General features: G+C 45.2%; 3 protein-coding genes across 5 annotated transcripts in view; 2 read left to right on the top strand and 1 right to left on the bottom strand.

Moving 5' to 3' along the window:
• BNIP3L (BCL2 interacting protein 3 like) overlaps positions 1-5515 on the top strand; it is a 12191-nt gene extending 6676 nt beyond the window's left edge. The window contains exons 5-6 of the mRNA XM_030964247.1: positions 760-909; positions 2073-5515. Of these exons, the coding sequence (XP_030820107.1) occupies positions 760-909; positions 2073-2121 (199 nt within the window). The 3' untranslated portion in view covers positions 2122-5515. The remainder of the gene's footprint in view (positions 1-759; positions 910-2072) is intronic.
• Positions 5516-32880: 27365 nt separating this feature from the next.
• Positions 32881-83886, top strand: DPYSL2 (dihydropyrimidinase like 2). Of its 3 annotated transcripts, none has more exons than XM_030964357.1 (15): positions 32881-32966; positions 33340-33706; positions 45421-45509; positions 46749-46933; positions 63700-63864; positions 64650-64711; positions 65793-65873; positions 66745-66813; positions 70735-70855; positions 73956-74112; positions 74269-74410; positions 74599-74769; positions 77773-77952; positions 79898-80063; positions 81038-83886. In XM_030964357.1, the coding sequence occupies exons 2-15, from the start codon at positions 33356-33358 to the stop codon at positions 81127-81129; spliced, it is 2031 nt and encodes a 676-aa protein (XP_030820217.1). In that variant the 5' UTR covers positions 32881-32966; positions 33340-33355; the 3' UTR covers positions 81130-83886. The 3 variants fall into 3 exon arrangements, with proteins under 3 accessions (XP_030820217.1, XP_030820216.1, XP_030820218.1); XM_030964356.1 differs by having other exon boundaries at positions 32892-32966; positions 33337-33706; XM_030964358.1 differs by lacking the exons at positions 32881-32966; positions 33340-33706 and adding an exon at positions 41837-42258.
• Positions 83887-114158: 30272 nt separating this feature from the next.
• Positions 114159-127728, bottom strand: ADRA1A (adrenoceptor alpha 1A). Its single transcript, XM_030964259.1, has 2 exons — positions 126846-127728; positions 114159-115327 (listed from the first exon to the last, which is right to left on the bottom strand). The coding sequence occupies exons 1-2, from the start codon at positions 127726-127728 to the stop codon at positions 114816-114818; spliced, it is 1395 nt and encodes a 464-aa protein (XP_030820119.1). The 3' UTR covers positions 114159-114815.
• Between the last annotated feature and the right edge of the window lie 15095 nt (positions 127729-142823).

The following is a 142823-nucleotide window of genomic DNA, read 5'->3' as shown; positions in this document are numbered from 1 at the left end:
GAATATTAATATATTTTAATGAATAGATGAAGGAAAAGATCATCACAGTCTCACAATCAAAATAAGTTCGTCTTAGGAAGAGATTGATTTCTCTGTGGGGAGGCTAAAAAGATCAAAACAATGAAGTATGAAAATCAAAATAGCAACAGAATGACTTGAAGGTAATACAAAGCCACAGCAAGCTGATTGCCAGGCTTCTTGACAAAATTATAATTAGTGGGAGAGCTGGGTACTTGGAGCTGGGATTCATGGGATTTAGTCTTGGCTTATTGAATGGAAGAGTGTTGAGCAAGTCTCCTAAATTCTCTGTCCCTTTTTTTCTTTCTATGTAAAATATGTAATGTTCATCCACGGAAGGGGAAACCTTGAGATCCTTGAATGCAAAGCATTTTTATTAAAATAGAGGATGCTGTCTAAATCTGGCAGACTTCTGTATCTGTGTTTGGAACAAAAAATGAGGCCTCTTGCTAACAAATCACATCCTGAAATTCCCTCTCTCGGACCTACCTCTCTCTGCAGCTCCTGCTCCCTTTGTGTCTATACTGTCTGTGTAAGTGGTCTCTGCACAATCCCTCCTCTTACTATCTTTGATTCCTTACTCTGTGTAAGGGATCTCGGGCTTTGATCTCTAGCTCTTTGTACTTAAAAAAAAAACCATTCCTACAGAGATCTGTGCATTTGTGTGAAAAATAAAAAAAAAAAAGGGAAAGAAACAAAAAAGTCTTGTTGAATTTTTCCCCCCTCCCCCTCTTCTTCCAGGGAATTCCACTTCAGGCATCCTAAACGTTCAGTGTCTCTAAGTATGAGAAAAAGCGGAGCAATGAAAAAAGGTGGCATTTTCTCTGCAGAATTTCTTAAGGTTTTCATTCCATCTCTGTTCATATCTCATGTTTTGGCTCTGGGACTAGGGTAAGTATTGACCTAATTCTCACTTCAGCTTTTGCCTTTCCACTTTGCTTGAATGTCAGGTCCTGCTGAAAAAGACTTTTTCTAGAGTAATGATTTTTGCCCATCACTCAGACTTGGTGTACTTTTACAAAAGCAGGAAAACTTTGCAGCAGTTAGAACTTTGCAGCCTTTAATGTCCTTTATTTCTAGAATAAATCAAGTTATATTGAATATGCATGGATGAGTTTGCAAATAACCTTTGCAATTGTAACATGCGCAATTTGATTATGTGCCTTTTATTTAAATGCTTCAGGTTATAAGGGGGAAAATTAGAATAGATGAAAAATAGCTTCTACTGACCAATATGAAACTACACTGTACAAATAATGATGCTGAGGTGGTGTGTGTGGCACAAACACTGTAATTTCCAGTTTATTGCTGCATTTTGGTGTTTCTGAAAGTCAAAGTCTGAGTACTTAGAGAAAGAGAGATGAGAAATTGGATGTGTCCTGCAAGATCAGCTGTGTCTCTGCTCAGCAGTGTTTTCATTGCCTGTGTAATCCAATATAATCTCTCACTTTGCCTAAATCCCTACGTTCTGTTTATCCACCTTAAATTCTGGGATGAGGCAAAGGCATGGACTCAAAACATGGTTTTATTTAGCTTTGTGTTTGGTTTCGTGGATGTAGTTTGTCTCTTTAAATTCTTCTAAACTTTGAAATAAATTAGGATAGAAATGTGAGGATATACTGTGGAATATTTGTACTACAGCAAAATTGTGCATTTCTGCAATGATTTAAATCTTGCTTGTGGTCAGTGTTTGCATAGGTCCTCAATGCTCAGAGTCTTAAAGCTCACCCCCCTCCCTATAGGCAGCACTTGATACGTTTTACCTCAGTTGTCTGGGAGTGTTGCTGTGTCAGGTACTCAAAACAAAAGCTTTTGGACTGGGGTTTTCAGATGAGCTGGCACTAGAGGAAAACCCACTTTGGGTGAGTACTGAGAGCATTGATCCTTCCAGACTCATGCAAAACCTCACTGTAAGTAGTTTTATAGAAGAGAAGTGAAGTCTGTGGATGGATCTCAGACTTGAGAGAGGGATTAGAGCTGCTGGGTGTGTGGGGACTGTGGGAAAGCAGGGAGTATTCCTGTGCAATACGTTATCCTTATACTTTTTATTTCAGCATCTACATTGGGAAACGCCTGACCACACCTTCAGCCAGCACTTATTGAACCCATGGAGTGCAAACCTGGACCCATGTGACCTGTGAAGGTGTTACTGTCTCATTTAGTACATTTGACTTGAGACCATTTTAAGCATGACCCTGACTTCACCCTTTCCTTCCATATCCAGGTTTTTGCTAACTCTGGAATTCAGTATTGTGTTGGAACTGTTGAGGTGTTTGGCTATCCACATTCTTTCCCTCTCTCCCATTCCCCTGCCTCTTGGCCTGCAAGACACGTCAGAGTTGCTGGATGGAGTTTACAACTGTCTCTGTGTTGCAAGGGCTTCTCTCAATGCAAAATGCCACCAGCAAGTTTAATTTTATCAGTGATGCTGTTGCCTCCTCAGTGCAACCTGACTTCAGTTGCAGTTGTGCATGATCTAAGTGTTGACTGCATGGTGGTGATAAAACAGTCTCTTTGGAAGGAAATTACTGATTGGAGTTTTTCTTTTGTAAAAAAGAAGCTGGTTGTGGAATAAACTAAGAAATCACTGGCAATAAAGATCCAGTTTAAATCAGCTTTCGGGGGGAATTTATTCGGCCCCTTGTATTGGGTAACAAACACCATTTGAATTGCAGGAGGCAAAGACTGCATAAATTTTAAAGTAGGATTACTAAATCTATCAGCATATTTTAATACTAGGTAATTGTTGTAATCTTGTCTTTTCTATGAAGTCAGCTCCTTATTCCTTGTAGGAAAACCTGTCTGATACCTAGGAAATATTAGAAAAACTGCATTGTTTGCATGTGAAGAAGCTTTTTTTTCTTTACCTGTTTTCTTAAGGGAAAATTTTCAATGTGAAATTTTCCTTTTCACAGTAGTTCTAAATTAAGGAAAAACCCAGCAGCTGTAGTGTAGGTAGGTTCTGTGTCAAAGGAAAATATTCTGTTTGTGGTGGACCCATTTACATCTCTGAAGATCCAGCAATTTCAGCAGGAAAAGCATTTGACTCATCCTTAAGGGGGACAATCTTGCAGGTGCATAAAGGTTCAGAAGTTGTAAAAGCTCTGAAATGTCTTCTGCAAATGAATTTTCAATATTCTTCTCTCTCATTGTTTACTGTACAATCTCCTTTTTGGGGATACTTGGAACCTGAAAGTCACTTGTGATGTCTCATGTTAGGGTAGATTTCTCACTGATGTTGTTGAACTTTTATCTTAGGGAACATTAAGCCTTGTCCTCCTTCAGTGACACTTCTTTTCAAAATGTGAAGCTTTAGTACCAAATTGTTACAAAGCATTGGGACAGTCTTGTCCCTAAATATATTTTATTGGATTTCAGAACATGTAGCATGAACTCTGAAGGATAGAATACTCCTTTTATATATATATATATATATATATATATGTGAATATATATATATATATGGTATAGACTTTAATACTAAGTATTTAGGGAACCAATGCTAATTTTTAGACTAGCAAAAATCACATTTAAATAAAAACTTTAGTCGGCTGACTTGTAGAAAATAAGGAAATCTAGTCAGCCATTTGGAGAAAACAGCTACCTATGATTGTTTGCTTGCATCAGACTTTATAAAGTTGATTATTTGATAGAGCAGTGATTGCATGAACCAGTTGATGCATAAAAGCTAAATCCCAGCTGAGATTTGGGTTAAAAAACTTCAGTTAGCTCCCAGGAAGTGAAAAATTAAAGTATGAATCCACTGCTAAACTGTATTTATTTTCATTCTCTACTTCTGAATACTGTCAGAGAATGCTTTCAAAGTGAACAACAAATCCTCTTGAGTAATCTGCTTTTTTTTCCTTTTAGTTGTGAATACTTAGTGGCACTTGAGCTGCCCACAAGTGCAGGTTTGTTTTGGCTGTGGATATTGGGTTTCACCCAAAGGTGGGGGTGGGCAGGGGAACCTGGTGGAGGGTGTTTTAGAGAGCATCAAATACTTCATTTTACAGCCCTAAAATCTGAGGGGACAGGAGAAAGGCTGGACCACTTTCACTTCTAACACAGCACCTTGTTTTGTATAAAATTGGAGTAGTGGAAAAAGAGATTTTTACTAAGTAGGGAATACTTTTTAAAGAGGAAAACCCAGTAAATTACACCTTTCTAAATTAAAAGGTAATTCTTCAGAATATCTGATAAATAACAGTGCTAACTTGTGGCTGGAGTATCAAGACCAGTAATGACACTTGGAGTAAAACCTGTGAAACCCAGAGCTGAGGAATGCCCCGTGGTCACTGTAACACTGGCTGGGATACAATGCAGTATTTATTGAGACCCTATTCTAGGCTTTGGAGAAAAATCTGCAACTTCCACTTTTACAGTGAACAGGAATAGAGTGTTGTATCATTCACAAAGGGGTTTCAATTATTGAGAGTTGAAGTTTTGTTAAGATAAATGTTGTTTAAAAAGCTTTATATCTGTTTACAGTTTTGGAAAAAAAAGTGTAGGCTTCATTTTTCTTACATTCAGTGAAAACTGGCCTAGACTTGTAAATAGGATCAAGAAAAAATGCATAAACTCGCACATTAAAGATGCAGGCTGACCTAACTGCAGCAAATGCATATTTACTTACTGTTTTCAAAAGTGAAAGCTGAAGATTGTTAGAAATTCAAATTTTTAATTGACATTTGTTGAAATATTGGAGTTAACTGAGCCAAAGTGATTATGCATTCTTCATAAATTAGTTAGCACTTTGTAACATTATATACAGTTTACATGTATAAGTTGTAGCTTATATACATTTTGTGCCATTAAAGCTCTCACAAAACTGGTTGTCTGAAATTACTTCATGCTGCGCCTTTCTTTTGTCTTTCTTCTCTTTCCCTTTTTTTACAGGTCTGCTTTTTAAGATGTTTTATGGAACTGTTTTGTTCTGGGTGACACGAACATTGAAGCTGCTGTTTATAGACTAGAATAATTTTTTTGAAAGATTGCTGGGGTTTGTTTTTGTTTTGTTTTTTAGTGACATGGGATCATCCGCTTCATTTCCTGAAGCACTTAATAAAAATACTCCCCCTGGATGGCTTTGTGTACCTTCTCCAAGTCCTCCAGCACCTTGTCCAGGAAAAATTCTGGAAGGAAAATAATGTGGTGGCATATTAAATGTAAAGTAGAATTGCTGAGATTTTGTATGATTGATCAACTCTATTGTGTTCCTTGTATTTCTCTTCTGTTTCCTCATTGGGTTTAATTTGCAGATTAAAGAGTAAGGGACATAAACTCTAATTGTTAATCTGCCTCCATGTTCTTGGTTCAAGAGCACAGGTTATTTCTGTTTATCCAGAGGAGAGTTGTTTATTCTAGGTGGAAATGGCACCATTCTGATTCCTGGTACCACCCATTTTAGTTATTCTTTTCTATATTTTTAATCTGTAAATCCAGAACTTTGTGTAAATGGGATTTTCTTTTTCCAGAGGAATAAGCGAAAGCCATAAACTCTACTTTCAGAAAGTTTCTCTCTCTGGGTCTCACAGTGAAACTTGGGCCTGAACTTTTGAATTGCTTCAAAACCTTTTTAGTTATAATGCAAGAATAAATACAAGATCATGTTGCATAAGGCAGCACTTTCTTTGCTCTGGGATTATTCTGGTGTTAATCACATTTTGATGGAGTTGAGTTTCTTTTCATTCTTGTCGAGGAATTTCAGATTCTGGGAAAGTTCCCTTCTACCATGACCTGAGGGAATCTCCAGGTGCTCTGTGGTTGAGTTCAGTGGTGGGATGTTGACTCTTCCTTACACTGGATTCAGGCTTCACTGTACACATATGAAAAGCTTAGAATTTGAATTGTTTAATGGCAAAGTTCACTATAAAAAAATTATTTACACTTTTGTGTGTATGCATACCTGTAAAGTATGCATTTCACCATCTGAAAGTGAAGCCCTGATGCCCTGAAAGGATCTTTCCCTTGTGTTTGTGATTTATGAAGACTCCTTTGTGTTTTGGGCCTTGAAAACCAAAATAAACCACCAGGATTCCTGAACTATGCCCTGTAGTTCAATCAGTACTTTCAAAACAAAACAAAAACCTGGAGGTACTCCTGAAAAACCTCGTGCTGGATACAGCATCCCCCTGAAAAAGAGAAAGCTCAATTAGTTTCCACTTCATTAGGTGCCTCTTTGTGCCCTGCCCAACGTGAGCTGAGCTGACTCAGCTGGGCTGTGCTCCCAGCACAGGCAGTGCTGACAGTGAGAATGAGGGGTGCTTTTCCAGGAAGGAAAGTAAACATGACAACTTTCTGAGCTGCTGCTAGAGAACTTAAAGTATGGAAACATGCATTTTTTCTATTTTAAACTGTTCCCTAACGCTTTTCTGATAAGACTGGGAAGTTTGTTTTGAGGTTTTTTTTTTTGTGGTGCAGCTTTTTGTGGTCAGATGACAAACAGCATAACTTGCTGTTTGTCATCTGAAGACAGATCAGTGAATTTTAAGGCCAGAAAATGCTTTATTCTGGTGTTTATAAAAAAAAAAAAAAGAGACTAGTCCTACAGCTGTTGAAGTGCTTGCAGTGTATTAAGGTGTATAATTTAGGTTACGAAAGGACACATCGTTGCAAAGCTGTCAGTGTGTGGAGTTGTGCGGAGCCTACACCTTGAGCTGTTCCAGTCTTTAACTTCTACCTTACTTTGAAATTTAAATTTCAGCCCCTGGATCCTGGAGTGCCTTTCTATGGTAGATCAAGGAGCCTCTGACTCTCAAGTGCATTTTCCTGTGTCTTCTAAGTAAGCGTTTTAATTAAAAACTCTCTTTTAAGACCAATCTTCTCACAGCCTTTTACTTCTGGCATGTAACCTTCATCTAAATACAAGCTGGGAGACTGTCAATTATCAACAGAAAAAACTTTATATGCAAAATTTTGAGTTAAACGTGTTCCTTGCCTCTCATTTCCTTATAAAAAATAGTAATTCCTCATTTAATGCAACAGTGCTATGTGAGCTTATGAGCTAACAAGATGTAAACAGTGCATGGTGAAATGTCAGACACAAACTGCACCCCTGGTTCTTCCAGCTCATTCTGTGGGCAGGAGCAGGCAGGGTCCTTGTCTCCAGGTGCTGGGAGGAGCTTTGTGGGACCATTCTCCTTTTGCAGCTGGAACAACAAAAACACCTCCTCTGCACTTTGCTGCTGGTTGAAATCCTCTTCTGCTTTTGCATTATTCCCATTACTCACTGTGAAGGTCATTGATGGGATGTTCTCATCCTGCTTCGCTGCATTCCTGTGCTCTCCCAGGCTCTGGGAAACATCCATTTCCTCGTGTTTTCACACTGCTTCTCCATTCTGCTCAAGCACCTCAAGCCTCTTAGAGTCCGCAGCTGTGTCAGGGGGAGTTTGATGACTGAGACAAAGCATTGCCCTGTTTTGTGTGTATTTCCTGGTTCCATGAGCCCTGCATTTCCATCAGGTAGGAGTGTGGATGCTGGGAGAGCTCCAGGTCTTGCGTGCTGTTACTTCATGGTTGATTTGTGTAACTGGAGCTGGCACAACCTAGGATGGGGGTGTTCAGGGGCCACTGCTTTGTTTTCACCTCCAAGGAAGGAGGATGTAAAGGAAATTTAGTTTCATCAGGACCTGCCGTGCCAGGACAAGGATTAACGGGCCCAGACTGAAAGAGGGGAAACTTAAGTGAGATACACAGAGGAAATTCTTCCTTGTGAGGGTGGGGAAGCCCTGGCACATGTTGCTGAAAGAAGCTGTGGCTGCCCCATCCCTGTGAGTGTCCAGGGTCAGGTTGGATATGCTTGGAGCACCCTGGGATAATGGAAGATGTCCCTGCCCATGGCTGGGGGTGGAATGGGATGGTCTTTAACATCCCTTCCAACCCAAACCATTCCAGGATTCTATGAAGTGGTCTGTCATGTTTATAGGTAAGAGTTGGATGCACACTAAATCAGTATTCAGCTCCAAATTTGGAACTATTCTGGATTTTTCTGTCTGAGAATTCCTCCTGAAGGCCTGGAGAATGCTTTGTGACCAGTGTTTACTCCCAGTCGTGCTGGATAAGATAGAATTCTTCTCAGTGCAATTTCCTACAGATGGGAGGTCAGAAGGAGCTGCAGACTCTGCCCTGCTGGGCTGGACAGGGTCTGTCTGTGCTGCCCAGGCCTGGCAAGGTCAGAGCATTTCTGCTCCTGGGCTCATTGAGACAGCTCCAATTACAGGATTCTTTGTAAAAATACAGCTACTTTTATAAGTACTGGTAAGATGGGAACAAAGTTCCTGTCAGAGTCAGAAATGGATACACAGAGCTGGATTTTTCAGCTCCGTCTTTGCAAAGTCAGAATTAAAGCCTTGTAGTGTGTGAGGGCTGGCCAGAGCTGAAGCAGTGCTCAGATATTTTTTGCAAAGAATGGGACATAAAAATCTCTTTGTACTTGCAAGACTTTTAGGTGCTGCAAGTTGAGTTTGAAGTTGTGTGCCTGGAGTACAACAGTCTCCTTTAGGATTCTCCCAGGGAGCCTGGCTGCTCACCTCTCACGTGAGAAGGCTGCAGCGCTACCAGGAGACACTCCAGACTTGCTCCCACAATGTGCCAATTGTCATTTCATTTCAGAGTGAGAAGCAGCAGACAATGACAGCTACTGCTTTAAGAACACTGTCTGACAGGTAGAAGAGATCTCTGGGGTTTCAACAAATTGCTTTAATAGCTTCAGCTCATAAACAGCTTTATGTGCCCATTTCCTGGTAGACAGCAGCTGCAGTGAGGATCTCTGGTGTAAACAGGGCGTACTTGCAAGCACCGCAGTGTTGTATCGCATATAGCTGTCCCCTCCCATACCTGGTTCGGTGGGCGGTCCCACGGGTGGTCCCTCCCCACTGGCATCCCATTGGCCACGGTCCTCTTTCCCCGCCCCCTCTCCCCTGGACAAAACCCCATAGCAGGCTGTCTGGGGTCTCTTTCTTTACCTGGGTGGCTGTACCACCTGACGTCCTGTCTCAAGCTAATAAACGGATACCTACACCCACGTGGAGGAAGAGCGCTCCTTGTCTTTTGTCCTTCGTCTATGCTGGTTCCGTGCTGGGCTTGGATTCGTGCTGGCCGGATTGGATTCATATAAGCCCAGAAACCCACGGAACGCGGCACTGCAGTTTGTCCCAGTCTGATGCTGGGCTTTGTGTGTTAAAAATTAGGTCTCGTATAGTTAAGTTCACAGGTATCCAGGGAAAGGCAGAGCACAGAATCACTGAGGCTGGAAAGGCTCTCCAAGAGTATCAAGTCCAAGCTGTGCCTGATCCACACCCTGTCCCCAGCCCAGAGCACTGAGTGCCACATCCAGGCCTTCCTGGGACACCTCCAGGGCTGGGGGCTCCAAACCTCCATGGGCAGCCCCTGCCAAGGCCTGACCATCCTTTCCAGGAGGAAATTCCTGCTGCTGTCCAACCTGACCCTCCCCTGGCGCAGCTCAAGGCTATTTAGCCCCACCTTTAAATTCTCTGCTGTCTTTTCACAGCGTTGCAGGCCTGGTTGTGCTCTCTGGCTGGAGCTGAATTGCTTTTACCACATTTGGGATAGAAACCCAAAGTCTGTTGGCTGCCTTGTTATAACAACGAGTTAAAAGCACCAGTGACTAGGAGGAGGAAGGTTCTTCCTCCCACTGAAATCCCTGAACAGAAGTAGGACTCCCCAGAAGCAGCAGGAAGCTGTGATGTGAATCACTTCCTGCAGTCCGATGCTCAGACCCCGGGTGTTTGCTGTGCAGGGCTCTTCTGCCTCGGCTGCGCTCGGTGTGCGGATGTACGAGCACTCACTCACGCTGGAGTGGCGAGGGGAGAGAGGGGAGGAGTGGCAAGATAAGCATCGACAAAACAGGATTGAATCTTTCCCGTGTGGAACATTCTCCTATAGGCTCCTGTAGTAGGTGAGAGGGACGGCAGCGAGAGAGCCCTCCCCAATTGGCTGCTCCTGCGGTGGCACCATCGGTGATGTCACCCTGGCAGCCTCCACACCAGACTCTCTTTGGAGGCTTTTCTTTCCCGGCAGAACTGTCTGAGAGAGAGAAAGAGAAAAGGGTGATGCTGAAAGTGCTGCCTTCCGTCCCTTTCTGTGAGAGCCGCTGATAAATCCCCAGCGCTCCTCCCAGCAGCGCAGTCGGACCGAAGTTAATGTGAAATTAGCGGGGGGGTTAATTAGATTTCAGCGCTTGTGCACGAGAGTTTCGGGTTTGTGAGGAGCAGGCGGAGAGCTGCCGGAAATCCTTGCGCTGCTGAGCGCAGGAAGAAGGGAGATGCAGTGGCACAGGGGGGATTGGGTCAGTCGGGAGCATTTGGGAATCGATAATAGGATAAATGTAAGAAAATAAGGAGAAAAGGCAGAAAAGAAAGGATTGCCTCCCAGACCGTGTCTGCCAGAACTCTCTGACTGGGATTTGTGATACTGAATTCTTGAAACATGGGAACATGTGTTTTTTGTCCCAAAGCACTTGTATGTTGTTGCTGCTGAACACACCTAGCTGAGCATCACATTTGCATGATTTGTATAATTAGCACAGCCACTGCCAGCCAAAACCACACAGGCTGCACGACTTCCCCTTTCTCTTACCAGTTTATTTTGCTCTCCACCCCTTTCTGCTGAATTTGATCTTCTCCAAGTGTTCAGGATTTTATTTTTTAATTGGGCTAGAAATAGGAATTGTGTGTTTGTTTTCCAGGATGAGTGCTTGAAGCAGCAGGTGCCTTTATGCCACTGATTTGATACCGGCTGTAGGAAAGTCTTTGTGACTCAGTCCTCTGTAAAATGGAAATATTAACGTGCTGTGGAAAGATGTTAATGACCTTAGTTAAAAGCAAAGGATTTCTATAATCCTTTCATGTAATGATCCCAAATACCAAGGATATTTTTTCCAAATTCTCAGCCAGTGTAGATAATTTTAGTGTCAGCCAATTGCATGCTAATGTATGCTCTCTGACCTGTTCTGGTGTGATTTATTTTGGATTATATTCTATGTCTGTCTTAGTTTATAAAACCAGATTTAATGACCCATGAAGCAATTACTGAATTTATATTCCTATAGAAGAATATTCCTATGAGACTCAAATTTGTGTGGAGTTCCATGATTTCTGATGGGCTGGTTTTCTGCGCCATATCTTACAGCGATAATGAGGTGATGGTCTTTAGTCTTAAATTACTGAACTGGATGTGTCAGCATGCTGAGTCAGTGAGCATATTTTTAATCTCTGTTTTTGATAAAATTAGTATTTCACATTTATCTCTAGTACAACGCTATGTTTATTCAGGGGGATCAGCCAACGGGAATGCTGCATGAGCTGTGCCATGAGGATCAGGATTTGAAAATCCATTGTGTCATTTCTGCAGTGAGTTGATATTGTGGAGTCTCACTGGAGAGCAGTGGGTCTGTGATATCAACTTGTTGGTGTGAACCAAACTGGGATTGTGCCAAATTCTGCTGCGCAGGGGAGGTGGAGCCTTGGATGTCTCTGTGCACTGGGTGTGAGTGATTCCAAGTGGGATGAGTGATGCTGCCATGTTCTGATGCTTTCTCAGTGCACACACAGAGCCTGGTATAAAATCTGTCCCTCAACATTCTTATCCATAAGGAAATGTGCATTGTTTTCCAGGCAAAATCCCTTGGTCTTCCCACGTCTCCCATGGAGAGCAATGAAAACCTTGCTGGTAAGCCCCACATGCTTTTATCACATGCAGCAGGGCAGTGAGCCAGAAACTCAGTGATGATCTCTGGAGGTCAGGCAGAGCTATTAGAATATGGGTTGGATAGGATAATTTAAACCTCCTGAAGTCTTTTCTCCAACACACCAGTAAATACCTTCATGTTTTGGCTTGAAGAGAAATGGGGCTTGATTGACATTCACATGCACTGGGCTGCTTTCTTCCTTAGAGCTTCCATTATATTCAACCAGCAGCTGCTTTTCCTTTTTCCCGAAGAGAGTTTCTATGGGTTCTCGGTCAACCTGGTAAAATCTGCCTAAATATTTGCTTTTGCCATCTCTGCCTGGATTTGCTGACAGCCTGGCACACCAGCTTTTGGATGGATGAGTTGCCTCATGCAGGAGAGCTGAACTTTCACATGTGTTGGCTGTGACATCACTGTGCTGTCAGAGGGCTCCCTGTGACAATGTCCTCAAGCTGGTTCACATACCAGGCTCCTCTAAGGTCCTGAAGATGCAGTGGATGCTTTCCAGCATCAGCATCTGTAAGAAGACAACTGGTTTAAAGCATGAGGAAGGGAAGCTGAGGTTTCTGGACAGGCTGGGTTAAGAGTCCCAGTAAGCTCAGTTTGTGCTACCCTTCACTGGGAGTTGCAAATTCAGCAGCACCAAGCAAAGGCTTCTTTCTGCAGGAGGTGTGTGTGAAATATCAGCATCTGGACTGATGAGGGACATGGCTCAGGTTCCCTGTGCACAGTCTGTCCTTTGTGGAACCTGAGGCTGCCCAGGCCACCTCTCTGGACCTCAGTCAGAGCCTGCTGAAGCACACAGTGAGCTCTCCTCCATCCCCCATGATCTCTGGGGCTGCCATGGCCGTGCAGAGCCTGGAGCAGGGCCAGGGGAAGCTCCCACTGTGCCGGTGCAGGCGTTGCGGTGAGGCACAGAGCATTCACAGGGAGGGACAGAGCCGTGGAGGCTGAACTGGCAGCTATTGTTCCTCCTGTGTCTTGTTTGTGCTCCGCAGTTCCAGCCTGGAGTGGGATTTGCTGGGTCTGGCACAGGGAGCTCTCAGGCCAGCTCTGCCTGCAGGTAGTCTCAAAATCATGGAATATCCTCAGCTGGAAGGACCCACAGGGAGCATCGAGTCCAGTCCTGGCCCAACACATGCTCAGGGTCATGGCCCTGCTGGTTCCCAACCCTGCTAGTGCATCCCTAGCCAGCCCTAATCCAGGGATGGAGATTTCCTGCCCCAAGCACACATTTGCCTTTTGTTCCTGGAACCTCTACTCCCTAGCAACTGCTCACAGGGATTTTCCCCCACCCCATGTGTGTTCTGACAGATAATTAACCTTTCAGCAGCTCGATTAACTGCTGCAGCCCTTCCCGATAATGCAGCAACTTCCCTGGAAAACCACACTTTCTCTCATCCCAGCTTGATTTTTAAAAGAAAACATCAATCAATCAACACTGATTCTTCATCATATGACTTTTGTGTGTGTTGATTCTGGGTAACATGAAGAAAAGACAACATTTGGCTTGTGACTAGTGGCAATTTATTGTTTTTAAAAGCTTTTTTTTTTTAAATCACCTATAACTTGGGTAAAACTGACACTGTATTTTTTCAGAGCTGTGGAGATATTATTTTAGTGTTCCTATTTGGAATGTTTCAAGGGAAGTCTGCAATTCTAGTGGTGATTTTTTCCTTTTCCTGAGATGTGGGATACTTTGAGATAAAAGAAAATTTCCCTCAATGCATAGACTACATTGTGTTTCACTTTGAGGGTAAGAACAAGGAGATTTGGCTCAAGATGAAGGGGCATAAAATGAGTAAAATCTATATCTCTTTGCATGGTTGTAGGAGGAAAGAAGAAGGTGTGATACACATTTGTAGCATTAGGCTCAGACAGGGAAATAAGAAATAGGATTTGGCCTAAGGATGCTTCTGTAAAGCATTTAATCACAGCAGCCTAGACAGCCTTGTGTGTTACTCATTAGGTCCTGGTTTTTATAGCTGTATTTTTCCTCTATAAACTCTGTAGGGTGGGATAACACAGACTGTTAATAAGGCCATTTATACATAAATTGAATATAAAGTTTGTCACAGCTGTCTGTGCTGAGCTTTCATCTCTTGCAGGGTGCTGGTAGATGCTTAAATATTCTGACCTATGTTGCTTCTGCCTCCCTTTGACTTTCCCTGGCCCGGGAGCAATCACCCAAAGTGTTTGCATTGCCAAAGGTATCGCTGTTGCTTCCCCTGGGTTGCAGCTGTATTTATCCTCCCACTTCTGCCATTCCAAGCTTTGTTCCAAGAGGGATGTGGAGTCCCCCGGCTTTAACCAATGAGCAGCTTCTTGTGTTTGTGCTTTCCCAGGTGCTTTCCCAGCCTCAGCAGCATCTCCTAGCTCCTCAGAGTGCATTACTGCCCTGAGCTTGCCATGGGCTGTTCTTTCACTGGCTGACTGCTAAAATAGCTCTGCTTCAGAAAGGTCATTTTCCAAGAATTTAAAGGGAAAATTGCAGATATATTCTGACAGGTTAGAATCTGTTATGCCGTGGGTTTGCTGAGGAAGGTGAACTGCTTGAGGTGGCTGTAGCAGACCTTTGCCAGCCCTTGAACTTCTCTGCTCTCAGTTTCAGCAGCGCAATCCAGGCTCTACCCTCCCCCCACCCCGCCTGAGGGTCTCTCAGGGCTTTAAGTTCCTGCAGCTGAGCCCCCTCTTTAGTGGCTTATTCTTCCCTCTATCAGGGTCTCTGTCTGACAAATCATAGAATGTTTTAGGTTGGAAGAGACCTTAAAGATCATCCCGTGCCACTCCCTGCCATGGGCAAGGACACCTTCCACTATCCCAGGCTGCTCCAAGCCCCATCCAGTCTGGCCTTGGACACTTCCAGGGATCCAGAGACAGCCACAGCTGCTCTGGGCAACTTGTGCCAGAGCCTCATCACCCTCACAGGGAAAAATTCCTTCCCAATATCCCATCGAACCCTTCCCTCTGGCAGTTTGAAGCCATTCTTCCTTGTCCTGGCACTCCATCCCTTGTAAATTGTTTCTCTCCATTTTCTTGTCAGCCCCTTTAGGTACTGGAATGCCTCGATTAGGTCACCCTGAAGCTTCTCTTCTCCAGGCTGGACAATCCCAATTCTCTCAACCTTTTCTCACAGCAAAGCTGCTCCATCCCTCCAACAGGAGGATGAGGAAACAAAGAAAAATTTAAAAGCAAAACCTTCTTCCTTCCCTGGATCACACCTCTGTTTCCTTGCCATGGAACATGTCTCTGTTCCCATGTGCCAGGAAATTGGATGCACAACCTGCTGGAGGCAGGCATACCAAGAATTTGGGCCTCTGTAAGACGTCTCAAGTTGGGAATCTTAATTGCTAAGCCCTTTTGAAGCCCTTGCTGTAAACACTTCAGGGTCTTTCCTGTCAGGATGGGCTTCTGGCCAGTGGATTTCTATTGTGCCCCCTCCCTTTAACATCAGGATCTTCAGAAGAGCCCTTCCTGACAGTGGTGGTGAGTGCTGGGCTGCTCTCAGCTGTTATTTCTAGGATCAGCTGCCTGATTTGCTGATCCAGAAATCCCAAGATAAACAAGCAGGCTGGCAGGAAGGTGCTGCCCTCCAGCACTGCAGCTGGACTATCAGAGCCAGTATTTCCAAATGTCAGGGGGATCCACCCAGTCTGGAATGTGAGGCTGTTTGCTCTGGCTTGCTGCTCCCTGACCAGACTTGTGTCTGGGGCTGGGCTCCTCTTGAGTTTATCTGTGCTTAGGTGTTAATTCAGGGGTGAAGGATTATTTTGTTCAGAATCCAATGGAATTATCAAGACCTGAAGGTTTCAGAGCTTCCCAATCTCCTGATGGGGCTGAGCTGACAGGACTGGTCCAGCTCAGAGCCTCTGCTCTGTGTTTGTGAGCAAGTGGAAGGAGGGCACTGCAGAATGACTCAGTCTGGATGAATTGTTCTGGCAGGGCCTGACCCTGATATATTCAGGTTTATCCAGGCATAGCTGAATGAAATGGAATGGTCTGGAGTCCTATGATGATCTTTGCCCAAATTACAGCGAGGTTTCTTTTAGTGGAAGTCTGATATTTAAGTCCCCTCTATTCCTTTACTTTTTTCAAGGCTTATTCCCTTCCTTCCTCCCAAGTTTTAAGGTTGGAGGGCCATACAAGTGCTGTTTTATCTTTCCACAAAAAACAAAGAAAAAAAAAAAAACAAACCCCAAAACAAAACCATAGAAGAAACCTGCTTGTTTTCAGTATCCACAAAATTCCAGGCAAAACACGTGTACCTTCAGCTGTTCAATGTGGAGTTCAGTAGAGAGCATAAACCCCCAAAGTGTTTTGGAAATAAATATGTTGTGAGGTGTATAGAAGCCTTGGGAAGATGATTTCAGAGGTTGCTTAGGATTTCTCCTTTTCTTTTTCCACTAGAAATGGAATAACATTTGTCACTAAGGTGGAAGAAATCCTTCTTTCCTCACAGACAGGCTCCTGCAGGAGCATTAGTTCTTTTGTTTTAGTTCTGCAGTAAAGGAAGATGCATTTATCCTCAGCTGTGAGGAGTGAATAGTGAAGTATGGCTGTTTGCAGTAGTTCCTCTTTTGGGATGACTTCCAAGGGTTTTACTGCTGTGCTGCCACGATAGAGGGGCAGCCTAAGTTAAAGAGGGAACATAAAAGGTCAGAAGCTTCAGTGGATTAAAATAGGAGGAGAGACTTTGCATCTGTCAAGTCAGCACAGCAGCAGGAGACAGTCTGAGAAAAGCACCATGTGGGAACAGCAGACACTCCTAGAGCTCTGTCAGCAGTGGCTGTTCCATGAATTTGGGCTAATGATGTTTTAAGGGGTGCGTTGGGGGCAGGCTCAGCCTGACTGTGGGGACTGTCACCCCCCATGCCATGGGTTTGCACTTCCCATGGAGAGTACAAACAGCTGCAATGAAAGTGTGAATATCAAACTGGTGGTAGCACAGAGAGCTCAGCAGGGCCTAGTTTTGGTGGAGAAGATATGTCCTCAGTCAGTGTAGATGAATAATTGTGGGGAGGCCCTGGCACAGGGTGCCCAGAGCAGCTGTGGCTGTCCCTGGATCCCTGGAAGTGTCCAAGGCCAGGTTGGATGGGGCTTGGAGCAGCCTGGGATAGTGGAAGGTGTCCCTGCCCATGGCAGGGAGTGGCACTGGATGATCTTTAAGGTCTCTCCCCACCCAAACAAGGCTGTGATTCCAGGATAACTGCATTCTCCAGCGTGGTCCTGTCTGGAGACTTGAGAGCAGCTGAGCAAGGCACAAGTGGCAACAAGGCCAAGTGTTTGTCCACACAGCAGGGACAAAGTGTGGCCAGCAGCCACGTCACCCCCCGAGAGGGGCCCCTCATTGTGTCCAGGACATCATCACAAAGGGGAGGTTTGTGATGCTGAGGAGGGTGGGGAAAGGACCCTGCTGCTGTGATAAGTGCGTAAGAGCAATCAAAAGCTGGCCCTTCTGGATAATTGATTAATTACTCTCATTTTATTAGGCAATGTATTAAGTAGGGTTCAGTGCACTAAAAACTCATTAACTGGGGCAATCAGGGACAAGCACAAGGAACACATGCAATTTGGTTTTCCCAAGGGTTGCAAAATACCCTCACATACACACAAAACCCCTTTGAAGTCCCAAGGCATCCTATCCTGCAACCTGGAGGAGCAGCACAGCTAAACTGCTCCACCTAGGCCTGGCTGCCCTGCATAAGGGCTGTCAGGACCCTGCCTTGGGAATTATTGGGACTTTTACTCTGACACTGTGATGATCACAAATAAAAGATGCTTGTAAAGTTTGCTTTAAAGCGGTGGGAAGAGTTGGGAGTCCTCCCCACAGCCCCATGAAGGAGCAGGTGTTGTAGACAGTCCAGAGGAGGCACCAGGATGATCAGAAGGATGGAGCAGCTCTGCTGGAAGGAAAGGCTGGATTGTTCAGCCTGGAGAAAAGAAGGTTTGGGTTGACCTCATTGTGGCCTTCCAGTGACTGAAGGAAGCTAAAAGAAAGATGGAGAGAGACTTTCCAAGGGCCTGGAGTGCCAGGACAGGAGGGAATGGCTTCCCACTGCCAGAGAGAAAGGTTAGATGGGATCTTGGGAAGGAATTCCTCCCTGTGAGGGTAGGGAGCGGCAGGGATGGAATTCCCAGAGAAGCTGTGGCTGCCCCTGGATCCTTGGAAGTGTCCAAGGCCAGGGACTGGAAGCATCCTGGGATAGTGGAAGGTGTCCTTGCCCATGGCAGGGGGTGGAACGGGTTGATCTGTAATGTCCTTTCCAATCCAAACCATTCTGTAACTCCATGGTGTGAATGGACACAAGTCCATAGCCCAGGCTTGGAATATAGTTCTGCCAAACTTAATCTGGGTAGGAGATTCTGACAGGGTCCGGGTAATACCAGAGTCCAGTAACTCCCTAAGAAAGCCACCCTAATCCCCATCCTCCCAACTCATTTTCATGCCCAGCGGAGCACTGCCTGGTGCAGCACAGACCAAATGGGAGCTGGATCTCAAATCCTCTTGGCAAATCTTTGTCTGGCTTGTCAGGAATTGGGGTTGGCAGCCTGCTGTCAACCTTGAATATTCTGTAGAGATTGGGACCATTCCAGATGGAACTGATGAGCTGCAGGTTGTTTGAGTGTGCAGGGTGGCTCAGTGGGCTCTTCCCCCATCGACATCCGTCCTCTGCAGTGAAGAACCATTGACTTAATGCAGTGCTGAAAGGTAATTTTGCTGTTCAGGGTGCTGGATACAGCTCAGGAACATGGGTAGAAAATGGTGTATATTTATAGGCCTCTCATCAATATATATGAACTATAGAATGAAATGTTTTCCCAGAAAAAAAGCTGAGTGTGAGAACTGCTGACAGATTGGAGCAGGGCCTGTGGTGGGGCATGGAGAGGCAGCAAAGATGGATGCAGCAATTATGATGAAGGCAAACTCTGCTGACAAATTGGCTGGTTCCCCTTTTTCCTTTCAGTTAGGAGTGACAAATGGTTTAATTTATATTACTTCCTACATTAAACAACAGCATGGCTGAATGCCTGAAGATCCATCTATGAATGGATTTTAATGTGTTTTCTTTTGAGAGGTTCCCAGTGAATTTTGCCTTTGGTTCTAGTCTGTTAGGTCCCTGCAAAGTGGCGTTTGCAAGAAGGAAGGATTGCAGTGCAATTAAAATTCCTTGTTCTTTTTCTTTCTCCTTACTGGAACTCCTGTGTGAGGAGTGGATTGTTTCTGTTTGGAAGATCCAATTAAGATTCAACACTGAAGGCCTTAGAGGTGGCCTTTAAAACTCAATATAGGTGGAGCAGGAGTGCTGCAGGATATCTTATTTATTTCACATTCTTAAAGAATTTTCACTTGATATGACAATTAGAAATATAATAAACATAGATAGGAATAACCCTTTGATTTACAGTGCTGAAAATGTTGCCTGTACTTTCAAAAAATGGGATTAACCAAATATAACTTGCTGTCTACACATAAGAATGCAGAGATTTTTCTCAGTAAATATTAACATTTTAGTGAGCTCTGCTTCAATTTTCCCAGACTGTGTTGAAAATTTTAATCAGGTGTTATTTTTAACTGTGGCTAGAAAATAGCTAATTTCTAGGAACAAGAGGATAGTGAACAGAAAGTGTGAGCACTGCTTTTGTTGCATTTGGCTGTGTCTTCTTTTTTGGATTTACCCACCGACACATCCAAGTTTTTCTCAATGTGTCTGTTTATCAAAAGCAGCCTGTGATGGATCTCTGTGAGTAATTTTGGTCTGTGCTGCGTTGATAAGTGTTCAGCACCCTGAACCCACCCTGGTGTGAGTCCCTGTGCCAAACATCCCCCACCCCTTTCCAGAGACCTGCTTCTAACCCTAAAATCTGACAATCCTGAAAATCCTGCTGTTCTCCCTCTGTAAAATTGTCACAAAGGGATTTCTTTCCTCCCTTGCCTTCTTTGGACTGTGGAGATTTGGGCTTTGGGGCAGGGGCAGCCAAGGGCTTTGGGCACAGGCAGCGCCAGTGATGCCCTAGTTTCAGTTCTGTCTCACCACTAATGGACAGCAGAGTTGTGTCAGCTCCAGCTCCTCGGGAGGGGGACATAGGCTGAGCCTAGAGTGCTCTGAAACCTCCTTTGTGCCAAACTGATACGGCAGTGCATCCTCTGATGCTGGTTTTGTTGTTTCCGATGGGGATTTGTACAAGACTTCACAAATGGTACACATCCAAGGACATTTCCCTCAGGTTTTTATTTATTTAATTGATTAATGTAAGTCCAGCTGTCTGAGAGCAGAAATTCCTCAGTAACACAGAAAACAGAACCAATCCAAGGTGAAGGCCGATTTCGGGAGAGGCTTGGCAATGGGTAACCAAGGCAACGTGGCCTGTTTGGAAATCAGTGCTTGCAGCAGCCCCCCATTTTATGTGCAGAATGGTCAGCATTAAAAATTAGGGAAAACAAGGTGAGACATCTGAGGCAGACAAAATCATCAGGCAGGGTGTCAGTGGTGCTGTGTGGGAGCTGGACAAACTGGGGATGGATGGTCATTGCTGGTGGAGTCATTGTTTCACAAGGGGTGAAAGAGTCTGGTACTGCTAATCCAGAAATGAAAATAGAGCTTGCAAGATTTTTGGCTAAAGTGGTCTCAGTCTGCTCTGTTTTTACACTGTGAATCTTTGGCAGAACTCAGACAGCAACTGTTTATTAATAGAGGGGAGAAATGTAGCCCAAAGCCTTCCCTGAATGGGAAAATTCCTCTGGGTCTGATTTGAATCGCTCAATTGGACATGGGGATAAACAGGAGGGAGACACAAGGAGTGTTTTAAGCCATTTTTGTATTCCCATCATCTGTTAAAAGCCCCGGGGTAAACAGGTATGTGGCTGCTTTAATTTACATTCGCACTGTGATATTCTTTGGCTGATCATGTCTTTCTTTTCACTGAATATCCCTTCAGCACCTCTCCTGGTCAATACAGAAATTGTGACTTTAGGCTTTTAGGGAATGATCTGTGGAGCAGGGAGATGATCTTGTATGGATGTATCTGAACCAGACCTTAGCTTTCGGGTTTCTTACAATTGTAGGGGGTTGCTCTCTGTCCCAGCCAGTCCTTCTGGATCAGCATTCCCCAGGGCTTTCCTGTGTTTATGTGGGGACAATCAGATCTCCTGGGACATGGGCTCAGTTTTGCACCAGCACATATGGAAACTGTGACCCCTGGAGCTGACCCAACAATGCTGAATTCATTTCACACAAGCCCCATCCAGGTGCTGCTAAAGTTGTGTCAAACCCAGGCCCAGGGGCTGAGTCAGGGACCAAGTACAGCTCTGCAGGAACCTCATGGCCAGGTTTGAAGGTGGTCCTGGACACCTGAGAATCCCTTGTCACACCTTTATCATGCTGCTGGCCAGTGGGATAACATGCCAACACCAGCACAGCTTTACCCTGCTGGAAGTGGATGAATCCACAACTGATAAACTGCCTGGAAAAAGGCATTGGAGGAGGGGTTTGTACCCATGGATGGTTTTATTGCCCAGTGCTTTTTGTCATATAAAGTGAGCCCAATCTTTCATTGTGCAGGAATGGGTGACTTTTTGGCTTCTTCAGCACCTGGAGAGTGAGGGGTTGGATGGTTGTGCTTTGTCTTTAGCTGGGCCTCGTTTCAGTGAGGTTTAAGCTAAAATCCAGTGATCTACAGTGAGAATTGCATGGAGAGGAGGGTATGTTGGTGCAGTGGAGCTGATGGCAGTTCACACCCTGCAGGATGGGGACACAGAGCCCCATGTCTGCAGGAGCTCTCTAACCTCTGAAGAACTGCATTCTGCTGCCATTGCTATAGTAACTTTCTGCCTCCTGATTTTGTTATGAATGGCAGTGGGAAAGCCTCCGTGCAGGCTCCAGCTGATGCCCTGCTGTTCTAAACATCCTCACAGCTCGCTTTCCTTTTTAACCCCTGAGTGCACAGCGCTTTTTAGCCAGGGGTTCCTTTGTGAGCTTGTGCTTTCTTCCTTTGTCTCTGCACACTCCACAACGAACCGTATGTCCACAGCACACAAAGAGGGGAAATTTGGGAGCTTTGTACAGTTGGATCTTTGCAACACAGCACAGGAGGGAATGCTGGTGGGCATTCTGGGGAGACAGCAGCTTACCGTGGTGTTTTTGCAGGATGAACTAGAGCCGGTAGGTTCAGCAGCTGCCAGGGCTCTGAAGACTGACTTAGCGCTCCTTTATCACTGTGCAGACACCCCCTCTCCAGACACAATGCAGCTCTTTTCCTTCTGCCAGCACTGCTCTCCCTCTGGGAGCTGCTTCTGCCATGGAAAACATCAGAGATCAGGGATGGTCTGTCCTGTAACCAGTGGGAGCAGAGGTCGATGTTGTCTGTGCCATTTAACAGACGTGTCCCACTGGCCGAAGGGACAGGGCTTGTTCAAGTTAAAGGAGGAGAGACTCCTCCAGAACTGGGGAAGGAGCTCAGAAATTGGCCCTTGCTGTCACATTAATGGTCTTTGTTCAGGCCAGAACTCAAATAACCTTGAAAATGACCCAGTGCTAAAGGCTGCACACACACAGGGACTCCCAAAGAACTGTGATGGGAGAGAAAGTCACAGGTGAGGGAGACTGAATCATCTCCAAGGAGGGGACAGGCTTCCAGTGACCACGTTCCTTGTGTTTTCATAAAGAATCAAACCCAGCCTCCCAACTTAATTATTCCTAGAGATAGTGGTGACTGTTTCCTCCCAGCACTCTGCAATTTATCCTCAATCAGAGCATCTTTTCTATCAGACCTGATCATTTATTCTTCCACCAGGTACTAGTGAAACATTCTTCAATATTTGCCTTCACTTAGTTTCTACTGCTGTTTGTTAAAGTTAGAGAGAGGGAATATATTTTGGGATCAGGGAATGTGTCCTGCCTTGAGTTGAACGAGAGAGATACACCAAAAAATTATGTGCTTTAAAATCCTGCTCCACCAAATTGACTGGACTTTCCTGCATTTTCTGATGTTGATGATATTTCAGGTGATTCTGTTGGTGCTGAGTTGTGTACATGTTCTTATTAGTAAATAACTGCTTGCCTTAACACGAATATTTCTTAAATCTGATTTTTGAGATGCTGATTAATTAGTGTCTAATGCAATAGATATCTTAAGTAATTAATTTTGTTATTATGTCTTTTTGTCTTTATTCCCCACATCTAATTTTCTAATCACTAAAGAATTAATGAATTAAAAGATTGATGTATCAATTTACTCAAGTTATCCAAATATTTATAAAATATTTATTCAAATTATCTTTGCAGGTAGGTAAGTGATTCTTAAAGTGCAGCTCTTAATTTTGAAGAACTTTCTCTGCAAACATTTCCTTTGATCCTACAAAAGTACAGTTCAACCTGCTTGGCCTCCAGAGGAGATGATCCCTATCAGATGGAAACCTGAAACTTTACGTTTTGATTCACTCAATTTTATTTAACAAATTGTTTAGAGTTGACCTCAGATCTTTAAAACAAAATCCCAGCACACCAGGTCAGGAAAGGCTGTTTTGCCCAAAATGCAACAGAAATTCTGCATCTCCTGGTACTGCTCCCCTCCAAGAGTTAGTGATACCCCATGTTTTCATTTCAACAGGGGTTTTGGGTGATTTTAAACAAATATTTCCATGTATAAAGCATATTTTGAAGGGAATATACAAGCAACTTGTACTCTTTTTGAAACACTGGTACCAAGTTTATGGGATGCTAAGGCAGCATCCTGGATACTCCCATCCTCTCTGTGGCCCATTCCAAGTGCTCCAAGTTGGCAGCGATGGAATCACAGGGATGTCTGGTTTGTCAGGAGTGCCATCTGCAAGGTTATGGAGAGGAAAAGCAGAGGCCAGGCAGGAGTTCACTCTCTGGGTGATCTGGGAGGCAAACAGATTTATGAAATAAAAGCTTGTAATGCAGTTTAATAAGATTAAATTTATTTAATAAGTGCAAAATAAGGACGTTGGTTCATTGCAGCAGCAACAGCAATGCCCCAGACTTTGTGCAGAGCAGCACAAAGAGATCTGAGGCTTCAGGGCTGTTAGTCTGTTTAGTCTCTTTTCTTACCACTGATGCTGTTCCTGCCTGGAAATAGGGGCAGGAAACTGTGAGGGCAGAGCAGTGGTGAAGGAGGATCCCCAAACAGGACTGGCTGCACACGACAGGAGCCTGGCCCAGTGTCTTGGTCTGTCCCAGGCTGTTGCTGTGGTTGGAGGTGAATTTGAATTTCTATGCCTCATTTCCCATGTGTACAGTGAGGCCAATAATGCTGCCTTTGTCTGTGGGACTATTTAAAATGCAATGAGATGAGATTTTCAGAAATGACAAATGGTTTTTGGGGCTGTGTGTGAGTGCTGGGATGAAGGCTTTGTAGAGGGGCCTGGGCTCTCCTGCTGGGCAGCGTGGTCTGATTGGGTTTTCAAGCTGTGTCAGCAAAATGAAGAACCTGAGCAGTGCACAGACAGCCCAGGGCACATCACTGCTTGAAACTGAAGCTTGAAGCTTCTTCTTAGCTTTAAATCAAAATTCAGCAACACTAAGGTATCTTTCAGTTAGCACTGGCTCTCCAGACACCACATGTGGAGAGGAGAGAAATCTTTGTGAAAACAAAAGAGAAAGTGGGTGTTTTCCTGTAATGGGATTTGATGACTTGATTTGATTTTTGCTTTGATATTTACAGCACGAAATTTTCAGCATGAAATTTTCAGCATGAAGTTTTTGTTTAACTGTTTGTCATCCCTGTTCTTCTTTCTGACATTGAACCAAATCCCAGTTCCCTGGGAACACTGATAGTCAAGAAAATCTTTGATTGAGACCTTTGGAAAAGGCTGCTTCTTCTGTGTATGTTTATAATATTATACAGCTCATAACCTGCTGCAATAATAATCTGAAGCATATAGGAAGCTTCAGTTCTTTCTGTTTCACTTAAAAATGTTGCACTGCTTGAAAATCTGTTTTGTGTAGTTATTTCTCATTTTTTCCAGTTGGAAAAAAAGTGTACCTATCTGGCACTATGGCCCAGTTTAGCCATAGCCATTGGATTTCCAGTGTAGCAGTTCTTTCTTCTCTATTACTGCCTCTGGTTGGCATTTTTATTGCAGAATAAAGCAGGACAGTCTGTTTACTTCTATTGATGGACTCAAGACATTTTTCCTCTCCTTCACCTGGGTTCACCAGGTCAGTGATGTGTGCATGTAAGCCAGCAGGGCATTCAGAGCTGTTTTTCAGAACCTACGTGTGCAGACAGGTGCCCTGTGTTTAAAATAGGCTCTAAAGCCATCCCCAAACATGAGGTGAAGCTGCTTAATGCAGCTTAATGGTAAGATGCTTTTGCACTATGAACTGGTGGAGATTCCAGCCAGTGCAGCTGATAAACAGAACCATCAGCACAAGCAACACCTTCTGAACTCACCTGGGCATTTTCATCCAGCATCCCTTCCTCCCCTGGAGCCTGATAGACCCTCCCCCTCCTTTCTTTCAACTTGTGGAGTTCAGATATGCACAGTGAATTCCTTACAAGGGAGAGGGGAAGGATTTCTGTGCTGGTGGGATGTGCCTGTGTGAATGTGTGATGAATATTCTCAGCTCTGAAAGAAGCATGGATTCTGTTGCTGCCTCTGGGTGCTCAAAACTGGCTCCAGTGCCCAAGGAAGCCTTCCCTGAGCCCAGCATCCTGTAATGTAAGTATCACATGGCAGGTGATGTCCCAGGATATCATTATGTTATATTTAAGTATTTTTATTCCAGTAAAAGGCAAGGTGCTTTCACTGAATGGGAAGTGCTCCTCTAGAATTGTTAGGGAAGAGCAGGGACAGGAGAGAGCAATTCTAGAGCAGCTGAAAGGAAAGGTGAAGCTGAGCTTCACCCCTGATGCAGTTGCAGCATGTTAATCCGAGAAGAAATTGTTTTTCATGAGCCTGGGCTCCTTCTCCTGTTGAATTTACATCTGATTCATTTTTTTAGTGCTGTTGTGCCCTGTCTCTGAGGAACCCAGGGAGCTGCCAGCACTCAAAGTCAAGCAGGGGAATCAGAGGCCAAGCTGTGCTTTATGACCTTTGTTATTATTTTTGACATTATTATTTATTAACATAGCACTTGGAAGGTGTGTGAAGTTCACGTGGATCACAGCTCTGGCATGTCTGCAATGGGAAGATCTTATCTGGGGAGATGGGGAGCAGTCAGGAGATCCCAGTTACAGGACATAAACTGATATTCGCTCACTCCTCTTTGCTTTTTGGCCAGAGCTCCCTGCCTTGGAAGGTCAGATTTTAAGCCATGTTCCAATAGTAAAGGTTGCCATTATCAATTCTGGGTTCTTTTGAGACAATGCTGGAAAAACTTCAGATAATTTCCAGTCCCCAAATCAATGGCTATTTCCTGCCCAGTACCAGCTCCACACAAATGTCAGTGATGGTGAGCCAGAAGCTGTCATATTCTGAGAGAGGAGTTCAGAGGAAATGTTAATATTTAATGTTGCCTTTTTGTGGTTAGATGGGTGAGTTCTCTTAATGACACTTTCAGAAAGAAGCGTATCTCAGTCATCAGCTGTAATTCAGCTGTGGTGGTGCTTCCAAATGTCACAGGACATTTATGGATCTCAAGGAAATCAAAAATTTTGGAAATTCTGTCTTAAATATTGAACACTTCTGAGAGATTCCTGTTGCTTCTGTCCATGATCATCCTGGAAATAGTTGAGAAAAATCTGATTTTAGGGCAGGCTGGTGCCTTTCACATACTGGATTAGTGAGGAGAGATTTTGATAGCAATGAGGCTCTCCACTCCCTCTGAAAGTCATTGAGAATTGTGGGCCTAATTTCCATTTGGACCTTTGGAAAATCCTCTGGTAATTGACTCAATATTTGTACTATTGCATGGACCAAAACTGTTTGCATGGACTAAAACCCACTGGCAATAAAATCTGAGTGGCAGAAATTTTCTAGGGCTACTTTATGTTAGCTGAGGTCGCTGAGGAAAAAAACGTAAAGGAAAAGTGAGGCATAGGATAAACAGAAATAAAAAGGACCGTGGAAAAAAAAAAAAGATTTTTGTCTCAGCATTTGAATGGACTGTATTCATTTATCAAAAGACTTTCTGCTGGTCTTTAATGTTCCTGAAATAATGTGTCTCGTCTTTGAGTGCTCACTGCCAAGAAAAGCTGTCAGCCACTCCAGCAGTTATCATATCCCAAAGGGAAGTTGGTTAATGATTTCCCTGTGGACAACTTGGTCTTTCAGATTTTGTGCTCTGCCACAACAATTTCCAATCCAATGAAGCATTTTAGGATTTGGTTGGATTTTTAATACTCAAGGAATATTCTGGAAATGGCAGTTATTCAGTGCCACCTCCTGATCATGAACTTGTGCCTTAGAAAATTCAAATCCAGGGTGGGATGTGGGGAGCAACAATGGGTGAGGCAACACTCAGAAAGAGGGAAGGTGGCTTTCCCAGCTTCTGGCCAGGCAGGGGAATTATTATTGCAATGGCACATGCAACAGGTTGATGCTTTTAAAGGCTGCATAATTTTGTAAGTAGTGCTCGTGTTAGAGTTCAGCACAGCCTAAAACAGATCCTTGCTCTGAGCATCCCTAAAATGTTGTTGATTTACATTCAAGCTTTGTTGAGCTTCTCTTTGAGAATCAGAGTGGTTTGGGTTGGAAGAGACCTGACATATCATCCCCTACAGAGATCCAGGCTGGAGCTTTCTAAGCCATCCCTTAAATTGCCACAGTGGCTTGTGCCAGGCTTTCTTTGCACATTTTCACTGTAGAATTGACTCAGTGGAGTTCTGTTACAGAGTTCTGCTTCTGCAAATACCCAAATTTCACTGGGATCCTGCTTTGCGTGATAAATCTTGCACCCACTGGAAGTATTAATAATTAATTATTTGCAATAGGAAGACCCCCAGATTTGGAAGTAGTTGCTGTCATTTAGTTTAATAATGGCAATTTAATGGTGGAATATACTGCTGTAATTTCTGTCTGGGTTCTTAATTGTTAAATAATGAAGAAAATTCTGGATTTGCAGCAATTATCTCACATAAGGATGGAAGACAAATAAAACAACATAGAGCTTATATTGCCTTGTTTCTAATTGAAAACAAGATTGATTGTTCACCCTTGGAAGTAACTGTGAGCATGAAATGGAATAAAGCACCATTAGACATTTCATTCATGAGAAGTGGAATCAGAGAATCCCATAACAATTTGCGGTGGGAAGGGACCTTAAACCCCACCCAATCCCCACCTCCTGCCATGGGCAGAGACACCTTCCACTATCCCAGGGTGCTCCAGGCCCTGTCCAGCCTGGCCTTGAACACTTCCAGGGATCCAGGGGCAGCCACAGCTGCTCTGGAATTCTGTCCACTCCCTCACCACCCTCACAGAAAAGAATTTTTTCCTAATATCCAATCTAAAACTGCGCTCTGTCAGTTTAAAGCCATTCCCCCGTGTCCAGTCACTCCAGGCTCTTGTAAAAGCTGGGATTTGTTGGCCAGATGGAACAGGAGATGAGAAATTGCTGGTCACCATTGGTGTGACACAGGGATCAGTCCTGTGCTCCTGAGTTTTTCCAGTCAGATTCCAGGGCTCTGTGCATGAAGGAAGTCTCAGTATGAGAGCAAAGAGACAGTTTTCCCCTTGTTTGACAAGAAGCCAGCCCAGTGCCTATCTTTGTGCTCACATTTCCTTTCTCTCAGTGTAAAGTTATTTTTGCAAAAGAAAATTGTGCAATCCAGGGTCTTCATGCCATCCTTCTCCTTGTCTCTGCCAAGGCAAATCCCCAAATGGGGTTTGTCTCCTCTCATGGGGTGCTCAGTGCTGAAGGCAGGGAGTACTTATGGCACTCAGGACTTTTGTGCAGGAGCATAAAAGGATCTTAAATTAGGCCAATTCTGCCACTCTCCTGTGCAGTTTCAGGTAAGCGCTCTATTCATCACTTTTCTGGGGTGTTGTTCCTGATGGAAGTCACTTGCTCCAAGGTGTCTGGAGTTTTAGGATATTAAGAAAATCTGAAGATGTCTTTCTACTTAGTTTCCCTCTTTTGTTCCTTTTTTCAATTAATATATCCACATACCATGTTATAAATTTAACCCATTTTCATGTGTTGCTAAATGGTTTATCTGCAAATAAGCATTCAGCTTATTCTGCTCTGCACATCCCTATAACTGACAGAGCAAGAACTAATTAATGCTCATTACAGGAGCAGAATAAAAAGCTGCTGCATGGAGACTGAAACTACCAGTGTGATTCCAACTGCCCTGATCAATTTCTAAAGTTGTGTTTAGGTTTCTCCAGTGTTTCCTCACCTTTGTAGGGCCAAGTATGAGCAGTTTTCTGAGGAATTTTCATATTGACACCAGGTTTATGACATTCAAATCAGAGTCAGTGTCATTCTCAAATTAATTTATGTGGTTCTCAGTGAAAATAGAAACCCTGTGGGATTATTAAACACATGGATTATCAGCTGCCAGTGATTTTTCAGTAAAATGTTGTTATTTCCATGCTTAGAGCATGGGCATATCCAGTTGCTGGCTTAATATGTTACTACTCAGGAATTGTTCTGTGTTATGTAGCTGTGAACTCAAATTGAAATATAAATTCCATCATCCCATATTCTCGTTATGATAACAAAATTCATGGGAATCTGATAGTACCTGACTGGGAATTGTGGAATCTTAAACAAGGCTTGTGTGTCAGGCACTATAGAGGTTTAGTGGGACTCATGTAGGCAATAATTGCTTTGTCTGGTCCCAAACCCAGAGTGATTTTGAGGGTCTGAGTTCTCAGCGCACTGGCTGGTGCATCTTTACTCACGCTAAGACTTTTCCTGGAGGAAGAAATATTTGAGGAATAAAGCTGTGGAATCATGTAGACACATTTAAGTGTTTCAGTTCAAGTGTAACAGAATAAATAGAATTTGTTACAGTTGGAAGTTTTGCAAGATCTGATACGTGGGTTTCAAGTATCGGATCTTGCAAAATAAATAACTTTTTTATGGAATTGCATCCAGCTGGGATTTTTGCCTCAGCAGCATTTACAGAAGGCATCGGTCTGAGGCCATGGGAAACAGGATACTGAGGGCAGACACCTAGCCAGGTCACGGTGAGAAGAGTGGGGTCATGGGAGCCAGGATGCTAATAGAACTATCCTGTATCTGGTCAGGCTTCTGCTTCTTGTTCACAGCTGGTTCTGGTATATAAGGTAGAGTTCTGAGTTGATGATTGGGCCCTGCCCTAAAAGATCCCTACACCTGGTTGTGTTTGCCACACCCCCAGCTCCTTGGATCTTGCCCCTCAGATGGTGCAGTTTATGCATTTGTTATTTTGCCATTAAAGATCTTTAATTTTGGGCAAGTTCACTGTACCCATTCCTCTATTTTATGCCACGCTTCCCCCGGCCGAGCCAGATTAGGGATCACAGCAAGCCGGACTGTGATACTTTTTTTAATTGCCTCCTTTGTTTTTTCAGTGTCCATGAAAGGACCATAAAAACAGAATTAGTAGACAGACACTGTGAAATACCCAAAAAGGAGAATAAAGCCAAAGGAGGATGTCTTTTAGCAGTTCAGTAATTTTTTGGAATGCCTGAATTTCCTCTGGGTGATTGAAATCATCTTTGGTTTGATACAAGAGACCAGCCAGAGTGTCAGCAGATCAGCAGACACGGGTGAGGTCTTCAACAGAGTTGCCATAAGTTCAGCTGGAAATACAAATCCTGAAACTGAAATTCTGCTCAGTGTGTCCTCAAGTGCCTGTGGAAAGGGGAAGCACTTGGAGGTTGATATTCAGCATGAGGTTATCTGTATGTGGTAGGGTTATTGTAAAAGAGTCAGATCTGAACAGCAGGAAAACTCAGCCTTTGGAAGTGACTTTTACCAGCTCTGAGACATTTGGAGGTTTAGTCCTGTTTGCAGGATTTCATTCCTGTCTGGATCCCTGCGCAGCCTCTGGCTTTCCTGACAGATCCTTCCCACCCTTCCACAGAGCCTGTGCCTGTGGCTATCTGAGCATCTTCCAGGTCTGTGCCAAGGGATGAATGAGCTGGATTCCAGGCTGTCCTGAAAGCCACTGCCTTCATCTCAGCAAATTGCAGAACATGTCAACACAATCACTCCAAGGCTTTCCTCTTGCTGGAGCCTCCACCAACACTCGCCGCAGCTCCGGTGCTGCCTGATCAGCAGTGCTGTGGCAATTAATATTTATAAACCTTAAATAAAACAGCACTTGTGTGTACCTCAGAGACCATCTGTTGGGCTCCAGTCCCCAACCAAGCACCTGAGATCAGCATGGCTGTAACCCTGCTGGGTCCTTGGGGATGATCCCAGGAGGGGAAGGACATGGGCCTGTTTCCCTGGAGAGCCCCTGTCTTTGGATTCCCCCCTCCTTCATTAGTTACCAGAGCACATCATCCTCATCCTCCAGGGCCAAACTGCAGGCTTTTTTTTTTTCCTTTTAGTCTGGAGTCTTTTATCACTGCACTGTGCATTTATTACTGGGCCTTGCTCAGCTGTGACCTTGGCTTTGGTGGTTTTCCACCTTTTGGATACAAATGCCTTGATTTGTGTGTGGTTTGCAGGGATAGATGGCTCTGGGATTATTATTTTTTAAATACACCTTGATTTATTCTTTTAGTGTTTTTTGGGGGTTGTTTTTTTTTTTAATCTTGCAAAGGTGCTTGGTAGCCATTTGGACACAGATGCCTCTCAATTAACAGTTAATGCATGCATGTGCAAAGATGCCTATCAATGAATAATGCATGGGAATAAGTAGCCTGGCCATTGGGTTTGGCCTGCATAAATATCACATATGGATTATCCTGAGGGCCCCAAATCACACATGAAAAACGTATTAACATGTGGAGACGGCCACATTCGACCTATTGTGCGCTGCACTTCTTACCTTTGTGACCAGACTGGCTCTGCTCCCACGTCCCCAGGGTCTCCCAGGCTCACAGGTCTGGTGGACTCTGCTCGAACCAGCCCTTTGGGAATGACCCCAGACCTCCCTCCACCTTGCCGGCCCTGGAGCGGCTCGTTTAGGTACAAACCCTGGGGAATAAGTCCCAGATGATGCCAGAGAGTCCGGCTCTGACCCGCACGGCGCCGGGTGCGGGTGGTGCTGAAGGGACAGCGCCGGGGGCCGAGACGAGACCTGCCACGGCCCCCGTCTCTCCCTTGACCTCATCCCCTCTCCTTTGCCCCCCTCTTCCCTCTTCCCCATCTCCTCTGCGCTACATCTCTCCTCGCCTTCTATCTCCGCTCTGCTCCCCACCCTCGCTCTGCCCCATCTGCTCTCCATGCCCCATTTCCCCTTTGTCCCCCATCTCCTCTCTGCCCCCACCTCTCCTCACCCCCATCTCCCCTTTGCCCATCGTCCCCCTGCCCCCATCTTCTCTCTACCCTATCTCTCCTTTCTTCCCCATCGTTCCTCTGCTCCCATCTCCCTTCTGTCCTCATCTCCCCTTCGCCTCCCTGCCCTCTGCCCCCATGTCCCCTTTGTCCCCATCTCCCCCATCTCCCCTCGAAGGGTCACTGTCACCACGGGCAGGAGTGCGCGGGGCTGCTCTTTCTCCTCCTTTAGAAACCTGCCCCCAGTCCTAGCCGCCTTTGGCTGCCTCCCCCGATCTCCGGCAGGGAGGAACCGGGGTCTCCTGGCACTGCAGAGGCTTAACTGACTCGCAAGGTCAATAATTTTGGCTCCTGGAGGTAAGTCCCGGTTGCCAGCTCGTTTTCCTCTCTCCCCCGGTTCCCATATCCCTCTCCCATCTGCGTCTCTGTTTCATCTTCTCTTCAGAGCCATCCATCAGCCCTTTTCCCCCTGAAGAGCGACGCCCGAAACCCCAAGAAGCTGAGTCAGCGTTCTGCTCCCGAGCCCCACTGACCCAGCTGCGATCCCAGCTGCTCCCGCCCTCCGGCTCCGCGGCGCTGGGAAAAGTGAGGAACAATGGGATTCCCGGAGCACTCCACCATTGCTGGGCTGGGGGAGGCAGGGAACAGGCTGGTGGGAGGAAGGGAGGGAGGGAGGCAGAACCCCTTTCTGCCCTGCCCGGGCAAGGGGAGCAGCCGGAGGGGAGGAGGTGCCCGGTCCCCATCAGCCTCCTGGAACAGCGAGATCTGCACGCCGGGGAAGGGGAGGGGGAGAGGGTGGGTGTGAAGGGGGTTGTTGCTCCAACCTGATCGAGTCCATTTGCCAGTTCACCATTCGCATCACTTCCGGAGCAGTCCTCAGTTTCTGCTGCAGAGTGAGTTTTTTTTTTTCTTCTCTCTCTCTCTCTCTCTCTCTCCTTTTCCCTCCCTCCTCATCTGGATGCTGGGAACTTGAAGCCTCCTCCCTTTATTGCAGCAGGATCTGCCCCATCCTTGCTTCAACTTTGCGCTGCATCAAAGAGAGAGAGCGAGCCACAGGCTGGCTGGTGCCGATGGGGGCAGGGGACCTGCCGGGCACAGCCCTTTGCAGTTGATGTTGCCGTATCTCTAGGACCCAGATCTGTCTCTTTCCTATCGCTTTCCTCCTTTTTCCCCCTCCCCATCTCTTCTCTCCGCGTGTGTGTGTGTGTGTGTGTGTGTGTGTGCAGGATCCTCCTGGTTACCGCTGTTGTTATTCCCCCTTAGCAGGGAGACCACCCCAGCCATGGCTGAGAGGAAGCAGAACGGGCGGCAGGGCGAGGAAGAAGAAGTGCCAGCCTTCTTCAAAAACCTGGGCTCGGGCAGTCCCAAGCCCCGGCAGAAATTCTGTGGCATGTTCTGCCCGGTGGAAGGCTCCCTGGAGAACAAGACCATCGACTTTGACTCGCTCTCAGTGGGCCGCGGATGTAACAAAGTCGTGGCAAAGCAGAAGGATGTTGCCCACCTGGGTCCAGATGCTCAGTCCGTCTATTCCAAGCAGAGCGGGAAGGGAGGGGAACCATCTGTTGAATTCGGGAGAAAGGTGGAGATCAGGAGTGCCACGGGGAAGGAGGCGCTGCAGAACCTGAATGACAAGGTGGGTGCATATATATATAGAGATATATTTATATATATATATATATATATATACTGTGTGGGGTGAACTCGGGCACGCGATAGGCTGCAGAGAGGACGGATCCTCTCCACCTGCAGCCGCTGGCTTTTATGTCCCCTGCATCCGTGTGGCAGCCCCTGCCTTCCCCTCGGCAGCAGCATCTCTCGCAGAGCCTTCACTCCAGAGCTCGAACGCTGTCCGTGTGCTCTCTGCAGGTGTACGAGAGGGGGGCACAAGAAGAAAGAAGACCCCCCTCCCCCGCACTCACAAACACCCCGCCCTGCCCTCCCGTCTGGGGAGAAACAGCGACTTTTTTCTTTCTTAGGCGATTCCCCCAGCACGAAGGTAGGGAAATGCCCCACCCAGGCAGGGAATGCAGCTCACGGAACAGAAACGCGATTGTGAGCAAAAGAACATCAGTGAGCCTCCACCTACCGGGATCAAATCCCTGCAGGCTTCCTCTAGGGTGGACTCCTACCCCTGCTCCCAGGGGAGGACAGGCACCGGAGCGACCCCTGGGAGCTGCATTTCAATGCCAATTTTCATCAGGGCTGCTGGCTACAGGGGGAATTTTTGACTCGGGAAGATCTGGGACTTTCACAGGAATGTGGCATCCTTGTAGCAACCCAGAACTCCTCCCAGGATTTTAAGACTGCTGCAGATACTTCTCATTCTCTGGATTTGTCATGGCTTAATAAAGCCCATCTTCTTCCAGAGGCAAACCCACTGAACCTATAGATCTGGCTGACCATGCCCATCTTCTTTCCTCAATAGATCAATTTAAACCAGCTTTACCCAGCTGTGAGCCACAAAATACTCAGTGCACACCTCTGACAGTGCTGGCAGAGGTTGGAAGAGCAGAAATGAATGAATGAAGTACCCACCAGCAGCCTGCTAAACTCCTGGCATAGGGCAGGAGTTTCTCTGAGTAGTCTCCCAGTGGGCATAGAGCAGCCCTTTCTTCTGGAAGCTGCTCCTAGGATGTGCCTTCTGGATTTTAAATCTGATATGGATTGAGTATGATGGGCAGAAGTCTGCCCAGAATTCAGAATATGGGCTAGTTCACCACTTTCTCCTGCTTTCAGAAACGTGAAGTATTACTGGAGGTAATATAAAAATAGAAATTAATCAAATGTATTAGTTATAAAATATGAACTAGAGGCTCATTCTCCCCAAATCAGCCCCTGCTGCAGTGACCTAAGGGCTCCACCCAGCCATATTTCCACATGTGAACCACTGCTGTCACAAAGAGCTTACAAAGGCAGGCACAGATTTTCAGAATTCCCACACACTAGCCCCAGTGAGGAGGAGGAGGAGGATGTGCTCCACACTGCTCCAAACCTGCTTTCCCAAACCCAAACAAAAATTTGCCACTACAGATGCCTGAAGTTTACTCTGATCACGCTGAAGTGTCTACTAATGGAGTAACTTTCCATGATTAATTAGTCTTGTCGGACCAATCAAGGTGCATTTCAAGAATAAAGGGCTTTTTCATCTTGGGGAGTCAAAGGTTCTGCAATTCATGACATTTCCAGCCCCCTTTCCATGAGGAAATTCCTGCTGTGCCCACCCTGAGCCTGCCCTGGCCCAGCCTGAGGCCGTTCCCTCTGCTCCTGTCCCTGTTCCTGGAGCACAGCCCGACCCCCCCGGCTGTGCCCTCCTGGCAGGAGCTGTGCAGAGCCACAAGGGCCCCCTGAGCCTCCTTTGCTCCAGGCTGAGCCCCTTCCCAGCTCCCTCAGCCTCTCCCCAGTTCTGTGGCCATCAGCTCTGCTTTGTAGTCAGTGCAGAAGATGGAAGGTTCCTGGTCCTAGAGCAGGGACTGCTGGAATGGCATACCAGGGCAATATTCCCCTTTTCCTTACATGACAAGTCTTGAGAGAAGGGCATTCATCTGGGGTTTAAAAAACTTCGGCCATTGATTGCTTGAGCTAGGTCATTTCTCCTAGTGTATTTCTCAGATTTCCCATATCTGTAATTGCTATTCCTTCTGTCTTTCTGACCTATTGACATTTTTGGGAGAGAGACAGTATTTTAGGGAACATCTATAGAGAAAAGCAAGGCTTAATTGCAAGAGAGATCACAAGGCTTTAATCTGGTTTGCAGAGAGAGCCTGAGTAGCTGCTCACACCCTACAACACCAGTACAAGACCTGGGATTCCAGATCTCTCCTTCATTTGCCATCTCATCGTTACTCCAGTGGTTCAGGTGTTCCCCTGTGCACTTTTACATTCCTTTTTTGCCTCCCTTAAAACAGTTCCTGGTCCTTTGGGAAGCACAGAGCACTGTGTATAAACTGCTGGTCTAAACCAACAAAGCCTATTGTAACAAACAACAATGAATAAACAGACAGTAGGAAAATGTTTTTAGTTTGGAATTTATAGGAGAGGACTCACTTGCAAAACACTGTCATGAAGCTTGCAACATGACTGGACTTTTTCCTAAAACCTCAAAGCTCTCAGGATCATGGTTGTTCATTCCTGGAGAGAAAAAAATGAATAACAGGATGTTGTTGAGAGCTCAAATAATCACGGACTCTGAAACATTAATGGAACTGTTGTCTAGAACAAAGGAGCTGTTCCAGACAGCTGGAAATGCAGTCCTGAGTTTAATTTGTTACAATGCCTGCAATTTTTCTAGCCTTGTTTCGACAATCATTGTTTGCAAAATAATCATAAGGAAGGATGACTTGCATGTTCTTCCAATGGGTCAGGATGGTTTGTGGAAACAGTGAGGAGCAAAAATGCCAAAATCCTCTTAACTTTTTCTCAAAGCCATCATTCTGCACAGCTGCTGTTCTATACATCCAATGGGTGTCTAGTGCAGTGGTTTTATATGCAGAATTTACTAATACCACACTTCCATGCAGGAATGAAGAAGGGGTTTTTATACAGGGCAAATGGATTATTTGGGTTAAAGATTTGATGAGAAAATTTAAACACCTGGAGCCAGATCTCCCTGCTCAGCTTGAAGCTGATACAGGCTGCATCCCAAGGGATAAATTCAATTACTGGCACATGGGAGTGGCAGTTTGGTGTGCCACCCTTATGCCACCTCCCTGGACACAATTTAACAGGCCCCATCTGGTGTTAGTAGGTGCTAAGCAGTCATTTAGGGTCTGCCTGAGATTTTCTACCTGCAGGGCCGTGTCTGACTCCCTGTATCATACATCTGTCTTGTGGCACATCACATCTGGGTGTTGTCTCCTGGGATGTTGCTGCAAAGTTGGAAAATGACGTTGTCAACAAAGTTCAGGTGGGGTGGCGGCATGTATCCTCATGAACTCTCTTAGCTTATAAAACAACAGCATTTGGGAGCAAAAAACCACCAAAACCCAAACCTCTCTGCACTTCTGTGTGATTATCAATGTCCTGTCCTGTGATCCCCTCCCAAAGCGCAGGAATGACTCTCAGGGTGGGAGAATACAGGTCAAAATTCCATTTTTTCTCTGAGTCATGATCATCCTGCACCACAGAGGAAGGCAAAGCTGGCTGGCACAAGCAGGGACAGCAGTGGTTGAGAGCCTGATGCTTCGCCCTGTAGGTTTTTGGGGAAGGAGAAGAGATTATAATGTTAAAAGACTGTACAATCACTGAAAACAGACATTTCTTAGTACCTACCCATGCTTCCCATGGGCCTGGGGGTGTGAGAGGATGAAAGGGAGAGGCAGTGACAGTGAGGCCTGAATGTCCCATGCCTTTGTTCCAGAAATTCTGCATTTAGCTGTGGTGCAGGTCAGGGCAGGATGTGGCTGTGAGCGGTTTGGAGAGAATAGCACATTTTTTCTGTGAATTGTATAACCCCTGACAGAGCAATCCCTGTCTAGAACCCTGAAGAGAGCCTGGCTCATTCCCGGGTACATGATGGGGAATTGTTTAATTGCTGGGATTGTTTAAGGATAATTCATATCATGGTACTCAGGACATTTCCTCTAAGAAACACACTCCAACACTAACAGCCTTCTTAAAATGCTGTTTTTGAGCCTCCTGAAGGGTTCTCTGGATTTTAAAAGAAAGAAAATCAATTGGAAGGTTAATTTGAATTTGCAGATTGAATGTACATTTTGATTGACCTGTTTGTGTGGCTAGAAAGTGAATCTTACCCTCAAAAAAAGTGATAGTCTGTGAAAAAAAAAATTAGGCTGTTTCTTTGGGAAGCTGTATGATTTTTACCTCCTCATAGTAGCGTTTGACCCCCCCATGGTCATTTCTGTGCTATGACTCTTAATTTTAATTTTCCCCTCTAAGATAATAAAGCAAGAGATGCTCATTGTCAAGTTTAACTCCTCTCAGTAATTTAATTTCCAGTGATTAATAAAGGACAGTTCTTTCATAATCTTTTGGGAAGGACAGATGTAACTCCTCCTACCATGTATCAGCCTGGATTTAATTCTCCCTACACTTCCTAGGATACAGGACATTCCTGGATCCATGGAAAACTCCTTTAAAACCGCTGAGAGTTGGAGCTGATGCAACAATTGGCATTGGCAGGATCATGACAGAAAATTAGGGCCTGATGAGTGAACTCTTGAAAGCTCTTTTGGCCCAGTTTATTTAAATCCACCTCTGATTCCTCTTTTCATTAAGTTTTAAAATGGATATTTCCATTTGCAGGTTTTTTAATTTCATGGCAAAATGCCATTGTGGACACACCTTTAAGTATTCAGTAGGAGTAGAAGCAATTTGGGTGTTGCAGAAATTCTGTGGGCTTTGTTGCCATTACACTAAAATTCCACAGAGGAGGAAACTCTTTTTAATACTTCTTTTCCCAACCATCCAGTAACTTCACAGTGGGAATAAAATTCTTTTCCAAGTGCTTTATGGTAGTTCACAGAATCTCTGAATTAAGATTCAGAGCTGATGTAAATTGATTTCTTCTGATGCCTGTGCTGATTTATATCAGCATAGATTTATTTTGATGATTTTAGCATAGATTATCACTGCACAAAGACTCCTATATTCCTGTGCCATTTTCCCTCTAGACCTTTGCAGGATACAAATTGAGACATCTATATGTTCCTTTAACATGAAATAAGTTTTTGCTGCCAAGAGCCTTACAAGTGCTGCAGCAGCTGGGCAGGAAGGGCTGCTGATGGTCCTGGCCAATATTCCCCCAAATACCTGAAGCCTGAGGATGGGTCAGGGACACTCTTGTCCTTCCCTTTATTAGCATTGATTAGACAGTGCTCATTAATGTGACACCTATAATTTTATCCTGTTCAGCCCCCTGTGTGCAGAAGACACCTGTGGAAGACAAAGTGCATCAGCATTATCCAGATATTCCATCACTTCTCAAAATATCCTAGCACTGCTATAGGGCAGCAGGGCTGGATCCAGCCCTGCCAGGATTTAACGAGGAAGTTCAATTCTCTTCTTTTAACAAAGGACCCAACTCCTGCCTCTGATGTTTCATAAATAGTTACTTTTCTTCATTTAACTTGTGCGGGAATTTATGCAGGAACTAGAGATTTACCAGAAGAATTACTCAGAGAACCATGGAATGGTTTGGATTGGAAAGAACCTTAAAGCTCACCCATTTCCAACCCCTTGCCATGGGCAGGGACATCTTCCACTGGACCAGATTGCTCCAAGCTCTATCAGAACCAACCAAAAAGATGCACTTAGGTAATTCCAGGCTGTTCCCCACTTGTTCTCATCCTGACATTGTCAATTAGCTCTATTCCTCCCCTCTCCTTATGTGAGATTATACAATAGGCAACTTCCACTCCTTACCTTTTTTAAGCAAGGCTAAATAAGCCAGTTTGCAACTACAGTAATTTGAAAATTACCTATTTTGCTCATTGTTAAAAGCAAAGAAAATTGGGGCATATTGGTGTGCTGTGATGGAGCTAGGAGACATGCTTGAGAGCTCATTTCTAGTCCTAAATCATGGAAGTTTTAAAAATTTGGTGCTGTGTAGATGTTGCATCTTCAACAAGTGTGGTTTTCCAGCCCTTTAATCTCTGAATTTATTTCATTCTGAATTACTTAGGTTCTTGCAACAAGGTGATGAGACAGACAAGCTAAGTGTCACCTTAAGATTGGTTATTGCTTTCTGACCCTAGTCACTGCTGGATCCAAGTTATGGAATATATGATTATGGAATACTCAAAGTTCAAGAACTGCTGCTCTGAATTAAGCCCATGTGCAGTAGGAAGTCTTTTTAAAATAAAAAAAAGAAAAATTGCAATAGGTATATTTGGGCAGCTGAGATGGGCTCTAGGTGTGTTGGTGATCCACTGCCCAAGGCCTGGGTGCCAGCTCCCAGCCTTGGGCAGTGTGTGATTCCTCTCTGGTACTCTCCTACCTGCAAATAAAAGGCATGGAACCATTCAGATATTAAACTGAAGAGGAAAACAAGCGTCAAAGAGAAAAAAAGAGGAACAGTTGCACTGTCTAAATTTAGAGACGTGATGTAGATTCCTGGTGCCATGTTCTGAGCAAAAATATGCTAAGGTTTCAAAACTTCTTCAAGCACACATCAGAGGCTCAGGATAATTCATTCAGGGTTGTCTATTCTAATCATTAAATCAAAATAAACCCTACAGGCTGACAAATTAATCATTTTGTCACTGTCATAATGAGCCACATTTTCATTTGTTGCTAATTGGATATTAACTGATTGACATATCATCTCCTTAAGTATTGCGGGATATCCTACCTATACCCAGAAAAAACTACTTCCCTATACTCCTTAGAGCTTCCTGTGAAGAAACGAACATAAAAGGTCCTGATAGGAGTCGGTTTGAACAGATGATGTTTTTATAATGATTTATTGCTCTCCTAGACCAAAGGTTTCATTTCCTACTGGCTGTGCATGGTGTGTTTGGGTACGTAGACATCACAATTTTGTGGCAGGCAAAGATGCAGTTTGTGTGATGTGAAATTCATTGTGAGTGACAGAAGAAGGTAAGTCTTTGATCGTTAGTTATTAGTTATAATCTTCAAGCAGAAGTGAATTTGTGGTATTGAGTTCTCCAAAAATTGTGTTGTACCTTACCCCAGCACAGCTGATGTCAGAGGAACCTACTTGGCCACGGATCCCACCTCCTTTTCCTGCACTGGGACAAGTGCATTGTAAACGATGAGGAGATATTTATGCCATTTAATGCATTTCTTTCCTTGAAGTACCAGCTTATGGAGTTCAGGGACTGAGAAATTTGACTCCAAGTGTGACTGAAACATGGAGCACGGAGTTGGCAGCACTGGAGTAGTAGAGAATGGCCCGAGGCACCATGGAGAGGACCCCCACGCCCGGGTGCGTAGCTCTGAGCCCACATTTCCCTGGCACTAAGGTTTCAGGTTAGTGACCACAGGTGTCTGTGGGGGGTTGGATCCGGGCTGCATTTTCTGGACGAGGTGTGGGAGAAGGCAGACTGGGAAAACAAAGCGTCGGGAGCGGCTTCAGATCTTCATTCCCCCCCCCCCCCCAGTTTGCTAACTGGGAGCGCCAGGAAGGGTGGGGTAGGACAAAGAAGATCGAAAGCAGCGAGGTCCCCACCAGGCATCCTCTGCTCTCTTCGTGCGGGGGCTGTCCGCAGCGCCGGGAATGGGGGATGGCTCCCGCTCCTCCCGAGATGGGGCACAGCCTCAGCGGGGGATGCATGGCGGTCCGCACACCCGGGAATAGTGGGGTCGTTCCTGCTCCTCCCGGGGGATCTCGCAGCCCCTGCGGGGAATAAAACGCGGTGTTCGCATCCCCCGAAGGGTTCATTTCGCAGAGCCCCGCAGCTGCCCCGCCCAGCGCTGCAGCTTCGCTAACCCGGGGCCCGCGGGAAGCGTTTCGGTGGGAGCGGGGGGCCGGGCGGGCGGTGCCTGGCGTGTCCCGATGTATTCCGGTCCGTATAGCCCGAGATATCCCGATATAGCCCGAGATATCCCGACGCCTTCCCGGTCCCCGTCCCTGCTCCCGCGCCCAGTCGCCCAGACCACGCAGCCCCTCCTACCGCTCATTTGCATTCCGGCGCGTCCCTCGCTCTCCCATTGGGCGGAGGCCGCCGTTGATTTGCATCCCCGCGGGCACTCAGCCAATGGCGCAGCGCGCCGGGCGGACGGGGCCTGGGAGCGGCGGGGGCCGCATGCGCGGCTGCCGCCCCGCCGCTGCTCGGGGCTGGGCCGGGCTTGGCTGGGCTGGGCTGGGCCGGGCTCCGGGCGCAGGGAAGAAAGGGAGGCGCGCAGGGCTGGCTGCCTCTGCTGTTCCTGCCGTTGCGGAGAGCGCCGATCACCTCTCGCACTGCGCCCCCCACCCCCGCTCCACTTCCCCGGGATCGCAGTGATTTGGCCTCGGGGGATTTATTTTTGTTCTGGTTTTTTTTTTTTTTTTTTGTTTTGTTTGTGTGGGGGGTTTTTTGGGTTTTTTTTTTTCCTTGATCTACACACTGGTGAAGGGGAGGTTGCGGAGCAGTTGCTACGTGGGAGACAATAGCGGTGTAGCAGCTGCCGCGCTTCTCTTTAAAAAACATATTACTGAATAAATACATCGGGGGTTGATTTCCCAAGATGTCTTATCAGGGGAAGAAAAATATTCCGCGGATCACGGTGAGTGGAGCGCAGGGGAATAGCGGCGGGGAAGGGGGAGGGGTGCGCGGGGATGGAGCCCTTTGTGTGCCGGAGCGATGCGGGGCTGGGGCAGGATAATGGGATCAGGGATAATGCGGCGCTTCCTGTGCTGCAGCGCCGGGGGGGCCTGGGTCGACGGAGCTGAGCCCGGCCGGGGGCGGATTCAGCGGCATCGCCCCGAAGCAGTGCAGCGCCGGCCCCAGGACAACGCCGGGGAGCCCCGCTCGGGCGCTTGGCGCCCTGGGGCTGTGACCGGGGAGGGGTCCCTGCCCTGGGGCTGTGCCCGGAGGGGCTCTCCCAGCCCTGAGCTGTGCCTAGGAGGGGCTCGGTGCCTTCCCGGGCGTTCCATCCCCGCCCGCCCCAGCCCGGCGAAGGGAGGCCCCGGCCAGGGCATCAGCTTGAGACCCCAATCCCCGCCGGGCTGGCGCTGGAGACTTTCCAGGATACTCTTTTCTTCTCCAGGAAGCTTCTGGCAAGGCGCAGGTTTCGGTGCGGTCCTGGGGGAGCAGGGAAGGAGCCGTTATATAAACCCCTCCCTCGGTCTCCTTGTGAAAGGAGCCGATTTAGGGCAGGTATTGCAGATCCAAGGGTACCAACTTTTGGTTACGTAAGATATCCTCGACTAACGGGCTGCTGGAGCTGCTTATTTTTTTGGACACAGGAGTTTTTCATCCTTGGCAGCGGTTCCTCACCTTCCCCACGGACACACCCTTCCCCATCCTCCTTCCTCATCCTCGGGGTCAGGAAAAGGAGCTCTGAAACGGGGCTTTGACGTGTCGGGTTTGGGCAGGAATCGCTGGATTGTACAATTGCAGTGCTTAAGGAAGGCAGGGGATGTGCAAAATGGTTATTGCTAAATGGTGCATTCTTCTTTTTTAAAATTATTTTTTCTCTGGAAAGGGAAGTCAGTTTCCCTCCAAGAATCCAATGGTAAAGAGTTTAAAAAGCTGCCTCTGTTTAAAGGGCAATAGAGGTTCCTGCTGAATCCCTGTCACGGGCCAGGAGTAGCATGACGCATTTTTCTTCTGGCTGAACCCTCTGATTTATGTTCTGTGCACCCAATCCTTCTGCAAAGGAGTAGGAAAAATCAGATTCTGCTTTTGTTTACTGTTGTGCAAACCTGGGATTATCAGCCGAGGCTAACACTGGAAAAAGGAGGATAATGGATGTGTGGCTGCCCTGATTTTGCTGCTGAATAGACACAGATTTGGTGGCAGGCTCTTGCAGGGATGTGAGCTGCATGTGCTTTTGTCTCCAAGGTGGTTGAGATGAGCAAGAGGATTTGTCCTGATCTCGGAGCCCTCTCAAGAGCCCAGCAGCAGCCCTGGTTACTGCCAGAAGCATCATTAAAATGTTTTAGGCTGCGTTTTGTGGCCACTTTACATATATATTTTTTCCCTTCTTCTTCCCTAATTGATGCCTAGTGTATGAAGACTTGAGCTGTTGGTGGTATCCATGGCCAGGCTTTCCCATTTTAAAGGCATGAGGAGCCTGCAGTGGAGGTGGGCATCAACACTGCAGTATTTCTGGAAATGGTAAACATGTAGGACAGTTTGCTGGAGAGGCTGGTATTGAAAGACGAGTGGGTTTTTCACACCCCACATTAATTCACTCAGGCTTATTGGCATTTGCAGCAGCTCCTAAATTTAAATTTTGGGGGTTTCTTTGTATTTGAAATCAGGGCCATTATCCAGGGGGACTATCCATTGCAGCAGGAGGAGGGAGGAGAAGCAGAGAAGGAGGGAGATGGGCTTAACATCTCCTAGATGTTAAGCAGTGTTACAAAAGATGGATCTAATGGTATAAATCAGTATCTGATGCAATTCTTGGAGCCCTTTTGGTGTTAAAAGAGCTGTGTCAGTTGAGAATTGGGTGCTTCAACTCTTCAGTTTTATTATGAGGAATCTGGGAAAATGCCTGATTGTTCCTTCTTTCAACGAATGGAGTTGGCACTTCAAAATCAAGGCCCTGAGCATCCCCGTCACTGTTTTATATGTATTTTTCTGTAAATTCTTACAGATAGTTTCTCTAAGTCCATGGCACCTCTGAGTTAAAAGTCCAGCTTTTGGTTTCCCCAGCCTTTGGCTGTGCTGGTATTGCTTTGTTCTCTTCCAAAGGTGTCTCTGTGAGAAGGAAAAAAAGAATCAGAGTAAGTACAAGCGTAGCTCTGAGGGCCAAAGTTGTGGTTTAAACGAAAGATTCACAGCATGTATGTGCTTTGCTTTAAATATTCATCTGCTGTAAAAATGCATCTGTGATGTGGGGAATGAAGGAACCAGGGGGATGTAGTAGCCACTTTTAACTCTCCTCCCCATCAGGAGCTCTGCAGTGGGTCTCACTCTTGTTTAGGACTACTGCAAAAAGCCCCACAAAAACGGCAAACAAACAACAACTTTTTTTTTTACCTAAAATCTTGCAGAAGCAAGCTGTAACCTGGGCTGGGATAGTTGTGCTGCCTGATAGCTGCCTTTTTATAATTACCTTCCTGTTCCTGCCAAACTGTCTTCTAATTTGAGGAAATTTATACTGTTTTGTATATCCTTCCCTTAACCCTAATTTGCTAAATATGTGCATATTTCTGTGTGGTTCTGCAGTGGTGCTCTGGATCCACTGCATCGAAACATCACTGGACTAAAGGAGTTTGTTTGTGTTGTGTAACCCCTGGCAACAGACTTTTGGGCCATTTCCCTGACAGCAATTGACTCACATTGAGCCAAGCAGTGACTCCACTGTGTGGATGCGTATAGGAAATTTTGCACACGACCAAGGCAGAAAGAAACAAGAGATGTGGTTCTAACATATCCCTCCAAGTGCTATTTAGTGCTGCTGCTGCAGGTGATGGTGGCAGGCTTCAGGTGGGCGTGAAGCTGCCAGAGTAGATAAGATCACTGGAATCCACCTCTTTCCTCATTCTGATTTTTGGGGTTTTTTGGATCATCAGTGATGAAAGGCCTTGCAGATGAAATAAAGCATTTTATCTTTCCAGTTGAAAGTGCAGCAGTTGACTCGTGTTTTGATGTGTGCTGGTGAATAATGCAGAGGTTGTTGCCTTCCCTCCTCTTTCATCTCTGGAGTGACACTGCAGACTGTCAGCTCTCCCATTGAATAATTGTGTCTTGTGTTGTGCTTCTTTTGTTGTAGAGCGATCGTCTTTTGATCAAAGGTGGTAAAATAGTTAATGACGACCAGTCCTTCTATGCAGACATTTACATGGAGGATGGGTTGATAAAGTAAGTGAAGCCTCATGGTGGGATTGGGTATGTACAGAAATGCACTGCAGATTGGCTGGAATAGCTTAATCTCAGAGAGATCTATTAAATTACAGTGAAAAATGAATATTTCCACGTCTATCCTGGTGTTTAATGAAGGGGCTTTAAAAGCAGGGTATTGAATAAATAAACAACTGGGCCCAAACCCTGCTGGCTCCAAGGAGGTACTTACATGTGCTTAATCTTAGTCATGAGAGCAGCCCCATGCTGAGATGACACATGTGTTAGAAGTTATCTGTGCTGTAAAGTTTCACTGAGTTATGACTTCAGATATTTTGAATTCAGAGTTCAGCATCCTAACACAATTCTCTTTTAGACTTGGAGGCTGGACTTGGGTGACCTCTGGAAGTCTCTTGCAGTGCTGACTTCTCTGGGTCTGTGATGCAGAGATCACTCCAACCCCCCTTCAAGTAAAAAAGGACCCTGTAGTGGAAGAGGTTCAGACCTCTTTCTGTGTTTTCAGGCCTGGAACATATGTTCCTGGCACGTTAAATGTGTTACAGATTTCTTTGGAAAATTATTCTAGGGAAAAACAGACAAGCTAGAGGTTACAAACAAGGAATTTTCCTGTTCTGGCTAAACAGCCAGCACATGTGCTTTTTCAATCAAGGTTAAAAGTTAAAGGAGCTAGCCAGAGACAGCTAATTAATTGCATCCACTACTGCACTGCTAAAAATAGGTCTGTGAAGAGCTGGACTGGAGAGACCTCTGAGGGTCTCACCAGGAATTTGGTAACCAATATCTGCTTGAATTTATGTTTGTGTAGGGACTCTGTAATATTTACATATGAGAGGAAGGTAGAAAATAAGGAAGCAAAAATTCTTTCAGTGTTCCCAAACCAATAGCTGTTAGAGAGCTGGAATCAAGTGTTGAGCTGCTGCTTTAAAAAGTCTAGCCCCTGGAAAGCTGTGTTGGGTGCAGTGATCATCCATGACCTGCACGGCCCCTTCCAGAGGGGCTCCGTCTTTTCCTTCCTTTTAATGTTATCCTTAAGTCCTGAAGGAATTGCACACTTAACTCACCGTTAGTCAACTGCTTCCACGGGAAGAATAAAGCACCCTCAGCCCTGTGTGTGCTGATCCTGTGCCCTGCTTTATATGGAAAAAGACAATGCAGCTGTGCTAAGTAGCACAGGGGTATTTGTTTACAGGCTGCTTACCTGGGTGTGCCTGACCTGCTCCTCAAAACCTCTTTCCCCAGGCAAATAGGGGAGAACCTGATCGTTCCAGGGGGAGTGAAAACTATCGAGGCCCATGGCAGGATGGTGATTCCTGGAGGGATCGATGTCCATACCCGGTTCCAGATGCCAGAGCAGGGGATGACATCTGCTGATGATTTCTTCCAAGGGACGAAGGCTGCATTGGCTGGGGGCACCACCATGATCAGTAAGTGCCTGCTTTCCTCTTCCAGCAAAGCTGGGCTTTTCTCTTTCCCAGATAAGAACAGGAGCTTTGGGAGTCACCTTGTTCTGAACCAGTGGGTGATGTCTGGCCAAGTTGCTGGGCAAAGCTTGTGGGAATAGGGATGGAAAAGCAGGACCCCAGGATTTCCCCATCTTGCAGTTGTCATTCATTTCATTTGTCTTCCCTTGCTGGTGGTGTGACTTCAGCAGGTTTTTGGGTCTGCTGCTGCTGGAACCTGTTGTCTCTGTGACGTCTGGCTTCAGAGTGAGGAGCAGATCCCCCACGTTTCTGTACCTTGGTCCCTTGTCTGTGGAAAGATATCTATTGTGTTTCTCACACCCAGAATCCTGATGCCAGTGTTCAGTGTGTCTTTGAAAACTGGACCACTTATTTCAGGATCTGCTTTAGCCACCAGGAATTTTTTTAGTGTAGCTCCACTTGGGCTCATCTCCTCCTTTGGAGAAAGAGAGGAATTGTGAAGTACAAATACCTCAAAATAAAAAAGGCAGACTGACTGTTGTGCTGACAGCAGGATTAGATACTTTTGGTATCTAATCTAATTCCTTCTGCCTCTAAAATGCCTCAGGAATGACTTCCAGGCTATCTGTCCCTGCTTATGTTTGCCACAGGATCTTAAAACTCCACAAGCAAGTCACAGTCTTAACCTTGTAACTTTGTTTGAGCCAGAGGGAAAAAACAAACCCCTCTGTTGCAGGGCAGCTGATCAGGTGTAAAAATCTGCCATTGTGTCCCAGGCTCGGTTGCTGCATGTGGGAATGAGGGATAAAGATGTGAAGTGATCCAAAATCTGAGCATCTCAGTCTTTCATGTACTCTCAGGTGCTGCCACTCCACAGGAGGAGAGTTCAGGTACAGAGGAATAAAAGAAGCTGTTTCAGAACATGTATTAGTGTCTATTGTCCAGTCTGTGGATATAAGGAGATCTTAGGCACAGCCAGAAACCAGCTTAACTCTACTCAGTTCCAGCCAAGCCCTGCGTGGACTGGAACATCCTCATCCCCCAGAGTGTGATAGTGAGCAGTCCTTGATCCCTGGCCTGGTGGGTGGACTTGAATGGATTGACAGGAGGCTGGAAGTAGGGCTTATTTAATGCTTCAAAGAAATAATCTTAAAATATTTCAGGAAATTATTTTTCATAACATTTTCACTTCAGAATGTGAGGTTTGTGTCTGAAGATAGCCTTACCCACACAGGGGATGTGGCTGTGGATGATCCCTTTGTGCACACTAATACCCAGTTCTCCTTCAAATCTTTGCTGTCAATTTAAATCAATAGCACTGAAATGGTTTTTTATTTTCAGCCTTAGTTCATTGACTTTGTTTCACTGGTTGTTCCTTTGTTAGAGTACCTGGTTCACACTTGAATTATCATTTTGTTCTTCCTTGTTAAGTTGAATTAGATCAAAATAACATTCTCTGTCATCTGCATGTGACCTTTCAGCAGCACTGTTCCCCTCAGTGGCACTTTTTGAAAGTAGAAATTGGTTTGGCAAATTTTTTATGGAGTAGCCCTTTACTTTGGATGCCTAATTTTACCTCTGCAGAGCCTCCTGTTTCAGAAATCCTTTATGTGTGTAAATATTTATTGCCTTTACGGCTGTAATATCTGAATACTTCAGTAATGATAATGTAATGCTTTTCTGAGTTAGGGAGGTGGGAGAAGAATACCCCATTTTACAATTTCTCCTTTTACAGCTATGAAAATGAGCATAATTTGGATTATGACCATGAGCAAACCATTTAGAGGAGACTAGGGATAAAACTTTACCATCCTGAGTATATCAGATAAAGACACCAAAATACAAAACCATCTCTAAACAAAAAAATCCTCCTGAGACTGCAGCAAGGACTAACTGTACTAAATAGGATGATGGAGAGACATTTCTGGTAGGTGAGAATCAGCAACTGGAGCAGCAGAAAGCAGGATGAATGATCCAGAGTAGACTTCAAAGCTTTGGAGCCCTCTGCCCTGTGTCAGCTCAGCTGTTTCTCTGAGCAAAATTACAGCATTTGGAAAAGTTCTTCCACAGTAAAGCTCTGGTCAACACTCTCTTGCTGGGTGGCCCTTGGGCTTCCCCAGAGCAGGTGGGAGCTGTGGTGGATGGCAACATTTTTCCTCTTATGATTAAGAGGACAATATTTAGTGAACTGGATTCACAATATCACAAATTACAGCCTGAAAATGGCACTCTTATCTCATTGTGTGTTTTAAATGCTGGGATTTTGCAAAGGGAATCTGCTTCTCCTGTGGACTTGTATCCAGCTGTGTCTCTGTTCTTCAGTCTTTTTTAGGAAAAAACACCTCTTTTTGGATGTGAGATCTGTGGAAAAAAGCACCCAATTTCCTCATTAGTGCTTTTAGCAAACTTTGTATGATTTATTTACGAATACCTTTACTCCATCTGTTTCTCTGCTCTATGCATAACCCTCACTTTGGGCACACAAACAGCTTCCTTGGCTTCATGCTTCAATTTATTTCACATTTTTGTGCTGGAGGGTACTTTAAGACTGTTTACTTTACAATCATTTTAGGGAAATATTTATTTTGCATGCAGTTTTCAGTGAAATTGAACCAAGAACCTTGGATAGGTTTCCACTGATGGTTGGTTTATAAAAATTGTGGGTGAAATTCTGACTTTGGTGAGTTTTGGCATTGATCTGCAGTGCCAGGAATCATCTGGAGAATCTGCTTTGGTGAACCTAATCTTCAGCTCAGATCAAATTCAATGTTGCCCCTTTAATTCTTATGGCAGACACATCCAGGGAATGCACAAGAATGTAACCTGTTTTTTCCAAGCCCTGTCCTCATTTGCTTGTTCCCCTCTAAATTCATTCCTGCAGCATTAGGGAGGGGGAATCAGATGGGTCCTGGTGTCAAGTGGAACAATTGTATGTTTTTTGTGGCACCAGGGGAGCTTTTTCCTGATGGGAAGCAGATCTAGCTCCAATCCAGGTCTTCCCAGGTGATCAGGGAAAAGGGGCTGGGGGTGAGGATCCAAATCTGCCCTTTTGCCTCTCAGTCCCTTGCTTTCCTGAGCCGTTCCTAGGTTGCTCCACTCAGGAGTTAGGGCTGATTGCTTTTTCTGCTGGCTCCCCTGAGGCCATGTGAGCAGGAATTCCAGCTATGATCCTTCTGTCTCTCCCCTCTGCAGTGCCAAAGGCAAGGCTCCAGCTGACTTTGCTAGCAGAGGAACAAACAGAGTTGGTTTTGCCTGAAATGACGTATTGTGATATATTTGTTTTTCTGCAGTGACAATTTGTACAGTCCTTTTCTTGGTCCGCACCTTAGAAGAATACTGGTGTGGGTATGTTAGCTGAAAAGCCCTCCCTCTGGGTTTTAGGATAACATTACTCTGGGAAAGAAACTTGGATTCTCGCCCTTTTGAAATGTCAGAATGCAGTGTTTGGGCATTAAGTTGAAAGGAGAATTCCAGAATGCTCCGCAGAGAATTTTGATGGAGAGAAGAGTATTAGATATGCTCCAACCTGTTCTGGTTGCTTCCTTAAACTTTCCTGTATTCCATGGAAAGAGAACAGTCCTTCCGGAGTTTTGGAAAAGGATTCTGTCTGAAGTTGCCCTTACAAGAGGCTAAAGTTTTGGTGAGCTAAAAATGACATTTTGCATAGACTCACAAACCATCCTGAGTTGCAAGGGATGTTCCCCAAGGATCACCAAAGCTCAATGCCTGGCTCTGCACAAGACACCTATTTTTGAGTCCCTGTTTTCCCAACCTGAGCTAGGTTAATACCCCAGGATATAACCCAGTCCCTGGAGCTGTTAGAGGAGGAAGAATCCCTGCTAGGAACAGGGTGGCCTCTTGGAGCCTGGTGATGGTTTGGTTGCTGATTAACTGTGATGGGTGAAATCCCCATCAAAATCAGTGGAAAAACTCCCCCTGATTTGAGCAGGGGCAGGATTGCCTCTGTCTGCTCCCAGCCCTGCAGAAGGGATGAAAAAGTTAAGCTCTGTATATTTACTGGCTTTCTGATCCCTGAGCCTGTTTAATGTCCCAGTGAGAACTCCATCCATCCAGGCCAGCTCCCACACACATTTGAGCCCCTCCTCCCACACTCTGCTTTTTCTCTGGTATCTGCTGTCCTTGGGTGAAATCTCTTGCTGACATTGCCTCTCTTGACTCAGTCAACCACTGCTATAATCATAGAGAGAAATTACAGTGAGAGAAATGATAGCTTTTTCTGGCCTGGTGGTTTGGAAGCCAACAGCCTTTTGAACTTGAGCAGCAGTTATCCTAATGACATGGGGAGGGAAGGCTGGGGAGGGGAGCCTGTGTATCTTAGGAAGCTCAGGAAATGAAGGGGAGCCTCACATGGGCTGCTGTTGGCTCCCTAATTCCTGACCCTGCTATTAAAGAGCTCCTGTGGGCCGCATGGCAGGGGTTTGAGCAGGGTTTGAGCTGCCCAGCCACAATCCAACTCAAAGTGAGGTGACACCAGGTCTCCCAAGTCATTCTGAAGATCACCACCTTGCTGGAAGGAGATGTTTCTAGTCAGGAATGATTCCTCACCTGTTGGGTTTTGATCTAAGTGTGACAGAGAATGCCCCAAAGGAGATCAGACTCTGTGACAGTCTCAGCTTAAAGTGGGGTTTAGACAGGATGAGGGTGTGGGGTGGTATTTAAACCCACCAGTGGAGATTAAATTCTATTCTACCTGACTGGGTGCATTTATTTTGCATTATTAGGGTTAGTCCTGTGCTGGTCTAGAGTCTAAATGGTGAGAGGAGGAGGAGGGAAGCAGAGACAGAAGGGGGTGACAGCAGTGGTCAGGCAGGGACTTGTGGCTGAGCTGGAATTGTAAAACCAAGTGTTTTGCATCCAAGAGCAGCGACCACAGAGCTGCAGTGTCTCCCCAGGTCCCTGGCTGTGTGTACACAGCACTGCATTGTTCCGCAGGCACCAGCCCCGGTTTTGTTTCTCTTTGCACCTAGAGATGGAAGAGGAACTGTGTGCTGGGACCGGCCCTGCAGACAGGCTGCCCTGGCTTTGGAACTCGTTTCTCTTTCTGGCAGCGCTTCTTCTGCCCCAAAGAAATGTTTAATTCTCTGGAAACATAGTGAAAATATCTACACATTACTGGGGATTTCTATGAGTAGGAATCCTTGCTCTATGTGACTGGAATAATGAAATCACCACACAGAGGTGCAGAGTCCCTCCTGCCCTGTCCCTCCTCTCTCCGACTCCCCTTGGTCCTTTTCACACCCCAAAACCAGCCTTGGCCCTGATTCACCCTAAATCTCTTGGCTTCACCAGCTCCCAGCTTCCTGCTGCTGTGTTTGTACCTTTCATTCAGGGCAGGCTTAAAATCCTTAATGAGAAAGTGGGGTGTAAGCAGAGCTGGGCAGTTCCCTGGTGTGAGCTTCTCTTCCCGAGCTTTTAAACCCTCTAAGTCCATTAGGCTCTGCCTGCAGTGGATTGTGCAGACTCTATCCAGGGCTTGCTCTGCTCCCAGCATCCCAGCAGTGCTGGATGGGATCCCCCATTGTTCTGGGAGGGATTCCAGTGGGGGCTCATGGAGATCTGCCAAGTCCTTGATGTCCCTTGCCAGAGAGCACAGGAGGAAACAGCTGTGCAGACCTCAGATGTGTTATGTGTTTCTGTGTGTGCTGAGGGGCATTTTTTGACCCTTTGGGCCGTAGCTATTGTTTGCCGCCTCTCTGTGCTGTGAGGAACAGGCTGCTGTGAGGAGCACACAGGGACTCGGGAGCTGTATGGCTGTGTCTGGGATGATGTAGAAAACCTGTGGTGTGGTGAGATGTTTAACACTGGTGTCACACACTCAGCTGGGCCGTCATTCCCCCTCAGTGCTGAAAGGTGAAATCATTCACCCTGATGTTGGGCTGGAGTCCTGTGAAACCTCTGCAGTCTAGCCTGGCTTGTTTTTGAGTCAATCAGGAGATTTTTCCCTGTTTTCCCATCTTTTCCTTCCCCAGAGCTGCTGGGGATCCTGCCCCTTTCTCCTCTCCATCCTTCTGCCTCTTGGTAGCACTGATTTTTTTAAAGAGCAGGTGAGGGGTCCCTTTCTCTGTTTGTTTTGACCCACTCTGCTCCAACCTCTCCCTGTGCAGGAAGGAGGGGATGGAATCAATTCCACGCGTGCTTAGTTTAGTTTGGAACACACAAGGGCTGGAGTGGCAGCAGTTCTGACAGTGCAGATGTGACTGACCTAGATTTTTTCATGCATCCAAAAAGAGGGATTTATTTCAGGAGAAATTAACCTGTGCTGTCTGTTGATGCAATAGCACTTCATGCCTCTAATTCCATTTAATGCTGGGGATCAGTGATGCTGCTTTCCCACTGCATGGAGAAGAGTTCTTTTGCTTGAAGAGCTGCTTTGAAGTGCTTTTCTTTAAGAATCACTGAATGGTTGGGGTTGGAAGGGACCTTAAAGATCATCTTGTTCCGTCCCTTGCCATGGGCAGGGTATCTTCCACTACCCAGATGGTTCCAAGCCCTGTCCAGCCTGTCCTTGAACACTTCCAGGGATGGGGAACCTGAGCCAGGGCCTCACCACCCTTATAATAAAGAATTTCTTCCTAATACGTCATTTAAACCTGCCCCTCTTCTGCTTAAGGCCACCTCCTTTGTCCTATGACTCCATGCCCTTGTGAAAAGTCCCAAAAATCCCCAAATTCTTGCTTTCTTTGTCCAGTGCTCTCATCTCCAAGATGCAGGCCTTAGAGATGACACAGGAGTAAAGAGCCGGTGAGTCTCTCTGATGGGCTGTGTCTCCCCCAGCCTCTTACATCCATGGGAAATGTACATGATGTTTTCATGGGGGCTGGTGTAAAAGTTGGCTCCTCCAGGTCTGCTGTGGATGGAAAAAAAAAATCTTAAAAAATAAAATGTAATTATCCACCTTGCTTCTTATAACATCATTAGCTGCTTGTGATAGGTTTTCAGAGCATGTGAGTTAAACCTTGCTAGCTAAAGTGTCCTAATCACCTTCAAGTCTTGACAAGGTCTTCAAAGAAGCAGCAGGAAGTGGTGCCACCAGCTCTTTTCTTGGCCTGTTTTTCTGGGCAGGGAATTTTTGGCTCCCCACCAGTGTTCAACACCTTGGCTGCTTTTGCCTTCCTGTGAGCTTGACTAAGCAGAAAATGCCCTGGTCAGGCAGGACCTTTCAGCTCTCCACATTGGAAAATAGCTCTGTGTGCCGCAGGAGAGAAGCAAGTGGAGCCTGAAAGAAGCAAGGGCTGTAACCAACTGCAGGATTCCCCACTTGGGATGGATTTGGAGTGCTGCCTGTGGAGTAGGATTTGATGTCTTTGATCAGCAGAGCCTTTTTTCCCCTCTTTCCTTCAGCCCCAGTGCCTTTAGAGTTCGTAGATCCCATCTGTTTCTTAGAAACTGGATTTTTTTTTTAAATCTTTCTGGTGAGAGGGAGAATTGTTTGAGGAATACAAATGAGCTCCTCCTGTCTGGCACACTTTAATCACACTCAGGAACTGCCAGTTGTTAGCAGCTTGGGGCTGTGCCTGCATCTTTTCACAGCCCTCAGTCCCATGGAAGCCCTGTGCATTTGCAAGGAATGCAGGGATAGACATTTACAAGTTATGGCTTCTGGGAGAACTCTTTCCTTCCCTTGATACCCTGCAGTTGGTGTTGGGACCTCCTCTGTGACAATGGGAATGTCATTCCATTTCTTCATGCTGGTTGCTGGCTGTCTATAGTGGGAGGTGGCTTTGTTGCTGAGGGGTTGTGGTTTTAATTCAAATTAATTAAGCTCACCTAGAGTCTCATATCATAAGTAAAAAGTGATTATTTTTGTGACAAGCTACCTGAGAAGCTGGTGTGGGCAACACTGGAAGTAAGGAGATAATCCCTGTCCCTCCCACTTGACATCTGCAGATCCAGAGGAGAGTGCTTTTGGCTTCCTATGAGGTAAAAGAAGGAACTTGTAGTTTCACATGCAAATGTGAACTGGGAGATGCTTTGGTTGGTTTTCAGAGCCCACCAAAAAGGGCTCAGCTTTTGGAAGCTTCCCTTCCCACTTGTCCAAGTGTGTTTCCACCACATTGCTTTTGTCCCTAGTAGCAGCTACATATGTACAGTGTGGATATTTTTGGATCTGGGGGATTCGATGGTGGTGTTTTACATATGAATGAAATTCCCTTGCACAGCCTCCAAGCAGCAGGAACTGGGGAAGGAGTTCCTGGAGAGCCCTCCCAAATTATTGCACAGCACTGAGTTGGTGCAGGGAAGGGGGGAAGCTCCTAAACTTCAACACCCTGAGTGGTTTGTGCCTCCAAACTTGGGCTCTTCATGGGCCTGGCAAGATTCCAGACTCCTTGAAAAGCCAGGCAAGGCTGGTTCAGCAGCCAGGGACTGCGTCACAGGATTCTCTGTTCAAATATTCCAATATTGCTTCAAAAAAATATCATTCCAGAGTGGCTGTCAGTTAATGATGCTTTCCAGCAGGCTTTTCTTTACTTCAGGTAAGATTTCTGAGGATTAGTATCAGTGTCCCAAGAGAAGAGTTCGGCTGCTGATGGGCTACAAAGGACTTTTCAGCCTGATGGGCAGAGACTCTTTCCACTGTGAATGGAAAAAGTTTTGGAAAGCTTTTGTAGTGCAGCTGAGTAAAATGTAGGTGTGCAACGTGTTCTTAGAAGCAGAAATGGGCCATGGAACCAGGACCACAGCTGACGACTCTGAACCAGTCAGTCCTACTGCAATGCAAACACTGTCATAAAGGGGAAGGTGGCAGCTGTATGGAGCACCTCCCACTGAGCCATCCTGCCCAGATCCAGGGGCAATTCCAGCTGTTCATGGAATCCCAGAATGTTTTGGGTTGGAAGGGACTTTAAAGTCCATCCAGTCCCACCCCCTGCCATGGGCAGAGACACCTCCCACTATCCCAGGTTGCTCCAACCCCTGTCCAGCCTGGCCTTGGACAGGAATGGGGCAGCCACAGCTTTTTTGGACAACCTGTGCCAAGACCTCGCCACCCTTACAGTAAATAATTTCCTTCTAATACCACATTTGAGACAGGAAATTAAGCTGAGGTGTAGAAAGCAATAGTTGCCCCTAAAGACTTGGTGCATGGATAAGACAAAAGTTAGATCTTGTGTGTAGGAGTTTCCCAAACCAGTTTGCCACAGGATGGGTGTCTCTCTTTGGGTGGGCAGCTCAGGTGCTGCCCAGGACTGATGCTTTGTGCCCCAAACCTTGGACTCTTCACAAGTCTAGGAAGACACCAGACAGCTTGTGAGGCCAGGCTGGGCTGGCTCAGAGCTGGAGGAGGAAGCTCAGTGGCTTGGGGAACATGCCACAGGAGTCTCTGTTTAAACTGGGGATAATCTAGTTAGGACCTCACACAGGTTAATGATTTCAGCAAGCACAAGAGCTAATTAGCAGGCAATATCAGTGCCACAGAGTGGAAAGAACACCTACAGATGGGCAGGTGTGGTCAGGAAATGGCTGTGTGAGGGACGGATATGCTGCTTGATCCTTGTCCATTGGTGGAAACCAGGTTCTGCTGCACCTCCCACCAGGTTTTCTCCATAAACATTTAGGTCTGATTCAGCCCTTGCTTCCCTGCCTGCAGTTGTGTGTGAGAGTGGTTTGAGTGGGAACAGGATGGGGACTGCTGGTGTTGTAGCAGAAGTGGCTGTGGTTTGGTAGTGATGGGTGACAACTTCCTCCTTGGAACCATGATGTCACCTTGTTACAGTCATGAGGAGAGGAAGTGTCTGGTTCTCATCCAGGCAGGGGAGATGTTTATTTGATGAATACAGGGTTTTTCTTTTCCCCTGTATTAATACAAGCTGTATTCATAAAAAGTGCTTGTATAGAATCAGAGCTCTTCACATTTAGTTTATTTCTGGGGGGGGAAGAAAACCAACTTTTCCAATGCCAAACACACAAAGCCCTCTCAGAACCACTACAAATTTCCATTGTAAAAACTGGCATCCTGCAGTCACGTTCGTCTTCATCTCCAACACCCCTGAAACAGCCCTGGGCCATGAAATCAAGGTGAGAATCCAAAACTTGGTGAGAATAATGCCAGTCCAGAACTGTTCCAGCTTCCCAGCTAGTGGAAAAAGCCTAAGGGGCAGGACACATCTCCAGTGACCTGAGAGGGAGAGAGCTGGCTCATGGCACGTGATCTTTTGTCCTCCTGTGTCTGATCAGCTCTTGCCCCTTGGATGTGTTATTAATTCTTGTGTTTTGTCTTGACTTGAAAGTCATGGCTACAAACCGAGGTTTTTTCCATCTCAGTCCTTCAAGGTTTACAGACCAATTCATATGGAAGCCTTTGAAGTCCTGTGTGCTCTTTTCACGGCCTTCAAGTGTGGAGTAATGCCTGAAAGAAAGGATAAATCTTGGAACCACTTACATGTCTCTTTTGAACTTGGTTCCCCTCCTTTTCTGCCATGGTGACCTCCTGACATACAATAAATGCACAATAAACCTGTACTGGGAAGAGATGGAGCCTTTTTTTTGATCTGACCTTAATATGCTGCCGTGCCAGCAGCTGGGGGGGGGTTAATAATAATTGTGTGAATTCTTTATGTTTGTGTCCAGCTGGCCTCAAATTGTCAATTGTATTTTGGATGTAATCAGCCAAAAGGGCAAGTGAAATATCTATATGACATCAGTGAGGGAATAAGGGAATGTTGCAGTCTGAAAATGTGATCAGTGGAGCACAGATGTGTCTGGTTCTTCTGAGCCTGGTCCAGCTTCTGATTTCTCCGCATCAGGTCTTATAAACTGGATCTGAACTGACAGAAACCAACATGTGATGTCATTTAGGCTGCCTTTACTATGAATTTGGCAGGCATGTACAGGAGACCAGTCCTTGGGTAGTGGCATTAGTACCATAAATGCTGTTCTGTGCAGGGCTGTAACTCTTCAGAATAATCTCTTTATTCCAGTATCTTTTCTTGGGCAGGGGGGAGGGAACAAGAATAAAATATTGTGGGAATAAATCCCAACAAATACACAGCTGAAAATCTGATTGCTGGAACCAGGATGTGAAGAAAATCCTTTATAAAAGGGTAATGATGCATAAAGGTAGAAGGAATTGTAGTATTTTACCAGCTGAGAATTTGAAGCCTCTGGATGAAATAAGGTCTGTGATGATGATATAATCTATGGGTCAGTCAAGGGCCTGACTTTCAGTTCACAGAGATTGATTTTATTCCTCTTGCTTTCACAGAATTACTCGCACTTCACATCAGTGCCAGGAGAATATTCCTGCAGCCACAGCCTGACAACTCCAGACTGCTAAGTAGGGACCTGTGCAATTACCAGGGCTGAATTTAATTACAGCCTCTCAATAAAATGGCTTGTGACAGAATGTACAACTCAATAAATTCGCCAGATTTCACCACATGCAGTTGCTGTGGGGATTAAGTAGTATTAAAAAGGCAGATGTGTTTATAGTGATCAAGTTGCTATTTAAAGTTTTGGGTAGGGGAGATCTGCCTGCTAACAGTTAAGCTTAAATGTTAAGGATTTTCACCTTATAAACTCCTCTTAAACAATAGACACATTTAATGCTGGTAGGAGGAAGAAATAATGTGCGAAACTGCAGTCTGTAATAGCAACTGGAACCCTGAATACATGGTTTTTATTACATACACAATTTTGGTAACATCTGACCCTAATTCATGTTTATATTGTCCATTTCAAACAGTTTTTCTCCTTTCTGGTAGTGGCATTCATGAGCTGAAGCCCCAGAAAATTTTCATGCATGCTTTGGATGACAATTAAACCAGTTGAAAAAAATCCTTTCCAGTGGAAAGCTGGAAGCATGGGCTATTAATAGAAGCTCCAGAAACGGGCTGTTTGCAAGCCAAGGCTTGCTCAACTGAGGCAGGATGAAAAAAAGAAAAAAAAATGCACATGCCACAATGCCAGGAAGCTATAAAATGCATTAATCCCCACCCATGAGCACATCCATCCCAAAAGCAGAGTTTTGTTTTCAAGGCAAGGCAAAGAGCTTGATCCAGCTCTGCCTCTGAAGCAATAATTTCTCTGGAGTTTAGCAAGGGGTCAAAAATATAAAGGCATTGCTCTTCATCTGCATTTTTTTTTTAATTTGAGAGAGATTCCAAGTGCCAGAAAGAGATAATATGGAATTTTTCTGGCTCTAGTCTCAGAGTATCCTGCAGGCTGTTGGGTAATTCCCCAGCTTTCTGTGCTGGATCCCTCTTGCCCATCTCCCTTCTTGCTCAGGGTACAGGTACCACCCTGCTCCAGGAAAGCTCTTCAGGAGCAGAAAGCCCCAGAGTTTGGAAAAGGGAGCCAAGATGTGATGCAACATTTCCTAAAGCCACCATTTAAAGCTGAAATTGGCACCATTTTCAGTGGGCTGTGGAAGTGGTTTTAAAGTCTGGGAGCAGCTGGATGAAGACAAGGAGGTGTTTCAGGCCAGCCTTAATTGTGGTTCAGCTTTTAGGCTGCCCTTTCTGGAATCAGCTGTTGGACTTGATCTGTGCAGGTCCCTTCCAGCTCAGGGTATTCCATGATTCTGTGAATTGTGCAAAAAAGCAGTAGGAATGATCTGAACTTCGGAATTACTTGTGTGGATGGGATTGTGCTGGGATCTGATTTTAGTACAAGTTTTACGTTAATACATGATAAGAATGTGTTAATAATGGGTGATGCTAGCACTTCTAACCCTTTTTCTATGGTTTTTCCATGCTTATGTTAAAACAACACTGCTTTATTTTCCCCATCCTTGGAACATTTCATCCATTTCCCTAAGTTTTTGCCTTCCCCTTTCATTTCACACCCAATTTTCTCCCCTCCAGCATCTAACTAGTTTGGCCCATGAGATACAGAATATTCCAGCATGGCTGGGTGCCAGCTTTGGTGCAGAAGAGCCACATGGATCACCCAGTGTTGTTGTCTCACTTCAGCTCATTGTCTGCCTTTAATCCTAAGCCGATTAATCTGCCTGAGGAGGAGGAGGGAGGAGGAGGAGCGAAGGACCCTGAGCTGAGCGGGGCAGGCAAGAAAACAGCCCTGGCTGGTGGTGGGTGGGAGCTGGAACACTGGGATACAGGAGCAGGTGCACCTTGTAAGCCTGTGTGTAATGACAGGAGAGTCAAACCAGGAATGGGAAGGGTAATTAAGAGTCTGGATGATTAGGGCTGGAGCATGTGTGTCCACAGGTGCTCAAATTCCACTGCCCTCGGAGGGAGGTTAGAACTTGGATTGTCTGAGAGAAAGACAGACTGTCCAGGTATTTTGGAATCCTGTCAGTGTTTAATAAGGAAAAAATTAGAATATTTGTAATATATAAAATAGTTTTTCTCATTTTTTTAAAGAAGTTCCTTTGCTGGTGTAACAGCCTTGTTTGCCCTCAGCCCTGGGCTGCTGCATTTTGGGTTCTGCTGCTCAAAAGGTTAAAAGATAGTCGACAGAATGTTTTCTGCTCTTAGCTGAGAAATCAGTGTAACCCTGAGCTTGGCTTTGCCCTGTGCCTTGCTGAGAATGTGTTAAATAAAGAGAAAAATTTGGATTAGACCTGAATTTCACTCAGATTCAGGGAGCCACTACAAGGCCCACAAATCTATTTAATTTCTTCTTTGAAGATTTCAGTACCGATGAAGTGATTCTTACATTATCTTTTCCTTTTCCTTTTTTTTTTTCCTGTCTGTTATTTTTTTTCTGTTTTTGGAACAAGCTTTTAGTTTAAAAATGAGCTGGCAACTTCCTTCTCAGACCTCAAGCAGCTGAATTCATTTGCACAGCAAAAAAATCAACAACTGGAAGAAAACATCTGGGCTGGGAAGCACACCAGATCAAGGCTGTGGTGGTGGAGGGAATAAAGGGGTGACAACAGCCTGTGTCACTGCAGTTTGTTTTAAGTGTGCCCTGCAGGCGTGGGGTCACCCAGGGATTGAACATTCCTGGTTGCCGAGGTGATAGAAGGAAAGATGGGGCAGTGGGATGGGATTCCCAGGGAGAAGGAGCATTGTGGGGTCAGGACAGCACTGCTTTTCCCATGGGAAGCCTCCTGGGAATTCTCCAGGAGGGAGATTTGCTGTGAGCTGGGGTAGGTCAGTCCTTGTGTCCATGGTCCTGGGACAGATCATCCCCAGGGGTCATCCTGGAAGCCTGGGGCTGTGGGAACGTGGTGGGATGGAGCCTCCTCCATCAGCTTCTTGTGCTGCTCTGGAGCACAGGGACCTGAAAGAAAAAGCTTTTTGTTTTACTCTGCGCTCTTGAGCTGTGCCTGAGGGCTAGAAGAAGCTTCTCTAAGCTGCATTTCCATCTGGCCATCTGAACAGGCCAGAACAGGATGGAAAAATCGAGGAGACTGCCATTTGTGTCTGAATTGCTCCAGACCAGGATATGGTATTACATCCACTTTCTCCATGCCTTTTGTGCAGCATCCACTGCTCCTGCTTGCCTGCTGTGGCAGCATAGCTTCCATCCTGCCCCTGGGTCAGGTACAGGAGCCCAGCTCTTGGGCCCCTCTCCAGGGATGTCCCTGTCACCATGACTGTCTCTTGGTGTCCTCTGCTGGGACCTTCCCCTGTCTCTTCAGACCAATTCAGTCCCAGGGTGCAAAGACTGTCACTTACCTTGCATTCTCAGGCTGCTTTCCTGCTGAGTTCTTCCATGTGGGTGTGGGGAAGTGGTTGTTCACTGATGTTTGCCTGGCAGAGCTGCTGTAGAGAAAAAGTGTGCTGCGTTTTGAAGGGGCTAGGGAGTGATTTGGCTGTCAGGGAGCTATGGGGTGCTGCCACAGGAGATATTCCCAACCCCTGGAGCTGACTTCCCTGCACACTTGCACCAGCACTTCCATCACTTATTGCAACCAGCTGTGGTTTGGCTTTGTCAGAGAGCTGACAGAGCTCCCTTACCCCTGGTTCTACTGCCTCCAAAAAATACCATTTGTCATCCTTGGGTAGTGCATGAGGTGAGGTGGTGATAAAGCTCTGATCCCTGACAACACCATCATTCCCGGGAGCTCCAGAGCATTCCCAGGGGCTCAGTGCTGGGCTTTGAGGACTCTGTGTTAACCCCTTGGTGCCTTCAGGCACGATTTCCCAATGCCCACAACCCATCCATCATCTTGGGGCTGATAGAGCTCTGAGGGCACCTTTAGTCTCAAGTGGAGATGGGTTTATTCCTGTGATGTGTTAGAGATTAAATGGACTTTTTTTGGGTTTTTTAATTAGATATTTGTGTAAACCTGGGCTTTCTCCACATCCCATTGGAAAAAACAAAAGGAATGTTATTTTTCTCCTTGTTGTTCATTCTACTTAAGCTAAAGATTAACTTTGACAGAGCAACAAGGGCTCTGTACTGGCCAAGAAACAATTCAGGCTGGAAGTTAGTGGAAGGTTTCTGACCACTGGGGTGGTCAGATCATGGAACAGAAATTGGATGATATTTTTAAAAACAGGTCAGTTTGTTGTCTGCTTATATTTGGGCTCCTTTTTGCAGTGGTGGTGAAAAGCACATCCTTGGTGTGGTGCCAGACAAGAGGCAAATTTCCAAGTTTTCACTCATAGCACAGATTTCTGTGACGGGTACGGGGGGAACAAAGAGACCCCCAGCCACTCCTGCAGCCCTGAGCTGATGAAAGCTGCAGCTGCCAAGGCAGTAAGGATGTGCATATCATGTCCTTGCCTTGGTGTGATGCTTCCAGGGGAAAAGCCTCTTGGAAAGCAGAAATATTCTAAGCTGTCTCCCTTTGCAAAGGGGAGAGGGTGGGCAGAGTTTTGCAGCAGGGATGTCGTTTTGGGTGAGCTCTTGGCTTTGTGCAGTGTGTACACAGCTCAGGCAGCTGAGAGGTCTCTGCTGACTTCGGTGACTGAGGCTCGTGGCTGCTCAGGAGAGCTGGGCTGCCTTTCCCAGTGTGAATCTGGTTCCTTAGAGTGCAAAACCAGTAAATCTTGGCTGCTGTGTCTGTGTGGGGGCAAAGCAAAGCTTTTTTCTGCCCTGGGGGTGAGTGGATCCCAGGGGCTCTGTCTCTCATCCCAGCTGTGACTTAGAGCAGCCCTGATCGTCACCATAAAGTTAAAAAAAAAAAAGCTGCTGGGATTTCTCTGCTGATAATTGAAGCAACTTTTTATTTTTCTGTGTGTTTTAATGTAGATTCAAGCCAGACCCTCTCCTCCGCCCCAGCAGTGCTTCCCAGTTTGTGACCCCTGAAATCACACAGGCTTTTCCTGTTCTCTCAGTCAGTATTGGAGATGCTGACTTTCTTTTTTTTTATTTCACTGTGTCTTTTGAAGAGCTCAGAGATTCCATGTGCTCAAATAAAAACCAGGAACACTGAGCCTTCAGATCCAGGTCCCTTGCATCACCCACTGAGGCTGTCCTGCAGCTGCAGCTGCCTGTGAATCCATTTGCTGCTGGATTTGGTGTGAGGATCAAACTAAGCAGGTGCCAGAGGCAGCAGGACCTTCTCAATGTCAGAGAGATCTCTCCAACCACAAATTGTTGGTCCTGCTTCCTCCAGTCCTCTGGAAGGTGCTCCTGGTTGGGATGTGCAACACCAACAGCTGTAGTGAACAGGTTGTAATAACAACTAATTTTCTTTCAGCTGGTGCTCCATAATCGACTTCCGTGCTGCATTCTCTAGAAACCACTGAGAAATTGCAAACTTAGAAATATTTTAAGGGGAAAGAGGATGCCTTGATTTTGGAACAGCCTCTGCACAGCTGTACTTGCTGTCCTGGGCACCCAGGAAAGCTTCTGCACCAGCAATTTACAAGTGCTTTGGTTGTCGTTCCCAGTTGACCACGTGGTTCCTGAGCCTGGGACCAGTTTGCTGACGGCGTTTGACCAGTGGCGAGAGTGGGCAGACAGCAAATCCTGCTGTGACTACTCCCTGCATGTGGACATCACTGAGTGGCATAAAGGTGTCCAGGAGGAGATGGAAGCTCTAGTTAAAGATCATGGTAAGCCAGGGAAGCCTTGCCCCTCCTTGTTTTTCAGGATCCCCTATTATTTAGGGCTGTCTCTCATGCAGTATTTTACTTTTATATCCAAATAAAGCTGTTTTAGGCCCATATGGCTCCTTGAGAAGGTTTGGGCAGTTGGGATTGCAGAGGGCTCAGGGGTTGGGGCACACTGGTGTTGCAGCACTGATTTTCCCGAGGTGAATCTCCTGCTTTTCCCATGCAGAGCAGCTCCTCTGTCCAGCGAAGGTCCTTCGGGTTCATCAGTGCCCTTGATGATACCTGCAGCCATTAAAGTGCTGTAAACAAGGGAAATAGGAGCCCCAGGAGGACCAATCCAACTCTGGATGCTAAAAGTGAAGAGCTGAGTAAAACAACCTCATAGGTTTTCCCCCTCTTTATTTACCCTTGGCATGTCATCCTCAGGCTGGAGTAATTTTCCATCCTGTTTGTAGTTTGAAAACCCAGCATTTTATGCCATAATGGGAGCTTCCCACATGTGCTGGGTGAGTGCTTTTAGTGGTTCCAAAGGCTGGAGAGGAAAAGCCAGCTTAGGATCAGTGAGGGTCAGTTTGGACATGTCATAGACACAGATTTCCCATTGTTCTCCCTGGAGGGTGAGGGGGATCAGCCATGTAGGCCCAGTCTCTGCTTTTGGGTGAGATCCATTTTTTGCTTTTATTTTGTTACTCAACCTCCTACAGTGAATTAATGGAATTATTGCTGACAGCTGATTTAGGGATTGTAGTCCATGGCTTTACTGCAATGTGCTCTCTTTCCCCCAGGTGTGAATTCCTTCTTGGTGTACATGGCTTTCAAAGATCGCTTTCAGCTCAGTGATTCTCAGGTAGGAAGGAAGGCTTTGTGTTTAATTTGTCACAAATTAGTGTTTAAGTTCAATATCCTGGGATCTGACACTCTATCCTGGTTCCAATCTTTATGTGTGTTACAGTACCTAAGATTGGCAACAGCACCCATAGCTCTGCTGTGAAGATTATATTTTTAATTAAAAATAAAACCTAACCATCAGCAAACCCTGAAAGGCTTGGCTGAGGGAAGCAATGGTAAAACTCTCATTTTGAGAGGTTGGAGGTTTTTTCCCAGCTCCTTTGGGATAGAAGCAGTGGCAGTTCTTTGAATTGCTGCTTTATGCCTCTGCACAGGGCAGGACAGGGAGATCTCTGGGCTAATTATAATTATTCTGTTTAGAAGCTAAAACTGATTCTGGTCCAGAGATGGTTTTTTTTGGTGGTAGAATCACTGGGACCTTAGAAAGGAATTAATTGCCCTCCTGTTTGCTGTTCTGGTGGGCACATTTGGGCACATTTAGCTGTTCAGAGGAGCAATTTATGTTTCTGAAGGTGTGGGAGGAAAGGAATGCCTGGGAGTGTTGGTGTGTGAGTTATCTCTGAGGGCTCTGGAAACATTTTGATGAGGGAACATTGATGGCGCCAGTTGGGGGTTACTGGACCTGAGCCCTCTCAGGCTGGTTGCTGGAGTGGGAAATCACACTGCTCCTACCTCCAGATAATGGATTTCAATGGAGAACATGCCCCCACCATTTAGATATAAGGGATGTTTTTCGTGCCAGGCACCAGTAAATGAGACATCAAACAGGTACAACTCTGCAAGTCTTTTAAAATCATCCAGCTGTGGGGCTTGAGTTGTTGCTGTTTCTTCCTCCCATACTCCAAACCTGCCACTGGATAATCCTTCTTTGCCACATCAGCAGCATCCAACTGTAGAATTGGGAAATTCAGTGATAGGCATGAAAATGGTTTGCTTCTCTCCAGCAAACCACATCTTACATTGCTTAGTGCTTCTCTTTCTCTTTTCTCCTCTGCAAAATTCTGTTTTCTCTGGGGATCTGTGGTGTGGCCTCACCAACAGGTGTGTTCCTGCTGTGATGTGTGTTATCTGTCCCCCAGATTTATGAGGTCCTGAGTGTGATCCGGGACATTGGCGCCACAGCCCAAGTGCATGCTGAGAACGGTGACATCATCGCTGAGGTATGGCCTGTTTGTTCTCTGAGTTACTGGCTTCAAATGCTGGGAGGGGTTTAAATTCTGACTCCTCCTTTGCAAACTGAGAGCCACCCAAGCTTTTGAGAGCATGGCATGGTTGTACCAAGGGTGTGAGCGGGGCTGTGGAGCAGTTTTTAACACCTTTGACACTGATAAAATAGGTTTTTTTGTGGCAGCTTACAGTTTGGGGTGGATATTGGGCATCTCTGCCTCTCTCCCCAAAAGTGAAAAGCTGGGTGTGACTGTCACTGTGTGGAACAAATTGTTCTGCAGGAAATAAGAAGAGGGGGAGTGTGAAGGGATGTAGCTTCATACAGTACATGGGGTGCTGATGTTTGGGGTCTGTTTATCCTTCAAACAGCAGCAAGGGAGAAATGTTAATAATGTATTCAATTTAATCTTATCTCCAGCTCATTTTGTACAGTGTGTCTCAAGCACCCAGAGGATTTCTGTGTTCTTTGGCTGGGCAAGAGCCCACCCCAGTCCTTGAGCCCAGTTGCAGGACAGTTTTTTCCATGAGTTATCATTTTGCCACATCTTAAAGATGATTTTATAGACACAAATGAGTGCTGAAAGTTGAGGGGCTATGAGCCCAGTATGAAGTGAATCCAAATAAAAGGTTTACTTCACCTCCTGTGAACAAATCAGCAAGGTTTTGTGAGCTCTGGTTATTCTCAGCAAGGGGAGTTGGACAGGACTTTCTTGCAGGGCCCTTATGCAAAGCCCCATGTGATTTTTAGCCAGCACAGATGCTCAGGATCTCACTCATGCACCTTTCCAATAGCTGTGTGTACTGCAAGAAAAATTCCCTGTTGCTTTAAATCTCATCCCTGCTCTTTTTTCTTCTCTGCCTTAGGAGCAGCAAAGGATCCTGGAGCTGGGGATCACAGGCCCTGAAGGGCATGTGTTGAGCAGACCTGAAGAGGTGAGAACTCCCCTGCCTTTGCATTACCCCCTCCCCAGTTTGTAACGTCTCTCCATTGCCATTAAGTACTTCATGTTGGGGTGAATGTGGCTGGAAATAGGATTTTTCTGCATTTGGGGTTATGTTAGTGGAATTCTGCTGTAGTACTTTCTAGGTCTAGTGTCTTGGGCTTCTCTCTTGGTCATTATTTTGTCAGACTTCCAGTGAATTAGCAGAATTTTTAAATATATGCCCAAATCCTAACATTGATTTAGGTACTTCCATAGCTTCCATTACTGTGATATTTGATATTTTACCAATGGGGTGGGGGTTTTTACAGCAATGGATTAAGTGGTTTGCTGAAGGCACAGAAAATATGTACCAGAGAGAGGAGGTCATGCTCAGGCCTTAGCGCAGCACTTAAAGATAGCTACCCTTCATATTTCCCCATAGATTTCTCCAGGGACGAGCACTCCAATCCCTCTAAGCCTTTGAAATAAATCCCAGAAGTTTTAAAGAGCCTTAAAACTTTGCCTTTGAGGTTGGTTCCCATTGCATTCTTCACTCACAGTCCTTCACTGTCTCTAAGCCGGACACCTCACCGTGGCATTCCAGGTTTGTGGGGTTCATCTGTTCTGCACAAGCAGCTCTTTTTGTTCCTCCAAGATCCTGGGGCTTTGCTGCCTTCCAGATGTGGCAGCTGGGAGCTGGGGCTGTGAGATCATCCACACATGCCCCTCATGCTCACTCTGCATTTCCTCCCCTGGACTCTGACAAACAGCATCCAGAGGCAGTTCAGTAGGAACATAAATCATTCTGTTGCCTAGGGAAAAAAAAAAAAAGCTCCACTTGTAAGTGAATCCCCACAGAACACAGAATCTTTGTGTGGCTCCCAGAGCTGGAATCTTTTGCTTCCTGAAATTGTGAGCAAACACTTTGCACTGAGCTTTCCAGTCAGTCATCCAATTTGTGGTTTTTTAACATATTTCTGGCCTGCATCAGGGGAATGGGAACAGATGCTGGTGTGACACTTCATGGAGTTCAATTTGTGGTGTTTTCAAGGGAATGCTGCTCTTACCTTAAGAGGATCTGGATATCAAACCAGCCAAGTTGTGTCTGGCTGTTTAAGAGCTCATCCTTCATGGAGCAGGAGCTTTAAAGTGTGAGTTGTGTGGTTGCCAGGCATGGATGGATTGTTAATCTGTGCAGGACTGTGCTCTATCTCAGTGCAGGGAGGAAAAAGGCAGCCTGAGGACACATGGCTGCTGCAGATGAGGCTCAGTGAAGCCTCTCCCTGATGTCATATGGGGCAGCTTCTGTGCAGCTGAACTCAGCTGTGCTCTGCCCAGGCTTGGGAAGCATTTGGTCCAACATTCTCCGCCTTGAAAGTCATAGGAAACCGAGCAGGAAACGATGTCATCTGCTTCCCTCCTCCCCCTTTCTGCAGCGCGGGAGTGGCTCTGTGCTTTAAAAACATCCAACTCCCCTTGGGCTGGCTGCTGATAGAGGCCACATTCCAAGGGTGGCAGCAGATCCCTAATTCCTGTTGACTTCAGTGAAGTGGATGTTTGTTGTGTCTCTCTGGGGTGCTGTTGACACTAGAATTGGTTTTTCCTGCTGTCCTTCAGGGAATGCAAAGCCCGTCCTAAGGATGGTTGGCATCTGACTGGACAGCTCTGTCATTCAGAACTCCATCTACAGCACACCAGCAGGAGTTGCTGAGCAAATCTAAAACATTCATTAACTCAAAACTCCTACTCATTTCAGGTAGAATACATCGGAGTGAAGCATTCAGGGGCTGGCCACATGCACTTGTGTCTTGGAGTGCACACATCTGAATTCCCGGCTGGCAGGAGGCTCCAATTGAGACTTAAGTTTCACTGCTGACTCGGGGGTTTAGCTTTGCTCACCTCAGTGTTCAGCACGTTATTCCAGCCACAAAACAGGGCCTGAGTTAAGATAGCACCATCCCAAGTCAGCCTCACCCATCGCTTTCTGGAAAACTCTCCCCCTCACAGCTCAGTTCATTCTGTGATGACTTTTCAAGCAATCAATCATTTTTTTGTTTTTATTTCAGCCACAAAAATGCTGGAAGCACAAGCAGTTGAAATGCTCCAGGAAATGTCTGTCTTTTTTGTTTTGTTTTGTTTTGTTTTTGTTCCAAGAGAACTGCTGTGCTAGGGCTTCTAATGCATCCTGGTAATTGCAAACATTCCCCTTTGGACTACTCGTTCGGTTTTTGTTATATGCCTGTCACCATAGCATCTGGGCACAAGGCAGGAATTCAGCAGCCTTGTTCAGAAAATATTCTCCTGCTGCTTCACCGTTGCTCAAATGCCTTCTGCCCAAAAGTCTGGAGGTGTGTGTTGTTTCATCTCTGCTTTGCCTGATGGGAAACTGAGGCACGGAGTGAAAATGTGGTTCCCAGGTGCTGCAGAGGCAGAGCTGTGCACAGACCCGCTCTAGTGGGGAGTTTGCAAATGGAGGCCATGGCCTGGAAGCTCTGGCCTGTCTGAGTCCTCCCCTTGTCTCTCAGGAGGGACATCTGGGCTTTTCTTGGCTCTTCCTTTCAGCCTGTGTGAGTGCTGCTGGCTGTGACACTTTGGGTCCAACATCCTGGAACAAAACCCTCAGTCACAGCCTTTCCCATATGTCTGGGGTATCTGGGTGAGAAAATACCCCCTTGTGAGCATCCCCTGCCTGGGGCTGTAACCCTTTGAGTCTCAGAGAGTACCCTGCTGACTCTGGGGGGCTGGTTTTCTGTAAAAACTCCTGGCTGTTGTTTTCCTGGAGCATTCTGGCTGCATACAGGGCATGAGTGCAAGTGGTGGCATTGCTGGCATGAGCAGAGCTGTTCAGGGCACTTGGACATCAGCCTGGCCATGGTTCCCTAAGCTGGTGGTTCTTCTCCTCCAAGCACAGTGTTGAGAGCCAGCAGTCACAGAACCCCAGAGTGATTTGGGTTTGGAAAGGACCTCAAAGCCCACTCAGTCCCACTCCTACCATGGGCAGGGACACCTTCCACTATTCCAGGATGCTCCGAGCCCCATCCAACCTGGCCTTGGACACTTCCAGGAGTGGGACACAACCTGCCTGGGCAATGTATTCTGGGACAGGTGATAATGATTTGAGGCACTTGGGCTGTGATCAGTTACTGCAGAGCAGATTTTCACAAGTGCTAAGTGTGTGCCAATGCCACCAAAGTCCATGGAAGAGGTTCTGGGAGCCTCTTGCATTGCGGAATCTGGTGGGGGATTGCTCTGGGTTTGTTTCCTCTGTTGTTCACTTGGAAAATGTCTGTGGCATTGCTGGCAGCAGGCACAGTGAGCGTCACCCAGCTGCTCAATCTGTCCCTGGATCCTTTGATTAGGATGTGTGATCCATAAGATCAGAGCGATGCCGATCACCCTGAGGCTGCAGTTACAACGTGACCCTCAGTTTAGCTGAGGTTAATTCTCTGTACACATGCAAGGAAAAGCAATTGATTTATGGGGTGGTTCACACTCTCAGATCCCAAGCCAGAGATTGTAGTGGAGGGTACAATTTAGGAGGCTTGTTTGCAAATGTGGTTTACCAGAGTATGTGGTGCAACATCTCCCTTCTGCATGGGCTGGAGCAGGAGCAGGTCTGTTGAGTCAACATTTAGTTGCTTATTTTTGTCTAGGTTAAAGAAGGGGCTTAATCATTCTGACCCTGGGCACCTGGAGTGTTGTTTTAGTTCAGGCAGAGGGGCTCTGAAGTGGCCTGGGAGAAAAGGTAGTAATGAGAGGGAACGGCAGCTTGATGTCATTTAACTGCTGGGATTACACTGTGCCTTTTCAGGCACAGAGGTGGGAAATGCCTTGTCACTAGTTGTTTTCTGGGAGAGCAGGGTCTGTGACTTCTGAGGATGAGTGGGGTGCTGTCGGGTGTCCCTGACCTGCTGCCGCCTCTGTTTCTCAGGTGGAGGCAGAGGCTGTGAACCGGGCAATAACCATTGCCAACCAGACCAACTGCCCCCTGTATATCACCAAGGTGATGAGCAAAAGTGCTGCTGATGTCATTGCTCAAGCCAGGAAAAAGGGTAAGTTATTTCCTCCTTAGCTCATGCACTTCAGCTCCTGCCAACATCAGCTTCATCCCTACAGGAAAGGTTTCTTTTTCATTTCCAACACACAAGGATTCAGTGGTTGGGTCAGAGCCAGGAGCTGCTTGTTCTGCTCAGTCCTGAACTTCTCTATTTACACTCATCCTCCCCCACCAAGCCATGTGCCTTCATGATATCACAGAGTCATTCCATGCTCTCTCCATGTAGTGAATTCCCCTGGAGACTGCAACTGGGTCCTCCTTTCAGCTGCTGTGGTTTTTCCTTGGTGCATTCTGCTGTGCTTCCTGGGGTCAGCAGTGATTCCTGACAGAGTTCTTGACTCACAAGCCCTGTTGTATTTAGCTGGAGTGGCCAAAAAGGCTCACCAGTTGCAGCTGCCTGCTGTGCTTCTTGTTTGTGGAATAGATGCTTTTCATGTGGTGTAACTCATAGCCTGACATCCATGCAGGGATGTGAATCAGCAGGCTGGGTTAGGTTTGGGAATTGTGACTGCCTCTGATAACTCTGACTGGGGATGCTGCAAGAAGCAAGACTCAGACCCCCTGTGGATGCTGCTGCTCATGTCTCTCCTCTCTGACTGAGGCTTGTGATGGAGCTGAACTGCTCTGAGGGATGCAGGAGCTTCCCCCAAGCCCTGCCCCTGTTGCCTGGCCCTCAAGGAGTCAGGATAGCCCACAGAGTGAGTGCTGTCTGCTGCTTTATCCTGTGACTAAACCTTTCACTTCTATTTAAAGCTGCTCAGGTTGGGTGAGTAACCAGGAAGGATGATTTACCCCCTTCTTTCCTCACAAGGCTTGGATTTAATTTTCTGCAGCCTAAATAAGCCTGGGTGGGTATACAAATGACATCACTTTCCATCTGGGTGTTTGATGCGAGAGGAGCTGATTTCTAGCAAACAGATTGGTGTTTGTGCATCAGCTCAGGAGTATTATGGTCCCGTGATTCCTGTAAAAGGAGTTGGTGAGGAGGACTGATTTTCAAGGCTGTCTGTGAAAGCAGCTCAAGCCGTTTGGAATGAATCTTTCTCTCCCAGCTCCATCGGAGGGGATCATCCTGAAGGAAGATGCATTGACCTAACAATGTGGCTGCATGCTGCATCCCCCCAGGAAGGAACTTGATGTGCAGTTGTATCCTGAGAGCCAGAGAAGTCTCTCTTCTCTTTTCCAGATAAAAATATTGAAGGCATGTGCCCCACAAAGGTGGAGCATCAATAGAAACACCTTCTTGCTACACTCAGTGTCCTGAGACCACCAGTTAAAAGTGGAGTGGGGCTTTGGGATGAGGGACCACACACCTGGATCACAGAAAGCCATAAAACACAACTTGGCTTGGGTGGATGTTACCCTGCCTGTGAAAGGTGCTGGGATTGTCCCAGATGAATGATCAACAGGGATCACTTCACTCAGTCTCCTGAGCGAGCCAAAACACACAGTTTTCATTCAAAATGTGTTTTCTCCTTATAAAGACAAATTGGGGTATAAACAGTGCCCCATCCTCTGTTCCTTTATTAAAATAACTCGAGTTAAATGCTGTGCAGTAACCAAGAAGGGCCACACGCACTGGTCTTGCCCTCCCAAACAATAGAGGAAACATAACCGAAGACTATCCAAGGCAAAAACAATCAATCCAAGGACTGATTTGCTAAATGGCAAAGAACAGACATTATTTAAAGCCAGATGTTCCCAGTGGCTTTTGTATGGAGGAGATTCCCTGCAGACTCTGTCACTGGCAGATCTGGGGCCTGAAAACATCACTCCCTACAGAACAATATCCCCAGTGTGCTGGACCACAAGAGGCCTCCCATTAATAGCGAGCATGTGTTTGGCCTTGTTTTGATTTCAGAACCCTATTTGGGGCCAATGATGTCAGGGAGCTTCTTCCTTTGCTCCTGGAAACTCTCTAGCAAAGGCTGTTCCTGGACCTCCTGTGTCAGCAGGGTCCTGGGAGCAGCATGGAGCCGGTTAATCATCATCCTGCCTCAGTTAGTAGGCTCTTTCCCAGCTGTCTTGAGCCCCCAGAGATGTAACAGTAGCTCTGGCAATATAGTGAAAGAAATACTCTGTCTTTTCACTCTGCATGGTGAGGTGTGAGACCCTGCTGACCAGCTCTGGTTGTCCCTCTGCCCATCTTTCCTGACTGAAGTATTTAGGGTTGGCATCTCAGCTGCCCACATCTTTGGTAGGCAGATCCAAACCGATGAAGTGCTTGGGGAGGCAGGTGGGCACAGAGCAGATTTTGGCGAGGTTGCATTTGGTAAGCAGATCCCTGGGACTGCCAGCTCATGCTGCTTTTGAAGTTGCAGCATCTGCTTGGTGTGCAGATGGTGCTGGTACATTCCAGCTTGCAGAGTATCCTGGCCTTAAGGATCTGCTATTCCTTCATGTGGTTCCAAAAATATTAATGAGGAGGAAGGATGCATTGGTGGTGAATGCACTGGACAGAGTCAGGAGATGCAGTTCCATTTCCCAGTTCTACCACAGATTTGCTGTGTGCCTTGGGGGGATCACAGAGTTCCCTTGTGTTGCGTTTGTGAACCAGGAACTCTGATATTTCCCCTGTGATGGGTTTTCTCTGTATGCAGAAAAACTTTCCTGCTAGGAGGTTTCTCCCACCTGGTCTATGCATAGACCCTACTCCAAGAAACTTGGCCTTGTTAGAAGGTCTTTAATTCATACTATAATTTATAAAAACTTTAAAATCCTTTCTCTTGCACATCTCTTCTAGATCAGACTGAATCTCCTCACTCTCTTAGAGTTGCTCTCAGGTTCTTCCAAAGTTCTTGGCTCAGGATAAATAAATAATAAAATGAATATAAACAATAAAATGAATCTTTACAGTAACCATTTCAAGAACAATTAATCAGTGCCAACCTCTGCAGTTGTGTAAAGGGTTTGTACATTTTGCTGCTCCCAGCTCTGGTCAGTAGCAATATCTTTATTTAATGCTTCAGAGGAAGTACCAGGCAGCCCTGCAGCATGTGTCCTTTCCCAGGAGGATGCTTTCTGCCAGGAAGCCAGGCTGGAAGTGCACATTCCTTGGTGTTCACAGAAGGTTTATGTGTGTCCCTGTCCCACAGGCACCGTGGTGTATGGAGAGCCCATCACAGCCAGCCTGGGCACTGATGGATCCCATTACTGGAGCAAGAACTGGGCAAAGGCAGCAGCTTTTGTTACATCTCCACCACTGAGTCCTGACCCAACCACTCCTGATTTTCTCAACTCACTACTGTCCTGGTGAGTAGAGCTTTCTGTGTTCAAACAACATGTGATTCATCACGAGGAAATGGGTGATAAAAGGGATGTTGCTGCCAACAAGCAAAAAGCTGTTTTACCTTCAGGAGCATTCCTGTTACAGTAAAATATCTTGAATACCTTTTGTTTTTCTTCCAGTGGAGACCTCCAAGTGACTGGCAGTGCCCACTGCACCTTCAACACTGCTCAGAAAGCTGTTGGGAAGGACAACTTCACCCTGATCCCTGAAGGAACCAATGGCACCGAAGAGAGGATGTCCATCATCTGGGATAAGGCTGTGGTAGGTCACACCTGTCATGGGTTTACATTTCAGCTGGACATTGAGAGTGGAAGGAGCTGCAGGAATGTGTTATTGTCTTGTCATGGTCCTTCCACTTGGTGTTTTTACCCCTGTGGAGATCCTTGGGAATCTGCTGCACTGCCAGCTCTTCACTGGCTCACGCAGTGACTCCTGCGGTGTCCCCCCAGGTGACTGGCAAGATGGATGAGAACCAGTTTGTGGCTGTGACCAGCACAAACGCAGCCAAAATCTTCAACCTGTACCCGCGGAAGGGCCGCATCGCCGTGGGCTCTGATGCCGACCTGGTCATCTGGGATCCTGACAGCGTCAAGACAATCTCTGCCAAGACTCACAACATAGTAAGGATGTTCCCTACCATTCCCTACTTCCTTTCCCCCTCTCTTCCTCGGTGCCAGACTGTGCTGCCAGCAACGGGAGCTTGTGACAACGCCGGGGTCATTTTCCCTGTGCCTGAAGCCCTCTGTGGTCTCACTGTGGAGCTCAGTTGTGTGAGCAGGATGAGTCCATCTGAAATCACATGGATTCCCCCTGGAGCAGAGAGCACATCTGCTGTTCCTGAGTGTTGGATGCATAGATCTGAGCTCACAGAAAGCTCTTTAAATCCTCTAAAATATGCAAAGGCCTTGTAGGACAATGTGTTGTTTATGACATCCAGGCTTGCCAGTGGTGGGAATGGGAACTGCCCCTTTTCACTGAAGTTTTATCAGCTCACGGACACTTTTTCTGGAAATCTGGCCCAGATCCAGGGTCTGAGGGGATTTATATCGCCTACTGATCTGGCACATGTGTGTGGAGGCAGGACTTTCCTGGTGGTGACCCCCACATTAGTTGGCAAAGAGCAGTACCCAAAACAACCTGCCTTCCCCTAAGCTCTTCTGCAGCTTGTCGCTGTTGGCTTCTGCAGTGATGGCACTCTTAGGGACACTTTTGCTGAGTCCCATGCCTTACATCTGGCCCCTGCAGTTATCAAGCTGTCTCAGCCTGTGGGAATCTGCAGAATGGTTCCAGTGCAGGGGCCTGGCTAAAGTCTCCCTGTGACATTCAAGCCCTGTCTCAGAGAAAGCAGCCACTGTTTGCATTTGTTGACAACTTGTTTCGCTGCTGACCATGAACCTATGGAATCTTTCCCTGGAAAAAGAAAAAACTGTTTGTTCTTTTTTCCCATGAATGCTTTCATTCACTCTGGAGCTGAAGGAGCAAAATTTTCTTCCACACTTGGATCCCTGGCCACATTCACAAGGAAACATCATTTTTTTTAGAGGTTTGATTCACTTCCCTGTGACTTAACTCTTTGTCAGAATTGGTCACAGATGGTTTTGCTTCATCTTGCCTCTGCTTAAGCTTCTAACAGAGGAATTCTAGGAGTCTGGTCACTTCAGTCACCTTAGAGGTGCTTCCAGACTCCTTCCAATCTGGAGAGGAATGACTTAAGAAGAGGGAACCTGGGGACTCACTGCTTTTAGGTGCCAGAATTCATGGTCTGAACCTGGGCTTGTACTTATGAATAGCTCAGAGAACTGGAAGTAGTTTGGGTGGAGTGCTTGAAAGTAATTTCTATTTAGTGGCTGTTGTCTTTGGGAAATGAACTGGGCTCTTTCAGTTTCCTGACACAGAACTCATAGACTTTCTCTTTTGTGGATATGCCCAAGTGCAGTCAGGATTGGTTCCATGATTTTGGCATGGATCTTGGCAAGACAAAGGAGAACCAGCTCCATTCAGGAGTATTTTTGTCTGCTGAGAGCTGCACATCCCCCAAAACCCTGACAGTGTGTCAGCCCCACCACTCAGCTGTGGCTAAAGGCTGCACCCTTAAGCTGTGCCAAGAGCATTGAGGATGAAGGGCTCTCATTCCCAAGAGTTTGAAAAGCTGAGCAATCACAGCTTGTTTGCTTACAAACACATCTCTGACCTCGTCCCCTGTCATTGCTTTGCCTATTGTACCTGGCGTCACGCCTGAAGCTACATCAGGAGGAATTTCTCCACGGAAAGGGTGATAGACGTTGGAAGGGGCTGCCCAGGGAGGTTTGGAGTCCCTATACCTGGAGGTTTCCAAGGAAGGCAGTCTGGACATGGCACTCAATGGACTCAGTGACCTCGGAGCTCTTTTCCAACCTTAATGATTCCCAAAGTCTGTAATTTTTTGGGTCTCACAATGCCTTGTGTTAGAGGAGAAATTGATACAAGTGATGCCCTTGGAGTCCAGATATCCTGGTTTAGCCAAGCAGAAAACAAAAGGCCCCTTAACAGTTAGGCACAGGGACACCCTCTGATTATGTGGCCTTGGACGGTTGCTACTTTTTTAAAAGTTTGAGCAACTTACAGATATTTTCCAAGAATTCGCACTGCTCTTGCCACTCTCTGGCAAGGAAACATCAGGAGCTGGAAAGGGAGGTGGTGTTGTTCTTGGAAGCAGCCTAATCCATAAGCTCCTGACCCAGCCTCCTCCTTTACCACCCCAGTTTTTTTCACGCTGGACCTGGTTCAGATGTGGTTTAACCACTGGTCTGAGTGCAAAGCTGCACTCAGGCCTGCCCATACTTATAACACACTTCAAGGGCAAACTCCATCATTAACTCGGTAAAAAAGACCTGCATTTGACTCAGAGATGGTCACTAGAGTAACAGTCCCCAAATAACATGGTTGCAGTGCATCTCATTCCAGGATGTTTCACATTTGCAGTGATTTCTTTCAAACTTGCCTTTTTTCCATGGTGTGATGTTTCCAATCCAGTTAATTGAGGATGAGTAATCCCATTAAAATAAAATAAGATTGTCCTGGTCCCTGACCCATCAACCAAAACACTGGTTTGAAATACAGATTTTTCAGAATTATTCTTTTTAGTAGGAAACTCACATAAAGCTTTCTGTGGCTCCTAAATCTGCCCCCAGCTCGACAGACATAGGTGCCTGAATATATTTAAACAGGGAGGCTGTCATTTGAAATTGTTTTTTCTCTTCCTCAGAGGAGCTGTGGCTGCTCCATCCCTGGAAGTGTCAAAGGCCAGGTTGCATGCAGCTTGGAGCAACTGGATCTAGTGGAAAGGGTCCCAACCCATGGCAGAGGCTGGAATGGGATAAACTTACAGCCCAAACCATTCTGGGATTCTTTATGAACCTTATTTCAGTGGAATTTTTGCATTAATAAAGCACTAAAGTTAGACTGATAATTTATAGCAGCCTTTATTAAATCACAGCAAATACAGCTCAGGTAAACGCTGTTGTGTTTGCTTCCATCTGTCCTTAATATTTTGGCAATTAGCATGGCCAGTGATTGCTAATTAAAGCCCAGTGGGCTCTGCTGGGTGAATATGTTTGCCTTATGTGCTGGTTTTCTCATTGCAGTCTCTGGAGTACAATATCTTCGAGGGCATGGAGTGCCGTGGGTCTCCCCTGGTGGTGATCAGCCAGGGCAAGATCGTGCTGGAGGATGGGAATCTCCACGTCACAGAGGGCTCTGGGAGGTACATCCCCAGGAAGCCCTTCCCTGACTTTGTGTACAAGCGAATCAAAGCAAGGAGCAGGGTGAGTGTCAATGGTTGGCCACACATTTGTTCTCTCCCTCTGACAACACTGAGTTAAAGTGGCTGGAAAACAGATGCTATCCCCTGGCTCAGGCCACACTGCTGTTCTTTGGATGGGAGCCACATTTATCTCATTCCTCTTTCATTTTTGCTGTTCACTCAAGTAATTACAGGAATATACTTTGGATTGAGCTTGGGTTTTCTGCAGGTTTTAATTTTTCTCTCTCTGAGGAGAGCCAAACTGCATATGTGTCCAGGAACCCTTGAATTTTGCCATTTTGTCAAACTACCCAGAACCCACCAGGTTTCTCCTGTCACAGAGGTCCCAGGAAAAGTTATCATTAGCATTTATATATCAAAGCTCTCACCAGCAATTTAGAATTGTAATTTCTTGTTACAGATATGTTATGCTGCTTTCCCTTCTGCCAGATACGATCAGATGCTCTTGTCTGGTGACTAGTGAGTCATAGGCACAGCCTACAGACTGCTTAAGAGGAACAATGTTCTATTTTTAAGAGGCTAAAATAGTTGGAAAATGATTCTGTAAAATGCACCCATTCAAAACTGAACCTGTCTTGATATGCCTGAATTTGCCTGACAAGGGAGATGACACTGAACTCAGTTGCTGAGAATTGAAGGACTTTATTTAGAGATGAAATAATTTCTGGAGAGAAATTATTTTGCTGTTTGAAGTGTTGCCTTCTGCTGGACAACTCCTGAACTTTGTTGGTTCTGCTGGGCGCAAGTGATCCTCCCGCTCCTTGCAAATCATCTTTCTTTGATTGTTCTTTTGAAGAAATTGCAAGTTATCAAAATTACAGCCTGGCATAATTTAGCCCCATGGAGAGCAGATCCCTGTTCCTGGGATCAGGAACTGTGTCCTCCCACAGAAATACATGTCTGACCTATAAATCCAATTGGGCAGCATCTCAACTGGAATGATTGCATTTATCCCAATCTTGAGCTCCAGGGCTGGCCATTGAAGCCAGCCTGGCTCCTCTGGGCTGCCCTGCTGGTCTCAGCACTGCTTGGCTTTTTGGGGATGAGTAATAAGGTGCATTTGAGACCTGTCAGGAGCCTTTAATCCAGGGGCACATAGGTTGGGATCATTAAAAGACAGCACCTTTGGGGCAGGGGACAGACTGGCTGGAGCCACAGCACATTCCATGTCACATACTAATTAGTAGGCATCTTGTCCTGCACAGAAATCTAGAGCCAAAGTAGGAATGTATGCTCTTCCCAACTCACAGTATTACACAGCAAGGATGATCCAAAAGTGGGGGTTTTTGGGAGTGCAGAGCAGCCAAATCCATATTGCCAAGGAGCCTTGGGGTGCCCACGGTCTCAGGTCACCTCAGTTCTCCATCATGGAAGGTGTTGAGCTGCAGAAACATTGGTTTTAGGAAAATAGTTGTTTGCTGCAAAACTGTTTGGGTTGGACGGAGACACAGATATGTTTATATAGATAGATTTATATAGATATGGATATAAAATAGGAATAGATGTAGATGCAAGACAGATATAGATATAAACATATAGATATGTAGATATGATATGATAGAGATATAAAATAGATATAGATATAATGCAGATATAGAGCTACGTATTAAATAGAAATAGACATGATATAGATGTAGGTATAATACAGATATAAATATGTTACAGATATAAATATATAGATATAGATATGGATATAATATAGATGTAAAATATATATAGATAAAATCTGTATATAGATACAAAATAAATATAGATAGAGAGCAGCTCCCCAGGGATGAGTACAGAGGAGATGCTGTGCGCTTTCAAATTCTCTTACCAACAACCAATCCCAAAATGTGTGTCACTGGCTGAGCTACATCTGGGCAGCTGTTGGGCTGTGTTGTGGCTGTGTTTTAAGGTTGTGTTGTAGCTGTGTTTTGAGGCAGTGTTGCCCTCTCTCCCTGCAGCTGGCTGAGCTGCGGGGGGTGCCCCGAGGCCTCTACGACGGCCCAGTCTGTGAGGTGTCGGTGACACCCAAAACGGTCACACCAGCATCCTCAGCCAAGACCTCTCCTGCCAAACAGCAGGCACCGCCTGTGAGGAACCTGCACCAGTCTGGGTTCAGCTTGTCTGGTATGTGATTTTGGGAATGATTTATTGCTGAGTGATTTATTGCACTGAAATGGCAGCTGGTTTGTGCTCCCATGGTCAGAGTTCATTCTGCTGGGATAGGGATGGAATGAGAGAGGCTGTGGGGGGATTTTAGCTGTGAGCTTTTCCCTTTAGGGAGGAAGAAGAGTAGTACAGGAGCTGTCTTAAGTTCCGGCTTCTTCTCAAGATGTCACATGAATGCTGCAATGTATTCTGGGCTCAGTCCTTGACTGGCTGTCTAGAGAGAGCAGATCATAGAATCCTGGAATAGTTTGGGTGGGAAGAGTCTTAAAGCCCATTCATTCCCACCCCCTGCCATGAGCAGGGACATATTCCACTATCCCAGGTTGCTCCAAGCTGCATCCAACCTGGCCTTTGACACTTCCAGGGACGGAGCAGCCACAGCTCCTCTGCAAATTTCACCCCAGCCCCTCACCACCCTCACAGGGAGGAATTTCTTCCCAATATCTCATCTAACTGCCCTCCTTCAGCTTGAGACCATTCCAGCTGTGTTTAGAAATGGGTATTTTCTGGTTTTAAGAGGCTATAGCAAAAAACCCTTTTTTTTTTAAGATGACACAAACTTCAGGAGAGCTTTGCCAGCTGAGAGCATCTCTGGATCTGGGATGTGGAAGATTTGATTTCTCAGCTGGTGCTTCAGTTGTAAGAAGGGTGGACTGTAGAGAGGGATAGTAAAGCTGGCTAAGAGATAATCATTCACCCAACTCTTCCCTGTGCAGGGCTGGGTGCTTCAGGTGCTCAGAGCAGAACAGGTTTCAACAGAATTAAGGCAGTGTGGGCCAGTGAAGGCTTTTCCTCCAAAGACAGAATCACAGAATGTTTTAGGCTGGAAAAGCCTTCTAAGAGCAAATCCAGTCATTAAGGCAGCATCAAAGTGCTACACCCACATGGATTTTAAACGCTGGCAGAGTTGGTGACTCCTCTCTCTCCCACAGGGGCACAGATCGATGACAACATCCCACGCCGCACGACCCAGCGCATTGTGGCCCCGCCAGGTGGCCGTGCCAACATCACCAGCTTGGGCTAAGGACCAAACCCTCCTGTGCCCACCGGGTACACCTTGGGGGGACTGGGGCACCTGGAGACCCTTTTTGATTCTTTTAGAGCCTGTGACAGTTACTGCGGGCACCCAGTGTGGGAAGGGGCTGAAGTAAAAGCGCCTTTTTCAGTCCCCTCAGGTTCCTTCCTCATCTTCACCAACCCCTCGCACTTCCCCCCTCCTCAGCCCCTTACACATTTAAAGAAATAAACCGTGTTTTGACACCTCTGACATGAAAGAGTAAATGTAAAGAGGGTATTTGAGATACATGGTCTCTGTCCTATTCAGCGTCTTTCTTTTAGTAAAGGAAGGATAAAGTGAATTTCCCAGGAGCTGCCTTCAAGACACACACACACAAAAAAAAGGAAAGAAATAAAAATAAATGCGTAGAAGAAGCTTTTTTTTTTTAATGTCAAGCAGAAGAGTAGTTCAAGGGTTTCAAACTGGATATTCTGTAGGGTTCTGTATTCCAACAGAATTAGCTAGGCAAGCACAAAGGACCAGGAATCCCAGCCTGTCTGTGGCCATTTTCCACCACCAGTGCTGAGGTCACTAGATGCTGCCAGGAGAGAGAAACAGGACCCAGCATTAGGAATGGCAGAGAACATCACCCCAGCCAGTGGCTGAGCCAGAATCCTTGGGGACTTCCATTCTGTTCAGTTGGTTTTTCCTTGGTTTCTTTTTTTCTCCTGGATTTTGCTGCAAATTAGGTCCTTGAGGAAACTTTTTTTTTAGTGTTTGTGTGTGTGTTTTCAATATGTTTGTATCATTGTGTTTATGAAGCCTTATCTGAGAACTGGGAATCTCCCTGTTCTTCCCGAACCTCATCCAAGTCAGAGACTCCCGCCAGTGTCACTGCCACTGCCACCCTGGTACTTCAGGTGTCCCTTAGTTGCATTTTCCAGACATTTCTTGTCACATAGCTGCAGTAAGGGCATGGAGCAGGTCCATAGGATCTTCAGTCCATCAGGTCTTGAGCTGGTGCAAACAGAGGAGCTGGACACCATCGGAACTGCTGGGATGGAGTATCTGGAAGAGTTTGTAGCAGTTAGTTTTTCTTCTATTATGGAAGGTGGGTATGGACGGGCAGGGAGCTGTGGGCAAAGAGCAACATGTTGCTTGAAAGGTTTTTGTAGCAGAAACTCCCTCCCTGGCCATCAAGGAGAGGTTATTTAAAGCTTTGAGGGCTTATCTTTAGCTCTCAAAGGGCAGTCAGGGAGCGTGTGCTAAGCATCTATGGCAGTTCCAGTCCAGGCCCAGCTGCTGTAACTGGGAGCTGGCTGGGTCCCCAGCAGCTGAGAATCTCTTGTACGAATGTCACAGCTATCCAGCCCTGCAGGAATCCTGCACATCCCCATAGGAAGGCCTGGCTGTTCCCCGCCCAGCCTCACATGCCTAGGATTTGAGACACCATTGGGGGTCCTTAAAGGAAAGCCTCAGCTTTGGGGCAGCCATCAGGGTCTGGATGTTTAACCACCCTCTGGGATTGAAGGTTTGGTAGCTCTGGGACTGGAGGCTTCTTGTTTTTGGGACATGGAGGCTTCTTGTTTTTGGGACATGGAGGATAAACCTGCACCATCAGATCCCCACTTAGGCATAGCTGGAGGGCTCAGCAGTCCCAAGGACTTGTCTTAGCACAGAGACCTTTTATTACCACAGTGTTGTCTCCACTGTCTGCCTGCCCTGGCACTTGGCTGCATCTTCTGCTCCCTCTTCTCTTTGTGCTTTGCCACCTCCATCAACCTTGTTTTTCCATAGTTGCATTTTCTTAAATGGTGTTTACAGGTTCTTTTAGGAAAAAAACCATATATATATATATATATATATATATATATATATACACATATGAAGGCTTTCAAGAAATTATTACCAAATTTGTTGTTATGAGGTATCAATGGTGGGATCTGCAAAGTGTCTGGAAGCTACTTAGCTACCCAAACCCTCCCAGCTGCAGCACCTAAACTCTTTAGGCCACTTTGAACACAAAAGTTAAGAAAAACTTTGCCATATTCCTCCACACATTTTGCATTTAGGTTCAACTCCTGGGTCTTCTAGTTTTGCATAAAGAATTTGCACTTTGTTTGTTAAGTAATCCATGAACTTAATATATATATTGCAGCTATTTTCATTTTTAAATTTTTTTCTTTGTCACCTGTATGTTAAAATCAATTTCAACGAGTTGGGGAAAAGAAAAAAGAATTGTAGATCCGTTTCAGTTCTACGAAACACTTGCGGCTCTTCAGTATTCACTTAAGTCTTCCTTTTTTTTTTCCTTCACTGACTCATGATAACTTGTTAAATTTTAATTTGTTCTTGAAAAAGAAAGAAAAAAAATCACAAAAAAAAGTTTTTTGCAGGCTATGTAAGCATGTTTTTTCTGTGAGAGCTCGTCCGCTTTGTGTCTGTTTAATGAATGTCATATGTAAATGCTAAAAAAAAAGATGATGACTTAATGAATTAATTAATTAACCGCAGTGACTTGAAGCTCTAAAAAAAGAAAAAAGTAGGATTTAATACTAGCTGGATTTAACCCTTGGATTTGTGATTGTGAACCATGAGTGGAGGAGCTGTAAGTGCTAAAGCTGATCATGTGTGTAGACAAAGAGGAGTACTGATATTTGACCATTGTCTCAATGGCAAAAACAACCCCCCCATCCCAACCCCAAGTCTTGTGTTTTATTCCTTAAGAACTCTGTGTTATATTACCATGGGAACTCCTAATAAAGACAAAATGTTGTTGTTCCAGTAGGTGCACCTGTGTCTCAAGGCGCTGCGTGTTGTGTGTCACTGCATTCTGGGCTGTTGCCTTCAGCAGGGACAAACAGCCCTGAAAACCAGGCAGGGGTGGGCTGATGTGGAGATGTGCAGGGGCACAGTGGAGAGGAACTCCCATGGTGATGGTAAAGATGAATTGATGGGCCACGGAGTCATTTCCTCTGGAGAAAGTGAGCTGCGACTGAGGCCACTTTGTTTAAAAAAGCATTTGGCAAAGCAGAGACAGTTGCCTGAAAAATCCTGGCTCTGCATTGCACAGATCCCTGCTGGAATGAGAGCAAAAGCCCCTAAAAGTATCAGCATGGCTCTCAGCCCCTCAGTGTGGATCTGCTTGGACTTTCTGCCAGCCAAGGAATGGGGAAAAAAGCACAGTTGTAAATAGCAGCTGAGTGGGGAAGAGTTGGAGCTGGCTGGAACAACTCCAGTGGAACTTGGGGTGGTGGTGCTTGGGATTTACAGGAAGAACACCAGTGGAATTTGGGGTGGTGGTGGTTGGATTTCACTGTCACAGGGACAAGCATCCCTGTCAGCTGCTCAGAATGTTGGATGTTGCATTCCTACACCCACCAGCTCAGCCCTCTGGGGGATCTTCACCCAAATCTGAGCACAGCTGAAGTTTCTGACTGACTTTGTGAGGAGTTTTAGCTCTTGTTCCTCATCTGAACAAATGCAAATGTTGGGCCTCTCTGTGAAATGCATTGAGCTTCCTCCACACACTTTAAACCTGGCACCCCACAGAGTGGCTTTTCCTTATTCTGTGAAGGGGTCAATGGTCATCCCCTGGTCAATAGTCCTCTGGTTAACAGGAGGATCCTGGCTCTGGCACCAGTGACATGCTGCTATTTGGCTACTGGCATCATAAATTAAATATTACTATCTGTGCAATCAGGTCCCATGGAGCAAGGTTGGTGGGTATCTGCATATAAGATTCATCCGCTAATCCCAATCATAAAATCCCAGTGAAAGATGCATTAATCTGGTACTCAGTTAACAGAGTACTCAGTACACATCTGCAGAGCCTCTATTTGGTTTTATTCTATCATTAATTTTTTCCTCCAGCACTTGAATTGGAATGGAAGAAACCTCTTCCTGAGGAAATAAATGTCAGGGTCTCAGGGAAGCTGTTGGAACTGGCAGAGTAGAGAAGGTTTTGAGGTCAGGAAGAATTGCCAACAGCCAGATCTAAACCAAACATGTGCTGTGGGACTGAGGCAAGGGAGAAAGCTCTGGAGGCTATTTGGGTCAGTGGGGCAGCCCTGATTTGGTGCTGCACAGGGGAACAGGAATCGTTGTATTTGGTCAACCCCTTAATCCAGGTAATTCCCGATCTGGCAGCCCGCAACGCGTTAATAGGTGCTAATTTGGTTCTCTGCTGGCCCATTGTGTAAGGCCCAAATTAGATTGAATCTGACCTTAACATCGGTGGAGTATTCTGTGGCTGAAAGGAGAAGAAATAAAGTAGGTGATGAATGTGACTCTGACCTGGAACAGGAACTGTCAGTTATCAAAGATGGGGACAATGCAGCCTGATTTATCCCTTGGTGGCAGAGCAATAAATGTCACTGTACTATAGAAGTTTTAGGATCTGTTTTGCTCAGCGCCATCAGGTGGCAGCAGGACATGGAGAAAGGTAAAGGTCCAGCTCCCTCGAGGCACATTGATCATCTCGGGAATGATCTAGGATGTAATAAATGTGGAACATGCACAGGGCTTGTGATTACTGTGACATGACATACACATCCTGTCGGTTATATTAATATATTGGAGGGTATTTCGATGTTAAAGAGATATGAATCACCTGTGTTCTCTTCTTGTTAAAGCCTCATGGGACACTTGTCTCAAATCAGATACAGAGCAAGTGATAAACTCTACCCATCAATTTATTACATCAAAAAATCCCTAGACTTTCAAGAGATCTGGAGAAGGACTTTTGACAAGGGTCTGGAGTGCCAGGACAAGGGGGAATGGCTTCCCACTGCCAGAGGTAGGGTAGATGGAATATTGGCAAGAAATTTCTCACTGTGATGGTGGTGAGGGGCAGGAAGGAATTCCTAGAGAAGCTGTGGCTGCCTCATCCCTGGAAGTGTCCAAGGCCAGGCTGGACAGGGCTTGGAGCAGCCTGGGACAAGGGCAGGTATCCTTGTCCATGGCAAAGGGTGGGACAAAGTTCTCTTCATTAAAGAGATAAAGTAAGCAATTAGAGGAAATTATTTTTTCTCTTCTATAACTCAGGCCTGAGGAGGTGCCCTCTGCTAATTCCTGTAAACTGTGTCTGACTTCCAGCTCTGGCATTCCAGCTGTGGATTTACCACTCCATGCTTGAATGTGTTGTTCTTTCCACAAGCATTTTTTGACCATTAACTACTAAAACTTGGCAAGTGCCTTCCAGTGTTGACTTGAGAAGCCTCAAATGGTAGGAAATTCCTTTGGTAGTTTATTCCACGGATTAATCATCTTCATGGTTCATTTTTCTCTGCTTCTGATCTGAACTGGCCTGCTTTGCATCTCTCGCCATCAGTTCTTGTTCTGCATTCCCACAATAAAGGGAAGACCCCCCTGAGATGTGTGGGGCTGTTATCTGGGATCTCTTGGAACCTGGAGGCTCATCTCTGGAGCCATCCTTCCGCCACTTCCTAGGGCTGTGTTCCATGGAATGACGAGAACAACTGATATCAGGGAATCATGGACTGGGTTTGGGTTGGAAGGACCCTCAAACTCACCCAATCCCAGCCTCTGCCATGGGCCAGGACACCTACCACTGTCCCAGATTGCTCAAACCTAGCCTTGGACACTTCCAGGGAACCAGGGGCAGCCACAACTTCTCTAGGAAATCCATCCTTGCCCCTCACCATCCTCACAGGGAACAATTTCTTCCTAAAATCCCACCTAACCCTGCCCTCTGGCAGTGGGAAGCCATTCCCTGTGTCCTTTCTCTCCATGTCTTGTCCTAAGTCCCTCTCCATCTCTCCTGGAGCCTCTTCAGGCACTGGAAGGGGCTCTGAGGTCTCTCTGTATCCTTCTCATCTTCAGATGAACACCCCTAGCTCTCTCAGCCTGGCTCCAGAGCAGAGAATAAATTCACTCGGTATTTGCTCCTCTCATGTCCACAGGAGGGCACCAGATACCCGTGTTTAAATCGAGTTTTTATTCCTTTCCTGAGACTCTCGTTTTCCCTCCTGTTCACACCCCTTCCTTCCCAAAGCATAGAGGCCTTGGTATTTTTGTATGATGCTTTTCAACACCAAAATCCGCCATATTTCCCATCATCCTGGATTTGATAAATGCTGGTTCATGCACATCTGAAATAACCTCTTTCACCCCCCCCATGCCCCAACCCTCCATCAAGTTTGGCTGTAAGTATAATAGGGAATGCTATTTATCACAGCATTTTTAGATTTACACACAGAATTCTGCAGCAAGTTTTACAAGTGTTTATCCCCATCAGAGCCACCCCCATAGGATTTTATACAGACTCTTGCGTGATTTTTTTACAAAACAGTCCAAGCAGGGTGAAAGCAGCTGCACCCCTCTCCCTTAATGACATCAAGCAAGTAGGAAAACATCCTGGTTTGTTTATAAATATTCCTGTGGCTTTTTTTTCCTGCAGGACAAAAACAAATGTACAATGGGAGAGGTAGAGAGAGGAGGTGGATGTCACCTGGGTGTTTCTGAAACAGGGAGGACCGGCCAGGTGCCAACTCAAACAGCAACAGGGACCTGGACTGGGACTGAATGACATTTAAGTGTCACAGCTCTAGACAGCACTCAGGCTCCTAGCTCCGAATTCCTGGTAATTCCCAGGAATGGCTTGTTTTGGGTGATGCCTGAAAGAGCAGGCACACCATGGGGGTGTAAAGTGTCCTCCCTTTCCAGGCCACATTGCCCCTTGGTTAAGGGAAATTGTCCCAGGGACACAGCATGGCTGAGACCAAAATTATCCAGGGACTGACCAAAGCTCTTCAGAAACTGCTGTGGTTTCCTCCCCTCTGATTCCCTGCCCTCCCTAAAGCGTGGCTGGTGGTAGGATCAAGGTTTCCCAGGCTCTGGGCCAGTGGTGTAATGAAATAATATCCCACATGTGTGCATTAATCCAGTTTTATTTTGTCTTTTCCTCTGACAACTCAGAGCAGCCTCACTGCTTGGGTGCAGGGGGAACCCATGGGGGATGTGACCAGGGTTTAGCAGTCAATTTAAAATCTCCTGGGAATTTTATAGTTTAAGAAACAGAGTGAAAAAACTCACAAATCAGGCACGGGGATGAGCCCTTCTAGCACGAGAGGCTTGGAGGGATCACCGTCAATTTTACAACCTCCCTCCTCTAATTAGGGACACAATCTACTACCCCAGGATGCTTCAAACCCCATCCAATCCGGCCTTGGACACTCCCAGTGATCCAGGGGCAGCCACAGCTTCTCTGGGAATTCCATCCCAGCCCCTCCTCACCCTCCCAGTGCTCCCAAGGTTGTGTCCCTGCAGGTGACATCCTTCCTCCTTCCAGTGTGTCAGGGAGGGATCTGTTTGTTTGCAGCAGACTATTTTTACAGCACCTGAATTCATCAGTCTCTCCCAAAATAACATTGGAGGCACGTGAATAAAAATATTCCAGCTTGTGATGGATGGGACTCAGCACCCCAGTGAGTACTTTATTCACTTGTGTTTTTCTGGCGAAAATCCTCAACCAATGCCAGCAGCAAAGTTTTTCTGGAAGGGGGAAGGTAGGAACCTCTTTTCCCTGAGCTACTCTTGATTTACTGCGATGAGAATTTTAATCAAGCCCTTCTTCATTTAAGCCCTAAGTTCTTGGAGCAGAACAGGAACTGCTCAAGTCTTTCTGAGGACTTGCTGACAGAAATTCTGAATTTTCAGGACTGTTACTCAAAAATTGGGTCTTGAAGAAGGTTTTTTGAGGGTTGGGATATTTATTTTATTTTTTGCAGGTACCACTCAACAGCCAAATAATGTCAGATGGTGGAGGACAATGTGAAACCCCCACTGAGATCTAAAAAGAACAGCTGTAAGCATGCCTCATAAATTACTCCAAGGGTTATGATCTCCATCCTTTGTGCTCAAATTTAATTTTACTTATCTGGTTCCTCAGCCTGTGCGATGTGGGAACCTTGGGTAGAAATCAAGGAAGGGACAAGGCTGCCATTCTGCAAGGGAGTTTTCCACCACAACTGGCGCAAACCAGTGCTGCAGAGAGACTCTCAAACTAAGGCCAGAGCTGATCCCCTTGGAATATCTCCCCAAGATACCTCTCAATCCACTAACTGGCTGGGTTTTGTACCTGAAATGAAACACAAACTATGATGGGCCTGAGCCATGCTCTGTGGAGAAAACCCATGGCCAGGTTCTTTTTCTCGCCTGAATGATGGATTGATTTTTTGGAAGATGCTGGAGGGAGGGGATGTTTCTGGCTCAGGCTTTTAAGAAGGACAGAAGGTTGAAGACAAGCAAAACTGTGACATGGAGGGGAAAGTTTCTTCCTGGCATCCCAAAATAACTGTGGAACAACCAGAAGTACAGAGGGACTGTCTTTGTCACAGAGTGTTGGTTCAAGAGGCACAAACCAGCCCAAAAGGAGGAGGGGGACTCAGATGGTGGGTGTTGTGTGGGTCTCTCTGCATGTGTGAACACACAGCTTCTTGTAAAGCTTAAAAATTTGGCCACACCTGCCTCAGCCGAAGCAATGAATGGCAGGGCCCTGTTGTCTTGGAGGGGTCTCTGCTTGTGTATAAACATGGGCATGGCTAAAAATGATGAATTGACAGAGTAGAAATGTGACCCCAACAGATATTTATTGTTCTGTGTAAAGAAAGATGAGCCTGGATGAGGATTTACAGCCCCAGTGCCCTGGTTTTGGGCAAATTTGGGAGAAATCTCCAAAGGGGCTCCTCTAGAAAACAGATTCAAGTGGCCCCTCCCCCAGCTGGATCAGGAAAATATTTCCTTGGAGAAAAGTGGGAAAAACCCTGTTTATTTAACAGGCAAGGCATTTACATTACCAAGCACAAAAAATGAACAATATAAAACAATAAAACCTCTGGCCACTCCGAAGAGATGACAAACTCACAAAGTCCCTCCGTGGGCTGTAGCTCAGCTCATTCAGGCTCTTATCAGTGCCTCCTGCACTGGAAATGCCGCGGGCCAGGCCCGGCCCGATGGGCCACAGGAGCAAGCTGCCAGTGCTCTGCTGGTGCTCAGTCCAGAGCAGGTTTAAACAGTTCTAATTAAAAGTGAAACCACAGTCCAGGGAACTTCTCGGCCTTAGCTATCTAAAAACTAACTAAAAGCAAAGGAGAGCTCTGTCCCGCTGTCTATCTGTGCTGCAGACAATGCAATCCAGGAGCTGGAATGTGGAGGAGTGAGTGCAGTTTCTAATAACAAACTGTGCACCTCTTCTCTCCCCCGCTTGGCTCTCGGAACCAGTCTTAAAGGTGCAGAACTTATTTTTGAGCTAAATAGACAAATGGAGATACAAACATCGTAAAGTCACTCTAGGACACCTAGCTGGCATTTTTTAGGATTTACAGGCCCAGCCTGGACACTGCCATGGTACGACGGGTTCTGATGGAGAATGATGATAATGCTGCATCTGGGTAAATCATCTCCATCACCTCTGGATGTCGATGTCTGTGGAAATGGGACCTTCTGTGCAGCTGTTGCCTCTGACTGAAATTCATGTGGAGAAGGATGGGGAAGAAAAATCCAGGGGACAAACAGAGCTGAAGAGCTAAGAGCCTCAAAAGGACAGGAGCTGCAAGGCACTTGTTCAGCTCCTACAAGAGAGAGAAGGTGCTGGGCTCAGGTACCCTAACAGCAGCAATTTAGGATGGGAATCCCTGTCCCCCTTTCCCAGCAGGAAGTCTGGGTTAAGGAAGAGCACCTGTCATGAGGATTTTGCACCTGGAATACCCATACGAATGGTGAACACAGAGTGCCTTGCCCTAGACACCATCTGTCCCTCACAAAACCAGTGTTAAAATTCAGGTTTTTTATTATCTTTTACAGGAGTGGCCAGGTTGAGTTATTAATTTTAAAATTATTTAAAATACTTTATTTTAATGTAATAGGTATTATAGCTAAATATATATTGTATTTAAATGTATTATAGTTAAATATATTAAATCTAAATATATTTAAATATATTACATTTAAATATATCTATATATATTATATACACTGTATAGTACATAAAATAAATATTAGAAATAAATATAACATGAATAATTTGAAACTTTAAAAAATCGTAGGCTTAAAAGAAACTGAAAATGAAAATATCTATTTTCACCTCCCTTCTCACATTCCAGTGGTGATTTCAACAACACAGACCATGTCTTTGATGGCCAAATTGCTCTGGCTTTCACCAGAGTTAAAAAATCAAGGAGTAGAGAAGCTCCCTTCACCCTAACCAGCAAACCCAGGAGGAACCCAGCTCCTCCACAGACCTTGTGCGGTTTTTGGGATCTCCAGGCAATCAAGTCCTTATTAAACATCATTTTTGTGGCGCTGCAGAGTTGTGTTGGGCAGAGTCTTCTGAGCTGGTGAATAACAGAGGATTCATCAGTGCAGCCCAGAAAAATCTCCCACTTTGTGTAGCTGAATGGGTCAGAATCTGGGAACAACAGAGAGGGAAAAGTAGAGAAAGAAAAAGAAGTTCTTGCCCTTTTTGCTCCAGGGCAGCTCCTCTAGTGCTACCAGACACGTCCTCTGTCACTGCAGGCTCACCTTCCCCGCACATTGAGGTTGGCTGATGGGGTTTTTTTCCTAATCCAGCCCTAGAGCAGTTTTTCCTGATACTTAATTTCACAACAGCCACCAGAGGGCAAGAGTCCTTCATCCCCGGCTGGAGACATCTCCCTGTGCATCCATCCTGGACTGAAAAGACGCTCACCCAACTACTTATATCAATGCGAGGATTTCCATCCATTTCAGTGCTCTTTGGATTGGGTCCTAGAGTTCTTTAAAAACCACAAAGCAAAGCCAGCAAGATGTTTTATATAAACTTAGGAACAAAGTTTTATAAACTGCAAAAAGCCCCTGGCATTTATACGCTTTGGGTTTTGCTGTAACCTCTCACTTGGCTATGAAATGGGCCTTTTTATTTATAATAAATTTATTTTCTAAATACCCAACGTGTTATGAACCAACCACGACAACAGAGGAGACATAATCCAAACCCCTGCAATTTTTGTTTTAAATCTTCTTTGAAGAGCTGTGTCAGCCTGCTGCTGTAATGGGGCTGACAAAGCTCATTAATGCTCCTATCCAAAGGCAAGTGCCTGCATGACAGCTTTAGGACATAATTTAGTGGAATGTGTTGGCTTGTGCTGGGTTTTAGGCATGGAAGCAGCTCCCTGCCTGCAAAGTGGCAAAGGATGGAGCCCTAGTGTTGAAATCCCAAAGGAAAAGCCCCTCTCCTGATCACAGAATCATGGAATGGTTTGCGTTGGAAAAGACCTTAAAGCTCATCCCTGCCATGGACAGCAACATCCTCCACTAGACCAGAGTCTAAGTCCATCCAACCTGGCCTTGGACAGTTCCAGGGATGGAGCAGCCAGAGCTCCCAGTCTGGAGCAGGTTTGAGTGATTCCAAAAAAGGGAAAGAAAAACAGTCCAGGGAAAAATTCAGACTGCTTAGCTAAACTAACTAATGAGCAGAAGCAAAAAAGCAAGAGCAAAGCAGGAGCAAAGCAGAAGCAAGAGCAAAGCAGAAAGCAAAGCAAAAAGCAAAAGCAGCACCATGTAATGCCCTGTCTTTGTGTCCCGCCAGCCGTGGGGGAGTGGCTGAGAGCAAAACCAAACCAAAACATTTGCTCTTCAGAGCCAGTCTTGAAGGAACAAAACATGATATCCAGCATAAACAGAACACATGGATGGGGATACAAGCATCATAATGTCACCCTAGGACACTGATGCAGAACCTACATGAGTTCAACCTCTCAACACTGCGAGATCTTGCAAGAATCTTTGCATTAGTAGACCTTGTACCTACAAGCAGCAATTTTTCTTCTAGTCAGAGAAGAGGAGGAAGTGTGAACATGTGAGGGAAAACAACATAGTGGCGCCAAGGTCAGTAGAAAAAGAGGGAGAGGAGATGCTCCAAGTGTCAGAACCAAGATTCCTCTGCAAGCTGTGGTGAGGACTATAATGAAACAAACTTCCCCCCAAAATGAATGAAGTTCACAGGGAATACAGAGAACCACTTGCAGCCCATGGGAAAAGTGCTCACACTGGAGCAGATAGATACTCGAAAAAGCTGTGATCGAGTGGGAGATGCAAATAGAGAGAGAGTGCCCCTGCTTCCAGAGATAGAGAGAGAGGGCCCTTGCTTCCAGATATAAAGAGAACCCTTGCTTTCAAACTAGAGCAGCCTATCTTTAGAGGACTGCACCCCATGGACTAGGGACCCACACCACAGCAGTTTTGGGAAGCCTGTTTGCCCATTGGATGGATCCCATGGCACAACAGAGACAAGACTCCTCTCTCTGAGCAAACAGAAGAAGATCCTGAGTGATTAACTGACCAAAACTCCCACACTCTGTCTCCCTGCACTGTCCATGGCAAAGAGGGAGGGGCTGGGAGGGGCAGAGGGGAAGTGTTTTAAAGGCTCGTTTTACATTGGGATCAATGGGATGGGGTGGATGGTATGGGATGGCATCAATGTCATCAATGGAATGGGATGGGATGGGATGGGATCAATGGTATCAATGGGAACAATGGGATCAATAGGATTATCTTCCTCTGACTCTCTTAAAAATAAATTTACCCTATAGCTTTAAATTTGGACCTGTTTTGCCCTTAGAGTCTAAGTCCTTATCTCAACTCGTGAGCCCTTTGTTAATTTTTTTCCCTCTCCTCTGCCCAACTATGACAAACGAAGGTAAGCAAATGACTTTCATGGGTGCCTAGCACTTGGCCAGTGTGAAACAATGACAAGATGAAGAATTTGTCATGGCTCTTAGCAATCTGTTTTGCTCTCCCCAGTAAACAAAATACCTCTAATTTCTAATTTTCCTTTCAAACATGGACTTTTTAAAAAATGAAGCAAAAAGTTAAAAATACTCTGTTTTTTTAAAGACATCTGAGTAGTCGCAAAGACCATTGCTGTGGTTTGCTGCTTGTCCTGAGCTGGTCTCAACTTGCTGGAAGGTGCTGAGTCATGTCACCAATACAGATCCCAAAGAGGCAGATTCCTTTTACTTTGATCATCTTAAAAAAAATTATTTCTGGGAGTTTTTCAAATTATTTTTCCCCCTGTGGCTTGATTCCTTTGTCTTTGCATCATTCCAGCCTTTCCATTTACCCAGGAGTTCTCTCTTCTAAATTTAGACCAGGCTGTTATTCCCTTTCATAAGAAGTGCTAATATCCCTTAGGTTAAAAATAATTAGAAAGGAGAGCAGGAAAACAACCCCAGCTTCATTTTGCTTTCCTAATTTCCACATGCACACATGCACACATTATCCCTTCACAGCAACTGAGTTTGGACCCCACTGAAAAGTCTCTCCAAAGATAATCTTCCTCTCCCTTAAAAGAATTTCCTTTGTTTGAATAAACAAAATTAATCCCAAAACAATTGCAGAACCTTGGTTGTATAAAACAGTAAGAAGATACACTATTAAGTCACAGCAGTAATCAGAGTTTCATGGGAAGGGCTCGTTTTCTGTGTCAGTCTCAAAATTTCCTTGCTCTCCTCAGTTAATTTCAAGCATTTTCTGCTGATGTTTCTGAGACTGAAGCTCTCCAAACCTGCTCCCTCCCTGCCGCTGCTCTGGCATCTCCCAAGCTGCTGTGACCTCTTTGCAGAGCCAATGCTCCATGTTCCTGTTTGGGATGAGCTCATGGATGCCTGGACCAGCTTGCACATCCCTTCCAGGAAGGGAGATTTTCCTCCCTGGGTGTAGCTATTGCTCAGCAGCAGTGGGATCAGAAATAAAATCTTCAAAGTTCACTGTCAGGCATAAATTGGTTGTGCAGTACATGGAGCAACATCCTGGTGTAAAATGGAATCAGGGTAAAATGGGAGGATAAACTGGTGAGGGAAATTCCCTGCCTTCTCTGACTTCTTCCCCATTTTCCTGAGTTCTTGTAGTACCACTTTCTCCTCCCAGATCCTCTTGCCCCAGCTTTGCTTCCAGACCACCATGAGATGGCAAAACTGCCCAGGACATTCCAGGGGATACAGTATATGTGGACTGGCCCATTTGCTGTTTGCCACCTGTCTCCATAGACCCCGAATTGTATTTTTATACCTGTCTTTCAGCAAAACAAATATCCCCAGGGAGGTGAACAGGGATTGTGGTGTGTTTAGGCATCATCTCTTGGCAGCACTAGGGGTATAACATTCTCAGGAATCATCAGAAGCCTTGCAATTTGTCCAGATCCATATAGAAATATAGCTTGGGATGAGATTTATCTTCAGATATTTCCTGTGTAAAAAAAGCAGGCATGTCACAAATGAAACAACATCCCAACTAAGCCTTGTAATTTAATTTAACTGCCTCTCTTTGGCGAATGTGTCATGCATTCAGAATCAGGCAGCTGAATTCCCAATCAAGTGTTCCTTGGATATACCAACAGACTGTAAGGCATAGAAGTGCCTGAAAATAGCTTGCTAACAACCCCATGGAACCTGTGCTTTTGGCAAAAAGAGGAGGCAATTTATGGGTCTGGGCTTAGTGCTCATAAATAAGTACATGTTCCCTTCCCTCTGCATTGGCAGGGGTTTGGCTGTTCAGATTCTCTGTAATTTCTCATACACACTATAAATTCTCATACAACTTCTCAGGCAGTTGATGGGAATGCACAGACTTTTTGGGGATGTGAATTTATCCTGTTTGAACTGGCATGAGTTCTCTGTGTGTACCTTGTGAGGAAATTCTTCCTGCTCTGAGTACTCCAAATCCACTTCTGCTTCACCAGCCTGAGCCCAGACAAGCTGCTTGTTTTACTGAACATGCTTGAAATATTGTTTTCCATAAAGGAAACAGCAGCAAGCAAAAATTTTAGCTTCTCGCCTTCATATTTTGTGATATCTGGTAGCAGCAAAAGGTCTTTTTGAAGTACATAAACAGTAATGGAGTAACTGAAGTGGATAAGTCTGGAGTGGAGAAAAAAAATGAGAAGAACAGCAGAAACACTTTGAATTTGGTGGTTAAATTCAGCTGCCTCAGTGCAGGCCACTAGGCAGCAGTGCCTGAACTAAGAACTAAAAAAACCAGAATGAAAAGTTCTTTTTCTCTGTGATTATTCTGTGATGGGGGTCTGACAGAGTAACACTGAAAGCAGAAAAGAGTCAGTTTTCTAGGAGTGTAGAGAAATGTAAGACCAAGGGAATAGGAAGAAGAATAATAGCAATAATAATGATAATGATCACAGAATCACAGAATGGTTAATGTTGTGAGGGGTCACTAGTGGTGTCACAATAGTAATAATAATAGTAACAGTAATTGTAATATTAATAATAATCCCCAACTAGACCCCATTCATCTCTGAAATGGATCTCTTTCAGGATTTTTGAGAAAACCATGTTTCTTGCATGTCAGCTGACACACCGGATAATTAAATACATCAGGAAAAGACAGGTTTTTATAAAAAATCCACCACATGTTAAAAAGTCCACAATGAGTGGGAGAACTTCAAAGCTTGAATACAAACAAAATCTTGGAAGTTTGTAAGTATTTTAGGGATAGGCTGCTCATTGCAGAGCTGGCTGTGCTTTCCCTGCACACCAGGACATCTCTTTCAGAAATACCTGTTCTCCTAAGGGGAACAGCTCCCCCTGAGATCCCTTTTACACAATCCCATTGGAGTTCAAGGATGGGATACTGCTGGACTGGGCATCCTCAAACTATAAAAAGCCAGTGCAATAAGTTCTCTTTTCCAAAATAGCTGATTTTCTCTAATTTTTAGAATTAAAACTAAATTAAAAAAATATTAGCAGGGGTTTGGTGTCTTTTGCTTTTGGGGGTTTAATTAGTGATCCCGGGCTTTAACAATAATTAAGTTTGTCCTCCATTTTCCAAGTGCTCAAGGAAAGAAATGCTTTTAAACCCTGGCAGTGCTTCTCCCTCATGCCCCCTCCTGCATCACAGCTCCGGATATAGCACCATTAGTTTGAGATTTTTATGGCTCTCAGGGGAAACTCAGAACATTCCTGAAACAGAAGTAGCATTTTGGAGTCCCTGAGCTGGAGTTCAGCCTCTTTCAAGGATAAGTCATGGGAGCTGCCAACAGAGGGGATACTTGGTTTAAGTGACAGGGGGTCAATAAACACCAATACTCTTCCTTGAGTCATTAATAAATACTAACATTTCACCTCAAAGTAGCTCAGAGTGATTTCCAGCAGTGAGTTGATGATAAAGAAGCATCACAACTGGAGGGAGGGAGTGGTGGCAAAGCAATCACTTGTCAAGAAGGCTTTGCTTGCTGCCATCTCTCTCCATCTCTGCAGCTGGAATGGGGGGAAAAAAGGCCAGGGAAGGAGCAGGTAGCAGCTCTTCAGCTTTGTGTAAACACCAAACATCACAGTGCAGTTGTGGATGTTGATAAAAAAAGGCTTTTTAGTGATACAAAGCGCTCAACCAGCAAAACAAAATCTTTTAATATAACACAGGCCTAAATGGGCTGAAATACTGCTGTGGGTTTCATTGAGTGCGAGTGGAATTGCACCAGTTTTCACTACTGAGGAGCTCATGAAAAGCTCAGGAGTATTTTAGGGGTATTTGATGGGAGGGAAATACTGCACTAGCCAGAGAATCTGTAATTGTGCCCAAATATACTTCACTCCTCTAAATTACTGCTCCTGCGATGGTTTAACAGGAAAACTGGGCAGGAGGCGGGCTCAGCAGTGGGTTGTTACTGGCTGACTGTCTGCTCCCCTTTCCTCCTACAGCTCAGGACTAATATTAGCAGTATTATGTAGAATTAAGCCTGTCTAGCCCAGGTTGCTTTCCCGGGGAAACCCAGTTTTCTGTGAGCTTAAGCCTGAGGAAGAATACTGAGATGTGAAAGTGCTGTCTCCTGGGTGTCACCCAATGGAGAACTTGTCACTCAGAAGGGATGCAAGCTGCAGGAACCCCCCCTTTCCACAACCTCATACAGCTCCACCAGGAAAGGAGAAGAAAATCAAGCTTTGTTCTTGGGAAGGAAGGAAAAATGCAGAGCCATGGGCAAATGTGAGATTAGGGTTGTCCATGGGGAGAAAACCATCAACAAATGAGATATTTAATGAAGCCCTCCAACATTATCTTCCATTTGCTTTGAAGGAGTGAAAGAACATGTTAGGAATGTGCAGGATCAGGTGTATGCGCTTAGTCAACAAGTTCAGGGCAGGTTTTTCTATGTGAAAATAAATTTCGTACAGAACTCCCTTTTCTAAAATAATCCTTTGGATCAACTGAGCGATTCCTACTCCTCGCAGGCTATATTTTTGCCCACCGTTTTTCCAGTCCCAGCTATGCAAATGCCTTCAGACACTGAACAGGGACTCTGCGGTAAGCTTAAATGGGCTCTGGGCATGCACACAAAGGATAACACGATGATAAGCTGGCTTCACTCTTTCTACTTTACCACTGAAATGGTTTCCTAATTGCTGGTAATTGTTTTTTTGAGATTGTGTTTGCTAATGCGGAATTCTCCAGCTTCATATAGGAGCCAGAGATAATTCCGCAGCAAACTGTCCTGTGACTGCTCAATATGGATAAGGAATGCTGGATCTGTTTCAATACATATTTTTAATTGGGTTGAGGGGAAACAAAATCAGCCCTTCATTCTTTTCATTATGGGAGGCATTAATTTTTTTCCTGTTTTTTTTTTTTCCCTTTCTCTATTTTGTCAGGAAGAAAATGCCAAAGAAAAAGAAAACATGCCCAGAAAGCTTCTATCTATCATATACTGCGTTCTTCTGAAAACGTAGCAGAGCACTTCAGTTATAACGAACTGTAAAAGCTGAAAGATATGGTGTGGAAGTGTATTTGGGAATGATCCTCAGCTGAAATTAAATCCCACTCCTTGTTTTTCTACCTCTCTTTTCACAATTTCAATTAAATACTTAGAAATGTTTATGCAGAATTTCTTACCCATCTCCCTGATGCAAATTATGCAGGTTCTCCTTGCTTTGGGAGATGGATTATTACATTAAAGGAGCATTTCTAATTGTATCTGGAATCTGTCCCTGATGGAGCTGATCATTATAGTGAGAAACCAAACTAGCCAAGCCACATTGAAATAAAAAAGGGCAGGAGACTTTTCTCCTTTTAACGCCTTTATTAAAGTGATAAACTCAGGATTAGGAAGATCAATGGGGCTTTGCAGCGTGGCTCCGAGGAGGAGGAGGAGGAGGAGGAGGTGCAGCTTTGTCCACAAGGAGCAGAGCCGGGGATCCCATCCTCACAAGAGCATGTGGGCAGGACCCCAGAGTTATTTAGCTTTTCCCTGCTTCTTGGCCCCAGGTCACCATTGCAGATAGCTTCTGTAATCAGGGCGAGGGGCTCAAAGGTCTGCTAACGTCTCTGCAGGTCCAACACCCTGTTCCTCACGTCCAGGAATCACTCTAATTTCTTAATTTTACATTTGGCTCGTTGTTTTGAGGGGTTCTATGGTAAATTTGACATCCCATAGTACATTGGTCTCAAAATCTGCATATTCTGATGTCCTTTTCCCTCCCTGACTGGGAGAGGTACACCTTTGCCTTAGGCAGGGTTTTACCAATACAGAAAGAGGGCTATCAACCTGCCCTGGCTAGGGTCGTTAAGTGATACAAAGAGAACTATTAACTCTACCGACTTGTAATTAACATAAGCAACACTGCCTCGCAACTCCAGGTCTAAATTTCATAACTTAGTTTTTCTACAGAAATAAAATTTACTCAAATTCTGTTCATAACAGTCCCCTCTTTTACTTTGATCGAGCTTAATTTTAAGCTCGCATCAACTTGCAATTTGTATTATAAATTATAAATTATAAATTATTATTTCTTGATTATAAATTTCTTGAGCACTCTGGTAATCATGGTTATTTAACTTTGTTACCTTTCTTGGTTTCTTCAGGTTGGTCTGTACAGCTAATACTACTATTTTAATAAAACACAAAAATAAACATAGTAAAGAGAGCAATCCTACAAGTATACACACAGTGAATAGGTCTACTTTTTCCCATCCCTCTTTTTTGAAAATCTCTAGGTTATCTCACCAACTGGAATCAGGTGTAGGAGTTTGTTCTTGATTGTTTACACATGTTAATTTCTTTATTTCTCTTGAAATGTTTCTAATAATTGCATTCTTTATCTCCAATACTGCTTGGAGCCTGATAATTCTGTTTAACATAGGTACTGAGGTTTGAACTTGGCTTTTACAATTTTGGATTTTCTCAATTTCTATTGCATTTTGCTTCTTCTGTTTGGTTTCTTTAAAATCATTGTATATATGAACTCCTAAAGTTGATCCATTTTCTTTGGATAATAGGAAGAAAGTTGGTTTTACCATTCTAGTGGCGCAGCTGCTAGACCAGTCTATTGACAATTCAGTGTATGCTGTAAGATCAGAAATCAAAACCAGGTATTTAGAGTTGTCCTGAAATGTGTCATCAATTTCTGTTGGGCACTCTCTATATTTACACAGTTCTTTCATTTTCTTAACGGGGTTTACCTTTTTTCCAGTACACTTACAAGCTTCATATACTTCATGGTGGGTACACTTGTCTCTTTCTTTCTCAACAGATTCTAATTTATTTGCATCTCTTGGGATCCACCGGGTAACCAAATTCTCTACTGTTAAATACCTGTTACAAACCATTTTTCTTATTGTTTTTACCATTTCTTTTCTTTTTACCGGATCTACTGAGCTTGCTTCAGCAGCATCATAATGAAAGCACAACCAGGCTTCTCTTACAGGGCCCTCTCCCAGGAGTGACTGCCTAAAAGTGGCAGTATTCTGTGCTATCCAATTTATTCTATTTTTCTGATGAAGGACCAATTGGGAGAGGTCAACACAATTAGGGTTAGGACTGATGTGGACTCTATGCAAGGAGCTCACTTCTTTCTCCTCATAGAGGGGTTGGTAGCACTCACTGCATGGCTGTCCTGGGCTCCCCAGAGCACCACCAGCAATTAGAGCCATCATTACTACCCTTCCCAAGAGGCCGGTATGGGTCATCTTGCACAGCCTGCCCACCCGGCCTTGCCTCTTGGGGAATCTTACTGAGAAGAAGCTTCCAAGCTCTTTAGAGTCCCTTCTACCTGCTTTTCTGGTTAAGGCCCTCTTGGTCTGTTCCCTCCTAATTTTGGTTTCTCCTAGGGGAGTGCTCTGTGGAGGATTAACCAGGAGTCTTTAGAACAAATTGGGGAAACTTTACTAGAATTACTTATTTACAGTTTTAAATTCTCTACAAACTTATTTTACATACAGAACTGTCTTGAAACATTTTAACATCTTAAGCTATGTTAGAACTCTAATACCAATTATTTTCCCATACAGTTCAGTCCTTTTTGACTCTTCCTTCTGAGAGTCAACTTTAAATCTTTTGGTCCTTTTATTACAGTATACTCAGGTGAATTCACTTGTGATGTGGTTGACTCTCTTGTCCAGTGCCTGGAGGTGAGAGTGATGTGGTGTCTGGCCTAATGCCAGAGGGAGAAGATGATGTCGTATCTGGTCCCGTACCTGGGGGTGAGACTGGACCTTTTATTCTCGTAATGTGAGTCCAACCTTTTTCCCTGGTCCGCACAGCCGAATTAGTGATGAGGAGTACCTGAAAGGGGCCTTCAAATTTAGGCATTAATGATCCCGTATTCCATGATTTTATCAAAACCCAATCTCCTGGGCTAATGTTATGAACCTTTGTGTCCTGAGGGGAGGTTTGGGGGAGGTATCCCTTTTTTCTAAGTCCTTCCAGAGTTCTTCTAATTACCTCTAAATACTTTCTTGTAGCTTCTTCCCCTTCTAGATAGTCTCCCGTGCTATAAGGTGTTAATAGGAATGGCAGCCCACACATCATCTCATAAGGTGAAATTCTTATGTCAGACCGAGGTCTTGTTCTGATGCGCAAAAGCGCTAGGGGTAAACATTTTAGCCAATTCATTTTTGTTTCTTCTATCAATTTAGTTAATAGATTTTTGAGAGTTTTGTTCATCCGCTCTACCCTCCCAGAACTCTGGGGGTGCCACGGAGTATGTAATTTCCATTTAATTATTATAAATTTCCATGTAATTGATTCCATTTAATTTCCTAAAGCTCTAATTATATTTTGCAATGTTTGGGACACAAAATGCGGACCTCGGTCTGAGTCTATGGTGTTCACTATTCCATATCTGGGAATAATGTTCTCTAGGATTACTTTTGCTACGACTTGAGCCATTTCCCTTCTTGTCAGGAAGGCTTCTACCCAATGGGTGAGATGATCTACTATAACTAGCAGATATTTGTATCCTTGCACCGGGGGCATCCCAGTAAAATCTATCTGTATGCTTTGGAAAGGTCTTAAAGCTAATTCTCTCTCTCCAGGTGCTACTTTTCTTTCAACCCCTTACACTTACAACAATTTTTTTTTTCCTCACACTATTTTCAACACAATACACTTCTCTCCGAGGAGATGTGGTAAACTTATAATGCACAATCTACATTACCTATACTTTAATTTGTCTACATTCACTCACTTTTATTTCTCATTCACTTTCACACATTCTTTTTATTGCTAGTAACTCACAGGTCCCTGTGGCCCCCTCCACCTTGGGGTTGGCCCACAGGTCTCAGTATCTCTGGGCCTCTTAGAAGGGCCCTGACTCTGGTTGCCTCCGGCGCTCATTCACCTGTGAGGCTGTCTGCGTGTCACTCATGCTGTTACAGCTACGGCCCCCTCACACATCTGGGGAACACTATTCTGGTTTGCAGGTAACACACACCCTCCGGCCACAGCCCCCACCTGCCCAGGGAACAGTAGCCTGATTTGCAGGTGACACACACACTTCAGCTACAGCCCCACCTACCCGGGGAACAGTAACTTGGTTTGCAGGTCACTCACTCTTCTTTCCACTGCCTCCTCCTTCCCACTTGCCCGGGAAGTTGAGGCTGACTTTGTTTGTGATTCACACTCACATACACACCAAGACAACAATAAGGTACCTTTTACTTTCACATCACTTACTACCAGTTAAGTGCTACTGTCTAGTCTCAGTGCTATTGAATATCTTTCTACTTAGCTGTTTGTCTACTTTGTTGAGACAGGACTTATCTGCTTTTGTATCAACTAAAAATTCCAATTCTTTATTTAGGGGTCCTCCCTCAAAGTTTACTAAGGACTTTTCTAGATGTTGCATCGGGTCCCCTATAGTATATAGCCCTTGACACCCTTAATGGTCACTTCTAAGGACCCTTCCCTAAGGCTTCTTGTTCCCTGGCTATTGCTACATCGAAACTGAGCTTTCTACACAACCTCCTGACGTATCCTGCCTTTCCACAATAATAGCAGCGCCTTTCACTCAAAGGGACTTGAGGTCTCTCCATCTCTCTTGTACCTGACAGTCCAAGAGGCCTATCTTTGCCTCCTCCTGGTGGTGGACCCTCCCACTCCACACTTTCTCTAGCTACTGCAACCATGATCCTAGCCTTGGCCTTTGCTTTTTCTTCCTCCCTCCTTAAATACACCTTCAATGCCTCTCTTCATAACTCATTAAGGTCCTTGTCTTGCCAATCTTCAATCTTTTCCAGTTTCCTCCATATATCTGGCCAAGATTTGGTAACAAATTGGACTTTTAGTAGCATTTGACCTTCTGTAGTGTCTGGGTCGATTCTAGAGCACAACTGGAAGTTCCGCTTCAGGTGATTAAGCCAAGCAGCAGGAGTTTCATCTTTCTCTTGTGTACCCTCAAATGCCAATTTGGTATTAGTTCCTTTGGGAACTGACTCTTTGATCCCCCGAATCATCAAAGATCTATATTCCATCATGGCCTTCCTCCCCTCCTCCTGATTAGGGTTCCAGTTGGGATCTGTTAGGGGCAATTTTTGTTCACCGGATTGCACCTGGGGTCCTGGACGGTTATCTCTCTCCCAAAGTCTTATGCCAGCCGCCCTAATCATCTGTACCTCTTCCGAGAAGAATAATATATTTAGAATAGGATTTATCTCCCCCCAAGTGTAGATATTTGGACCTAAGAATTGATCCACTTGGTTGGCTATGCCCACTGGGTCCTCAACTAAATTCCCCAACTCTTTCTTAAGTCCCCTCACCTCAGAAGCCGTTAGAGGAGCATTCACAAAGCCAACACCTCCCGCTGCTCCTCCCATAGGAACTTCTCTGAGGGGAAAAAGTCTCTCTGCCTTGGAGGTCTTGGATCTAGTACCACAGTAGGGCCCATCTTCAGCTGCCGAACTACTAGTTTGAGGGATATCCGGGTTACCCTGAACTTTCTGCAGATCAGCCAGTGTATTTGATGATAGTGGTTTACCGGGCAAGGTGGTATTTGTGTCCCAACTAGGAGGAGGTAAAGGGACAGCGATAGCAGGGGGAAAAGAGTTATTAGGTGGAGCTAGAGAAGGGGTGGAGAATGCAGCAGGTGGAGTAGTCACTTGTGGTGGTGCAGAAGGAACAGGAGGAGCCAAAGGGGAAGGTGAGGGAGTGGTTACTAGGGGAGATACTGAGTCTATCATAGGGGAAGGTGAAGAGGTAGAAGGAGGAATCTGAGGGGGCGGTAATGGGATGGCAGCCGGGGAAAGAACCGGGCCTGCCATTTGAGGTGCCTGAGCAAGAGGATTATAAGGTGGAGGGGCAGCAGGAGGCAAATAATCCAGGGGGTCCCATCTTTTACCAATTCCAGCCTCCCCTCCTTCATTTCCATCTTTCTTCTTCTGCACTTTACATATTCACACCTCTTCGTCTCCAATAGCACTCTTTAACCAGCAATCTACATACAGTAATTGCTCAGGATCAGTATCTCCTCGAGCTGTCAGATACTGACTCAGTTGCTGGCATATCCACTTGTCTCTTGTCCCACACCAAGGCCATCCTCCTTGCACTTCTAATTCTGGCCAGACTTCTACACAGTAGTGGATCATCTTTATCTTATCTAATCCCTTTGTGTCCTCTATCAAATCCTATTTTTCTAATAGTTCCCCTAAGGGGCTACTGGGAGGTATATTCCTTAGTCTTTTGCCTGTTTTTTACTATTACACCCTCCCATCTTTTCAGATCTTAAAGGTGTCTCTACCGACAGGTAATCTCAAAAGAATTTAGCTGCCTGAAGCTCAGGACTTTATACTGTAACAGCTGCCTGATCTCGTCGATAGCCTAACTTTCCGCGTCAGGTCTTATATCTATCAGGACTTGAGCACACGAAACCCGGCGTAAGAAGCCGGTTCGTGCCTGACCTCCTCAGTCAGGATAAACACCGCCTGATGTATAGTGTGCCCAACCTTCCAACACCGTATCAGGACTTAAAAACAAATCCCCAGCCTCTTTCGCTGGGATTTGTGCCTAGCCTCCTTTGCCAGGGCTTAATATGCCTGCAGGGCTTGTGATCTTGCCCGAATCCTTCTCGGGACTTACAATCTGCCTGACATCCTTCGTCAGAACCTTTGGGGGTGCGTGCCACTCATACAACTATTTCCTCCGCACACCCGGAGGGTGCGTGCCACTCATACAACTATTTCCTCCGCACGCCCGGAGGGGGGGGTGCCCTCTTTCCCCCTTAGGAGACAACTCAATCACGCTGGTTCCACTCACTTCCCCCTGTTCCCAGCCGGCCCCCTCACGGGGGTACGGAAACGCGGTACTGAGAGGTCCTCATACACTTCGAGGGTCCGAGCTGCTGGCCCTTGTCTCACTCACACACACACACTTTCGTCTCCCTCACCCGCCACCAGATAGTTCTCACCAATCCAGCGCTCCTCTGCGTCACTGGTCCTGACCGATCTTCTTCTCTGGTCCTGATTGCCAGCTGTCCTCGAGGTCCAAGATGGCCGGTCCTGGTGTCCTCTTCGGGCATGGCTATCCCGGATGAGTTCCCAGCTGAAATAAAAAAAGGACAGGAGACTTTTCTCCTTTTAACACCTTTATTAAAGTGATCAGCTCAGGATTAGGAAGATCGATGGGGCTGCAGTCTCCGTCTTCTTCCCAGCGTGGCTCAGAGGAGGAGGATGTGCAGCTTTGTCTACGAGGGGCAGAGCTGGGGATCCCATCCTCACAAGAGCACGTGGGCAGGACCCCGGAGTTATTCAGCGTTTCCCTGCTTCTTGGCCCAGGGTCAGCATTCCAGATAGCTTCTGTAATCAGGGCGAGGGGCTCAAAGGTCTGCTAATGTCTCTGCAGGTCTAGCACCCTGTTCCTCACGTCCAGGAATCACTCTAATTTCTTAATTTTACATTTGGCTCATTGTTTTGAGGGGTTCTATGGTAAATTTGACATCCCATAGTACATTGGTCTCAAAATCTGCATATTGTGATGTCCTTTTCCCTCCCTTGCGGTTGCTCGTAAAAGGACAGCCCGGCAGCTCCCACAGCAGAGTGGGAGAGAAAAGGTGAGCAGCCGGCAGCCTAATGGGCCAGTTGATATGGCCTCTGCAACAAGCAGGGCGATCAGCCAGCTGCCTGGATCCTCCCTGCGTCGAGGCACGGGATGTCAACCCAGCAAAGGCAAACAGTCCCACGGCAGCAGCTAGTTCAGGCGGAGCAATGAAGAGACGTGAGGCAGGCAGTCCTCTGCAGTGGGGGAGGGTTTATTGGAAGGGAGGACAGGTGCGAGCAGGAGAGGGTGTGCAGAAAACTGCCCAAGTCCCTGCCCCTCGGTTGGGGCAGTTATAGGAACCCCGAGGCGGGGGGGAAATCACACACAACCAATGACAAGGAACATTACACTGAAAGACAAACCCAGCTGACAAATCATAATACAACATGGGAGCGGCTCCCCACCCTGACCCAATCCCCCTCTGTCCCTGGGAGAACTTTCTAGGGATGGGGAAGGGGCAGAGAGTGATGGGCAGGGGGGTTGCCAGGGGAACGGGGGAGGATAAGACCTCATTATAATATAATTAGGGAGGGGGCACTTAGATAGACATAAAAATTGAAACAAAACGGCGGGAATTGCCATGGCGATATATGATTGACAGTTATCTGTCAAGGGTAGAAGGGGGAGGGAGCCCTGAAAACTGAGCCTGAAAACGCCATTTTAAACCTTAATAAAACAACCAACTTTACACAAAACTGAGTAAAATTCAGACAAACAAAACCCGCGCATGCACCGCAACACTCCCTGACTGGGAGAGGTACACCTTTGCCTTAGGCAGGGTTTTACCAATACAAAAGGAGGGCTATCAACCTGCCCTGGCTAGGGTCGTTAAGTGATACAAAGAGAACTATTAACTCTAACGACTTGTAATTAACATAACAAGCAACACTGCCGCGGCAACTCCAGGTCTAAATTTTGTAACTTAGTTTTTCTACAGAAATAAAATTTACTCAAATTCTGTTCATAACAACATCACTGGTGGCCTGTCCATGAAGCTGCTCCAAATCCATTTGTTTCATACAAAAGATCAGCTGCATTCCCAGGCCAAAACTGGGGAATCTTGGTGTTAGTGTTGATATCAGGGAGAAAAAAAAAAACACATCAACATTTTTCCACAGTTACTCTGACATTTCTACAGCTTCTGATAAAAATCAGGGTCTGGTAATCGGCTGCTAATTCATTATTATGAACCAGTGGGTTTAAACAAATACAGTTTCAACAGAAATTTACCGCAAAAACCCCAAGAGCATTAGGCCATTGCAGCAGTGCTTGCCTTGCTGACAAGCGTGCCAGCTAGCAAGCAGCACTGCTAGCAGTCTGTCGGGGTACTGCCTCACCCGCGGGAGCCCTCGGCTCAAGGGGCAGCGCCTAAGGAGAGCCCCCATGTTATAGCGGAGAGCCGTCTCCTTTGGACAGGCTTGGAGTCCGCTGCGGCCAACAAGAATAAGAAGTGTCCCTTAATCTGTAGCGAAGTCCTGGTTTATTGTAATCCAAGGGGGTGCAACAGAAGAAGGGCCCCGAGGGGCGGGTGCAGGTGGGTTTTAAAGGGGTAGGGGAAGCACCCGTCCTCGGACAAATCAAATCACAGGTACATATGAATGACATAAAGGGAAAACCAACAGAAACTAAGTGAGGGAAGGAACGCAGCCTCTGAACCAATCACTCCAAGCTCTGAGGAGAAGGTTCCAGAGAAAAATGAGGGGTTAGAAAGTGATTGGCAGGGCACGGGGCGGGGAGAAAACCAATTAAGTGTCGTGGAAACCAGGGAGGGGTGCAGGGACAACCAAGGGGAACCAATTAATTGCCATAGTAACTGAACGTCTGACGGGTACTGAACGTTGTAAAGTGCGGAAAGGAGAACTTGGGCAGAACTATTAACAGAATATGAAGGGGGAATTAGAACGAACCATCAAACACACCACAACAGGCCATTTAGCAGCTGAATGAAAAACTGGTTGTTTACTTCTCCTGTAATTGCACGGAGTGACTTGTGTTGATGTTTTGAATCTCAATAAAACTCCCGACTGCTTTGACCTTTGCCTGCAGCTCCATTAGCAAAACAAAAGATAAGATTTTCATCTTGCAGGGATCATGATTATAACTGTCATAGAATTTCTCTTGAGGTCTGAATCTTGATGAAAAAACCCTTAAAAATCCAGTAGACTTGAGAGCAGAATCTGCTTCATGGAAATGAAGCAGTGCCATCATCACCAGCTGCTTATGGGTGGGCAAAGTATCAAAGAAATCTGAGGAGCCAGAAAGGGATAAATCAATGGCAAAAAAAGCACAAGCAGAATTGAATTAATTCATGACCTTGTAGTGAAATTAAACAAATACACCAAGATGTTTTATTTTTCTCCCTGACATATGTCAGTTTTTCAAAATCGTTGATGGTGTTTTATGAGACTCAGCATTCCTGGGCCAGCTGGGATAAATTACACCCATTGCACAGAAGGGAAGTTTGGACACTGAGAAAGTGGTGACTTGCGTAAGGTCAAACATTCACTACCCTGTTAGGAAAACAGAATCTTTATCCAAAATGCCAGAAAATGTGACTCCTTCCTCTCCTCACCTGGCAGGATCCAGCAAGGGAGGACCTACAGCCACCTTACCAAGACTGATGATGATGATGATGATGATGTGTAATCTTAGCTGAACTGGATTTAAATTACAAAGCCAAGCAAAATGCATATTTTTATTTAAAAATTCTTCTTTTATCTGACAGCAAATGTGGCGGTCACAAGGGCATTCTGACACTCCAAGTTATTCCTTAGAGTTGCAACAGGTTTTGTGGCCAACTGTAAGTTCAGGAGGGAATTTTTTAGAGCAAGGTCTGTGTCTATTAAAGACCAAATCATGGGCCTTGGCTGAAGCTCCCAGACTCTACTGCAGCACGAAATTATTCAGGATAAATGCACATTTTAATCCAGAAAGAGAACAGACCTGTGGAAGAAGCAGGAGGCCAACTGAGGTTTGATTTTGGTTTGTTTTTTTTTTTCATTTAAAGTCTTCTCCAGAGTTTCCCTGGATGAAATTTCCCAGGGTTTCACTAGAGGCAACCACACACAGGGCTTTCGAGGTTCCTGATGCATCAGCTGTTTTTGAAATCTGTCTTTTCCTTCCCCGCGTCTCAGTTCTCCCTTTATAAATCAGGAAATAATAACTCAGCACTTGTCTTTCCCATTTACATTCTTGGGTGGATGAGGATTGTTCAGCTGTTTGTTTATAAGAAATACAGCAAAATGAGCTGGATTTCATCTGGGACCTGATGTTTTACTGTAAGCAAACTGAAAGAGCAGAGTAAGGACCTGGGGCCCAAATGCAATTGTTAAAAGTTTTTTTTTAAGAACTTCAACTTTTTACAGTGGAAATATAATTCCTTTATTTGCTTTGTACCTTGCTCCTACTAAACCCAACTAAGATTAGAAGTATTGGGAAGAATCTCTACCTGATCCTCTGTCTGAAATGTTTGTTGAAAAGGAGAAGACAAATCTGTATGAATAATTTGGAGGAAAAACCAATCAACCAGACTTACAGCTCACATATCCCAAAGTACACATTCTCCCCAATAATTTATTTGTTCACCTTAGCAAGATTTCATATACATTCATTATTTTGTTCAGGGAAATGACCAGCATGAGCTGTTCAAACATGTTAAATCTGGAAAACAGCACACAGAAAATTCAATGACACAGGAATACCACATTCAGGAAATGCAGTGCCTGTTTCAGGAGAAATCTTTTTAAACCAGCCAAACTTGAACAAACATGCAGGCAAAAAGCTGCTGCAGGCAGAAGAGAAAAAAAAACCCAAAACCATTTTTTGCAACCAAAGACTGGCAAAGCAAAAAACCAAAACCAACCAAACAAAAAAAACCAAACCCAAATCAGCTTGTATACAATTCCCACAGTCGTACTGTCAGGAAGAATTGAGTATTCAGTGAAATTTAGAGAGGTTTTCCATCATTGGCTGAGTGGACTTCCTTTGAAAGTGGAAATATACTGAAATGCTAGGCAGATTTGTGTTTTCCTACTTCAGAAAACAGTTTACTAGGGCTGAATTTTGGCACCTAATAAATTTGGATTAATGCAAGAATGTCTCATTCTTTGGATGAGATGTTGAGCACTGTAAAATCATGTTTATTTTCACTATTAACATATGGAGGTTTTTGACTCTGAAAAAGACCTTGATGTTACCATGATGATAAAGGAGAGGCTGTTACTCCTCCTGGGTTTGAGCCCAGTGTTGCACTGAGAAATGTTCATTAAGTGGAGCTTTGAGCCTGTTGTGGGACTGACAGATATGTTATTTCTCACGTGATGGTTGCCATCCATAGCTCTACTCCTCAGCAATTCATTTCCCCTTAGCTCACATTTGCTATTTTCTCCTTCTCTGTCAGCATGAGAAATATGCAGTGTGCTCTGCAGAGAAGGAATGACATTTCACTCCAGTCCTTGAGACAAATGCTCCATCTCCTCCTGGGAAATCAGAGATTCAATTACATCTGTCAAGCTGGGGGGAAGATCTGTATTTTAAAACACCACAGGCTACCTCTGTACTGTCTTGTGGTTTTTGTAGCAGTCATATATGAAATGCCTTCACAAATATTTGAGTGTGTGAGAGGGGCAGGCAGAGAGCAGATGCTGCTGTGAGAGCAGCTGTCTCATGACCTGTTGGATTTTTCTGGCAAAGGATAACACTGGTGCAGGTCCCAGATTTGCCTGGAGCTAAGTGCAACACTTTGAAGACCAACTGGCTTTTCTCTTTGGCTCTGCTGTCAGAAGAGATCATCCAGGAAAAATTGGTGTCAGCAGCCTGTCCCCTTGAGTTTGTTTTCAACATTGTCTTGCTTATCCAAACCATATTAAGATAGGAAAGAGGATCAAGGTATTTCTGAGTAGGATGTGGAGTTAATTACCCAGTATGGATTCAGCTTGGGACAGCTGAAACCTTGCTGGATGAATCACTGAGTTGCTCTGCGCCTCAGTAGCTTTATTTTAAAATGCAGTGCCTAATAAAACCCCACTGAGCCATGAGCAAGAGTAGCTCAAGGCCAACAGGCACACCTAGAACTGAGCACTTCCACTTCAGCAAAGCAGTAAGAGCTTTTTTAACTAACTTCAATCCATACAAGATGTTGCAGCCTGCCAGTGTTGCCTTTCAGAAAATTGAAAAAGTCAGGCGGGGAAATTTTGTAAAGAAGCTTTGTGAAATACATTTTTGCTTACTCCAAGTAGAGAAGCAAGAAATATTCCTGCCTTAATCTTTCTTCTTTTCAGTGCTATGGATTTCCAATACATTAAGGCCTGGCAAAGGAGAATATTCTTTTACACAATGCACAATTTATCCTTGGAGTTGGCAGAGAGAAATAAAGAATATAAAAATGAGAAGACATTTATTTGGATAGTGGGCAGAACTTAAATATTTTGAATTTGAAAAATCTTGCAAAGTACACAAAGCCTCAAAACCATCAGATAGTATATCTGAATTGACTGTGGAAACTGGACTTTTCCCGCCCTGGGATGAAGAGGGATTGGTGATCTCCTTCACCTCAGGCTGTGCAAGTTAGGAGTCATCTCTGTGATGCTCCTGCTCTCAACCCTGTGCAGTAGAGACTGCTCCACCCAACATGGAAATCTTGGCTGTCACTCCTAACAGAAAACCCTGACCCAAGAGAATGGTGAGATGTCAGTCATCCCTCAGAGGTTTCAGGCAGGACACATCCACTGCCAGGTCAGTGTGGATCCTGGATGTGGCTTTGAGGGGAACTCCTGGCACTCCACTGTTCCCACTTCCCATCTGGCCACTCTCTGATCTCTGCTCTGTGCTCCTGCAAGGTTTCACATGACAGAATCCTTATGCTGGAAAGGTTTTACAAGTGATGATTGATGTCCAGCCTCTGGGAAAACTTCTTGTCCTGTTCATGCTTTAAGACAAACAGATACATTCAGCCTCTGTGACCGCAGCTCTTTCACCAGTGCCAAGTTCACTTTAAATAACAGGAAAAAATGGGCTGCTTAAATCTGCACTCCTTTTTTTTTTCTGTTTCCTAGAGCTCCTTCTATGGTTTTTGAGACTTCTCAGTCCAAATATCCACCGAAATGACAAGTGCCAATGACCCTTCTTGAAACAAGGGCAGTGCAGTTTTCCTGCAGAAATTCTCTGAGAGAGTCAAACAAATTATGTGTTTGTTGTTACTGGCAAACCTGGCAGCAGCAGAGGTGTGGCTGGGACCAGGCTCACCTGATGCTGAGGACTAGAATCTTTTCAGAGTCACTGGACACAGAGACATTCTTTAGAATCTGTTTGGTGGCAAAAAAAAAGGATGAAGATGAGACCAAGACTTCATTATTCCAACCTCTGTCTCTGCCACACAGGAGAACTGTGCTACATCCATGTCCATCCTGACACTGCCGGCAGCAGGTCTTCATCTTACAGGGTCAGATTATATTGCTGCATCAGAATTGCTCTGGAGTTAAATGAATCCAATTGTGGAAGCCTCCATGTAGCTCCACAACAACTCCTTGACCTGACACCGTGAAACCTCAATAAATCTAAAATTACTGCAGCCACCCTGTGTAAATCTCCCAACTCCAAAGAAGATATGGCAAAAAGGGTCTTACTGGTCATAAAACAAGTCCTGATTGTAGAATAAGACAGGGTTGGGCACCAAGAGTGTGCACTGAAGTCTTTCTGTGCACACTCTTGCCTGTCTTGCTCAGTTTAAGGAGTGTTTTTTTCAAAATGTTTCAAAATTCAGGTTTTGTCCAAATACACATCCCACATATTTGAACCCCGTGAGACTGGAAACCTCGGCCACGTGACTTTCTTATGAGATTTCCAGCTTTTCTCCTTCTGCTCTTGGCTTGAAGTACCATAAGACTATTTTCTTATATGGTATTTCCACACTTTTAGCTTCAAATTCTAGGCCTGAAGAACCTTAAGTGTGAGGTGGATTTCTTATTTAAGATAAAACTGGGATCGTGCAACAGATTTGTGTTCTGTGAGTGCATAAACAAAAGACATAGGAGACAAATCCTCTTTACATTGGGGACTTAATACTGAGTGAGAGATAAATAAACAATAATTTCTCATCAACACCACCAAGGTGTTGTTTCAAGACCCTGTCCTGTGATAATGAACCTTATCTTGAGCTGTTTCCCTTTTCAAGGCAGTGGATCTTCAGCACAGCAGCTGACAGAGACAAGAGTAGGGGCTCATGTGCTCATGTTTCAAGGAGCTGAATTCTTACTTGGCAGGCTCAGGAGGAGTTATGTCAAGAGCGGCTTATTTCTAATATTGTACAGAGAATTCCTCCCACTATTTCTTCCAGATGCTGGCCATCTCATTTATTTATTTATTTGGATTAGCTGTATTAAAATATAACATGCTTCCAAATGCTTTTCTCCTAAATTCCCAAGGGATGGCCCTTTCTCGTGGGGATGGACATCCTTAAGCCTTTTAACATGTTTAACTCCCCCTGCTTAAAACAAGGAGAAAATTCCTGACTCCAGAGTACCAAGATCTCACAGAAAGCTTTGAGCACTTGGTCACTTCCCAACTTGAAGGAGTCAGGAAAAGGAAAGTACCAAAACACTGGGCAGGGAGACAGGAAAGATCTGTAGGTTTTCCAGTGACTGTGGCACTGATCTGGCTATTGAATACCTGAGCAAAGAATTACTGAACCTTTCAGCAGGGTCCTGAGGGACTCAAAAGATGAAAAACAAAAGGATAAATGCAAGTGAGTTTTGAGCCTTGTTTGATAAGGACTTACCTAGTTTTGAGTTTTATTAGACTTGCATCAAGGCACATGGATCGTCTGAACAAACCAGGTACACATGCAAATTTTCATTTGGTATGGTGTGGAGATAATGGAGGCTGATTGTACAAAAAGGAAAAGTTCTCCTTGGCCTCTGAAGCTTGGTGGAGTGCAGTCACTTGGATCAAGTTTTCCTTGGCAATGGAGTTGACTGAAATCCAAAGGTGAGGTTTGGCTTTACGGGGAGGGGTGGAATCACAAAATGGCTCTGAAGGTGGAGCTGCCAGAGAGTGTCAAGGCTGAAATCAGCACAGGGTCTTTGTGGTTCTCGCTTTCTCCTCCATTGCCTAAATGAGAGCAGTGGGAACTTTAAAGGAGGAGAATAAAGAGATAAAGCTTTTAAATGCCAAGGAAACACCTGGAGATGCTGGACTCTCAGAATAACATCCACTGAAGCCATGCACTATCTTTGACGGGCTCCATTCATGCTCCCAGCACTCACAGACATCCTTCCTCTGAAGATTTGGCCCTGTTTCACCTGTTCATACCTGGATCCTTTCAACTATCATGCCTATTCCTACTTCCCCATAAAAAGAGTGACATCCCATGAAGTCCCCAAGTTGCCAGCCTAGTGCACCCAGCTGGTTATACATCTTCCCCAGTCTCACTCAAGGAGATTGAGTGGATTTTAATGGTTGGCACTTTGCAGTTCTCATGGACAAGACTCCCTGAAGTGCCTGCACAGCAGCATTCCTGCAGGAACCCTTTGCTCTTGGCTTTGGCAGCTATGCAGTCTTTGGAAACAGCATTTTTGGTGGGCACACCCTGCACGGTGGAGAAGATCTTCCACTCGCAAACTCTGTCTGACTTGGAGATCTTGTAGAAGGTTTCTCCTGATCCCACAGGGATCCGGACCACCCCTTTGCCACTCTCCATGCTCTGGCCTGCAGGATGGTTGAGGTTGAGGCTGGGTGTTTGCTTCATTGCTGGCTGCTTCCTCAGGAGGCACTGAGCTCTCAGGACGTTATGGAATGCTTTCTTGAACTCTTGACTTGAGCATGGATAGATGATGGGGTTGATACAGCTGTTTAAATATCCCAGCCAAAATGTTATTTTAAAAAGTGTGTCCGGGGGTTTGATTGCAGGAAAGAAAGAGCCTAAAATGGAAAATACACAGAGTGTTAGGGCAGAGGCAGTGAGGAATTGCAGGTAACCAAAGAAACTAAAACACTGGAAAAAATAAATAGGATTCTGTTCTGTCCTGAAAAATTATGATTGGAAACACAATTCCTGCAGGAACAAGTGTTTCAGAATCTGTGGTGTCATACTATTACATGGATGTTCCATCAGAAACCAGGTCAAGACAGCTATTTTATAATTACAAGAATTATATTCCCATTTACAGCTAGAGAGGTAGCCAGAGGGCTGATTCCAGGGATAGAGGAAAATTCCTTCCGCAGGGACTCCTAATTCAAGATTAATTACCCATATGACAGCAATATCTTGGAGGTCATCACAAGGGGCTTCAGATGGCAAGAAAATCCCACCATTTCAGGAGGGTTAGAGAAAAAAGGGATTAGAGTTGACTGTGTTACAGCTAAAACTGCTTGAAATTATGAAGTATTGGGTACTGATATTCCCCGAAACCTTCAGAAAATCTAAGTATCCATACCCTGCCTCATCAAATGCATCTAAATGAGAGAAATTAAAAGAAAGTTTCCTTCTCATATCAAGGAACACTGGGGAGGGTCTCATAGGCAGCCATGAGATGTGTGTATATATTTTTAATTTTAATTTTAGTATTTTTATTTTTATGTATTTATACACACACATATTCTGATATATACTTGCAATGTTACCTTCTAAAGATGATTCAAAGAGCAAGAACTTTCTTTACTGCTTCCTTAGTAAAGAAAGTACTTTGGCCTTGGCATTTCTTTTTCTTTAGAATGATGAGTTATCTGCTGATTTCAAATCTTGAAAATGTTTTTCCTGATTCAAACGTTTGGTTTTATTAAAAAAAAAAAAAAAAAACCAAAACAAAAAAAAAAACCAACAAAAAAGAAAACCCAAGAAAAAACAACGACAAAAAACCCCTCACGGAAACAAAATTGGCTTGTTTTGGAATTTATACTCAAATTTATAATAAACAGGACTTTTAGCACTGGCAAATGCTTGTCTTTATGCTTCCTCTGGAAAAAACTGTAAGCATGTGGAAGAAATACTGTGGAAGGTTCAGACATCAATGCATCTATCATCCTCTGCAGTTTAACCATGTCTGGGAGCAGCTCCTAAGCTTTACAGGGATTGATCTGTTCCCTCGACCTCTCGTGGCCGAGGAAAAGCTGTTAATGCCCTCTGAGGATGTTCTGATTGAAATCTGAGAGCTGCTCAACAGCTCCGCCCTTTTTCCTCAGTCTTTGTCAAACAAATCTGCAGCACTTGCAGCAAATGCTTTCGAGGGGCCACACCAATTCTTAGGATGGTTTTGCCTGTGTGGGAACCCATCAAAATCCTGCCTCGGCCAGAGACACTCCTGGTGCAGGGTGATTAATAACCTGCTCATCTTGCTGAACACGGGATCTGCGGGGAAATGTGGAGCGATCTTGTGGGAGCAGCAGCTTCTGCACCCTGAGCAAAGCACACGGCCCAGGGAGGGGACAGGACACGGGGCAGAGTGAGAAGCATTGCAGGGGTCTCTGACCTCGGACCAGTTTGTGTATGTTATGAGTAGAAAAGTTGCCCATTTTTTTAAAAGTTGCAGAGTTCACAGGTTGAGCCAGTTGCTGCCAGGGTGGAGTTCTAACTGTTTGTTGTGGTAATCACCTGTAGTAAATAGTTTTTTGTTAACTACCTGTTGTTGATGGTTGGGAATTCCCCTTTTGTGTCGAGTGGCACCCTGCTGCTTCCTGGAGGATGGCACCCGGGACAGTGAAGAGGAGGGGACATCGGGATTGGCATGCAAATGACATCGGGGCTGGTGTACAAATGAAGAAGTCCCTCACCAAACCTAGAAAAAACCCCCTAAAAACAAGGAACCAACAAGAATTGAGGGATCGAAGTGATGTCTAGACGTGAGGAACAGAATCCAGTATCCGCTAAGATCCTTTTTACCCCTCACCCTAAGCTAAAAGATGTCAGCTGGAAAGAGGACCTCGAATGTCAAACTAAAAAACTGAGGAGTGTTCTGATGCATTTGTGAGGACCGAAGCTCCAGCTCTGCCTGCAGACCAGTGCACAAAGCTGCACTTCTCCATCTCCTCCGTGGTGCTCTTCGAAGCAGTGGGGACATGAGCGCAACCCATCAGTTCTTCCCACCCAAATGAAGGTATTAAAAAGGAGAAAGGTCTCCTGCCCAATAAATTTCTGTGTGTGTGTGTGTGTGTGCTATAGCAGCAGCAAAGTGACACCAAATCACAATCATCACAAGATGGTTTGGGTTGGGAAGGACCTTAAAAACCATCCAGTGCCACCCCCTGCCATGGGTAGGGACACTGTCCACTCCAAGCCCTGTCCAGCCTGGCCTTGAACACCTCCAGCCATCCAGGGGCAGCCGCAGCTGCTCTAGGAATTCTCTCTCAGCCCCTCTACACCCTCACAGAGAGAAATTCCTTCCCAATATCCCCTCCATCCCTGCCCTCTGTCAGTCTGAAGCCATTTCCCCTTGCCCTGTCCCTCCAGGCCTTGTCCCAGGTCCCTCTCCAGCTCTCTTGGAGCCTCTTTAGGGGCACTAAGCCTTTCCCAAAGCTGTCTCTTCCCCAGTCAGTGCAGAACATGCCACAGGAGCTCTGTTTCTGTACTGGGGCAGCTGAACCTCTGATTGCAACCTCAGGTATGACCTGGGCACAAAGCATGAGTCTCACTGCTCAAAAAGATTTTGCTAAAGAAAACAAATGCTGTTTTGCAATGAAGCACAAGTAAGCGCACGTATCCACAACCTAATTTTTTTCTCAGCAAATTAATGCTGCTCTCCTTTAGAGAAAAACAACTAAATAACATTCTCAAAGAACTTTCTGGCTGAAGTCATTGGCAGATGAAAAATAATGAAAGGCTTCTAAATGCCCAAATTATGCTCAAGTTTTTGGTCTGTTTCCTTATTTAAATGCTACGTATCTGCTGCTTTCCCATTTTGTGGTGCAAGAAAAGGTGAACCAAATCCCAGTATATGGATTCAGCAGTGTGAGGCCAAGTGTAAAAATGGGTAAACAATGACAATTCCTGTTTGCTGCAACTCCTCGCTCCCTCCAGATGGAATGCAAGGGCTGTGCCAAAGGCTGATAAAAATAGAAAACAGCCAGTGTCAGAGTCTGTCCCTTGCTCTTTTTTTGGGGTGGGATCTGCATGTTAATTTATTAATGTAGCCTTTTTTGGTTCATCAGTGGAGACACTCGTTGTTGCCTTGGAATAATACGCAGTGAAAGAAAATGAAGGAGTTTTAACAGCACAGAGACTTTGCTATCTACAGATTCCACTACACACCGGCTTTCAGATAATCATGGAACGGTTTGGATTGGAAGGGAAATAAAGATTATCTAACTCCAGCCCTCTGCAATGGGCAGGGACATCTTCCACTATTCCAGGGTGCTCCAACCTGCCCATGAACACTTCCAGGGATGCAACAGCTGCGGCTTCTGCAGGAAATCCATCCCACCCCAGTCCCTCACCACCCTCACAGGGAGGAATTTCTTCCCAATATCTGATTCAAGTGTACCCTCCTTCACCCCAAAGTCATTCTCCTCTGTGTTATCAGTGCATGCCCTGGTAAAAACTCCCCCCTAGCCTCCCTGTAGGGTATGTTTGACACTCAGGGGCCACCTAAATCTCTGTCCTTCTATTGCAGCCCCACAGTTACCTCTGTAGCTCAGAAATATTCCATAACATTTCCTGTTGGCTACCTGAGTATCTAGAAAGAGGGGAAAAATATCTTATTTTCCAAATCCTTGAGGAATGTCATTCCTCCCCACAGAATCCTAAGAACATGTCCCTTTCTTGCAAACCTTTAATATTCACTGATGTTGTTGTGATCAATCTCAGTGGCTGATGGATCTGTTAATGAGCAGGAGGCATTTTCAAACCTGGTGACAAAGTAGTTTGTTCAGTGCTGAGCTCTCAAAATGGACAGCTTAGGTCAGATGAACTCAAAGGAGAAATAAAACAAAGATTTTGTGGGATTTTTTTAAAACAATGAACGTAGTTAATAATGAGATTAAACAAGTGTGGTGAATTATGTCTTTTTTGGGGTGTATGGTACATGTTCCCTACAGAGCAGTGAGCACAGGGAAAGTAGGTGGAGTGGGATGAGCATTTCCGTTCAATCCTTGACCATTTGGTGACTGCCAGTTCATGTCAGTTAAAGTTTGGACACCTGGACACCATCACCCAGGGCTGAGAAAGCAGAATTTTTGCACCTAATTCTCAGAGCAAATTTTTCCAGTCCTCTCACTCCAGACCAGGTGGAATCACAGGTGCCATCCAGGTGTCCTCTAGGAGAACTGGAGGGTTAACAGCAGCTAATATATTAAGTTTTCACCCTTGAAATTAATTCTCTGTGCTATTCACTGGCCTTAATATCTTCCTTTGCACGCTGTCAGGAATTAAGTCGTAAGTAGCAGCAAACCTGATTAAAGTTTAAAGGCTTCACCCTACACTGTCCCCCTGCAGTCTGTGCTGGAGGAACAGTAAAGAAAGTTTCAAGGGGTCTTTTAATGCATTTTGAATCATGGATTGAGTAAATGACACTGCAATTCCTGCTTTGTTTTCAAAATGTTGAGGCGACTCAAGTGTCAGTAGCACAATACAATTGCTTCTTGTTAAAGTAAATAAAATAAAATGTACTATGAGCCTCCCGAGATCTTTTGCCATTAAGTGTTTCATCACTCATCCCTGGAAATGTCAGGATTGCATTTTGTTCCCACATCTTTTATTTTCCAGTTTTTCAGCTGGAAGTTTCTTCAGCTCTGAGAGGTAAGTTTGCTACATCCCTCCTGGTGAGTAAGTGCTAATTCATTCCCACAACTGTTATTTGACTTTGTCATTTGTCACAAGAGCTTCCTGATTATGGGTTGTTTAAAAACCAGCCATGATGGATAGCAGAGAGGGTTTTGGAATCTGCCAGACTGTAAAAGCGTGTGTTATTTACTCTGCATCATTGCTGCCAGCACCATAGGAATCAGATCCCATATATCTGTGTGACTCACGAACCCTTTGTGGTGTTAAAAAGCATCTCAGCTACAAACCCATCTGTACTACAAATCCATCACAGCTATAAATCCATCTCTACTACAAATCCATCTCTGCTACTGAATCTTGCAGCTCTGTTAAGGTTTGGTGCTTTTCCTCCCTCTTTTTATTTTGTGTAGCTTAAATATGGTGACTGAGACAGAGCACAGAGGTCAGGTGAGGGTGATGCTGCTTCAGTGTATGGGGGAGATCAGAGTTGTGTCCATAGAGAATTCCAGAATGGTTTGGGTTGGAAAGGACCTTAAATCCTACCCTGTGCCACTCTGTGCCATGGGCAGGGACACCTTCCACTATCCCAGGGTGCTCCAAGCCCTGTCCAACCTGGCCTTGGGCACTGCCAGGGATCTGGGGCAGACACAGCTTCTCTGGGAAATCCCTCCCAGACCCTCCCCACCTCCCAGGGAACCATCCACTATCCCATCTAACCCTACCTTCTGGCATTGGGAAACCATTTCCACTTGTTTTGTAATTCCCTTGTCCCAAGTCCCTCTCCAGCTCTTGAAGCCCTTTCAGGCTGGGAACAGGAAGAGTGCTCTGGTTACAGGGAAGCAAAGCTCAGAACTCAGGTCCTGGGATCTGTCTTGAAGCAGTCAGTCCAGAGGGCATCACGTCTTCCAGAGCCATAAAGACCCAGAGGATGAAGCACAGAGGAGCAATGATATTCCAAAGGGAATTAACTGTGTACCATGGCCTCCCTAATCTCTCATGGCTCTACAGACATTGATAAATATGCTACATTTTGTGTTCCTAAGCCCAGTGTTAGCTCTAAACTTTATTCTCTAAGTGTTCTATGCTGCATCTCAGGTCATAATTCAATCCACCCTCTGGAAAGTGTATTTATAAAAAGAAGTATATATAAGATATACATACATACACACATACAGATATATATGTTGTTGCAGACATTGAAAGCTGCCCCCTGTACACACATGACCTCTCCTATATGCTCTCATTGTTCCCTTATGGGAAGTATTTTTTATGGAATAAAAAATGGTATCAAGGAACCATTGGACAGTAGGAAATGATCCTGGACTCTGCACAATCCAACTAACACAACCAGAACAGAAAAAAAGCAGTGATGTGAGGAAGTCTTGCACTTTCCAGCTGTGCCTCCCCAGGGCCTGGAATGTTTTGGCTATTCCTGAGGGAAAATGAGAGGGACTTTGTGTTTGGCTATTGCTGATGCATAATAAACAGACATAGAAGGAGGAGCGAGTTGGTTTTCTCTCCCAAATCCCTGAATTCAGCTCTCTACGGCACCATGAGGGTGTCTGGGCACAGGTGAGAGGTGAAATGGTCAGGCAGCAGGAATGGGTCAGTCTGGGAACACTGCTCTGATGATTTGGATTATTTCAGACCTAATTTATGCTCTGTTTCATATTGTACCCACTTAGGATGGATGATATTTCTGGGAAATGTCTCAGCAAGCAACTATTTCCAGATTTGCTGTGGGCAGCTGCAGATTTAGAAAGCTGATAAAAAACCATGGGAAGGTAAATTGAGGTTTTGTTACCCGTGTGAACCCAAACAATCACATTGTTTCACAAATCAATGTAATTGTCACTCCAGTTCCAGTTCCCAAGCTCTTACCGCAGTGGAATGGGTCTGGATCCCATTGCTGACATTTTGGAGATATTTGATATTTGCCCTGAAGCCCTCACTCTTGAAGTCATTCACTTAAAATAAAATAGTAATTTTCCTTTAAAAATTAAAAAAAACCAACAACTAGAGAATAGTTTGAGAATCTGAGTCAGTCTCAGGCTGCCTCATGAGTTTGTTGTCTGTCATGATTTTGGAATCCTTGGAGTCAGAAATAAGAAATTATCCCCTTCAGCAAGAGCCAAGTACCTCTCCCATTATCCAAATTGCAGATAAATCCTGACATTTTCTCTGTGGGGTGGGAGAATCACTCACCACGGCCTTTCCATCACTCCCCAACCCTGAATTGTGCTGTGACATTTGAGAGTGAGTGAAAAATGACACTCTTGTTTCCTTTACTCTGGGGACTTGAAGGTGGTGGCTGCATGAGGAGGGATATTCTGAGACAAGGATGAGGCTCCTGTGGCAGGTGACACACACAGGACAGCCACAGGAGTGGCTCTCAAAGCAGAGCACAGCTAATCGACCTTCCCTCCTTTGTTTTTAGTATAAATGGGTTTTAATATTGATTCCTCCCCTCCTTTGCTGTGTTTTCAGTCACTGGGACACATTTCAGGATTTGGGAATGGTGGAGAAATGTTAGCCCAGGGATGTCCATGGGATCTTTGTCATTAGCTGAATTATCAGCCCAGACCAACAGTGCCTTTCCAATCTGTGATTATGAAAAATGCGCCTTGTGATCAGCAAAAAACCTAAAAAAACCCTTGCCATGGAAATATCTTGTCTGTTTATCTTAATGGCTGAAATTCTCCCCATTGAATGGTTTAACTCACACACACACTCCGTGTTGTTCTCCGTGACTCAAGGAGGGCAAGCATCCTTCCTCTCCCTCAGCTGGGATCCAGAGAAAGAGCTGGGGCTTTATTCTGAGGGTTTTCTTCCACTTTTATATCTTTTTTTCCTCTCTCACTAAAAGAACACTGAAATATTAATGTGGGGAGTCTGAGTTGATGTGTGTTCCTACTCTGAGCCTTGTGACCCTCTGAGAGGTCACGTTGTGTCAACAGCAGAGACGGAAAAATGCACTTTATTTTTCTGGTTTATGTCTAATGAAAGCAGAGTGGTCCTCTTTGACTCTGTTAAAAAAAATACCACAAAATAGTAAATAGAAACCATCTGCAGACAGGATTAGAGGATTCCCTTGACAGTGTTTGTGTCAGTTCACAAGACTAATTTACTCCTAGACCACAAACACAGATACCCTCCAGCAGATCCTCTTTTTTGCTTTCTTAATCATGAGAATGATTGACAAATGCTAAAACCCTTCCTCTCCCTTGCACAGTTTAGGATTTTTTCCCCTGTGGCCTCTTAGCTCAGACTTTCCCTTTTTATTTCTTCCAGCTTTGGAAAGCAACACCTGCAAACTGATCCACAGAAAACAGACCACAAGCAAAGCTCTGGGAACTTGTTCTCTTCTGAGAGTTTAAGACAAATCATTAGTCCCAGGCCAGGACCATTTTTGCAACATCCCCAACCCTTTTTTACATCATTCCTGCGCATGTTTCACCTCAAAACGACCTCCAAGTACTGTCTTTTATCTTGCTGAAAGGAAACCTTTTGAAGAATTCCCAGAACAACATATAAATGTCTTCCAGTTACAGGACAAGGTCTGTTCTATCACTTGTGACATGAAAACCTTCCATCCGTGGGGGCTTTCACCGATTTCTGGGCTCTTCCAGCTCTGAGTCTTTCTACATCTGTCCATCTATATACATATATCCTATAATCCCTTTCTAAAAATTACAAGAGGAGAACAAAAAGCCAAAAATGCAGGTTGTGATTGGGCATGCTAGAGCCCAACAAGCCCTGATTGCCCAGATGAAGCTGCATCTGAGCTTCTCCCCACAAATCCCTTGCCCCTTGGCCCAGGAGCTGCAGATAAGCTCAGGCTCTTCTCCATAACCCTCTCTAAGAGATACAGACAGGCTCAAAGCTGCTTTTTCCTGTCTCTGTTTTTTTATTTTGTGTTTGTCTGGTGGTCACTGAACTGTCAGTTGAAGCTGTCACTGAGGTCAGCTCTGCTTGGTTCTGTTCACAGGAAAGCAAACCTGACTTCTACCAGTGGAAACCAAAGCTCTGACAACCTTGTGTGTTACATAAGTTTTGAAAAGCAAATATTGGCCTCACTTATTTTCCTGCAACAGGATTATAATCTCCTGGTTTTTTCCACAAACTTCAAGCCAAGTGAGAAGAAGGTGTGTTGGATTATTGGGCTGAAGGATTTTGCACAGAACCTTTGGAATGAAACTTAATCTAAGATACTAAGAGAAAAAACATTCCTTACACAGACTGCAACTGGTACATTTACACTCCAGTTTCAATTCAAATAATTTATTATGGCAGGGACACTTCAGTTGTTTCTCCAGTTATTTTCAGCAGCATCAGCCAACATGGATATTGTGCCTTTCTCGATATCTTTCCATCCCTCTTGCCCTTCCCACACCTACACCTCAAATGCTTCCACCCTGCTTTATGATGCACTTCCGTAAACCTAATGTTTCTTGCTTGGAAGCAATTCTTGGCTGGTAGAATGGATGTTAATGGATGTGGAAATCTTGAAGGTGCTGTAGATTACAGTGAAATTAATCTAGGTTTGGGGAAGTTGTGCTGCATGGAATGATGAGCACAGTTGTCTGAAAAGGTTTCTGTAGCAGTTTAAGAGTGTCTGTCTTGTGGGCAATCTGCATTGGGAGTGGTCTGGCTGATGGAATCATGGAATTATAGGCATTTAGGTTGGAAAAGATATCTTGGATCATTCAGTCCAGCCGTCCAATTCCACCTGTAAACGATGTCCCTGTATGGCCCCTCCACATCAGTCAAATCCCTCCAGAATGGTTGATGGGACCATGTTTTGGTCTGTCCCATGGCCACAAAGCTGCAGAGCTGGTCAAGTTCTGGTTGCCCAGCCATGTATGCTATGAGCCTCCACCAGGGTTTCAACAAAGGATTTTATACATCTGGAAAGGAGGATTTATACATCTGGAAAGTCAGACCCTGACAGGATCACTTCCCTTCCCTATCCCAATTGGGCCTGGGTGCAGGATAGACCTGAAAGTGGTTGTTATCTTTTGGAAAGTTCCCTGCATCAAGATGAGTCCTTGGCTTTTTTGAGGACTTTTTTAGTGCCACTCGTCTGTTTAATCCGTTTTTTTGTCCTTAGACAAAAGCAACAAATAGGTTTTGAAAGCCCTATAATATATGCTTTAAAAAGACCCAGTAACCTCCCAAAAAAAAAGAGGAAAAAAACCTCCAGAGTTTCCTTACATGGGATCAAAGGAGGATACAAAGTCATTCTGGAGCCCAGAAGATTTCTGAAATCCAAAGCAAATTAATTAACAACAGCTCTCTGTGGGCAATCACATTTGCAGATGAAAAGTATGTTTAATGCATTCTCTCAAACCCTTTTTGAGTATGTTTCAGTCATCTTGGCAAGCAGCATTTCAACGTGCTGACATCCTGGCCAGCACAAGCCAGGCCCTCAAGGGCTTCTCCTTAGGAAACAGTTCCAATCCAGCACTTCCCAGTATTGACCAAGAGGAAAAAATTCTGACTTTTGGGGTTTTTCCACATTAGCAACAGGTTTTTGTGTGTCTTGACAAATCTTGGTAATGCCAGTAGGAGTTAATTGAAAAAGAACAGTTATTTATTAAAGTTTGGAAAAACAGAATTAAAAAAAAAAAAAAAAAAGAAAATCCCCAAACCTTTCTTTTCATGTTTAGGTAAGGCTCTTTTACCTTTTCTGAATTGTCCATATTGTTATCTTACTACCTGAAGCTTCCATAAAATCTTACTTTATTTTTCCTGTACAGCATAAGCCCTTTCCATAAGAAAAGCCCTGAAATTGAGCAAGTCACAGATTTTAGTTTCCATGTTTGAAAAACCTAATATTTAATGGCAGAGCCCAACCCAGTGTGATGAGCTATGTCCTTCACCCTCAGCTATAGGTATGGAATTAGTATTCTGCTTTTCCATCCTCAACTGCATCAAAGGTAACTGAGCAAGGTTTAATTAAAATTCCAATTACTTCTTTATATTCCAGCAAAGCAGAACAAATCCCCAGCTTTGCTCCACTTTGGAATGATAACTGGAGAATAAATATTCACCTCCAGCATGGTGGCTGAGCCAGTGTTCAGCCAGTGGGCTCAATGAGTTCCCAGAAAAGCTGCAATCCAGAGCAGTATAAAATTAGTTGGAAGGACCCTCACTGCTGTCTCCTGACTGGTCATATGAAAATCTGGATTAAAAGATTAACTTTGTTAGGAGTTATGGTATCTCACAGGATGAATTTCCTGATAGGAAGCAGATATTTTTTCCTTAGAGTAGGAATCATCAATGCTGAGCACTCCAGGAGATCTGTGAACAGCTACTTCAACCCTGAATGTGTTTATATTGACCTTTTACATGTTTAAGTCGCCTGGCTGCAAACATAAACACACAAACCCCTAAAGATCCTGTTCCTATAGCAGAGATGGTCACACATATCTGCTCTACTTCACAAAAGAGAATTTTTTCTATGTGGAAGAAGTACAGGATTGCTTCCCTGGTTTTCAGAATTTTGTTTCTCATGACCAGAGACCAGATTTGGTCTCATTTAACATTAGCGTTTTTTTCATGGTCCCTGCTTTGTGGTGGTGAGTGTTTGGGTTTTTTGACAGCTTTGCAGTACAAAATTGTTCCCTCAGAGCTTTTCTGATCAGCGTTACCACATCCAGCCACAAGCACAGCCCTCCCTGCCCAGAAGGTGCTGGAAGACACACAGGGGTTAGCTCTACTTACCTAGAGGCATTACTACAAAAAATGGGAGCCAGCAGAGAACGAAGCATCCCACAACTATTCCCAGGGTCTTGGCAGCTTTCTTTTCCCTGGAGAACTTGAGCAGGCGCACAGAGAAGTGGTGCTTGCTCTTGGGGTTGGGTGCAGAGCCGCTTGCACCAGGTATGTTTTTGCGGTGGATGCGGAGGGTCACCTCCTCAGAATGGGATTTCTCTGTCTTCAGCCCAGAGGTCAGCCCTTTGTTTTCCCTTTTGGCCACCACGTAGACCCGGCAGTACATCACCAGGATGATGATCAGGGGGAGGTAGAAGGAGCCCAGTGCTGAGAACAAGACATAGCCAGGCTCCTCGGTAATCTGGCAGATAGTCTCATCCTCCGGGGCTGGCTCCTTCCAGCCGAAAAGGGGCCCAATAGAGATGACCAGGGACAGTGCCCAGACACACAGCAGGGCCAGGAGGCCCCTCCTCTCTGTCACTATGCTGGGGTACCTCAGTGGGTAGCTCACCCCAATGTATCGATCGATGGAGATGATGCAGAGGCTCATGATGGAAGCAGTACAGCAAAGCACATCAACAGCTGCCCAGATGTTGCAGAAGATCCTCCCAAAGACCCAGTAGCCCAAAATCTCCATAGTGGCTGAGAAGGGCAGGACAGTAGAAGTCAGGAGGAGGTCAGCTACAGCCAGGTTGATGATGTAATAGTGGGTGACACTCTGGAGGTGTCTGTGGCAGGCTACGGACAGGATAACCAGGATATTACCCAAAACCCCAAAAACAATCAGCCCCCCTAGAATAACACCCAGTAAGATGGCCTTGGAAATGTTCACGGACTCCACAGAGTGGGTGCAGTTGGAGCACTCAGAGGAGTTTCCAGGAAGGAAAGCCATGGCTGGTAATGTCCATGTGAGGCTGCTGAACTTCACCCCCTTTCCAGGCAGGAACAGTGACAAGATCAGGAAGGTCCTATAGGCAACACTTGCTTAGCCTTGCTGGGGAAAAGAGTTTTGAAGAATGTTTTAAGACTGCGGCACCAGAAGCAATGAGAAAGATCCAGGAACATATTAGAAAACCTACCCTTGCTCCTAAGCTTTCACCAGAATAACATGGTTGATACTCACCAGTTCCAAGTCAAATTTAACTCCTTCTGCATTTTCCTTGGGGCTTGGGGTGCACAAGTGGGGCTACAAAAACCTGAGGCTGTTTGTCCCACTTTTCAGGGCTATGTGATAAGAAATACTGGAGCTGCAGGTTCAAATAATTTCTGTCTTCTGGGGAAGGTTCTGTACTTAAGGAAAGTAAATATTCCAAAGGGTCTCCAATTTAGCTTCTCCTGAGAGGAAATCACTGATGCTTTTAATTGCCTGGTGTTAGTCCTGATTCTGCCTTAAAATTGGCTTAGAAACCTGACTGGGTGGAGGTTGCTGCTGTGTCTGCTCAGCAGTTTTGTTTGAGATACCCATCACTCCCCATCCAGGGTTTAGGCTGTCAGTCAGAGCTTTCCATACATGGAGCACTCATCAGTCGAGGTCCTGGGCTGCAAATTAAAGCTCATATACATCAGCTCCTGGCTTGCTCTGAGGGGAAGAGTGGAGTTTGCCGTGTGCACCGGCCCATGCTCTCGTGCTCTCTGCAGATCCTCACCCCCCTGGAGAAGACAAAAACAGGAACAATGCGATTCCCAGAAGCCACACTCGCTGCTAGGGTTCCCATATATGAATAGAGCAGGAGGCTATTTTAGGGTGCTTTCCTCAGGCTGGCTCCAGCCAGTGGAACCAACCATTTCCAGCCCAGCACTGTTTAACAGCAACTGAGAGATCCATGTGGGTTCTCCTGCTTGAATTTTCCCTTCTTTATGGGGCTAGGCATCAATCCTTATTATTAGCTCACCTTCAGAGACCAGTTCTAGGAAAGACAGAAGCCTGCAGGACACAATTCAGGACTATACAAATTGTGCAGCAGATTTAGAAGCCCAGAATTTAATCTCAAGTTTCTTTATTTAGTGAGACTTTTCCCCACTAAAGTGTTAGTCCAGCTGAGCTGCCAATTTTGAAAATCTATAAGGAAAAGCAACTCCAAAGCCAAGCAGAAGATGTTGCAAGGAGTAAGCCTCCTAGTGAGTGACATAACATTTCAGGGTATCTGGAAGCCAAGCTCAGCCTTTGCTGACTAAATATGGCGAAAAGGTACCTCAGATGGAAAAGTGAGGATTAGCCTGGGAACCGAGACCTGGGGGATACAGAGAGGAGAGCTGCAAGGGGGAGCTGCAAAACCTTTCCCAATATCTCCATGTGGATATAGAATTTCCATCCCAATTATTAATCAGAGGTGAAAAACCACCACTAAGACTGTGGCTGTAAAACCCCAGATGAGGAAGGACTCTCTAAGTGTCCTTTGGGATGAGTCCCTCAGATCACACTTTAAGCAGTAACAACTGTCCTATTTCCCAACCTTCATGTTGAACTTTCCTGTAGGCAAAAGCATTTCAAACTCTGAAGCCCCAAAATTCCCAGTTCACAGGCAGGGAGGAGGGGGGAAGGGGGAGATGGGTAGGTATCACACTGTGGGTATTTTACTTCAGTACACTAAAATGGAATTGGATCTTATTTTCTTTCCTACCAGATAGAACAAGTTGAGGAATAATCCCAAGGAAGAAAAGGACAGATTATCTAAGCATATACATGAAAAGTGAGTGTTGCATCAAGCCTATCTGAGCGTTATAATTGTGATCATTACCAAATACTGCCCAGCCTGTGGAGATAGCTGATGCTGGGAAGAGCAGACCCCAAGCTGCTGTGTCTGCCCCACACCCACCTCTTCAGTCTTCAGAAGGCAGCACAGCTCCTGTGAGCATCTGGGAAGGAGATTCTCAGCACAGCAGTCTCCTCTTTCACGCGGGGATGGGGCTCCGTGCCTGGAAATCCTCGGCTTTGCTCCCTTTATTGCCCCATTTCAGCAGCTGGCAGTGGGGCCGATTCCCTGTATCCCGCGGCTGTGAGGGGCTGGCTCCAGGCTCCCTGGAGGGATCCGTGCCCTGTTCAGAGCTCAGCTCCACACTGCCAAGGAGCAGGAGGAACTTTGCTGCTCTGCTATGTAGCAGAGCGTTAGTCTTACCATTACCGTAATTCACTGCCACTCCCGTATTGCCCAGAAAGAAAGAGCACTCTTTCATTCTGGGCAATGTGGTTTTAAATCTTTACTTTTTTTTTTTTTTTTTTTTTTTTTTTTTTTCCCCACTCAAACTCCTGCAGAGACCAGAGAGTGGAAGGCAGATAACAAACTCTTGTTCATGAGTTAACACAAAATTTTTGGGATCTAAAAAGAGAATTTCCTGCAGGGCAAATGGAACAAGGTTATGAGGGCAGGACACACTGCCTGGGGATTCTGCATGATGGGGCAAAGCACAGTTGACTGGAGATGGGGGTTTAAGGAGGAAATTCCTTCAGCAGAATGTGCTGTTGAAGGGAGATTGATTTTTCACGACTTTTAATTGCAGTTAAAAAAAAAAAAAAAGTGTCCAAAGTCCCCAGTGAAGAACAGATACAAAAGTGATGTCCTGAAGTGAAGGGGACAGAGAGTGGGATTTCATAGCCAAAGGCCAGCAAACCCTGTAGCCACAATGAAGAAGATGAACCATGTGCCTATTCCTGCGTGACAAACTCTCCTCCTGGGCAGTAACTTTGAGAGGGAAAGTTTGGGGTTTTGGGTTCAAGAGTTTCACAGACAGAGGTAAATTTGAGTGATGCTCAGATTCCCCCAGGAGAGTACTGAAAGCAGATCTATGCTTGTCAGCAGGCCTGATCACTGGTCCAACAAATTCAGAGTGCCTGCTTGCTTCTGCGATAGCCATTGCTACTGGAGGAAAAATTTATAAAGCAGCTCCCAGGAATGTGCAATTTGTGCAGGTTGGGCAAAGAGTTTGGGACAGTGTAGTCACCCTTGTGGCAGCTCCAGCTACACCATTTGCTGTCTCTTAGAGAGTAAAAAACCCCATGAGAAGAAATGGCAAAGTGAGGGGGCATAAAAAAGAATAAAAAAGAAAAGAATTCAAGTTGATTTTGAGGAACTTGCAAACTGCAAAAATGAGGTGCTTTCTAAATGCTCAGCTGCTGTTTCTCCACAGTTTTCTTGCCACATGCAGTGCCTGTTCTGTTGTACATCTACAGAAGGTAAATGGTTTTTGGAGGCTGCTTGGAGGTCTCATCCTTCCCTGGGTAACAAAGGGTGCTGGAAGAGACCAAATCCTAAATGGGTGAAGGGAATCCTGAGTAACTAAAGATGCTTAAAGGCTGTGATTCAGCAGGTTTATTTTAGATGCCTATCTTCAGATGAGACAACTCTTTTTCCATGCATTCATTGGGAAGTTAGTCTAAATGACTGAGGGGAGGGAAAGGAGCTGAACCCCACTCTGTTTTTTTTTTTTTTTCCTACTGTGCATAGACCTTGCCATACTGGTAGCTTATTCCAGGCTCTTAAATGCACCATGGAAATAAATACATATATATTCATTATTCATGACTTTAGTCATTAATATACTCAATATATCAGCTCATCTGTGAGCAATACCCTTGTCAAGGGACATCTCTCCAGAGTGGAGGGAAGCAGAAGGAAGTGACAGCAGATTTTGTCCTAAAATCTTCAGAGAAGAATGAATTTATGGCAGCGAAGAGCTTGTACACCTGGAGACCACCAAGAGCTTGAGGTCAGGAGGGTCATTAAACACAGTGCAGAGTGTCCCCAGGCAGGAACAGACAGGTCAGATTAGTGTCACATCAACCTTGGTGAAGCAATCTTTGTGCTTGGCTCTGGCAAGATGAGCCGGAATTGTCTGTGTCCAGTGTAAAAGTTCTGGGTTAATCAAAGTTTGGGAGAAAGCAGTGAGAGGGATGCAAGTCTAGAAAATGAAAGGAGGAGCTATTTAATCTCAAACTTTGCACCTCTAAAGACAGATGAAAGCTTGTCCATGGGATTCTGAGTATCCACCGCTGGAATTTTGTAAGAACATATTAGGCAAGGATCCATGACAGGGTTTTACTCGGCTTTCATCCTCTATTGAGAAAGGATGAACTGTTCCCTGGTGTTCACAGTGTCACTGAATGGTTTGGGTTGGAAGGGACATTTAAAACCATCTAATTCCAACCCAAAGTTTTGCGCCCCCCAAAATGATTTTCCAGACAGAGGCAGGTCTCTGAGTCATGTAAGGAAGGAACACAGGCCTGGATGAGCTCCTCATTCCATCTTTGATCTTTGGCAGGTCCATTTTTGGGTGTGTCTTTATCTGTGACATGGAGGAAATAATGCTTTTGTCCTCTTTCTCTTATTCATTTGTATTTCAATCCTTCTGAGTAAGGTTTGTACCTGACTCTGCCCAGTTAGCATCCACAAACCAGATCCTGTTGTTAATTATACTCATTAGCACGAGAGGGTCCCTAGAGAGAGCTCCCAGCAATCCACAGCTGCTCAACTATTTCTGAGCTAAAAAATGTTAAAATCAGAGCCTTAAACTCTGAATTTTGGGCAGCAATTGTGTTTTCATTACAAATATCTCATCAAAAGGCCAAAATCCCATTGTTTGTGTCTGAAGGCATTTGATAAAGTGTCATTAGTAATCTGCTGAGCTCAGTGCCAGACCATGCAGGCAGCTGGACAAGGAGTGGAGGAACTTCTCTTAGGTGCTTCAGGCCTTGAAATGACTATTTACTTGCCCAGAAAGAAGTGAAAAGGGTTGTTTTGATGAATGATCCCTCAGATTTTAGCAAGGGTTTGACTTCAGCTTGAATAAGATAGAAGACCCACCCAAAGGCAAGAGATGTTAAATGTTGTCTATTAAACTTGAAGCTGGACTTATTTCACTGTATTTTAGGACTAGGACAGCCTGAAGCTTTTAGCACGGCTGAGTTGAAGATAAACTGGAAAATTCTGAGTGCTCAGAAAGGAAAAAACCCAACCTAGCATAGGGTTTCAGAGTGAACATCCAAAATGTGGATTAAAAAAATTTTGGAAATAAAAAAAGGCTGAAATTTTCAAACCAGGTAAATCTGTCTGTGATCTCATACTTAATTATAAGATGTCCAAGTATAAGAGGTTTCTTTGTCTTGGGATTCATAGGGACTTTTCACCATGTTCCTAAGTCACTTAAGCACAGGCTGGCTAAACAAGATCCATGATTTTGCATAAATAAGGCAGCCCCATTAAAACCTCAGGGTACCTTCTTAATTCTCCACAGATGAAGATTTGGGCCACTGGATTTTGTGTACAGCTGCAGGTCTGAGAGGAGCTATTAAATGTTTATTTCTATGTAACTCACAAAAAATTTCCTGGTTTGATTTATTACCTGAATGATCTGATAAAATCTGACCACATATGGAGGACAGGGCTCTTTTGTAGCCTCAGAAAGACTGATTTTACCTAGTGCTGAAATAAATCTACCCAGAGATGAGTGCTTGCCTCAATTTTTACCCCTCCTATGTCTTGCTGCATCCTTTTCCATCCTGGCACTGCTTCTTCCCTAGGGTGAGAGTTCACACCACTTTTCTGAGCTTTAGCTCAACATCAATCTTTAACACGTAAAATAGTTGGGGTAAATTTAAGATGTGTCTAAATCATGCTTTCTTGGACTCATTTAAATTCTTCCTTCACTCTTTTATCTGCTGCCTGCCCACCTGTGAGAAGCCACAAGATCCAATGCACTGGAACACCTCCTTCATCCCACTGACTTGATTTCATCACCAAAGCATCTCTCTTCATCTCCCTTTCTGATTACAACTTTTGGCAAGACTGAGCCCCCCTTAGGGCCGGAGCTCTGCCTGTGTGTCCTGTGTGGCACATCCAGCTCTTTGGGCAGTGGAGTTCACAATCCATATAACAGAAATAAACCCAGAGTTCTGCTTTATCTTTTCTGGATCTGAGCTAGACTGAGGTCTGGTCCTGTGCCTCAGCACTCACCACAGGCCTGTAAGATTTCCTTGCCATCCAGGGCACACAGTGCAGTAAATCTCTTAGGGAAACATGGCTCTTAAAAATCCCAGGGAAGAAATTCCATCTTTATTCTTATTCCAGAGGGGCTGGATGCCACTGTGAGTGTGTTGTGCCCTGTTTCGGCTGATTGTCCAGGCTCAGACCTCTCTTGCCATATGATTTTGTGTTTAATTCTGTCATCTCTGCTGAGCCTCCAACTTCCTCCTGTGCTCCAACTGCAGCTTGTGTTTAAAAAACCCTTGAGGCAGCTCAGCCCATAGTCATGCTAGATAGTTGTTTGATAGATGGAACCTCTCATCTCCAAGGAACTGTGGTACTTGGGGACTATAAATGCAGAGCTCATGTCACCCACTGCCATCCCTGGGCAGTAACTGTTAGAAAAAAAAATTCTTTAGGGAAAGGATGGGAAAGAACGTGCTTTTAGTGATGTATCAGTCTTTCCATAGGCACATATTTACCCATTATTTGCTTATCACCATATCTTGTCTGAGATCCCCTTGGAAGGAAAGGGGCCCGAGCTGATGACAGCAGAAGTCAGCAGCTTGGAAAGGAATGTGGCAGCAGAGTCCTCTTGGCTGTGTCCCAGGGAGCAGCACTGGCGTGGGCAGGGAGGAGATCCAAAGCCCCCCAAAGTCAGAGTCAGTAGCTGGAGCTCCAGAAATGTGTCTGCTGAGTTCACTGTGCCCTGTCTTTCTCATGGATAGACACTGCCATGGCAGGACAAATCAGGCTAATTTAGGAGCCTGTCACACAGCGGGAAGCACAGGATGTTCCAGACCAAGACGCATTTGTAGAACAAGCCCACAAATCTACAGAAGACCAGACAATCAATATTGTACCTGTGCAAGACCTCTGGAGCTGCTGCTTTAACCTTTCCCAGGCCAACCTGTCACCCTGGCAGCCTCCTCAGATGACCAGTTTGGCCAGACAGAGGACGAGCCACGTCATTCCTGGGTCCTGCTGCACCCTCTGCTCCTTCACCCATCTGCTCTGTTCTGTCTTAAGCACAACCCCTTTTAGCTGAGCCCTGAACAGAACAGAGCACTCTTTGTTCCTAATTAAGATATTAAGGTATTGCCGTAACACCAACAAAGAGCCAGGCTTTATTCTTTCTCATCTGATGGGTCTTTCCCTCAAGAACCTCAGATCATGAAAGGAGTCAGCAGCTTCCATGCACCTTGTACTTTAACCAAAACCTTTGTCCATTTCTTCCTTAATTTGCACCAACTGACCCAAATTAGGGCTGTCTGTAGAAATGTACACAGTTTGTATAGTCGGTGGGATGCCAGCAGACATAGGTATTAATAATGCCTCTGTTTTACCTTAGCTAACCTCAGGAGCCCTGTTCCCCTTGAGAACAGAACCCCCGAGGACCCGGCGTCGCTCAGGCGTGGCCTCAGGGCTATTGCCAGCAAGCATAGGTGATTGTCAGCTCTAGTGATATTCAGCTCAGGATTTCAGCTTGCCTGCTTGGCAGGGTTAGCCCAGGGTGAAAGGCACAGCGGACGAGAGAGAGGAGAAGAGGCGACGGCGGTTCCGCAGGGATGAGTTATTGATGTGAAGAGTCCGTTCAGCACTCGTTCCAACAAGTGGGCTAAAATGTGCCCCTTTTATAGGTTTTAGGAGGATTGAGATTTGGACCAGTGGCAAGGGGTTAAAGTCCTAACCTATAGGGTTACAGGGATATGCTCTAGGGTGGGGGTTAGGAAGTGAGGGAGTAAAATGCTGATTCAATTCCTCCAAGGAGCCTTGCTTGTGTCCATAGGGACTGCTACACATAGGTGCTGGAGAGACACCAGACAGATTTTTATTCCCTTAAGAGAACAAGCTGGAGCTGTCTTTTAGAGGACGTGAGCATTTTAATGATATGTTTTCTTCTGTCTCTTTTTTTTTTTTTTCTTTCCTGACTACTCTGATGGTTATTACTAAAATACACACACCAATAATTCCCTTCCTCTGAGCCAGGCTCTCACGGCTGCAGAATGCAATTACCACAAATTAGCATCTCATGAAAAATGAAGAGACAACAAAAAGATCAAAAAACCCAAACAAACTTTCCCAGCTGCTTGGGACTCTGTTTAAAACTCTACTGAAAACACCAAACAGGCAAGGGTGGTAATGAGATTTGCAAAGCAAAATGGTTTACATGTTAAAGAATTTAATTGAACACCACCAGGGGAAGGGATTCTCCTGCTCTGCCCCACTCAGGTAAGATGTCACCTGCAGAGCTGCCTCCATATCTGAGGTCCAACATCAGGAGGGTGTGGAGGAGAGAGAGAGAGTCAGAGGAGGCCACAGAGATGCTTCCAGGCTGGGAGAGCTGGGAATGCTCACCTGGGGAAGGATCCAAGGAGAGCTCAGAGCCCCTCCCAAGGCCTAAAGGGGCTCCAGGAGAGCTGCAGAGGGACTGGAGACAAGGGATGGAGGGACAGGACACAGGGAATGCCTTCCCACTGCCAGAGAGCAGGGATGGATGGGATATTGGGAAGGGATTCTTCTCTGTGATGATAGTTATAAATACTAATTGAAAATGGGAAAGGCACCACAGATGGTTCCATATGTATGGACGGGTTTCAGTCTAGAGGAACAGAGGGTTTCGTGTCTGGGCCAGTAGTGTTCAGGTTCTGATTTCCTGGCAATGGAGAGTCAGCGTCAGGAGTTGTCTCCTGGGTTCTGCTCCCAGTTCCCCAGCTGACATTTATGTTGCTGGTGTTTTAAGACAGAATTTATTGCTAATGGAAACACTTTTTCTTAGCATTTTATTGTTGTCATTGTTCAGTAAATGCCTCCTTATTTTAGAGTTGTAAGATGTCAGTAATTCTCTTGATACCTTTTATTCTCTCCCCATGCTTATGGTATTTTTCACAGCCCTTAAATGTGTGGGGTTTTGGTTTTTGTTTTTGTGGAGTTTTTAGTTTTGGTTTGGTTTGGTTTTTGTTGGTTCGTTTTTTTTTTAATAAAGTGGTCTCTGAGTGCAGTGAGGAACTCATTTGGGCCTGTGCCAAAGTGATTTGTAAAAATTTTCCATGGTCCTTTGTAAGCTGACACATGGTTGTTGATGTTCACACAGGACTGGGCTTTGAGTTAGATGCTCTTCATCACTCTTGGAAAGATGATTAAAATACCAAGAGTCTTTATCAAAGTCAAAGTTGGGTTGGAGCCTTTTCCCTGGTTTATGCTGGTCACTAGAGAGGGCCACTTCAAAGGCAGATGAGTCCCAATCATATTTTGTGTCAGAAAATTCTCCTTCCCTGGAGTTTCAAAACCCACACATGTGGAAATATGGATTTCTCAGGCTGTTCTGTACCTTGAAACTGTCCCCACCAATGCTCCCAGTCTGGCAGGGGTCGGTGTTTTGGTCTTTACATACCAAAGAATGGACCCAAACCAAAGATTTACTCTCCAAAAATTATTCAGACAAACAATACACAGAATTCCTGTGACTCAACTTGAGAGAAACCCATCTCAAGTTCTGGGTTTTGAAAATAAATCTTGTCCTAAAGTCAGTGCAACACAAGGAAGGGAAGGAAGTGGTCACATCTATTATTTTTAATGCTTCGTTCTAGGCACAATACTAAGTACTTGGAGGAAAGGACTAACTGCTGGCTTATTTAAGTTCTTGACTCATAAGCAAAAAATCTCTTGCCAAGGACAGTGATCCAGCAGAGGTTTGAGTTTTCAAAGTGTCTGTGTGGATTTTCTGAGCCTGTCTAGGGAGTGTTGCTCCTTTTGCTGCTTATTTGACTGTTGGTTGATCAGGCTGAGGAGATGAAAAATATCCCTCTTGCCTAGTGTTTGAGCCTGGTTTGATTAGGATTAATACTACCACTGCTGCTACTACTATGACTACCACGACTACTACTACTACTACAATAAAGTTCCCAATATCTAGGGACACACCTTTTCTAAACCTTATCTCCAAAATCTGGGGCTCAAACACTGACTTATTTTAGCAAAGAAATACAGGGGAGAAAGTAGACGCAGTTAAATAAACAAATGAATGAATTAATTAATTAACTAGTTAATTGATAAGCCTGTTCATTCATTTAATTAATCAGATAAAGAACCTGTGGTATCTCTATATGTGCTTTTCTGCATCTGAACTTCCTTACAAAACCAATACTCAGGATAATAAAAAGGCCATGCTGATTTCCCATTGTGAGCACCAACCAAGTAGTATTGTCCTGGGAAACATAAAAACTCATGTTAAATAATCTGATTTCAAATGAAAAGAGCTGTATAACTGTATTTTTCTCCTTTTGTTCAGTATGATGAGGGAGACTGTCTCAGTGAAGTGAGTTTTAGACATTTTGGTGATGGAGGAATCAGAAATCAATTGTTGTTCAGTGCATTTTTCCTTCCCACTGAGCATGCCAGGATAGAAAAGTCCCAAGTGATCAAACCTGTCCAGAAGTGCAGCAATCCTCTCAGAAACAGGGTGTCTGCAATGATGCATGGTCTGGAGAAAAACCTTTTTTTTAAAAAAATCAAAAATAGGAACATCAGGAAGCAAATACAATTTTTTTTGCAATTCCAAGCCTGCATGAAGGGTAATGTAAGACACTTTAGAGACAAGGAAGAGAAGCAGGAAGCCCTTAAGAAAGGAATCAGTTATTGAACTGGAAAGATGGGCAGCATCCTTATGTTCCCTCCAGGGAAATTCAGCTAGGAAAGCTCTCGCTGGAGTGAGTTTACACGTTAGTGAGTCTGGGCCAGAGAAACCCCTGTTTCCGTTAGTGCAGTGCCATCGCTCATAGGAGGGAAGCTACCCACTACCTGTGCTGCCTTCCACCACCTTCTTTTGTCCTAAAGGAATGTTCTGGGTTATTGAAAGCTTTGTGTTGGCACCTGGCCATTGCTAGGGAATAGCCAGAGAAGCCAGAATTCTCTCTTTAGAGACTTCAAAATGGGCTGTGTGTCCTTCCTGACCTCTGGAAAAATATTCTTATCAAAGTCACAGAATCACTGAGTTGAAAATACCTCTGGGACCATTGAGTCAAACCTGTGTCCAAATCCCATCTTGTGGCCAGCCCAGACTATGGAGTGCCACATCCAGGCCTTCTTTAGACACCTCCAGGGATGAGGATTCCAAACCTCCCTGGGCAGCCCTTTCTAAGAGCCTTTTCCTACTGAGGGACGATAAATCCCCTTTTTTATAACCACTGAACTCCCAGATTTCATCTTCACCCCACATAAGAGCAGAAGGAAAAGTTCTCTCCAAAAGAGAAACACATCAATCCTCCGACTTTGGGATTGCACCAATGTTCCCAGGCAGGCCGAGCCTTGCCTTAACTCGAGGTCCAGAAATACAAACCCAAAAAGCTCTGGACAAAAGCTTCTGCTTGATAAAAACTGTTCAAACAAGCATAGCACTGCATAGGAATTCACTTTCCATATTTCATTGAGCTGAAAATGTTCTGTGAGCTGTAATTCACTCCCTACTTCCATTTCCCTTTGGAGCATCACTGCCACACAGTGCACTGCATGAACTCAGGACTAGTTCTAAGCAGATGGACCTGATTTCAGTTGCTTCTTTTTTTTTTTTTTCCTTTTTTCTTTTTCCCTGCCAGCTCCTCCATTTCAGTGCCAGCAAGAAAGCCAGCCACACTGGAAAACATCCTCCTTTCACTTCTATACAAGGCAAACCACCAAAGCATTTCTGCTGGGGCATCTCTTTTTTGGTCCCTGTAAACTAAATTGATGCTTTCAACCAACAGCACAGCCTTAACTTTAGGTCAGTGTTCAACTGGTTCCCAAGCTTTTCTGCTGTCTCTCATTGAGCAAACAGTGGATTCCTATTTCCATGCTGAAAAAAGGTTTCCTGGCACTCACTGCTTTCTGTAGGATTGAGCTCTTAAGGACAGACAAGTCTGGAAGTTCCTACTACACTGAGCTGAGAAGTCAAAGCACAGACAGCAGAGTGGATCCAAACATTTGTGTTGGAAAGGAGGTTTTCTAGGGAAATTGCCAAGTTGGACATATTAAAACAATAATGCCAGCAAAATCAACGTGGAGAAGTTTCAAAGCAGAGAAGAACAAGGTTATTTCAAACTGCTTGGGCTGCAGAGAAGTTAACATGACTGAAATAAAAATAAAACTTTTAGTACAATTAAAGGAAATGTTTCCGCTTGTATGGCTCATTTTTGTCTATGATTGATTCCTTAAAATTCTTTGAATTTGGGTGTTTTTTGGTCACCTGGCTCTGGGGTTTGTGATGTGCAAGTTCCACACACTGAGGAAAACAAACACCTCCTACTGTTCCCTGCATTGAGGGCAGAAGGGGGTACAGCTGCCACCAAAGCATTGCATCCTTGATGCCACCCCTTCTCCCTTCTTGAGATGTCTGTATTGAGGACACCTCTGCTGTGTCATGGTTTGAATTACTTTAATTTTCTGAGTGTGGTATAAGCACAGAAACCCACTCCTTTAGCCTAGAAAACGTACCCTGCTCTTTGGGCTGGAATTTTCCATTTGTGCCCCAGCACCAGGACAGGAGTGCACATCATCCCAAACCTGCTGGGCTTTTGCTGCTCACTTGTTTATGCTCAAATACTCTTGATTCATTGTTCTTCTTTGCAGGAGTTGAAGAGTTTCTGGAATAACTCTTGGAAGCCTCTGCTTTTAAGCAGAGGTGCAGTTTTGGGGGTTAAAGATCCAGGGAACTGATGCTGAAATGCACTTAATTTTGCTTATATAAGCAAAATTTTGCCTTATATAAGTTGCCTTAATTTTAGCTTATATTTTGAAAAATCACACCCATCACTCATCTCTCTTGTGCCTTGCAGGAAAAAAAAATGTCATAAAACACTGGGGGCAGCCTCTGCTTTGGAATATCAGAGACTCCTCAATATTGAGAAAACAGCCCCTATGAAATAAAATTTGACTGGGGAGTGAGGGAAACCTGAGATGCAGAGATTTAATAATGTCTTCCATGAGCACCACATTGACCCCAGACTTAATGATCCCAAATAACCTCCTGATCTGCCCCCTTGGCTTTTCTGTTCTTGCTGGTGCCGCATATCTGAGCCAGCTGTAAAACTTCCACTGCTTTGGGTTCTCATCAAGACTCAGATCTGGTCTGCCCAGAATAATGACCCTGTCACAGACAAACGTGGTGCCTTTAAATTCAGTGCTGGTGACTCCTGGCAAGGTACAAGGGACACTAGCCGCTGGAATTACTCCTGGGATATGTTCCTGTATTTTTTTCTCCCCATATGCTACAGCATATTTCACAAATATGACATTTATCTGAGATCGAGGTAAAAATAGTGCAGGAGTATGGGAAGAAAAGGATGAATCAGAAAATGAATCATGGAGTGGTTTGGGTAGGAAACAACCTTCAGGATGATCTATTCCTACCCCCATGTCATGGGCAGGGACACCTTCTCCTATCCCAGGTTGCTCCAAGTCCCATCCAGCCTGGCCTTGGACACTTCCAGGGATCCAGGGGCAGCCACAGCTTCTCTGGGAATTCCATCCCAGTCCCTCACCATCCTCACAGGATTTCTTCCCAATCTCCCATCTATCTCTGCCCTCTGGCAGTGGGAAGCTCCTTGTTCTCTAATTCTCTTGTCCCCAGTCTCTTTCCAGATCTCCTGGAACTCCTTTAGGCACTCCAGGAGAGGAAGGGGCAGTTTCTGTGAGTGTTCACTCAGGCTGAGGATTTCTGATTTATTCCATGTAGTGGTATATTGGGAATGTCTTTGTTTTAAACAAAGTTGCTGCCTTGCATTTAGCGCCATTCCAAGTCTTTAAAACCAGCTGTTCAATTGTGGTCAGCATAAATTTCACTGTAACTCCATTAGGAAAAGAAAAAAAAGCACAGAATGAGAAATAATTAAAACCCTTCTAATGTGTTAAAGGAGGGTGTGTGAGGGGGAGTGGAATATCAGTGCAATCTCTTCCAGGTTTCAGATTAACTTTATTAATTGGTGCAAGTGAGATGCCCGTCTTTAAGGAATTCATTAGAGGTCCTGGTGATCCCTGAATTCCCTTGTGCTGGTGTGACTGCACTGCCTGGCTGTGGAAACAATGAGCTCTGATTCCTCAGGTGTTCCCCACTGCCTACAAGCCATCCAAAGCCCATAGAAAGCAGCAGCAGCATAATAAAATCAGGGTTTTTTTGTCCAAAGCATAATCCTGATGGGTGCATCATCAAAAACAGGACAACGGCTGTTTTGTACATAAAAACCTCAGATGGAGAACATCTCCCAGCTGTGTTTGCAGCATTCCCTTTGGCTTAATCTTGATTTTGCTGATGCTTATGAAGCATTGCAAGAGGCAAGAGTTCAACGACTCCCATCTGAAATAAGACATTTCTCTTTATTCCCAGCTAGGAATATTCCCAACTTCCTGGGAATGCAGCCTGCACACCAAGGTAGCACATCTGACAACAAATCTCCTTCTCAGGAAGGTTGCCTCCTTTCCTGGTGCTCCAGAAGATTGCATTTCATCTGCAGGGGGTCTGGAAGCAGCATTTGGATATTACAGTAAATATCTCCGTGGTTGGAAAGCAGTCCAAGCAAAATTTTTCGCTGTCTGCAGTCAAGCAGGGACTGGATCCATTCATTCCTCGAATTGCTCTGGTTTTGTAATGCAGGTTTTGCTGCAGGAAACAGGTAAAATGATATCCACAAGGCACACAGGAGAGAAAAGTAATGTACACATTTTACATTTTCATGGATTTATTACTAGTTAAAGATGCTCTCAGGGTGCTGGTGTGGTGGGGAATTATGGCTTTTCTGGTTAGCAGCCAGGCACAGCAGTGAACTCGGATCAGCCTGGCTTACCAGGGAGGCACACTTTCATGATTATCTCATTTTTTGTACTGCATTCATAGATATTTCCCCACACCAACTTATCAGACTGGGAAGATGTCCAGGACTCCAAACATCAAGGTCAGGAAAGCACATGATGAAGATGCTTGTCAAGACCTCCTGCCTGAGCTGGATGTGGCCGGGAACCCCTTAAATAAAGCAGTAAGATCTCATGAAATCAGAATAATTTC

The sequence above is a fragment of the Camarhynchus parvulus genome, chromosome 22 (genome assembly GCF_901933205.1).
Source record: "Camarhynchus parvulus chromosome 22, STF_HiC, whole genome shotgun sequence".
NCBI classification, from domain to species: Eukaryota; Metazoa; Chordata; class Aves; order Passeriformes; family Thraupidae; genus Camarhynchus; species Camarhynchus parvulus.
The sequence above is the reverse complement of the archived record's forward strand: the minus strand, read 5'-3'. Positions and strand labels throughout refer to the sequence as shown.

Bases quoted from the DNA above. Each gene is read 5' to 3' on its own strand.
- ADRA1A (XM_030964259.1), bottom strand. From the start codon at position 127,728: ATGGCTTTCCTTCCTGGAAACTCCTCTGAGTGCTCCAACTGCACCCAC. The intron at 115,328-126,845 runs GTAAGTAGAGCT...TTTCCATTTTAG, and splicing joins TTTTGTAGTAATGCCTCTAG to GCTCTTTCTTTCCTGCAATC.
- DPYSL2 (XM_030964357.1), top strand. From the start codon at position 33,356: ATGGCTGAGAGGAAGCAGAACGGGCGGCAGGGCGAGGAAGAAGAAGTG. The intron at 65,874-66,744 runs GTATGGCCTGTT...TCTCTGCCTTAG, and splicing joins ACGGTGACATCATCGCTGAG to GAGCAGCAAAGGATCCTGGA. The intron at 70,856-73,955 runs GTAAGTTATTTC...CCTGTCCCACAG, and splicing joins TGCTCAAGCCAGGAAAAAGG to GCACCGTGGTGTATGGAGAG.